Here is a 112838-nt window from a genome sequence, read left to right on the forward strand (position 1 = left end):
TTGCAAACAGTAAACACTAATACCAGCCTAACCACATCTTCAAAAAACCAATTCCTCACTGATGTCATCATACATCAAAAAGCCCTTTGGGCGAGACAGGTGATGTATTAGCAGAAACTTTCCAGCCTTTTTGTGCACTACCCCAATCTACACCTAACAAGCAATGGGAGAATGTGTACAATAGCCTATGAGTAAGTGCCCCATCAGGCACGAAACGCGTTAGGTCTTATGTCCTAATAAATTTTCTACTTTTTTAAAAAATCTAGCTCTTTATTATTGGAGATCCTCACATTCTTCCTTTTGGATATAGTGGTTTGAATGTGTAAAATAGCGCAACATCTTACATCTTGTACTTCCTTCTGAAGCTTTTCCCATGCCACCTCAGGATTAATTAACTACTTGTAAATGCATGCATTCAGGCTAAACCCACACCCTTACCTTCTTGAAATGGAATATGAATCAATAGCCTTCTCCCTGTTATGGTTACTTTCCAACCAGGACCTCATTTCATTTAGACAGACTGGGGTACTACATTTTTTACGGAGGCATCACCTTATCTACTTCCCTCTTGTCTCTGCTTCTTGAAGCACTGGGTAAAAAGGGTGGTTGTGTCCCCCACAAGCTGTCACCCACTAACACTGCCATCATTAAACTGCTAGCAGACCTCTTATTTTTGATGCCCTGCCGGAACTGACAACTCCCTGTATACTGGTGCAAACCTGAAAAACAATTCTGGCTGATGGGCCCCACACCCAACAATGTGAGCTCTATGCTGTGTCATTATACCCATCCATAAAAACATAGTCCTTTGATTCCATTGCAGAGACATCCTTTGCCTAAACTAGTCATTTGCAAGCACTCCCTCCATACATCCTCTATATGCTTCTGATATAAAGTCTTAATAACCAAACTCAGAGCAATTCTCCACGTGTTTCTCCCGTCACACTAGCCATTATAGAAAACGCTTGAATGCCTAGGAAGCAAATTATTTCCTTCTGTCCTCATCTTCTTTCCTCCAATACTCTTAAACCTTCTACTTTTCTACCTTAAAATACTCAAGGGGAAGAAGGGTCGAATATCAATGTTCTCCCTCTTCCATATTCTCTCTCACTTCCTGCTTCATATGTGCCACCAAATGCCCTTTAAAAAGGAAACGAGTAATACATTTTACTGCATGAGACACCAAGAGAGTTTTAAATGCATCTTCCTTCTTTTTACCCTCCTCATTAACCTGCTTGCTTGTCCCATCTGTAGCTGCACCAAGAGCCACCAAGCTCGGCCCTTGACTTCCTATTACCACACTGGCTGCTTCCAACCCTTGCGTTACCTCTGTCCCAAAGTTACCACCCCGACACCACAATGCTGGTGGTGCCAATTCTTGGGAGTAGACTGCTGCTGCTGCTGGTGTTCCCATACTGCTGCCGGCAGGAGCTGCCCTTGCAATGCCCTCAAATCTTGGTCCAACTGATCCACTGCCTCATCCACACTGATGCCTCCTGTAATGGATTCACCTGCCACCTGAGATGCCACAAATAATGTAGACAATCCCAATCCTGATATTTCTGTCAAAATGTCTGTATCCCGATGGTCTACATGCAGTGTCCCAATTGCACAGCCCCTTGTCTCATCTCCTGGTGCTGTGTGACATCTCTCTGTTGTGTCCTCCATGAATAGCTGTTTGGTATAAGCAAAAAAAAAAAATAACCCCCACCAGCCCAGCTACTCAAGAAAGGTGCCCCCATACTCACCCCTGTCACCAGACCAACTTGCTGCTGAACTGATGCTGAAATCCCCCATTCTCTGCCCCCACCTCTCTGAGCCCTACTCTGTGTTGCACCTGCTGCTGGGGAAGCACTTGGGCTGCATCTAATGCTCCAGGGGGGCTGCTGTCCAGGGCTCAGACATTTAGGGGGATGGGTTATTCTTATACCAGTCGCACCTTGTGTCGGTAAGTGGTAAGGTGCTGATGAATCTAGTGCTGAAATCCGAGCCGGAAGCTCGTGTAACACTGCCATAGGAAGAGGCGCTTTCTTCTCCTTTCACCACAAAATGGATGTCCTTCCTGTCACTGTGTGATTCAAATTCCCCACTAACTCCAGCTCCACCCCCTTTACTACGTCTACTAATCCCTCTAAACGTTTAACCCCTGACTGTGCAAGCAGGACTGTGTGTGCCTTTCATGTTCGGGGGAGCAGCTTTACGCCTCAGCTCCCTCCCCAAGCAAAATGCTTTCAGCCAGTGCGGGGATATGAGCTAAAGCTCCCGTACCACAAACTCCTCCTGTGTATAACACAACTGATGTGTGGGAGGGACGCACATATAGAAAGCCAGGGGGCAAACAAAAGCGGCAGTGTTGGGTAACCTCCAGCTCTCCATTCTCTGTGACCCTCCTGTGAGAGCTGGGCATCCTCCCCGCCAAGTAAAAGGCTAATGTTTCATAAACAAAAACACACATAAGGAGAAACCCCCCTGAGTGTGCTGGTCCGCACCCCCTTTCTAATGATATAAAAGAAATTGTCTGGAGAGAGAGAGACAGAAGAGGTGGTGGGGGAGAGAGCAAATCGCGCTGCAGCCAATGAAAGGCAAGTCTCCGGCTGTGACATATGCAGCAGTAGCAGTAGCAGCAGAGAAGCTGGAGAGCGAGCAGGGGAAATAAAGATGGCAATGTCTCTCGTCCAAGCATGCCGCAGCCTCGCTCTCTCCACCTGGCTGCTGTCCTTCTGCTTCGTACATCTGCTGTGCCTGGACTTCACGGTGGCCGAGAAGGAGGAGTGGTACACAGCGTTCGTCAACATCACCTACACGGAGCCGCTGAGCCACCAGTGGAGGACGGAGAAGAGTGAGTGCGGGAGGTACGGGGAGCAGTCTCTCAAGCAGGATGCCTGGGGCTTGGCGGTGCTTCCCTCTTCCCAGCACGACAGACTGGCCTGTGACCCGGCCACCAAGTTCTCAGTGCCGGCTAATGGCAGCCGATGGGTGGCACTTATTCCCAGGGGGAACTGCACATACAGGGATAAAATAAAGCATGCCGCCTTACAGAACGCTTCTGCTGTGCTCATTTATAACGTGGGCTCCAGTAATGCCAATGAAACCATCACCATGCCACATACAGGTGAGTCCTTCCGTCATCATCATCATACACTTGGCACACGTGACACCTGCTCCATGGTTTGTTTAGATGTCAGCTGGAGCACAGACATGGGCCACTCTGTCCATTTCCTGTCGTTGACTTGACTGGAGGAAGGCACCACACTGCTTTGTGGTTATACTTTCACCAATTGTACAAATCACTCTGGAGAAGCAAACTCTCTAGTCCATAATCTCTTTATTTGGTAATGCACGACATGTTCCGGATAGAGTGATCCATCCTCAGGTGTTTTTTTTTACATGAGCACCTGAGGAAACGTCACTCGATCCGAAACATGTCATGCGTTACCAAATAAAGAGATTACAGACTAGAGAGATTGGTTCTCCAGAGTGATTTCTATAATTTGTATAAGTTTGCAAGGTCTGGGGGTACCTTACTCAGATAACTAAGGTTATACTACCAAATCAATGAAACGCACCAGCAGCAATTGCGAACCCTTGTGCTCCATCTAGACATTGCTCCATACTGGGCCAGGGCACCATTTCACTTTTGTACTTAGCGGGGCTACTTTCACTTACCTGTCAATTGGTTGTTTTAACTTAGTTATGTTTTAAATTGACGGGTACATCCTGGAGCCCTCCAGTTGTTGCTGGACCAAAGTGACCTGCATCCAACAAAGAATGCTGTTAGTTGCCATTCAGCAACAACTGGGGCCTGCAGGGTCAACCTGTCTGTTATAAGTATGCTTTCCATAACTGGGGGGGGTGTCTATTCCGTATGCTTCCCAGTAGCTGGAGTCTGAGGGTAGGGCTACACAGACGTCTTCGGGCGATCTGACGCGCTGCGACAAATTGCATGTCAAAAACTCCACAGGCTGACGGCACTTCTGGATAAGTTTATTGGGAAAAAACTGCTGTAAGCCGCCTAACGCGTTTCGGGATTGTATCCCTTAATCATAGACTAACAGTCCATTTCAAACAGCTGTAGTTTTATACAGAAGGAAATTGCATGTGACAGAAATAAGGTAAGTGAATGCACAGGTTGAAGTCGCAGCGTTGATCCAACGCGACACGACTGTCGGATGCAGAAGATGCACGCTACGTCTGCATCTGACAGTCGTGTCACGTCCAATTCGTTTTGTCGCAGCGCGTCGGATAGCGCAGAAAATGTCTGTGTAGTCCTACCCTGAAAGGTAGCTCCTTGCTGGGAAATGTTTAAATAAAAGTCGCAGGGTCATGCCTGATAGTTTGAACTGTGACACTGACAGTTGTTTTCTGGGCATAATAATATCTTTCTCTCTGTGTATACATTTCTACAAACATGGAATATTTTGGGGGCCTTGAATTCCATATTCAGCAATTAAGAAGTCTCTGGAAATTGGAGCGGTTGGCATCAGTGCTTGTTTCAGTGTCACGCACAGGTGCAGTGTTTTTTTGGGAGTAACCGTCACACTACAGTGGGCCTATTATTTTAGCCTGTACTGGGGGGGGGGGCATCCTGTTTTAACAAGGAATGAAGGTGCAATTAGCCTGCTGGGTGGTAACCTTGAGGAGACTGTTATTTATATGTGAATTGACATTATGCAGCACCCAGGCTAACGTAGTGCTTACTTGGCTAATGTTGTCATTATTTTCAAGGATTACTCCACTCAAACACAGATTGATGTGCAAGGAGGGAGCCTTATTGACTTGTTCATTGATTTATTTACTTTTATAAAGGCAACTGTTGTAAAGTGTGCATGACCCTGCTACTTTTGGACACCCTGGTTCTGGTTTTTGGTCATGTAGTAGCTATTTTATATTTTGCTATTTTGAATCTGCCTTTTACTTGCTATTTTATTTTTTTAAAAAAAATCATTATATGACAATAGCTAATTCAGAAGAGTTGCTAAAGTGTTTTTGTTTTCTAGGACTGCAAATGCATTAATGAGCTCTAGACATCCATATTCCACAACTGACTAATTATTTATGTAAGGTCTGACAGTTATTTAGGTTCTCAGCCTGTTTTATAGAAGGAACTGTGTAATGGTTTAACATTTCCAGCAACCGGGCTCTCAGTAGGGGTAACCATGCAATGCTATTTATTTATTATCCTAAATGTATATGGCTCTAACACTTAAAAACAGCACTTTACATTTGCATAAATATGCCTTGATGGTGAGATCAAGAATCTCAAGGGGATGGTAGCTTTGTGTTACTGGTTCTAATACTGCAGACCTCCATGCAATGACAATGACAGATAAACTTTGCCAATGAAATTATTCCTTAGTTGGACCCAAGTGCAAGAAGCTGTAAGCCGTGGATTCCAGGAGACTTTTGGTTAAATTGTGAGACTTCAGAGGAAATCTGAATGTTGGCAACACTGAGAGTCTGCCTGGAAACTATAAACATTTGGTGCAATGAGTAACATTGCTTCATCCAGTGAATTCCACTGATAATTTTTGTACATTGCATTATTCTTACCCTGGATACAGTAGAATAAAGTGACATCAAGCTGGATGTGTGTTGCCTACAGAAATTAACATTTAACTTAACATGCCTAGAAGCAAAAGCAAGTTCCTCCTCTGCTACATAGTGTAGGTACAGTCATGTATTGTATGTATACACTTGCTTGGCTTTCTATTTTATCTGCCACAGCAAAGGTTATTGTTATTTGTTGCTAAGGAAAGGTCAGTTATTGACTGAATAATCTATATGGGGATGAAGCACAACTTGATGGGATGATAAAAATCTAAATGGCATTCAGTTACTAAAAAAAATCTAATGGTTGTTACTATATTTATCACAACTGTAAATGTTCCTGCTATAATTAACATGGAGGTTATAATGTTGTTTAATCCATTATCATTTAAAATACAAAAGTAAAAAAAACACTTTTGTTCATGCAGGCAACAAATCTCCAAAAAGTAAATCGTCAGTGGGAAAAAATATGTGGCGCTTAGTTTTCAGAAATAGCCCAAAGTTGCTTCATGGTAAATTTCCCCATCTGCCATAGCCCTAAAACAGAGATATAGGGTAAATTCCACAGATAACAAGTGTTGTTGCTTTCCAGGTCTGCCATTCATCTCCCATGTGCTCCAGTACAAAGCAACTGCCAAAAGCTTTTCAGTCCTGGCAGCCTGACTGCCATTGCATAAAGTCACATGATGGGTCTATTGAACTTCTACACAGATTGACTTGCATTAGTTGTTAGAATATTGTAAATATAATATAAAACCTACCAAAAGCAGTTTTGCAATATACATTATTTTAAGAAGATATTTGAAAATGTAGTTGCAGATAAAGCCATATTTGTTTTATCTATTTGTGTTCTGGTTCTGATTTTTGGAACAATGTACCAGAAGTCAGTTCTTCTTTCAATACATGTATATGTGAAAGATGAATTTTTAAAAAATGTTTCAGGGGACCCACTTTTGGGCTCACAGCGAGTGAGTCCAAGAAAGTACTGAAATATGTACATGACTCCAAAAAAAAAGTGTTATGGCAAGGTATGGTAAACATTAGCAGAGAGTACATGTTCCCCAGATACATGAATATGGTATTTTTCTGTAACAGAGAACTGAGCACCAGAGTCATCTTAGCATGGAACTCAGTGCCTCTGACAAATTAACATGTTAAATATTAGCAACTAATTTGCATGTCAGAGGCACTGATTGGTATATTTAGGTCAGGGGCTCATGGTTCACCTGTGGCATAAGGATGTTACCATAGCAAAATTACTTGTTGAAGAAGCCTAGCCCATAGCTTAACTTAAAGGGATACTGTCATGGGAAAAACATTTTTCAAAATGAATCAGTTAATAGTGCTACTCCAGCAGAATTCTGCACTGAAATCCATTTCTCAAAAGAGCAAACAGATTTTTTTATATTCAATATTGAAATCTGACATGGGGCTAGACATATTGTCAATTTCCCAGCTGCCCCAAGTCATGTGACTTGTGCTCTGATAAACTTCAATCCCTCTTTACTGCTGTACTGCAAGTTAGAGTGATATCATCCCCCTCCCTTTTTCCCCCCAGCATCCAAACAAAAGAACAATGGGAAGGTAACCAGATAACCGCTCCCTAACACAAGATAACAGCTGCCTGGTAGATCTAAGAACAACACTCAAAAGTAAAAACCCATGTCCCACTGAGACACATTCAGTTACATTGAGAAATTCAAAATTCTGGATTATGATACATAGATTTAAATATTTGCAATAATCCAGAATTTGGAAGGCTTTCAACACTTCAGATTGAAAGTAAAAGAAGAACAAGATCCCCATGGTTTCTAATCTACTGCAAAATATACATTTCCTGTGTCCTTTGTTTATTGTGAATATGTCAGAAGCATGAAATAAAAACATACAGTGTGAAAATACTGCATCTCCAGCAAATATATCTTAAAGGGATCCTGTCATCGGAAAACATGTTTTTTTCAAAACGCATCAGTTAATTGTGCTACTCCAGCAGAATTCTGCACTGAAATCCATTTCTCAAAAGAGCAAACAGATTTTTTTTATATTAAATTTTGAAATCTGATATGGGGCTAGACATTTTGTCAATTTCCCAGCTGCCCCAGGTCATGTGACTCTTTAGGAGAGAATTGCTTTCTGGCAGGCTGCTGTTTTTCCTTCTCAATGTAACTGAATGTGACTCATCTGGTCTAAAATTTTATTCATTTAAATTCGTCCTTCTAATTAGGAGGTTTATTTGCTTTATTGTGCCCAAATATACCATGCAGTTTTTCAAAGAAATTTGTATAGATGGTATATTTGGGCACAATAAAGCAAATAAACCTCCTAATTAGAAGGATGAATTTAAATGAATAAAATTTTAGACCAGATGAGTTGTTGAACTAATTAATTTTATAGAAATTAAGGTCCTGCTGTTTGTTGGAGAACAAAAAAATTATTGTAGCTCATTAGCTATGATATCTTGTCACCAGGTGCAGTTCCACCTTTCACGAGTTTCTACCCCCACAATTTTCTTAACTCATAGGGTACACTAGCACAGCACCAAAGCTTTGTGATGGCTGAAAAAAAATCCAAATGAAGCATGACAGACCTAGCTTTAATCTGCTGCGAAAACTACAACACATGCTTTTAAGTGGAAACATCCCAATGACTATCAAATGGAAAAAGCCTTTAGACTTTATACCAAGTCTAAACCAACTACAGTTCAATCCTTGGGGATGGCCTGCTTCTTTATATTAAAAAGAGAACATATATTTCAGTGAAGGATATTGCAGATTTATTGCGAATAGCTGTCATATCCTCACTATTTTGTAAAATATGTTATTTGACTGAAACTCCGGCCATTTGTATTAATGTGGTCAGCAGGTAGGAATTTTTTTTACCCCAAATGGGTTAATGGCTAACAATTTGTGAGTGGGAAGCCACCTATCAGTCATTCTGTGCGATCAATGTTTACCACTATGATGAAATGATTGATGTCCTTTCTGAAATTGGAAAATACATTTGGCTAATAACCTGTCAGCTAGTCCTAAAATAGTGCTTTATGGGATGATTTTAGCCGCTGAGTGACATGCTGTCTGATAGATATCTAGCGGGGAAATGGCCAGCTATCTATCAAAAAGGGGACAACCACTTTGATTTGTTGATGAAGCCCTCTCCCGCTGTGCCTGCCTTGATCCCTATTATTATCTAATTGTTGGCCTAGGTGTGGCCTATGTAGGCTCCACTGGGACACGGAAAGATGTTAATGATGGTGTACAGTATAACCTTTGTGAAGCGCTGGAAACATGTTGGTACCAGATAACTAAGGAATTCTAATGATCAGCTAAACACACTAAGGCAACCTCACCAAACAAGTGGTCCTCTCCATGTATATCCAGCTTTAGGGTTAATTGCTTACAGAGGAGGTATTTTGAATCATCCAGACTGCCAGATTAATAAAATGTATCAGTACTTGTTGGCAGATCAGTTATCAGTCGTTCAATGTGTAGGCACCTAGGGCTAAAGTTTGAGACCCTTGAAATGTTGCACAGATTTTTGAATATAAATGCACCAAGTGTGGGATGCATAAAACTTATTCTACCCAATACAATTAGCAATTGTAGAATATTAAGCTATTTTCTCGTAAGAGCATTGTTTATTTTCCATTCTGCATTTACACTTGATGGCAATCCACCTGTTAAATGTGAGGAGGGACTTGTTTACAAAAGAGCACAGTGGCATGTGTAGTTGAAGCACAATCCTAATTTCAATGATTTCTGTGTAAAAAATATAAAGTGAATAGAAAAACCAGGTGAAACAATATGTTTTCAACTAATTTATGCTAAAGGGAATTTTCCTTCATATTTAAATTAACAAATTTTAGTACAAAGATGCCCAATCTATTTCGAGCCACATTCAAATGTAAATAAAAGTTGGAGAGCAAAACAAGCATGCAAATAGTTTCTGGGGGTGCCAATTATGAGCTGTAATTGACTATTTGTAGCCCCTATGTGGTCTGGCAGCCTATAGGAGGCTATGTTTAGCAATACACCTTATGCAACCCAAACTTGCCTCCAAGCCTAGAATTCAAAAAATAGCACCTGCTTTGAGGCAGGGGTGCCAGGGGTGAGGGGGCTTGGTGCCAAATAAGAGTTCTGAACCAAAACTTGACTCCAAGTGAGGTATTAAAAAATAAGCACCTGCTTTGAGGCTACTGGGAGAAACAACCAAGGAGTTGGTGACCAACATGTTGCTCACAAGGTGAAATAGTAATCACAGCAGCATAGTGAATGGCAGTGGGGTACATTTTCTTAGAAGCTGGAGCTTTTACTGGCATATTAAAGGTCCCTTGTGATGCTGATCATTTTTGGACCATAACTGACATAGAACTTTCTAGTTTGTGGCCAGAATGTTATTTTATTATATATATTTCAATAAGGTGAACCAACAATAAACTACAGTAATTGGTTGCCTTTGGTTACTGACTTGGTGCAAATTTGCCCAGTGTTGATAAATAAGCCCTCATGTGTCCTATACCCCTGATGTGACATTTAATACCGGAAGTGTTTTTTAAATTGCAGTCTGGTGAAGTGAAGCAATTTTGTGTTGTAGCCATTTCATTTAAAAATGATTGTTAGCCCCAGCCCATTTATCGGATTACGTTAGGAGTCTGTGCAGACGCAACAGGAGATAACCATGTTAATGGCCCAAACTGCTCCCTGCTCATAGGGTTTTCGTGCTGTTGTCTAGTCAACAGCAGACATTTTACTAGGAATTTCTTGACAATTTATTGCTATAGTCCTGTAGTCCCCCCAAAAAATGCTAATGGTGTCTGCAGACAGGAAAGAGCATGTGTGAATTTAATTTAAGTGGACTACACTTGGGAGAAGCTCTGCTTGACATCTCATAAATCATATATTTATAGAACAGTGGATAATAACTCCAGCCTTCAGGACTCACTAAGGGAGTTCTTTTTCAGGGTAAGTTCACTGCAGCACATGGGTTTTTTGTCTAACCCCCTTATACACCGATTCAAATATCTGTCAGCTTTGATAATATCTTGAAGACTGTGTCTGAGAACCATTAATAGATCTCTGCTCCTCTTCAGATGTCTGCAGAGTGTTCCGTCCTCTGATGCACAAATAACATATAATCCGGTACTTTCTTTTTATGATGTTTAGAGATCATTTACACCATTTTTCTTTGTATTTGTGGCACTTGGTGTACATGTCATACTACAATCTCTGGATTTTAACATTCTTCATTGCTAAGTGCTGATGGTTCAGCTTATGACTGAGTGCTTTTTTCTATGCTTTCCTTGTCTTGTCGTGCTAATGGCCTGCATGATGTGATCACCCCAAAAACCCTGAAGCCCTCTGCCTTCTACCTATTTTAATTGTGTGGAATATTCAATCAGACCAATGTACATGTGCATATGACTATTTTACTATTCTAGTCTCATCTACTTTCACCATTCTGGGAATATCCCTTTCAATATACATTCATTATAGATGTTCTATGGTGTTAGTTATTTGGGCCGACATTGCACCCCCATTTCGGTTGTGGGCGGGTCCGGGTTGAGCCCCGCCCGCCACCTTGCACTGCTGGCTTCCAGTTTTATAGCCGTGCACCTACTCGCCCCGCCCTTTTGTGACATCATTGGCGGGGTGGGTCAGGGCGGGTCTATAAAAAGAACCTGGAAGTCGGGTGCGGCGGGGTCAGGTTTTACCTGATCCGCACAGCAATAATATATATATATATATATATATATACACAGTATATATATTTATATATATCGCAATTGAAAGCAGTGTTTTTCTGTCCCTTTCTATTGTTTGCTCTGTTGGCTCAGACTGTTGATACAATGTAAGAAAAGGCAGATGATTAAAAGGGTTGTTCACCATCCAAACACTTTTTCAGTGTTCAGTTGTTTTCAGTTTGTTCTCCATAAACAAAGAATTTTTTCAGTTGCTTTACATCTTTTATTTTTTACAGTTTTCCCAAAATTGAAGGTTAAAGTTTAATGTTCTGTAATGTGTTTGATTCTGGCAACTCAGTGATCCAGGAGCATGCTGAACTTTTACAATTTGCTACATTTAGTTGACACAATTAGTTGATACATTTCTCAGCAGTATTTGTGAAGTATTAGCAGCTATTGTATCAATTCTAACTGCTGCCTTTAATGACACTCAGGGATTCTGCTTAGCAGGGAAAAAGATAAGAAATGTATCAACTAAATATATCAATTTAAAACCACTAAAGTGTCTGCCACCCCCTTCCTCCCAGAGCTGCTTCAGAAGGTAAAACATTAAACTTTACACTTCAATATTAGAAAATGGTCACAGTTACAAAGTAATTACAAACAGTCTTTATTTCTGGTGAACAATCTGAAAACAACTGAACTGAAAAACATGTCTTTGCTGGGGAATTAAGACATTTTTTAAAATGAACAACCAGGAGTTAAGCAAATGCTGCTTTCAATAGCAATGTTTTTTTTTTTTACAAGTAACTATAAAAGCTCCGAAAATATTTAATAAATGTATATTGGAAAGTTGCTTAAAAATTAAAAAGTTTTCTTTTTTTAGGCAATTTTTATATGGTTGACTTGCCCTTTAAAAGGTTAAATTTCCCCTATACTAATATTTTACAGTAGGTAGCTATTGGATACCTGCAGAGCAATGAACCAACTCCCCTGGGCTCCAGTAGGCACAGTGAAAAACTAAATAACTTCTCTTCCTCCTGCCTATTCCTTTTGGCCATCAATGAGGGGACCACCTTAGGGATATTTTTCTAAACCAACCTTCATCTGCAGATGACTGTTTCTGCTACTACCCCCTCGCAATTCTGGTAATACTCCACTTCCCAGCCAAGGTTTAACATTAAGCCCTTGCTGGATAGCCTTAGAGAAATCGCTAGATATTTTGCAACATTTTGATTAGATAAAAGGTTGCATAAAGATTTCCAAGTGTAGCTAGAACAACAGATGTACAGCATTTTTCATCAGGTTACTATGCGTATGGAATCTGTTGGATTATATCACCTAAGAGATAAGGCAATGTGCATTCCATGCATGCAATCACTCATCAAACTTGTTTCCTCGACTCCCAGTCAATGTTATATTTCAGTATAAAAGAGACTTTAACTGTCGATAGCATTTAATGGGTTGTTCACCTTTAAGTAAACTTTTCGTTATTTTCATTATTTATTTTGTATAATTTTTAAATTATTTTCCTTCTTCTTCTGACTCTATCAAATGGAGGTCACTGACCCCATCTAATAACAAATGCACTATAAGGCTACACATTTATTGTCTTTCTATTCAGGCCCTCTGCGATTCATATGCCAGTCTCTTATTCCACTCAGTGCATGGTTGCTAGGGTAATTGCAAACCTGAGAGCTGCTGAATAAATAACTATAAATAATAGAAATTGAAAACCAATTGCAGATTGTCTCAGAATATCACTCTCTACACATCATACTAAAAGTTAACTCAATGGTGAACAACCCCTTGAAAGGAGAACTAAACCCCCCATGGTGATCAGTCCCCGCTGCCCCCCCCTGCACAGTCTCACCCCCTCTAGAAATAGCGACCACACATGCAGAGTGAGCGTTGCAATGCTCAGGGGTGCCATCTTCTTCTCTTTGGTAATCTTCGTGAAGTGAGCTGCGTATTGGCGCATGCCAAGTTGGAGCACTCTTCCGGTTTGTGACAACTGCGCATGCGCCGAAACAAAGTGAAGATAGCGCCTGTGAGCTCCACTGCGCTCAATCATGTGCAGGCATGTGCGTTGCTATTTCTAGAGGGGACACAATTCAGGGGTAAGACTGTGCTGGGGGGAGGCAGGGAGGGGGGCAGTGGGGAGTTATCACCATGGGAGGTTTAGTTCTCCTTTAAATGAAAAGTACAAGCTGAGGATTGACAAAGAAGGCGGAAACAGCAGGATTGTCTGTGTTCATTTTTCAGAGACTTCCGCTGACAGAAAAAAAATGCTGTGGTATTTCCCTTTCCATAGCCAACACTTACATGATCCGGAAAGGCACTCTCGCTGAGATTATCTCTGCCTAAGCTGTAACTTTTAGCATCTGTCCATATACAGTAGTGATATTCTCACAGACACAGGGTTTGGCCTTAGCTAAGCATCCCAACCTAGCTACATATTACAGTATATATTCTACATATGTCCTGGCCCTGTCAGACCACAACCAAACATATTTATATAGTTCAGCCTGTGTCATTGTACCTGTACTGTACTGAAACATTGATGCATGAATGATGCAGGATTGATTGCAAACCTTGAATATTGAAGAAGACCTGGGGAGTTCTAGTTAGGCACCAGATAACAGTCGAACAGAAAATAACTGCATTTAGGGCCCTATATTTTGTGATTTTGTTTGAAGGTTTGTTTGAATAGATTAGCAACATGGGGCATAGTTCTCGATGTAACAAGTATTTGTCATGTAAAGTATCTCCCCACAAACATATTTATTCAGTGAATACTATATCAGATTGGCCCTAAGATTACAACTATATACAGTATATGAAAAATAAAAAAGGATTTATTGTTCAATGTTTTGGCTCACAATATATATATATATATATAGATCTCATATCAGCTATTTCAGATCACAGTTCACATCATGGGAATCTTTATCTGAGAGCATCCTATCCTGTTCATCCTAGCCTTGTTCATACTTCTGTGATTTAAACAAAGTATGGGATCTCTTATCTGGAACCCTGTTATTCAGAAAGCTACAAATTATGGGAAGGCCATTACCCATATACTGCATTTAAAGCAATTTTTGAACATGCTTCTAACTAAGTTGCATGAATCCATATAGATGGCAAAACCATCCAATTGGGGTTTTTTTTTTTTGATGTATGGTGATCTAAATTAAGTAAAGATTCCTTAACCAGAAAACACCAGATCCTAAACTTTCCAGATAATAGATAAATATTGTGAGTTCACTGGCAACTTCTGGTGCCTCTTGTGTAGTTTTGGCACTCAGTGGCTTAATTTAGTGATTACTCAATGAATACGTGTTAAATACGTATAGAACAAACATGTATCAGCAAGTAATTTAAGGGTCATTGACCTTTGTGGTCAACAGAGGTTCATTAATGAAGCGCTGAAAAGCACTTTTCTATGGTGTGACCCTGCTCTGACAACAGCAGGAGTCTACTCCTATCTTGTATATCTTGTGAAGGACAAAATCCACCGATTAGTATAAGAGATTTCTGGCACCATTGATACATTCAGTCCCTTGTTATTACCTGCCCAGGCAGCCTATATTTATCAAGCAGTTGTAGCGGCTTTAATAATGACTTGGGGGACTTGTTGTATTAATGGATTGCATTTTTGCAAGCTCTGCCATTGTTCATCGGAAATCTTTGGCCACAATCCCAGCAAGAGCAGAAATATAACAAAACATCATTTTAAGATTCTCAACATTAAAAGGAGTATTTTTGTTTAGGGCAACTGCGTAGCATTTATTTGGCACCTGACCATAATAGCCCCATAACAGTATTTTCCAAACCATGGGGCTGCCCCCCTAGAGGGGGTTGAAGCAGTGTCATGGGAGCTGTCATGGGCCTGAAGACCTTTTAGTGACCAGGCTAAAGAAGCCTCTGATTTGCTGTAGTCTTGTATTGTCCTGTATTTTAACAGGTTAAATTATTTAAGTTTATGGAATATCGGACATCAAGTAAGCACTGGATAAGTTGGTACCCTGGTGGAGAAAATGTCTAATGTGACATGGCCCTTGGGGTGAGATTTTGGGTGAAAACTAATTTGCCATCCTAGATATTGTTGATAAACCTATGATTTCATAAATCTGTAACCCTTTTATTAGCTAAAGGATTCCTGACCAATGTTTTAACCTCAGATGGGGTTGAAGTCCAACAACCACAGCTCTAAGCCTGAGCACACACAACAAATCGTGACGTGCACAGAATACAAGAGATTATTTATCAAGCATCCAATAGAGGACCATGCAGATCCATATTCTCCTTTCATTTTAACATTTTCCTGTTAACAACTGATTGACAAATGTTTGTATACATTTTTCTAAAACATTACCATTGTTGCAGTTTAAAGCACTGGGAAAAAATTGCAGTAATAGACTATAAGGGGGTTATTTATTAAAGTCTGAATGCTCAAACACAAAAAATTCTATTTTTCTACTATAAAATCTGAATTTTTAGTGAAAAAAAACTATTTATACCCCAAGGCTGCAAAAAGTCTGAATCCGAAAATCTGCCATCTCAGACCTACCGAAGTTGTATATAAGTCAATGGGAGAGGTCCCTATCCTATTTTGAAGTTTCTGTGGTCTTCTCTGGAATTAGGCAGAAAATTTTACTAACAATGTCACGCTTTTTTGGAAAAAAATCGTACAATTCAGGTTTTCACGCGATATTATAGAGTTTTTGCCCGATCCAATTGAATCAAGGTTTTTTATTACTAAATAAGGTCAAATTAAATAATCAGAAAAATTCATATTTTGATAAATAACCCCCTTAATGTGTCAAAAATTTGTAATGTCACAAAGCATTTAGTTTTACAACATCATTTGTTGCATCATCATATTTGAAACTAAAGACACAGTTGCTGCAGAAATTTGACCATTCTTTTTTGTTTCTCATTGCACCCTACACACAAGTAAGTGGTGTGCGGCAGATAACTTTTTTCTGCTTGTTTCTCATTGTGGCATAGCAACATTATACTGAGAGGGATGGTTTTTCTCTGTTGGATCTTCATAGTGCAAACATTTCACATTTTTACAATGTCAATGTTGTGCCAATATAGGCACAATCTTTAAGCATCTTTTTAACTTGCCTGCAAATTGCATTTATCACTTTGGACAATAATCTGAATAATTTGTGGTTTTCAGGTAATAACCCAAACAATCGTACAATTTCCTTGTGACTATAGCACTGTACACTCTGCATATTACATTGAAACACAAAATATACAATACAGTACAACCCTTATCTTATGCTTTTCAGGGGACCAGAAAAATAAAACTGGTATAAAATCCAGGAAAAATTTTCACCTGATCCCTTTGTGTCATAACTGCAAACAAATTTTAGCCTAAGATGTGTATTGAGTTTACATTGGGCGTGCATTTCTGCTTTCCAGCCTTACAGTCCATTGTGACACTTCTAGAGTTCTGGAATCACAGTATAAATCATATTAGTTGTGCAGCCTATAATATCAGTTAATACATCTGGGAACAGTAAGTACTATGAATGTTTACACTGTAAGATTTATTTGAATTCTACAATAACAGACAGCTTCCCCTTGTAATCTTCTAAGAATCACTTCATTGTTCTTATCGATCAGTCCATATCCCTTCATACACTTTGCTTTCTACAAGACTTCCTTTTATAACTTCAACCTTGCTGTTAACCTCGTCTTCCCATGGGTGTATGTATTTTTGGAAGGTGTGACAGTGGCATGGTTATTATTATTCTTACCTGTATACCTGTATGGCCAAATCAACCAATATTTTGGCTCTTGGGGCAAAGATTAGATGGCATAAGAAGTGTGTACTGGACCTGTCAGAAAAGATCAAGTTCCTTGACCCACCATAGTTCTCACTCACAGTTTTCCAGAGTACCCAATGGGAGTTTGTCCCATTTGAACCCCAAACAAATATCTATTAGGAGGCCAACATTTTGATCAGCACACAGACTGATAAGCTGACCAAACATGCTCAGAAGTATGACCCAATAGGGTTAAGCATTTTTATGCCTCCCTGGTATCAGACAACAATATAAAATAATAAATATTAAAAAAAAATATTAAACTAAATATTGCACCTGCAATAGCATTTTTTCATATGCCCCAGTTATTATAATCATTTACCCAATAGCCTGGGCTGGTTCTTCTGATAAGCTATACAGGCACTTCTGAGCGAGCACCATGGAACTATATTGTTCTTCCACTTCCTTGTTATTCAGTGGCCGAGGTCAACACATACTCAGTAGATAGAGTGAAAGACTTTTTTTTTACTTTTCTCTCTTCTGTAAATAGGCACCTTTCTTTAAAGTGATTATTGGAACGTCAGTATTGTTTTTAAGGCATATCCAGTAACTGACTTGCCAATTACTGTTAATATAAAATTAATAATAATATAATAAAAGGCAGAAAGTGTGCAACTTTACACAGCTCCTGATGTGACTAATGTATAAACTCTGTAAAGCACTGTGGCAAAAGGATATAGAATAATAACTGTTTTATTAGTGACACATAACTAATAGGTAGCATTCACTGGTTAGTTGATTTAAAGCAAACCTCAGGACAGGACAACCAGTTAAATATGGCGTACAGTAGCTTCATTTTAAGTTTAATAAGTGTAAATGTAGGCAGGGGCGATCTGTGGGCTGCTGCCTGAAGCAGCAACCCCGGTGCCGCCCCCCTCTCCCGATGCGCACTTAAAAGTTTAGCGTCTGAGCGGGTCAAAAGGGGCGGCATCGATAGTGCAACGAGCGTGTACTGTGCTTTCTGCACTAGCAGAGCCGAATTTCCGGTTTAGAAAACGGAAATTCGGCTCTTAAAGTTACAAGAGGCGGCTTTTTGCCGCCCCTTGTAAGTGGCCATTCACTGCCGCCTGAGGCAAGGTGCTCACCTTGACTCATGACAGGAACGGCCCTGAATGTAGGCAGTCACAGGAACACCAGAATTACTGTGCATTTACCATTTTAAAAAGTTTGGTTTGGGAGATTGACGCAACACATTGATTTTACTTTCAGCGATTTACATTGCCGGTGGGAAAGCATTTACAGAAGATTAGTCACCCGCAGAAGCAGAGATTTATCACTGAAGATTAATCTCCTGGTATGCCATTGTCCTTATCTAGAGCATTCTAGAAACAGGTTCCATGCCTGTTTTTTACAATGTTAATATTTACAGTATTTTCCTGTTGGCATAAGAACCCTACATAGGGCTCTAACATCCTATGAATTTTAAGAATTATTTTTATGATACAAGAGAACTATAAGATAATATTGTTTTAAAGGAACATTTCAGTGTAAAACTAAAAACTAGGTAAATAGGCTGTACAAAATAAAATAAAAAATGTTTCTAATATAGTTATATATAGTATAGTTAATATAGTATAAAGGCTGGAGTGACTGGATGTCTAACATAATTGCAGAACACATCTTCCTGATTTGCAGCTCTCTAACTCTGGGTTAGTCAGTGACTTTAAAGGAGAAGGAAACCCAGTCGGCGCAAAAAACCCCCCCCCCTCCCGTGTGTTGCCCACCCTCCCTCCTCCCCCCTGGCCTACCTGTCCCGCTGGGCAAATGCCCCTAACTTGTTACTTACCCTTCTGCGCAGGTCCAGTCCATGGAGTTTACAGGCACCATCTTCTTCCACGCGATCTTCTTCCTGCTTTGACTGGCGTTTTGGCGCATGCGCAGTAGGAGCATTTCGCCGGTACAGATCTACTGCGCATGCGCCAAAAGTCACAAAGTCGTGACTTTTGGTGCATGCGCAGAAGATCGTACCGGCGAAATGCTCCTACTGCGCATGCGCCGGTCAAAGCAGGAAGAAGATCGCGTGGAAGAAGATGGCGTCCGTGAACGCCGTAGACTGGACCTGCGCAGAAGGTTAAGTAACATGTTAGGGGCATTTGCCCAGCGGGACGGGTAGGCCAGGGGGGAGGGTGGGCAACACACGGGAGGGGGGAAGGGTTTTTGCGCCGACTAGCTTTCCTTCTCCTTTAAGGGGGACCACATAGGACATAACTGCTCACTGAGTTTTCAATTGATCCTCAGTATGCATCTCAGATTAAAAAGCAAACGGTTATGACCCATGTGCCCCCCTTAATTCACTGATTGATTACTGCTTGGTAACTAATCAGTCAAAACCAAGAAAGCTGCAAAGCAGGAAGTAGTTTTTTTGACTATTATGTTAGATATCCAGTCACTCCAGCCTTTATACATTACATTGTTGGCTAACTAACTATATTAGAAACATTTTTTATTTTGCACAGCCTGTTTAGCCAATTTTTATTTTTATACTGAACAATTCCTTTAAAAGAACTATTTTTGAATGTTGAAATGCACCTTGTTTCCCTGTGCTGCAGACAAGCCTAAAATAGAATATTCTCAATGGGAATCTGAGACTTAGAACTTGAGAATGCTAGAAACCAGTTTGCTAATTCAATTCTGTTGGCAATCAGATAAAGCCACATACAACCTCCAGACAAGTTCCAATTTCAATGAGTGCACTAAATGTTATGCCAAAATGTCAAAGGGGGAAGAAGATTTAGTTTGTTTTATATCATGTTTATCTTGTGGTCTTAACAAAAATAGCATGCCTGTACTCAATCATCAAATCACTTGTTTAATTTGAATATGTATAAGTGAGCTGACTGTTCTATAACCTTTAATTAATTACAGATGCAAACCTAACATTGATTTATTTGTATTCTGTACCTTAAAGGAGAAACAAACCCGTACTAGAAAAAAACCCTACCCTGCGTAGACCAACCTCCCTCCTCCCCCACAGCCTAACTGCCTTACCCCTCCGGGCAGATCTAGCCTCGGGAGTTCACGGGCGCTATCTTCTTTTTTCGCTCTTCTTCGGAATCAGAGCGGAGTTTCGGCGCATGTGCAGTTGGAGTAAATTTCCAGTCCCGAACATCTGGGCAGATTCCGCTCAGATTCAGAAGAAGACCGATAAAAGAAGATGATGCCCGTGAACTCCCAAGGCCAAATCTGCACGGAGGAGTAAGTAAAAAATTAGGGGCATTTGCTCGGGGGGGAGTTAGGCTGTGGGGGAGGAGGGAGATTGGTCTACGAAGAGTAAGGGGGTAGGGTTTTTTTCTAATAAGGGTTTGTTTCTCCTTTAATGATGGGTATCAAATGGAAATGTGCAAGGATTAGTTTAGTTTCATGGAGTTATGAATTACTGCTACATAGATTTGACAGACTTTTAATAAGTTTCAGTCTTCATTATAATATGTAAGCTTGTGCTGTGCTGCCTTTTATTAGCATTTCTGCCTTGTACACAGTGGTCCTAGGTTTGATACCAGCCAAGATACTCTTCCAGTTTTAATACAACTGGCATTTTTGCTTGATGAGCACATTGTTTTCTTAGTGTACTGAAAATGTTTTGCATTCTTTGTTCACAAGATATTAAATTTTGACTCAGTAAAAATATTTTTCTTACTTTTTTTGCACGTTTAAAAAAAACACCAGAAGAAAACAAATTTTTTTCTGTGGTGGAAAACAAAAACAAGGGAAGCTAATTTTATCCATTACGGCAAAAAAGTGAAATCAGTTGAAAATATTTTCCCCTTATGGTTGAAAACTATGGTGAAAAGTCTGTTTTAGCCTGTTTGTGTTTATTCAGCTTCAGCATGTTACACACATATTACTACTCTTTCTAGTGCAAGTGGTATTTACCTTAAGGGAGAACTAAACCCTAAAAATTAATATGGCTAAAAATGCCATATTTTATTAGGGATGCACCGAATCCAGGATTTGGTTCGGATTCGGCCAGGATTCGGCCTTTTCCAGCAGGATTCGGATTTGGCCAAATCCTTCTGCCTGGCCGAACCGAATCTGAATCCTAATTTGCATATGCAAATTAGGGGTGGGGAGGGAAATCGCATAACTTTTTGTCACAAAACAAGGAAGTAAAAAATTCCCACAAATTCCCACCCCTAATTTGCCGATTCGGTTCGGTATTCGGCCGAATCTTTCAAGAAGGATTCGGGGGTTCGGCTGAATCCAAAAAAGTGGATTCGGTGCATCCCTATATTTTATATACTGAACGTAATTCCACCAGCCTAAAGTTTCAGCTTGTCAATAGCAGCAATGATGCAGGACTTCAAACTTGTCACAGGGGGTCACCATCTTGGAAAGTGTCTGTGACACTCACATGTTCAGTGGACTCAGGGCAGCTGTTGAGAAGCTAAGCTTAGGGGTCGTTGCAAATTATCAAGCAGAAAATGAGTTTGGCCTGTAATATAAGATGATACTACAGTGATGCCATGTAATAATTATCTGTATTAAATAGTAATCAGCCTTATATTGTGACATTAGGGGCAGATTTATTGAGGGTCGAATTGGAAATTCAAATTTCAAATTCTAATTTTCAAATTATTTTACGCCCAAAACTGTCGAATTAGAATATGGAATTGTTAAAATTCGATTTGAGTTTTCTTAAAAACTCAAATAAAATTTTCGAAAATGTATCATACTCTGGCCTTTTAAGAACTCAAATTCAACTATTCGCCATCAAATCCGTGCTGAATTGCTGTTTTAGTCCATGGGAGACATCCTGGGATAAATTTGGCGTTGTTGACATTCAAGTTTTATTCTGAGAAAAAACTTGAATCAAGTTTTTACAACTCAAATCAAATTCGATTCGAGTTTTCGGGTTCATCCTATTCACCCGAGTTTTAGAAATTAGATTTTTTTAATAAATTTCTATTGGTCAAATTTCAAGTTCATGGGAGTTTATTGGAGTTTTTAAAAATACATGAATTCGAAATGCAACCTTTGATAAATGTGCCTCTTATTGTCTATGTGTACTGTATATTTTTGGTGGCTCCCTAAGCTCAGTGACAGCAGCACAGAGCATGTGAAGTGAATCAGTGGAAAAGAAGACGGGGGGGGCTACTGGGGCATATTCAGAGACAGATCTGCCCTGCTAAAGGACTGTGGTTGACTTGGGCTGGTACAGAAACACAAAAACATAATGTACAACAGTTCTAGCTACCGTATATACTCGTATATAAGCCGACCCGTGTATAAGCCGAGGTACCTAATTTACCTAAGAAAACTGGAATAATGTATTGACTCGTGTATAAGCCTAGGGGTGAGAACATGGCCAATTTAAAGCTTTAACGTTGCTGCTTACTCTCTGATCTGAAGCATGCATTAACTCCTCCATGCTGCTGCACATACTTCTCCCCCCTCCTCGCTTAATTCTGCTCCAGCCCCTCCCCTCTCAGCTCTTGTCAATCAGTCCTCCCTCTTCAGCCCTTCCCCTCCGTGCTCAAATGACAATGGTAGCTCTTCTTTCTGACAGGCACCATAAAGTATTTAAAAAGTACCGTATAACTCCAGAGCTGCAGCCCCTCCCGCAACTGAAATCAGGCTACAGGGAAGCGCAGGATACGAACGGAATGTCCTCCTCCTTTCCCCCTATTACGAGGCTTCAGCGTCCCAGGGCAGCGTCAGAGACTCCCTGTACAGGTGCGTGCTCGTATCACAGAGTGAGCGCGCACCTCATCCCGTCTCGAGCGCTCCTCTTCTAAACTCTTGTGCGCTCCTGCGCACAATACGGTAATGCGCACACATTGTCCCACATCTCCTGCGCAAAAAGGGGAAGGGCTGAGGAGTACTGTGTGACGAGAGCTTAGATGGGAGGGGCTGAGGAAGCCACGAGCGGGGAGAAGTATGGGCAGTACGGAGGAGTCACTGCACACTGAGTAAGCGTCAACCTTTTTAGCTGACCCGCGTATAAGCCGAGGTAGAGTTTTTCAGCACATTTTGGGTGCTGAAAAACTCGGCTTATACGCGAGTATATACGGTACTTCTTTATTTAAGCTTTAGTTCTCATTTAATGGTGCATACACATAAGCATTTCTTAAAACTTATATTTTAAGATGCCCCCAAAATACAGAATTTGTTTTTTGTTTTACAGAGCTTAATGACCACTCTGATGCTCATCGAATCTTTATTTACTTGCCTCTACTAGGTGTGCAAAACCAACTGTCACAAACTGGGCTGTGTACACTAAAAATTGATTTCAAGCAAAATCATGCAGTATCACAATGGCATTTTATAGGGATACAGTCATAGATGATGGCGGAACAGAGACCTTATCTAAAAATCTGTTCAATGTATTTTTAAGGTTAAAAAAATCAGCCATTTACTGATCTATCAAAAAAACATAATGTGAAAGAAAATAAAGTAAAAAGTACAGAGCTTTCTAACTGTTCCATTGCTCTTGGAATTATATTGCACATCACTTTTTCTTATGCAATTCATAGACTACTACAAACGTTAATGTCAGACATGTGGAGTCCGAATTATCTCATTATTTTCTGAAAAATACTCTGACCAAATCCGCACGGGTCTTTTTCCCCTTATCTATCAATACATTTTCCCGAAAAATTTTCTGTGTGGGGAAAAAAACCTGAAAAAATTGTGAAAAAAATAGTCTTACAAATTATTTGGATTTTCCACCTGAAAACTCAGATTGTTTCAGATTTTTGCCTGTAAACCACAAAATCTTCGGATTATTGCACAAAACCCAGTGCAGAACAAGATATTTTGGGACTTTTCCTGTTGACTTATGCTGTATGCAACCTCGGAAGTTCTGAGATGCCAGATTTTATAGTAAATTTTTTTTCGGGGTTTTGGCATTCAGACTTTAATAAATAACCCCCAAGGAGTATGAGAATAACCTTTTTAGTTAATCTTTGTTTCTATAAGAGTTCTGTATACTTTGCCCTTGAGCTCTGGTCTCTGAGTCCCAAAATAATAATAGTGAGCGAAGAAAGGGGCTTTGTATAAACTAGCTCTTCTGGCAAGGGGCATTTCTGGGATATTTAGCTTTGCTAGATATAGAATGCTGTCTATCGCAAATCCAACAGGGAGGTTACACATAGTGGGCCAACTCCCAGAAATATTGCTGCCAAATTTGTGGCATTTTGTTGTGCTATATATTCAAGTTTGTTTCATGTTGTTCTTGCACTAACACAATTCTAACCTAGACAATAAAACTGGATAAAAAGCCGTTTGTACCAAATGGTTCCCCTACAAGTAATACTTGAACACCCAGAGATGGAGCACACTTAGTTTGTATATTACACAAGGCACCATAGCCCAACATATCATACATGTATTTCAGTGGAAAAAACTGTGATGTGAATGTCTAGATACATTTGGCTCCATCTCTATAGTTTCTCTTCTTCTCTCTCAACTCACTACTTTCCTTTCTCCTAAATGTTCACTGCAGCATGGTTTCCTATTATTCTTCCCCTGTCTTTTGCACTGGATAAGGGGAAATTGTGAATAACTCTACAAATAAAGAGGTGTGTGAATGGCTTCTTAATCTGTGTCTCATTCCTGGGTTCCTATTAAATAAACTCACAGACTTATGTCAATAAGCATATGCATATTAGGCAAGGAAATTAAAGCAAGGAAAGCCTCTGCATGAATCGTAGCCATATACTAGGGCACCTTTAAATGAGTGTATACGTACTTGCCAATTGTCCCCGATATGCATCCCATCCACACCAGCACAACAGTGATCAAGCATTTTTTAAAGACATAGCTTAATTCACGTCTAGTTACGAGCTGTGCTCAGAGTCAGACTAAGACCGAATGCTTGCAATTCGTTCTGAAATCCTGCACATGCGTTCCTATAATATGGCGCTTGTGAATATACAGTGATGAGGCATTACGTGGTACCAATATTCTAGGTTACCTGCAACTGGAAGCAGGAAATTTTAGTGGTACATGTCCTCTTTGCTGCCTTGAAAGTAGCTTTTTCACTTTTATATTTACATGCACAAGAACAGATTTCTTAGTCAAGATCAACAGGAATGGATATTCTCAGTTTAAACAAACAGGCCCAGAGGATGGCATTGGCAGAGGCAACATGGCAGCTACAATCCCCCCAGAAAAGCGGACATCCCCAAGATCACTGCAGCCAAAGTAAGGGATTTAGAGCAGAATCAATATAGTGTTTGGCATGGGGCTGTGGTGGACTCTTGTTTGCCACAGTCTTTTTTTGTTGGTGTTAGCTAGACAGCAATTGTACGCATAGCTTTATTGCTGTGTTGTGTTGCCTTGAGGCAAGACATGTTATTGGTTCATAAGGGATTTGGCCATTATTGAGTGCTTGCATTATTTAATAGCTTTTTAAATATACAAAAAGAAAATTGTTGTAAAAAATGGTTGTAAACTGCCAATGGCAATTTATAAACCAATCAATATATTGGGACTTCTATATGTTGTCCATTAACTATATTATTATTAATATTAATAATACATATTTCAAAGTTTTGTACAATTGTAGGGTGTACAGTATAGAAATACAACAATTAACCGATACAACAGGCACAGAAGACCCTGCAGCAACAAAGATGGTTCTTCCGGTAATTTGCCAGAGTTACAGAAAAATAATGTCAGACATTGTATAAGATACAATGTGTGGGGATGGGCAACATCCATTCTCTGCTACTGTTTGTGGCATGCATATCCATTTTCTAAATGCCTAGAGTCTTAGTCACAAATAGCAACCCCTCTTATTTCATCATCAGAACGATCTCTATAACATTGACTTCTGAGAAAAAATTCTATTTTTTGCTTCAGCAATGAAATTGTATTACTAAAGATAGTGTTCAGGGTGTGAGATGTGGATATGTCATTTGCAGTATTACAGTAATGTCTATGCTAATCTTTTTAAAGCATTGGAATGCATTGATTTGTTTTAATCAGGTCATGTGATTAACAGTTGATCCTAGGTGGCTTCAACAGGATATTTATATTTCCACTCTAACTTTAGAGCAAAGATTCTTTTGGAGTTTATTATAGCCATAAAACAAGGCACAAGTAGAAGGAGTCGTTTGCAAACACTTTATAACTTTTGCTGAAGGGTTCAGACACGCATAGACGTGTAAACTATAAGTTACATTTACATATCTGGCACGGTGAGCAAAGTTTAGATGCAAATCTCAATGTTTTGTTTTTTTACCCTAAATGCAGCAATTCTAATCCTACTGTAATTGCAGCTGCATGAGAAGTTTTGTTGCCCTGATGCATTGAAAGGCATTCAATTGCCAATGTGTGGTTTTTGTTTTTTGCAAATCAGTTTGGTGAAACCAAAATCTTTATGTGATTTCTGGCATACTGTATTGCAGTCTTTTTATACAGCCCATTGTTGGAATGAAGGAACCTTTAGAGCAGGGGTTCCCAACCGCCGGGCCGTGGCCCAGAACTGGGCCGCAGATACTCCCGAACTGGGGTGCCGAATTGGATGCTGGTACACCGATTTGGATGCTGGCAACCAGATTTGGATGCTGGCAACCAGATTTGGACACAGGCGACCAGAATTGGATGTCGACCCACTCCTAACCCCCTCATGACCCCCCCAACCCCACAGTCCTTGCAAAAAATGTTGCTGATACACTGGTCCCCGGCCAAAAAATGTTGGGGACCCCTGCTTTAGAATGGCGTTTGTTGCAGAGTTCTCCTAGCATCAAAAAACACACTTGCTCACAGTTCATCAGAGCAGACAGAAACGTCGCCTTCACAAATTATATAGAAGTGCAAGGTGCAGGTTTAGACACATACATTTAAACAATAGGGTCAATACACAACATCTAGGGGGTTATTTACTAAAACCCACATTTTTCTCATTATTTTATTAAAACAACTTCGACCAAACTCCGATCCACCTTATTGTGTTACCTTATTTATAAATAAATTAACTGTGGTCCAGGAAAAGACTTGATAAAATTGTAAAAAAAAACAAAGCGTACGTTTTCAGACTTGACACCTGAAAACTAAATTTTATCCAGATTATCGCTTGAAAACTAAGAATTATTTGGATTATTATAAGAAACCCAGCACAGATCATATCTTCCAATTGTAAAAGGGACATCTGCCATTGACTTCTACATGACCCCGGCTAGGAATTCTGCAGTTGTTCAAGTAGGCACCTATATTAGTATAGAAACCCCACTGTCTATATACAGTACATGTCTGCACTTCAAAAACATCATATTATCTCATATAAAGGAATGCAAATGCAAATCCCTTTTGTAAAGGGCATATCTGACAGGAGAAATTAAGGGCATAGTCGTCTTGCCATTCTGTAGGTATTAACTTCACTGTATTTGCATCATGTACTGTATACAGAGACTGCAAGTTAAGTGGAGTAAAGGGTGCACAAACATTGAGATCCTCTTGTTATACTTGCGATAGCAATAATTTTTTTGAAGTCTCTGGTGCAGGCTTAGGGTAAGGTCACACTGGGAGATTTAGTCACCCGGCGACTAATCGCCTCTTCTTTGGGGGGCGACTAATCTCCCCGAACTGCTTCCCCCTGTCTTCCGCCTGCTAGAATGAAAAATTGCCTGCGGCAAGCAAGCGGAAAACAGCGGAAAACAGGGGGAAGCAGTTCGGGGAGATTAGTCACCCGAAAGAAGTGGCGATTAGTCTCCCATGTTACCTTACCCTTAAGGGTGAAGACACACATTGCTACTAGTAGCAGCTATTTGTCACAGCTGCAAAATAGACAATAGTGATAATTGGCTTTGTGAGACACACAGACAATTCTCAGTATTGTGTATGGCATGGTATTTTTTTGCCATTTTGCAGCCACAACAAGTAGCTGCTACTTATAGCTCTGTGTGCATTCACCCTATAGGACTAGTAACAGCAATGGATATTTTCTTTTAAATGATATACAGTTGATTTAGGTGTATCTACTAGGACATCCCCATCAATCATTTGTTGCCTATGCTACCTTGGGGCAGGAATTTGGAAACTATGGAAGTGATGTCTGCTTCTATATCAAAGTTGACCGATTTCTAGAAATAAATGCACAGTTTCAAGGTTGTTTGTTTTTCACAGGAGACAAATAATATATATTCATGTATAATAATGTGATGGAATGTTAGTAGAAACCCAAAACTGCTTCTTTGGGATAATACCTCACCCGTTACATTTATATTGGAGATGGTCATTAACACAATTTTGAATGTTTTAGTAGCTATACTAATAAAAATCCAAAATTATTGGATCCTTGAGATGACATAATACATATTATAGATGGTACAAACATTGTTTGTTTACATTATCACAAAGGAGTAACACTTGTAGCTATTATTTGTAGCTATAAAATTTGGGTTGTCAATGTAAATTGCATGTGACTTTGAGCAGTGCAATAAGTGACTATTAAAACTATCGTACTTCTCATTTCTGCATCTATATTCAGATTGTCATTGCAAGTGCACACTTCTATATTATCCACATTACAATAAGGCATCCTATACGGCAAGCTGTAAAATAGAAATGCAGTAAACTGTGCTCAGAAATCCAATTAACACTTCTACAGGTAGACAGTCTCAAGGGATGTATAATGAGAATAAATGGGGGAACAAGCTGAAAGAGGATTTTAGTTCATGTAAGAAGAAGCAGCAATTTACTATAAATAAATAATGCCATCTTGAGCAGCAATATTTGTTAATTAAATATTTGCATACTTTTCTTTTGCTTTTAAGGCAGTACAGTATTTATTGTAAATTGCACTACAACACATGCTTTAACAGTCTCCATGCTTACATGTAATACAGGTATGGGAACGGTTATCCAGAATGCTCGGGACCTGGGGTTTTCCGGATCTTTCCGTAATTTGGGTCTTCGTGCCTTAAGTCTACTAGAAATTCATTTAAACATTAAATAAACCCAATAAGCTGGTTTTGCTTCCAATAAGGATTAATTATATCTTAGTTGGGATCAAGTACAAGCTATTGTTTTATCATTACAGAGAAAAAAGAAATCATTTTGAAAAATTTGGATTATTTGGATAAAATGGAGTCTATGGGAGACAGCCACTCCGTAATTTAGAGCTTTCTGGATATCGGGTTTCCGGATAAGGGATCCTATACCTGTACTACTATTTTAAACAGGAGCAGTATCTTTATGGAATTTTTTTCTGGAAATAGATAAATTCAGGATTGTGTCATTTTGGGGTCATTTGAGCAGATTTACTAAAGGGCGAAGTGTCCGTCGCTAACGAAAATTCAGCAGAAATCCCATCTGCAGGCACATCGCCAATATACTAACAGGCATAGAGGACAATTTGCTAGCGGAAGAGACAGTCGCTAGCGTGGTTTCATGCTCTATAGCCTGACAAATTTTACGCTCAGGCGAGTGATCGTTACTCCAGAAATTCACTAAAGTTCGAAGATTTTTGTGTTAACATACCTAAAATTTCAATGGAGCAGACACTCAGAATAAGGCAATCTTCTACCAGGTTATTCAAACAAAGTAAAAAAGTTTATTGTGTCCACAGCCTTAAGCGTTTTGCGTTATGAACACTTAGTCATAGGCCTAATTGATCACAAGGTTAGGATCACAGGCATACCCACCCATGCATTTCTTCCCAGTTAGCAACAATTGGAATATTATGCAAAATATTGCATCAGGCAAGTCTATTGACTGGAATTTAAGCGCACATACACCTTACGAGGATAGTGTAGCTGGCTGGGAAACTAAAACCAGGGGCCTAATAGCTTTCAGCTGAGACACCAATTAACAGTGTGTCTTGCTGCTGCACTGACGATTTCTGGATTTCAGACTTGTTTAAAACCAGCAGTATTCATACCCAAGGCCCTTGAGTACATACATCATACATTTTATTTTCTAGGAAAGCAGTATTCCAACCTGGAACTGCAGAACCCAGGAGCAAAGGCAGAGTGGCTAACTTAGCCCACTAGCAAAAAATACCTACTTCTGAATCTCCTACCCCAATAAACAACAATTAAGATATTGTGCAACTTATTATTAGGCAGGGAGCTAATATAGACCAAGGCTAGGAGCACGGCATGCCCACACCTGCATTTCTTCCCAGTTACCAACAGTTTGACTATTGTTTGCTATGGGACATCAGGCAAATTCTTCTCCATTGCCTGGGAAACTTCTCTCTGTCTAAACAGAAGTAAAAAATAAAAAACAAAACTTTCACTGCTTTACATACTGATCCCTTTAAAAGTAAAAACTGTGAGGAGTGAGATCCTACCTTCCTGTCTGGTAGGACAAAAAAAAAATAAAGACGAGGAGGAAGTCATGTGGTCTTATAGGTCACGATTAGTCATGTTTTAGCTTTGGTTGGCTATGTTACAGGTTCTACCTTCTTGTCCGGGTGGGGCAATACTGCCTGTGTGTACTGACATGGAAGGGATGTGGAAGAAAAATGCTTTAATTAATAAATTTCCGACTTGGCCACCAATATAGACCAATATTTGTTGCTCTGATGGTTTGGCAAACAGTAGGATTACAAGAAGAACCTGTTAGAGGCTTGTTCAAAAAGCAATAACAATACATTTGTAGCCTTACAGAGCATTTGGTTTTTAGGTGGGGTCAGTGACCCCCATCTGAAAGCTAGAAAGATTCTGAAGAAGAAGGCAAATAATTCAAAAACTGTAAAAAAGAAAAAATGAAGGCCAATTGAAGAGCTGTCCTATAACATACTAAGCATCAACCCCAGAAAAGCTGTAGTGAATGGTATTGTCTGGCTGAGTATAATTAAAACATTAATGGCTAATTGATGTCAAGGATTAACAGTAAGGCACTGTAACTATTATGTTTATCTACACACTCATGAATGCCAAATAGGCTTCTTTCTCATAGCTGAACAAATAACATCTCCTGAGAGCTATTGCACAGCCTTCTAGGTAATTTAACAGTTTTGTCATATATCACTTTACTAAACTTTCAGTAGACTATGCATAATCTATTCCAGCTATATCAACATCCCATCTGCTGCGAACATGCCAGTAACTTGCTTGACTCTGGACTTTCTTAATTTACACTAAATGTTAATTTCTACTGTGGTCTGCTTGGCACTTAATTACAGGCTGTCTGTTATTAAAGCGTGCCATTTACTGTATTAGAAACAGATTTAATCTGTGGTTTGGAAATATTATGTTTAAAAGGCAACCCAGGCATTGATTCTGTCTGTTTTGCCTATAGTATATTGCCTTCTTTGATATTTGAACATTTTAACATGATCACTGTTCACCAATCATAACTGTATAGCAACATCCATACATTAAAGAAAGAACACAGAACGCTCCACTTTGTCAAAAGTGCAGATTTTTGATCATCCAATGAGGACATTAAATTGGACTGATCTGATCTTTTGGCCTTAGGGCTAAATGATAAAGTGGGACTCAAAAGCCAGTATAAAAAAAATACCTGGGGCCCCATCTATAGTGTTAAGCTATAGTATAAATGAAGATCATTGCTAAAGCTCAGCTGATGGAGCAGATAAGCAAGATTTATTCCTGTCACTGCAAAAAGATCAGTGAAGCTTAAAGGAAAAGTAACATCAAAAAATTTAATTGTTTTATAGTAATAAAAATATAATGCAGTGTTGACCTGTGTAGGGTTTAGTAACATCCCATCTAATGACATGTTTATTATGCCCCTATGGTTATGACACTTTCCATGTGGAGCTGGCTTAGCAGTTCTAGAGCCTGTTAAATAAAGCCTACAACCAAAGCCTTCTGTGTGTGTGGGTCAAGATTCTACACCCTGTACTGGTAAAACTGCAATGTTTGCATCAGAAACACGACTATTGTTTATATAAATAATCTGCTGTGTAGCAATGGGGGCAGCCATTCAGAGGAGAAAAGGCTCAGGTTCCAAAGCAGATAAACTCTGTAGAACATAATGGAGTTATCTGCCACTATTTAACCTGTGCCATATAGCCTTTTTCCGCCATTGCTACACAGCAGCTTGTTTATATGAACTATAGTAGTGTTTCTGAAGCAAACAGATCAGTTTTACCAGTACAGGGCAACAGTATATGATATTTTCATTACTTTAAAACACTTACATTTTTTGGTGTTACTGTTCCTTTAACCACATCCATTGCAGCAATCTGATTAGCAGCTCAGTGATTACAAACAGACTGAGCAGCCTTTCCGATAAATGTCCAGTGACATCACAGTGTCACAGCCAAATTTAGAGTAGATTTCCTCAGGGCTCCATTGGGAAGGTAGGATGCAGATAATGGTATAAAGACCTTATATTGTGTAGGTTTTGGTAATTGAATCAGTTGCAGCATATATTGGGACTCTTTACTTCAAAGGTATTTTACTAGCAAAACACTATGGGGCAAATTTACTAAAGGGCAAAGTGACTAACGCTGGCGTAAATATGCCGGTGTGACGTAATTTCGGAACTAACGGTCGCCGGCATGACTTCGATAGCGAAGGAGACTCTAGTGGCACTTTGCTCCCTAACGTCTGGCGAATTTTCACTAAGATGTGGCTTTTACTGAAAGTTGCTTCTTGCGCAAGATTTGCCTTCGCCACCTCAGACCAGGCGAAGTGCAATAGAGTAGATAGGAAAGTCCTAAGTCCCAAAAAACGCTTGCATCTTTTCCTTTTTTCAGGGTGATAGGCTGCAAATGAGCATAATTTTTTTTTGGGGTAACCGACTTCCCCCCTACATTTCCTAACATATGGCACATAAACTATACACTGGGCTCATGTGTAGGGCATTATAACAACCTTATTTTATTAAGGTTTCCCGGGCTTGCGTAATGTGATGTAATTGCTGCAACATATATGTCCATTCAACTTTAACTTCCTGCCATATGCAAATTAGGCAACGATAGGGCAGCTTTGCTTCGCTTGGCGCAGTAACGCTAGCGCAACTTCGCCAGTGATCGGGGCCCTGGACGCAACATTTTAGTGAATTAGCGTTGTCCTGGCGAATCTACGCCTGGTAAAGTGTTGCGCTGTGAGGGAAGCCGTCGCTGTCAAATTTTCGGAGGTTAGTGAATTTGCCCCTATACATGATCATTTTTCTTGCGAATGTGGTACAGTACGTATGTAACCTTGACTCCATGGGAAGACTGACAACATCTATAGCTAGAGTGTGTTCTTCTGGAACCTTCCTGAATGGCTTGCATACTAGGAAATCATGTCAGAATTAGCTCAATAGGCTGGTTTTGCTTCCAATAAGGATCAATTATATCTTAGTTTGGATCAATGGAGTCTATGGGAGATGGCCTTTCTGTAATTTGAAGCTTTTTGCATAACGGGTTTCCTGATAATGGATCCCACAGCTGTATTATAATAACTTGCCCATACAAGAATGTCTAGTCTTATTTTGGTCTGAACCCCTAGGATAAGATGTACTGATATAAGTGACTAAACTGGCCATACACATCAGGCTTCATTTTTATTTATTTCTTGTGATACATTTTGCACAGTACATTATAGAGCTAATTTACTAAAGCAGGTTCAAAAATGGACACAAATCAACATAGTTTTTGCTTTACAATGCAGTCTGATTTTTCTAGTATAATTTGCAGAGGTATTGCATATAGCCACTAAGTACTGTGCAGCATGCAATTCACTAATGCAGATTCAGATTGCAACCAAGCTGTGCAGGAATTTTGATTCTCCGAATATTTCCTATTTTTTGTATTTAACGCCCGAAAACACGATTTGTCCGGATTCTCGCACAAAAGCTAGCACAGGTTCTGTTATCTTCCAATAGTGAAAGGGACGTCTGCCATTGACTTCTACATGACCTCAGCAGGTTTGAGATGGAGTACTTTTTTATCCTGGCTTTTAACAGCCACGAAGTTTAATAGATCTCAAAAAATCTATTTTTTTCCATGAAAAAGCTTTGTTTTCCCCTTTAAAACTCCAACCAGATAAACAGCCTTTAGTAAATAACCCCCTAAATGTGAAAAAGTGTATAACTGTCCCACAGACTGGAAAATCTTGATTTTGATTTTGAATTACTACAGTGTGTGGCCCGCTTTTGCTCTTCACAATAAAGCACAATGTTCAGGCCCTCCAGGTGATTGGATGGTCTCACCATTCTGTGACTATTTTGTTTGACTATTCAAATTTGACAGTTTGTGTGATTACTCTTGAGTGTGAATTGCAGTCCTTGTTTGTTTGTATTCATCACACACAGGTCAGAATGACCCTACAGTATGACGCAGTCATACAGCTTTATTGTTTGCTCTACCAATCGACTGACCATACTCTTTGTCCTCTGAGTGAGATCATCACAATAAAACTAAAGATTTAGCAAGAAAAATGACATTTAATATGGCTACTTAACGCACACGTTTTTATATCTTAGAGATGAAATGGTCTAAAAAGTGATTATTATAAAAGCATTTAGTGTCACTGGGCAGGGTGCTGCATGGAGTACAGCTGTTATCTCCAGTCACAGTGACTAAGTGCTTTTGATGTGCTACAGTAGACAGTTTAATGAGCCTGTGTTTGCCTACAGCGCTACTCATCAGCTGCATCCATGGCCAGGAATGACATGTCCTACTCTGCAAGTTGGTAGGCAGCATAGTATACATCCATGTCAAGGTACATATTAGCAGAGTATATTATTCTATTTCTAACACTGTCTATTTTTCATACTTTTTAATGGAAATGCTTCCTGTTTCCTCCACATAATATTATTATGCCTTATTTAAATAACACTGACATATTCCACATTATTTTACAGAGATTGTGCCTCAGTCCCTATCCCATTGAAGCATACAATCTAAGGTACCTATTACATACACACACTATGGCTAATTGTTATCAGGAGCCAATTAACCTGCCTGTATGTTTTTTGGATCGTTGGAGGAAACGGTAGTATCCCAGAGAAAACCTGTATATGGAGAACATTGCTTGCAATCAAACCTAAGACCTCAGACCTGCAAGGCATCCGTTATAAACACTGCACCATAACAATGGCTCCTGTATGCTCTTTTGGGCTATGGGCACAAAGGCTGAAGGCTCCGGCTGTTGTCAACCATCTCAGGGTTGACATCAGCTTCGGCTCTGCTGTGTTTGTGCTTGAACAGGCTGATCAGATTCAAATCAATGGAGCAGTTACACTAAAATATACAGGCTGACAACTGCTGGAGCCTTCAACAAGCTGAATGCAACCATCCCAGGATGATATACCATCATTATAAGAAGTAAAGCTGTTAATTTATTTAATTAGCAGAGTTGTTACGTTTTCCACTTGCCTACAGGGTGGTGCCATTGCTGATAAAGGCACATATTTCAGTTTTTCACAGGACCTGCATTTAATGCCAGCTCTGGGCACTACCATTCTACATAGTGATGAGATATCAGCAGTGCTGCAGAGTGAATTCAAGAAAGGGTATAGCTGTGGTGAAGTTATTTCACCTACTTGTTTTGTACCTCTGCTGTAACATTTCCAGTGCATGCACATGGACCAAGATCATATTTCAACCCCAGAAACTGTGTTCTGTTTTGGGGTATCCAACCAAAGGAGAAAAATGGCAGGCACTCACAGATCCCACAAACAGGCTTGTAAAAGAACTGAGAACTTTATTTAGGCCAGAAAAATACAGCCTATGATTAAGTGCCTATTGGTATAAAACATGTAAGGCTATGTCATTTTTTATTTTTGTGGCCTAAATAAAAGTTCTCAGTTCTTTTACAAGCCTGTTTGTGGGATCTGTGAGTGCCTGCCATTTTTCTCCTTTGGTTGGATACCTTCACCTCAAGCTGTAGGTCTGGGGTATGAGCACCCAGATCCCTCATATAAACGGTGAGATAAAACTTATTTTATTTTTACATTGGGATTCTTTTTTTAAGTCTGTTTTGGGGTAACCAAAGACATCTGCTGGGATAAACGTGTTCTATATTTCTGGTTTAGGCTATGAAAAAAACCACAAACAAGCAGCTTACAGCATTGATTGTTGGCTTCCAAAGGCTTTCACACAGGGTTTTCGGCTGGCATATTTATGTGACCTTATGTTGTGTAGATAGGGCTCCTGTTGGAGAGATATATCAGAGATATGTTTTTATCTCTATTGTCACTGTCACACGTTTCTACCGTTATATTTTTACCTTTAGAAAATAAGATATCAGGGCCTATTCTTTACCATAGTGTTTTCCACTTGGAGACCCACAAGGCCATAGACATCCTGACTTGCCCCTCAAAAATCTGTGGTGCTTCTAGTAAATATCAATAGGAAGCTGTCATTAGCAGGCATATCAATGATGTCTTTAGAAGTATTTGTGCTAGTGTCTGAGCATGTGCAAAACATTATGGTTAAGGATGTCCCATCATCCTTCACTGCAGGAACACAAAGGTATTATTTGGCCGGTAGCTAGGGGTAAAGGTGTTTTAGAAGAAGGTTTATTAGAATTCTTTAGATATAATTGTTCAGTGTCTCCTGCTATGGTTGTCTGTTTGCCAGATGTTTGCTGTACTCTCCTAGTGAATGCTGCCCCCGCAGAGCTTATTAAACCATTTAAAGGGGGACATGCAGACTCTGTTTGTCCTCAAGCAAACAAATAAGAGGTTTTTTAATGACTAAGAAAAATACCTCGTAAATCCAATTGACAGTTTTAGCAATCAATGAAATATACATTTCATTACCAGTAATATAAATTTACATTTCCAATTACATTCATGTTTACAATTATATATATTTTTTAAAACCTTTACATATGTGTTCTATATCTATTTAATTCAAATGTTTCTGTAATAATGGTGTTTATTTCTGACTCCTCAATGTGTACAGATTTACATAAAAAGATGTGTTTGTTACCAGATGAGAGGGGAAGAGAGGTCGGGGAGAATTCATTGAGGAGTTAAGGCCCCCATACATGGGCCAATAAAAGCTGCTGACAGACCGAGTCGGCAGCTAAATGGCCCGTGTGTGGGGCCATCTGACGGGCGACCCCGAACAAAATCTGGCCAAAAGTCGGGCAGGGTAAAAAAAATCACGTTGGATCGTGACGCATCTTTTCGTTGATGCGGTCCATGATCCAACTGCCTGTTTGGCCTCCATTCTGATCCGATCGTTGGGCCCTAGGGAACAATTAAAGTCGGATCAGCCCAATACAGTAAGTTTAATTGTTCAGATCAGTAAGGCTGTAGCTTTATGAGCAGGATTCCTAAACCTTTTTCTTAGGGTACATAGAAAAAGTCTTGCATTCCAAAACACTGGTTTAGAATTAATTTATCTACAGGTACTTATTTTAATTATTTTAATAAATATTCTATTTTATGAAAGGGCGTCACAGAGACCCACTCTAAATAGCAAAGAAATCCAATTTTGGGCCCTGACCCATAGGTTAAGAATAACTGTTTTCGGAGAGTAGTTAATGCTTATACCTGTAAAAAGTCTCATGAAAATTATTTTTTGCTACCTGCATCCAAGAGTGCATGCTCATGTTTGTGTGGCTTTGTTTGGTACTGTTTCATACTGCTTTTCCTTTTAGATTGCAAGCTCTCATGAGCAGAGAGATCTTTACCGCCTTTATCGATCAGTGTTTGTTTGTACAATGTATACACCCTTAGACTATACAGATCTGTGAATATTTTGCCATTTTATAATTCATATAAAAATATAAAAATTTTTAAAGGGTTCACAAACTTTCAAGCACCACTGTACATATATGTCATAATTGTATAGTTTGTAATTATGATGTATTATTGGCCCATGGCTGAATAAATACCTATTTGCAAACATAAGTCATATGCTTGATTTTAAGTGATCATTTTGAATCCAAGTGGATGTCTCTTTTTAAAAAATATGTATTGTTTTTACTTTTCTGATAACTTCCTATTATAAAAACATTCTTCAATTTCTGCCATTGCTACACAGCAGCTTGTTTATATTAAGTATAGTAGTGTTTCTGAGCAAACAGATCAGTTTTACCAAGGGAAGGGCAACACTACATGATATTTTCATTACTTTAAAACACTTTAATTTTTTGGTGTTACTGTTCTTTTAATGCCGACAGAGTCAGGGTATGTTGGGAAGGAGTCTCAAATCAAACATTATTAGCAAGTTAAAATTCCTTAAATATCTATGTTTTCTTACCATTGTCTTCACCTTTTTTCACAGGCATTGACAATATTGTAGCAATAATGATTCCAGAGCCTAAAGGAAGAGAAATAGCCAGTTTACTGGAAAGGAACATTAATGTGACAATATACATCACAATTGGGACGCGGAACTTACAAAAATATGTCAGTCGGACATCAGTGGTATTTGTTTCCATATCCTTCATTGTCCTGATGATTATTTCTCTTGCTTGGCTTGTGTTCTACTACATCCAGAGATTTAGATATGCCAACGCACGCGACAGGAACCAGGTGAGTAGCAATGTAATGGCTTAGCTTGCTCTAAGCTACAGTAATGGGTTATTTATCAAAATTCCTACAGTATTTGTGTAATTATAATTTTTTTTCTACCTAGAATAAACTCACATTTTAAAAAAACATTAATGTTTCCTTATTTATTAAAAAATCTGCATGCAAAATGTTACCAAATTCACAAATACCTTAAATCTTTTTTTTTTTTTAATCCTTTTTTGTGAGTTTACAACAGGAGTGCCCATACTTTACTAATGTGGGGTCTACTTTTTTTGATGTTGTCTCAGTATGATCTACAGTACATCCATCATATAACTGTTAGCATTCTAACATTCGAGTTTTGTTCTCCGAAAAAACTCTCATCAATTTTTATCTAATTCGATTCAAATTCGATTCTAATTTTCAGGTCATTTCAATGCATCAGAGTTTTAAAAATTCAATTTTATTAATAAATTTCGATTGGTCGAATTTCGAATTTATAGGAGTTTAGGGGCAGATCGTTCAAAAACATTCCAGAGAAATGAAGCTCTATAGACATGTCTACAAGAAACAGTACTTGTACACGGTAGGTGCTCAATAGGTTTATTCATTTGAGGTTCCACTCTCCACATTAGTTTAGGAAAATTTCCCCTTGCTGGTTGCAGTTATTTGATCAGTGCAAGCAAAGGCCCTCGGCAGGAAACGAGGACATGTAAAGAGTCTTTTGACTTCGGACAACCACAATTGCAGTAAAAAAAACTTTTCTACAGTGATATCAATTTTCATGTGATATCAGGTTAATTGCTGGAACGCTTGTTTGTGTATTCAGGTTCTTTACCACTGGGATTTGTGTTTTACACTGACAGAATGATGGCAGCTGGGCAGTGAGCAATTGCTGAGCCAATAAGCCTGTCGTGTATCTCCGTGTTCCACATCAGTAGTCGTATTTTTGTACCGTATTTCTGAATAGGGCAGTCACTGTATTAAAGCATTTTAAAGGAGAACTAAAATATAAAAATGAATATGCCTATAAATGCCATATTTTATATGAGCTAGGCCTTCAAAGTTGTCACAGAAGTTTCTCATTTTGGATTGTGTTAGAAGTGTCTGTGACACGCACATGCTCAGTGTGCTTTAAACAGCTGTGAAGAAGCTATGCTCAGGGGATCGTTGCAAATCATCAAGCATAAAATCAAGTTTGCCTCTCCTATAAACTGATGCCGAAGGGCCAATTTTTACATTCTGATGCTAATTGTGCTGATTTCTGAGCTGTCATGTACAAATATTCTGAATTATTTATTAATCAGCCCTATATTGTGATATTTATAGTATGGATTTATATTCAGTATCTTGTGTGGTGTTCCCTAAGCTCAGTAAGTGACAGCAGCACAGAGCATGTGTTGTGAATCAGCGTAAAAGAAGATGGGGAGATACTGGGGCATATTTGGGGGCACAGATCTTCCCTGCTAAAGGACTGTGGTTGCCTTGGGCTGGTGCAGAAGCCAAAAACATAATGTACAACATTTCTGGTATATTTCATTAGTTAAGCTTTAGTTCTACTTTAAGGATATGGGTTATTCCAGTCTGGCATGTTAGGGCTTCTTTAACAGGTGATTGTGTTGTTGTAATATTTATATTTAATTACATAATGGTCCTTCTGCTAGAGGAAGACAGCTACTTAGCTAAGCTAACTGACCCTAGCTTGAATTTGTTTGGAAGCTAGAATGGAGGTTGATGAGCAATAAAAATCTAAGTTACTTTCCTGTAGCCATTAGAATAAATCAGTCTGCATTTGCATATAAAAGTCTTTGTTGTAATCCTATTCTTAGCAACTTTTCAATTAGTCTGCATTTGTTTTATTTTCTATAGTTTTTCAATTATTTGCCTTCTTCTTCTGACTTTCCAGCTTCCGAATGGCAGTCACTGACCCCAGAAGCAAAATACGTTTGTTCTTTGAGGCTACAGTGTTGTTATTCTTACTTTGTATTATCTTTCTGTTTAGTCCTTTATTCATATTCCTGTCTCTCTTTCAAACCACTGCCTGGTTTCTTTTTTATATTGGACCCTAGCAACCAGATAGCTGATGAAATTACAAAGTGCAAAGCTGCTTAACAAAAAGCTAAATAATTCAAAAACCATAAATAATAAAAAATGAAGACTGTAAACAGTCTCTGAATATCACTCTCTTCATCCTATTAAAAGTTGCTTTAAAGGCAAACAACCCCTTTAAAAAAGAGATAATTTGTGCTAAAAAGAGGAGAAAATTAGGACAGACTTTTAGAGCTGCAATGATTTCCCTAGTTGCTCAGATATCAGTATCAGTGTCTCTCTGGCGGACAATAGAGTCCTTACTCGAGGTTGCTTTCAGAAGCTGCGCTGCACTGATGAAGTGGGTAACTTGCTAATGTGACAACTCCGTTTTTTTTTTTTTACAAGGCCACTTTAAACAGAATAAAAAACCATTATGTAAAACTTTCCACTACTTCATTTGATTGATTCATTTACTCCCTTTTGGAAACAGACAGCAGCTGAAGAATGTGGAAGAAGGGTTTCTGCCACGTGGAGATTAGTGCTGTTACTGCATTGCACAAGGAAGGAGGCTTGGGGGAAGACTAGAACATGCCAAAAAGATTTCCTTGTAAAAATAGCTGGAATTCCACGATCAGATATCATTCTACCTGTTGTTTATTCTCTGCTATTAATTGTTTAAGGACAGAAAATGCATGATGTATTTCACACACATTGACAGGCAGTCTTTCTAGGCAAACGTAAAATGTAAATGGTAACCAGATGTGGAAGTAGCAATACTCTGAGCATTAACCACCTTATAACGGAATATTCATGGGACACTAAAATATATTCAAAGAGTCTGCCTTCCCTTTTAAATAGGGATGTGATAAAATAAAACATCTTTGAGAGTAGTTGTCTTTTAGTTGCAACAACGTCTGCTAAAGGAGCTTGATGATATTTAAACAAGATATATGAAATAATTATCCCATTCCCACCATCCACCTAATGAAATGTACAGCAGCAGCTCTTTAAATTGCCAATACATGTTAAGGTAGCACTAAGATATAAAGTTTGCTTCCTGTACATTGCTCCTGGGTTTAATCTGCAAAGAAATATGTGAAGATTTTCATAGTCATTTCTGTTGCTATTCTTATACTATCTTTTTATCCAAATAACTTTTTTAAATATCCAATTTCCATTTAATATTTGTTTTGTGGGTACTCTACTTACAGTAGGAACACGTCTTTGTATGTTATTTTGTATCACTATCAATTCACTATATTAATGTTAGTCTAGTTATATAATCTTCTTTGTAAATAGATGTGGTTTGGGGCTAAAGTAATAGCAAATGCAAGATTTAGTCCAGGTGTATTCATTTTAGTTAGTATGGGTTTACTTAACACTGAATCACAGTTTATGTCAGTTATTTCATTAACCTTTAGGAAATACTACATTTATTCAGTTGATATGAATATGTATTTTACAATTGGTACATTTGAAGGACAGACACACATGAGCAAGTTTTGGGATGTGCATGCAATTGGCTGTAAACAAGCTTACTTGCTGTTGAAGGGTTATTTGACCATACTGCCAACTCTACCTCCAGCTCACTCCCCTAACTACTAAGTGAAGCATGCTTCTAGGCAAGCAAATTCTGTTCACGTCTGTATGGTTCTAATTATGATGGTCAGTTGGATCTAGGGAAATGTTTGCAGGTTGAATCATGCCTTTAAAAGCATAATGATGGGTCATCATCCTGATGGTTTTGCATTCTGAACAATCACTTGGATATGAGTTAATTATAGTGCGTTTATTCAAAATATTTGGAGTTTGGAAGCCACAGATGCCAAATTACTTTATAAATTAACCAGTCTTGAACTGTCAGAACAGCCTTTAGAGAAAAGCAGCATGTCAGATGCCTTGGAGTGAATGTGTTATATCACTGATTTAAATATAGTAACAATTGTCTTTTAAAACCTTTTTCACTTGGCTGTCATTGCTGGTCACCTTTTTTCCTGTATTTCTCCTATGCCTATAGCTCTGTACTGCTTCTGCTGTATTTCCCTTCAATCCCCATGTGGGTCTCTGTTAAATTTCAATTTTTTTCTCATGCTGTATTTTGACCTATTAGAAGAGAATGTGAGCTCTTGCGCATGCTCTCTCTCTCTCTCTCTCTCTCTCTCTCTCTCTCTCTCTCTCTCTCTCTCTCTCTCTCTCTCTCTCTCTCTCTCTCTCTCTCTCTCTCTCTCTCTCTCTCTCTCTCTCTCTCTCTCTCTCTCTGCTTTTAAAATGTGCAATCTGTTGCAACAGTCTTGTTACATAGTAAATGCATTGCTTTCAGAAAAGGTAGTTATTGGAACTTGTTAGTGGAGGTTAATTACTCTAAGATTATTCACAACTGAATACACAAATTGTGGAGCTGGTTAATGGTGCAGGGCACTATTTTCTCGCTTCAAGCCACGAACAAGCTCTCACGGAAGAATTTCTTGTAAAATGCACCACAGGTCCAAACATATGATGCCCTGACCTCTATAATCCAGAAAACCAAGACTTTATACCTTAGTTCCATTATTAGGCCATACTGTATTAGAGTCCCCTTGTAGCAAAAATGGAAACTACCTTGAGATCCACATGTACAAAATGGGATCCAACAGATCTAAAATAGAAATGATCCTCAATTTTATTGATAAATTACAATCACATTCTAATCTTTTGTTATTTCCTTAGATTGCTTTCTTTTGATAGGCAATATCAGTGATTACCAAAAAGTCTGACAGTGTTCCATGTTAGAAACTATGGCTATAAATAGATTGAAGAAGTTCTGTCAACATCTTCCAAAAAAATATCTGACCAGATACTGGAGAAAGAGCAAGTTGCAGGCAATAGTTCTTTGCTGGGTCTCCATGATCATCGGAGGTCATTTACAAAGATCCCAGGCATAACTGCAAGAGTTGTGCACATTAGTGCTCATGCACAGCATTAAAGGGGTTGCTCATCTTCAAAACTTTTTTCCACTCAATTGTTTTCCGATTGTTCACCAGAAATAAAGACCTTTCCCAACTACTTTCTATTTCTGACTGTTTTTCTAATAGTGAAGTTTAAAGTTTAATTTTTCACCTACTTATGTCCTTCTATAAAAAAAAAAAAAGCTCTGGGAGGGGGGTCACTGACTCTGTGAACTATTTTAAAATTGATAGATTTAGTTCATACATTTCTTATCTTTGGCACTGCTGAGCTTCAGTAAAGGCAGCTGTTTTAATAGTTGCTAATATTGCAAAGATGCTGCTGAGAATTGTATCAACTAATGTAGCAAATTGTATCAGTTCAGTATCTGCAGCTGGATCACTGAGCTACCAGATTGAAACACCAGAGAGAAGAACATTCAACTTTAAACTTACATTCGGGAAAAACAGTAAAAAATAAAAAGTGGAAGGGAATTGAAAAAAGTCCTTATTTCTGGTGAACAATCTGAAAACAACTCATCTGAAAAAAGTGTTTGGAAGGTGAACAACCCTTTTATATTAGATTAAATTTAGGAGTAGTGATGGGCGAATCTGTCCCTTTTAGCTTCCCCGAAAATTTTTCGAAACGTCTAAAAATTCACGAGGCGCATTGAAGTCAATGGGCGTCAAAACAATTTTGACGCACAACAGTTTTGACATAATCGACAATTTTTGTACACGCGACTATTTTGTCTAAATGCAGTAAAGTCAATGGGTGTCCAAATAATGTTTAACAATTTTTTTTTTTGTGGCAAATGTTACGCCGGCCAATTTTCAGCGCAGTTGTGCGGATTCATTTGCGGGCAGCAAAACTTGGAAATTTATTAGGGATGCACCAAATCCACTATTTTGGATTCAGCCAAATCCCCGAATCCTTTGAGAAGGATTCGGCCAATTACCGAGCCAAATCCTAATTTGCATATGCAAACATTTTTTACTTCCTTGTTTTGTGACAAAAAGTCATGTGTTATACCTCCCTGCCCCTAATTTGCATATGCAAATTAGGATTCGGTTCGGCCTGGTGGAACGATTCGGCCGAATCCAAATCCTTCTGAAAAAGGCTGAATCCTAGCCGAATCCCGAACCGAATCCTGGATTCGGTACATCCCTAAAATGTATTCACCCACCACTACTTGTGGGGTCAGCTATGTGCCTTCCTCCTGTCCACCTGAATACAATACTACTCTATTTATAAGAATATACAGTGCTGTGGCACTTGGTGTTACTTTTTAACCCTTTATTCAGTATACACATTAGAGATGAGAAGCCTGCAGCCCTCCAGCTGCTATATAGCCGTAGCATTCATCCAACAGCATTCTTTCTTCCCCTCTAAAGGACCTCTGTGATGCCGGGGCTCAAGGAAAATAGCCACTGTACCCTACCTTACCATTGGTCCAGCCCCTTGTCTTGCTTCATGGCTCACAAAAATCTCAGTTTCAGAAAAGAAAAAGGAGGGAAGATTTATATTTCAGTCAAATCGTTAGAATTTCTGTTTATCTAACTGGGGCTTCCTTTTTATCTTACTTTTATTATGAAAGTGGGGGTAGTCATTACACAAAATTTATAATGGGGAACTTCACCCCAGGGCCAAAACTAGGGGTCGCAGATTACGTGAGGCAGCGTCTGGCTTCTTTAGAAAGCAGAGGTGTTTTCCCACTGGCTATCCACATTACCAAGAGTGTACCGTTGCCCACATTAGCACATGTTTACCTTGGGAACATGTAGCAGTAATGCAAATCACTTTACAAATAGCTCAATAGCCATTTAAAAGGTTAATTAATGTGCGATGGAATTTTGGTTAAAATTACATTTTTTTTAAATGAAGCAAAAAAAGGTGGGGGATTAAGACCCTTTTAAATGTTTCATAATGGTTCTGCTTTTTAAGCGTTGGAGGGAGGCAGTCTCTTTAGTGAAGTAGCTAACACCTTTACTCATTCACAATCACACTGAATGTTGCAGCACATTATAACACATGAATTATGTAGAAGGCTGCAGAGCTATACATAATGAATCCTTTTAATAAGCACTATACTGGTCAACCGTCTTCTTCTTGCCAGGGCTTCCTGTTGCTTTTACCATTATCCAGTCTCCTACCCCCCTCCCCTCCAGATTCTACAGTATGTTCCCTCATTCTCCCTCTTAGCTGTTCAGCATCCTCACCTCTTCTGATCTGCACTGCTTTTTGTGGCATGTTTGGCTTCAAACTGCTAGCAGCCTTTATTGGAGATTCTTCTCATCATTTGTACTTAAAACAGGCATTCGCTATCCCGGCCTAGAAACAAAGCGAGTCTGTTTGGCGCTACAGGGAAATTTGCTTTTAGATGTAATAAAAGCTTCATAAGACTTTATAAGCGCCGTGCAGGGTTAAGTTAAACATAGTACAGTATTGTGAGTGCTGAAACAGTTGATACTGTATGTGTTAACAGGAGCTTACACCAGCCTTAAAAAAAAAAAACCTTGGCTTTTAAATAAATCCTGAAAGTTTTCATATACATATACATAAGATTTCTGGATACAGTAAGTAGGTAATACAGGTTACCCATGCCATAATCAGAGGTTGTTTTGATTTCACTCTCAAGCACTAAAGTGCTATTGGATGATTAACCTGATTTTACATTCAAGTAAAAGGGATACTGTTCTCGAAAAAAACTCTTCAGCCTATTGCATTTTGGGGCTCATGGAACCTCTCTCTCTTACTTGTAACAAATTTTATAATAGGGAATACTTTATTCCTTATACACAGTAACTGACCAGTTGTAGTTGACTAGAACGGGACTGTTCTGCTGAAGGCCAATGGGCCAGATCTGGCCCTTCAAGGGATATTTATGGCTCTCAGCCTGCTCCATAGACTTATTTGTATGACATTAATTTAATGAAATCTTCCCCTCAACCATTTAGAATGTCAAGTAAGATGCCCACTGCCTGGATAAAGATTGACATCACTGGACTGCAAACATTATGCACTCAGTAGCTATACAATATATCTTTAGTATTGCAAGGAGTTTGGCGTCAAAGTTATACAGCAAATGATCTCAAATGTATTTTCATTATAAAGAACAATGCTGCATACACAAGTTACAGTACTTATTGATCATTATATGTATCTGTTCTCTGTTAATCTCTTTTCTGTTGCTTGTTTTAAAATATACATTTGTTTAATGTATTCATTTATAAACTAAGATTTTTAGTGAAGCAGTATTTAGTTGTATGAAATTAAATCAAATGTGAAAAACTGGCTGTGCAAAAATGCGCTCACCCTTGTAATTTTGCTATGCATGTATTATTATTATTTTATTCACTTTTATTTATATAGCGCCAGCATATTTCACAGCGAGAAAAATTTCAGACCACTGTCTCATTCTAACTTGAGAGTGAGAATCCCATACATAAAAGAAAGAATAAACTCTGGCAGTGGAGTAACTACATATTACTTGGCCCCACAGCAAATTATTTTTCAGGCCCCCAAAATGTTTAGAGGTATATAAATTTGGGCCTCATGGGGCCCCTATACCTCCTGGGCCCCCCTGCAGCTGCAGGGTCTGCTTCCTCTATAGTTATGCCCCTGAACTCTGGAGAGGTAATACTTTACCTGATGACCGAGTTCAGTTTCTGCTTTATGGATCTGAGAGATATAAGTTGCCTCAGTATCTGGCTTCTTTTCAGTAAAACCTTTTATCAAGCTGTCTATAATAATGTATTTATAATATTGCCTATTTCCCTCATTCAAGGACAAGCAGTCACTGAGGAAGTGCAAATAATATTGCCTTCCCACTTGTTTCATTTATATGATGTGATATCAGAATGAGCTAATCTCCTTCCAGTTGATTCTGGGAGCTGAGGTTTGACAATATTTGGAGGGCCCATAGTATGAATATCCATTCATCAACATGATTGCTATCTCTCAAGAACTAAATTGACATGACAAAATATATGTTTTGTTTAATGTTTTATCTATGAAAGGAATATCTGTAAGAATACCTGAGTTTTTTTTATTACTTACTCCACTCCTTGTTATCGTATGCAGTATTGCCTCCCTCACCTGCCTGTACTAATGGGGCTTGCTGTGATGCATTTATAGCACTCAGAGGGCTGCTGTTATGTACCTTCTCCCATGGATCTAGGGTTTTTTGTAGATAACAAGTTGTTTAATTCTGGGCAGTGTCATTCTGTGGCCACTAAAGCAAATAAAGTTCTAGACTGTCAAGGTTGGGGTTGTTGGGGTTGTTTTCTCTGGAAAAAAAAGGTGCTTGAAGGGACATGATTACAATTTACAAGTACATTAGAGGACATTATAGACAAATAGCAGGGGACCTTTTTACCCATAAAGTGGATCACCGTACCAGAGGCCATCCCTTCAGACAAGAAGAAAAGAACTTTCATTTGAAGCAACGAAGGTGGTTCTTCACAGTCAGGACAGTGAGGTTGTGGAATGCACTGCCGGGTGATGTTGTGATGGCTGATTCAGTTAATGCCTTTAAGAATGGCTTGGATGATTTCTTGGATAGACATAATATCAAAGGCTTTTGTGATACTAAACTCTATAGTTAGTATTGATATGGGTATATAGAATTTATGTGAAAATAGGGAGGGGTGCATGTATGATGCTTGGTTTTCATTTGGAGGGGTTGAACTTGCTGGACTTTGTCTTTTTTCAACCCAATTTAACTATGTAACTTTGTATGATCTTTTCATTAAACTTTGCAAATCACAAATGAAGGGAATTGGAAGTAACTTGATATGTTAAGAAAGCTGTTATAGCGCCTACAGCTTTCAGCAGATACAGCTACAATTACAATCCACAAACGTCATGTATGATTCAAAACATATATGAGAAAAAATATGTTCCTGCAGAGGCTGCTAAAGGACGACCTATAAAGCTTGAAAGGATTTTTGGCAATAAAATGGACATGCTGTCATGAGTATCAGGAGGTATAGCTCACTATTTACTGTAAGTGCTAAAGCACAAATACAAGATAATATTGTGAACCATATAGCCTAGAATTCCAACTATATAAGTTATACTGATACTAGTGATACTCTGTAAAACAAAGGAATTGTGTCTGGATTGGAACTAAAATAATACCCACCCCAAGGGCCAGAAGAACATTTGGGAACTTATATTTTTACTGACCAAGAGCTGCAGGTCCTTCCACCACAATGGGCTTGGGTGCTTGATGCTCAAGTATTGTTTACATGAATTCCGTGAGCAATTCTAGCATTTCATTGACCCCCAGGCCCAGTCTAGTATGATAAAATGCACATACTGCTCATAGTGCTTCACTAGGCTGGTTAGTTGACGAATGGGTGGTATGAGTAAAGAATAGTTTGACATTAGTCTTAGTGGTGCTAACACCATAGGAGATTGTAAAGATGACCTCAAATGCTAATTCAATAAAATGCGAAGTTGCGTCTCGGTAGCTGAACGCTGGCAAAGTTCAGGCAAAGCACAAAACATTTCATAGCGAACTATCGCTAGCGTTCATTTCTGCCTAGTGAAACTTCACTTACGCTTAGGTCAATTTGAATAGGGTGGGTTCATATATATGTCTTTATTAGAGATGTTGGTGCAAATAAAGCAAAAAAAGCAAAATAAAGACAAAAGAGATCCTCTAATGCCCTAGACATGAGCCCACCCTAAAACAAATGTGGCATGCCCCTCAAATGGTTTAAAGAAAATTATAAGAAAAATGTTTAACAGTTACAACTTTTAAATACAATCCAACTTTAAAATATGAAAAAAAGTTAATTTTTATAATGTTTTGGAATACAGGATATGATGTCACCGACATAAGATTGAGGAGGATGTAGCTTCATCTTATCAGTTCAACAGGTCTAAGCTGGCAAAGTAATCTCTGGCAAAAGGGGTAACTTTATAGAAAATTCAAGCTTTAGTGAATATGCGGAGTAAACTGGCGATCTCCCTGCGGATGGTATTTCTAGAAAATTTTAACTAGCGACGGCCACATTGCCCTTTAGTAGTTTAGACCCGTGCCTGTTATTTGGGCTGTATATGATTGGTGTGCACTTAGAGCACTATTAATAAAACTGTTGTTACTTACAAAAACTGCTGGGAAATAGCAGCTCAAGAACAGAATGTTCCCAGACTTGACTTTTAACACCTTGAAATAGTGGCTTTTGCTGAAATATAGTTGTTGATGAGAATAAAAAACTGCTGTTTTCTCTGCCTGTTTGTGATAATTCTATGGATGCTCATCGTAAGCTGTCAGAGAACATTGTATGCCAAGGAAATTGTGTTGTTCTGCTGCAGAGTTAAATATGATCCTGCTTCTGCTTTTTTTCCTATTCATGAAACCTTGTATTTATCATTTTTATTGATGAAAAATGCAGTTGTCTTGTTAAGTCTCAGCATTTAATGTCTTTCACCAAATGTTTAAAATTCTTCACTTTTTGTTTGCTTTTCAGAGGCGGCTTGGAGATGCTGCTAAAAAAGCCATCAGCAAATTGCAAGTCAGAACCATCAAGAAAGGCGATAAGGTTAAAAAAAAAAAATAAAACTGTTCTTTTACCTTTACACAAACTGGGCAACTGTGTCACACAGTCCTGTTGTAAGTAAAGCGTGTGTCACATACAACTATACATTGCAGGAGCACAGCCAGCTATTCTGAACTGTATTCTTTAGAAGCTGGTCTGCAGCAGAAGTCCACTAATGTTTGCTACTGTACCAGTATCCACGTGATCCACTTCATCTGCCAGCTTTGTGCTGAAATGTTGCATTTTGTTCATTCTTATCAAAACAGCATACTCTCTTTCAAGTTGCAAGGAGTTTATTTGTAGACTCTAGCCTTTCAACTTTTGCCAGATATTTCCTACTGGATTGTTTGAGTGGGCTGCTTAATAGTATTCATTTGCTTCTTGTAGGACCAATTACTGCTTTTAATTTATATTCAGTATCATTGTCCTGCAGAAATGGGATACTGATTATCAGTGCCTGGCCAAGGGGTACTTTTGCCTCCGCTCCTCCGTTTTCCGATGCAGTGGACTATTCCCACTTGCCTTTTCATGAACATAGAGTAGTCCAAGGTAGACTGTACCAGTGTGCATTGTGCAGTCTTTTTTTTCTTTTTAATTGCACCTCTCTGCCTGTACTTTGCTCTATATAGCATATACAAGGTGGCAACCTTTCATATTTTTTTGATTCGTTTTTATTAATTGCAGTGCATCTAATTTCCCTGTATGTACAAAACTGTGTAGGCTTTTGGTTCAAGGGAACTCCTTACTGCCCATAAATAACAGCAGCTACTCATCAGACTATCACAAAATGTTTAATTCATTTTTGTGATTATGACTTTTTTCTGTGCAGGCAAGTAAAAATGTATATAGGTTTTCCAGATGACTGTAATTGTTGTTCTGATGGGTGATGTCTGAAAGCTGGAGGTGATGTTGGAGCTGTTGCACGATGACACTGTTGCTCTTATTTTTCAGGCTGTTACTGGGTAATAGCTTACATTGCAGACATCACCACAACCCTAATATGATTGTCTTCTTGTTAACAGGAGACAGAGCCAGAGTTTGATAACTGCGCCGTTTGCATTGAAGGTTACAAGCCTAATGATGTTGTCCGAATCTTACCATGCAGGTGAGTTGATCTAAAGTTGCCACAACTTAGAGGAGCATATGTGAGACTGAAGGAATTTCCAAGCCCTACTATGTACAGTACTTACTGATACAATGAGTTCATTCTCAATGGATTTAAGTGGTTGCAGACTTTCTATTTGCTAACTGATTTGGCTCCAAGCATATTATTGATGGATAGCAGCTCGTCTTATGAGAGCACCATTCATAGCCGTGTAGCAAAATAAGCTGGGTTTTATAATGCTCCTGCTTCAATCAAAACATTTTTTGCCACTTAATATAGGATAACATATTTTATATACAGACAATAAACATATGCACAAGGGTTGTGTCTGTTCACGATGAGTATCATGATGAGACAGCTAATATAAACCTAAGTGTTTTGATATTTCATTATCAGAAACATTATTGGGGTTATATAACAAACATTAAGGGGCCGATTCACTAACTTCGAGTGAAGGATTCGAAGTAAAAAAACTTCAAATTTCGAAGTGTTTTTTGGGCTACTTCGACAATGGAATGGGCTACTACGACCTTCGACTACGACTTTGAATCGAAGGATTCGAACTAAAAATCGTTCGACCATTCGATAGTCGAAGTACTATCTCTTTAAGAAAAAACTTCAACCCCCTAGTTCGCCATCTAAAAGCTACTGAACTCAATGTTAGCCTATGGGGAAGGTCCCCATAGGCTTTCCTAAGTTTTTTTGTTCGAAGGATATTCCTTCTATCGTTGGATTTAAATCCTTCGAATCGTTCGATTCGAAGGATTTTATCGTTCGATCGAAGGAATAATCCTTTGATCGTTCGATCGCACTATTTGCGCTAAAATCCTTCGACTTCGATATTCGAAGTCGAAGGAATTTAATTCCCAGTCGAATATCGAGGGTTAATTAATTATTCGACCCTTTGTGAATCGGCCCCTAAGTTATGGGTATCAGTCCTGAGATGGCTGCCCTCCATTAACAGTGATTTGAACCTCACTAACCCACTAACTTCGCAATAATTTGATGGATCTGTGAGATATTGGTCATTAGGGAGAGAAAAATCGCAAGTTTAGGGGACATTGACTGCTACTGTATGTGCACAAACACTAGTCTGAAAATGATTGCTTGTTTTGCCATTTGTGTAAAATGATTAATTCTTGCTACAACCAGATAACAAGTGTTCACATCTGAAAAATAAATGATGTCCCATATATCATAAGCAATTATATGTATATATTTGCACTAAAATGTCAGCAAAATAGAAACTTGTGTGAAATAGTTCACATTCTACACTCCCAAACAAATTCAGTGGATTTCATAAACTTGTTTGACTTTGACCAGCATCTGGAGATTTTCAAAGCCAGGCATAATATGAGAATTCGTTAAGTAATATTGGAATCATATAGCCATTTCACACTCCACCACTTTGGAATTTTACTATTTTGTGTTTCACATTTTTTTCTACTTATCTTAAAATAAGAGAGTGCCAAATATCACACTCTGTATAGATGTTGCTTCTTAATAGCAGTGCCTAGGAATGTTACTAACTGCAGCAATAAAGAGGTGCTGTCTGAGTGAATGAAAGCTGTTAGTATTGGTGAAATGCAGTAGTTATTGACAGCGCCGGATTTCATTTCTGGGCGCCCCTAGGCCGCGCGGTCCGACCAGGCGGCCGCGCGGTCCTAGCGCCCGCCTTCCCAGCCGGTGTAGTTGAACGGCGGCTGGGCAGCATGCCGCCCCTATTTTTTTGCCGCCCTAGGCCCGGGCTTATGCGGCCTTGCGGTTATTGAAGTAGGTATATGCAGCACAGATGTTGCCTCATTCTGTTTCACACATTCCCCATATCTCTATGCCGACTGCAGCTGTATCATTATTAGGTAAATCATTTTACCTTTATAAACATGTGAATGCTGATTTTATTGCCCATCCTTGTGCTTCCAGCATCACACATATAAGGCAATTGGTACACAAGTAGGATTTTGTGTGTTTGGCCTGCCACAATTATAGCCATTATAATACATAATTCTTATAGTAGCGTAACCACCAATTGGCAAGATAAAGGGTAGAGTTTTATTACAGGAAATGGGAAAATTTTGCTCCTGTTTTATAGGCTAATAGGTGCAACAGGTGTTTGAGAAAAGTCTGCTAAACTTCTAATCTCCAGCCTTCCGGGTAAATTCATCTGGGTTTTTTTCAAGGGGAATACAGGATCACTGTCTAATGCAAATGTGCCATCCCCCGGACCCCTGGCTTCGGTAGGACTGATAAAGTAAGCTTGGCACAGGCAAAAACAATGGGTGCAAACCCCCCATAAACTTACTGTACCACAAGCCTAATCAAACAAATGATTTATGCTTTTAAAGTGGGCCACAGGAGGTCACCATCTTGTAACTCTGTTTAACATCTTTGCAAGACCAAGACTGTGCACATGCTCAGTGTGGTCCGGGCTGCTTAGGGATCGTCATAAATTATCAAAACAGCACAAGTCAAATAATATCTGCCAGAAGCAGATACAGCGAGACTGATTAATAATAAGAATATGCAGGCTGCACTGGGTCCTGTGTTGTCATGTAATCTAATGTGGATTTTATAGTTTTTGTATTGTTTAATACAAACTTTCTCCAACTCTGCAGAACCAGTGGTTGCAGCAAAATAATCCTCCAAGTAGAATCCCAGTTTATCTGTTTAAATCTGTCTCCATGATCTTTCTCCCTGCAGCTGGAGTAGGAAACAGTAAAGGGAATGTAAAGGCAAAAAATACAAATCTCTACACAGATGCTGATTGCTCTACAGGGAAACAAACAAAGCTGCTTGAGTTCTGCATGGCTGGGAAGTAAGGCGGGGGCTTCCCCTGCTGTTCATAAGTATGATTGTTTCCCTGCTCAGCAGTTAGGGACCGTCTGACAATTCCTATCCACAGCAGTAAATGAAGGGAGAATTTCACTGCATACAATCATGTTTCTTATAAAAACTGTACACATTTTTTAATTAAAGTTTATTGGAGATGGGATTTTATTTTTTTGCCTTTACATGCCCTTTAATCCCGGCTGATTACATAGGAATATGACCCCTTAGTAACAAAAATCACTTGCCGGTGAATATTACATTGCACATTTTCACCAAGCAATGGTTTAGCGTTAACATCTGCTCAGGAGTTTCGGTAAATATTTTGTCGCTAAAAAGTGCGTTTGTGATAATGAATTACATACATGTTAGCATGGTTGCTAACATTCGCAAGCGTCTTTGCGCAGGTTGTTTGGGCTAGCAAAACATATTACATGAAGAAACGAGAATACATCCAAGCTAATTCTCATAAGCAAACTCTGAGAAATGCTAACAATGTTATTGCCTAGTGACTAGCAGACCAATAAAGGTTATTGCGGGATGCAGACAAACTCGTAATTCCCTTGCTAGGCAGTCTCACATAGTTTGCAAATTAAAAACAGAAATGGTAGTGTAATGGAACGTTTACTGTAACCTCCTCCATACACATTTACAGCTTGGCTGGGAGACATAGCCAAACACAGGAAGTCTTTACAAATACTTGGAATGTGACATACAATGCTGGAATTCACTCGGAAAATGTGCTTTAATTAAAAACCGAATATCGTTTCTGAAAAGCTGGAAATGGTGCTGAAGATAATTGCAACTTCTTAGTTATGCAGAAACTTAGAAAAGGGAATTCAAAATGAAATGTGTAAGTCTGGTATTAGGATAATTAAATACTGAAGGATGTCATACAAGGTGAGGTCATTTGCTCCCTGTCTTTTCAAATGTGAGTTTCCTTTGGAACACTACTGGGCGGACAGATCTTGCAGATACCGACAGCTCTGTACAAATGCCAAACACAACTTTGTCAGTAGATTATACATTAGGTTTCAATTTGTATATACTTAGTCAGCCAATGGACTGTCTTGCAAAATCATGCAAAGCACAAAGAAAGCTTGGACTTAACTAACTGGCTAAACTGTGACTCATTTCCATACTCCCAGTAGAAGCATTTCCTGTATACAGTATATTGGTAAAAACCCTGAATCTCAGGATCATGCCTTACTCACCTCAGTTATTGTATTCCTGGTTATTCCAACTGCAATCACATTCTTAATAAACATTACCATTAAAATTGTTTTAGCATATTAAGGGGCCGATTCACTAACTTCGAGTGAAGGATTCGAAGTAAAAAAACTTAGAATTTCGAAGTGTTTTTTGGGCTACTTCGACCATCGAATGGGCTACTTCGACCTTCGACTATGACTTCAACTTCGAATCGAAGGATTCGAACTAAAAATCGTTCGACTATTCGACCATTCGATAATCAAAGTACTGTCTCTTTAAGAAAAAACTTCGACCCCCTAGTTCGCCATCTAAAAGCTACAGAACTACGGAAGGTCCCCATAGGCTTTCCTAAGTTTTTTTGATCGAAGGATATTCCTTCGATCGTTGGATTTATATCCTTCGAAACGTTCGATTCGAAGGATTTAATCGTTCGATCGAAGGAATAATCCTACGATCGTTCGATCAAACTATTTGCGCTAAAATCCTTCGACTTCGATATTCGAAGTTGAAGGATTTTAATTCCCAGTCGAATATCGAGGGTTAATTAACCCTCGATATTCGACCCTTGGTGAATCGGCCCCTAAATGTCTGGTCAGCATTGTTTGCCCCAGACTTCATGCTGGCAGTTTTCCACTGACATCTTATGGTAATACAGATATGGCATACGTTATCTGGAAACCTGTTATCCAGAATGCTCTGAATTACGGAAAGGATATCTCCTATAGACTCCATTTTATCCAAGAATCCTATTTTTTTTTTAAGTGATTTCCTTTTTCTCTGTTATAATAAAACACCTTGTACTTGATCCAAACTAACATATAATTAATCCTTATTGGAAGCAGACCCAGCCTAATCGGTTTATTTAATGTTGACATTATTTTCTAGTAGACTTACTAGGAAGATCCAAATTATGGAAAGATCCATAATTATCTGGAAAGCCCCAGGCCCCAAGCATTCTGGATAACAGGTCCCATACCTGTACTTTTTTTTTTTTCCATCCACAAAATAAACAACAAGAGAAAACATTTTCTCCTCCGAGGGAGAATTTCCCATAGCTTGCTGTTAAATTTCTGCCAGTGGAGTTCTTTTTTGGCAAGTTTTCAAATTAATATTTTGATATGATGTTTGAAAATTTGCAACAGATTTGCAGTGTTTTATAATGGCTTACACAGACTCAGAGCAGACAAAAAATGCTTTCATATGTAGCAGAAAAACAGGAAAAGGATCATGATTTAAGTAGAATAAAAAACCTTCTTCTTGAAATTTCATGCACATCTTTGTGTAATATTAAGGATATTGGGATTTATTTTATACAGTATAAACACACATCTAAGTACATATGAAGGAATTTTTTTTATAAATCTTTTTTTATAAAATTCCAGCATCCTCCTCTATCTACAGCACACTACACTGATAGGGAAGTTCTGTAAATACTTCCATGTATTCCTGCTTTCTGTTGTTTTTTCCCAGCCCAGTGGAGTTTATGAATGGATTTAAACTCTTTAATAGCTTCCACATCATTGCATTTCTGACATGGGTTTGAGCTTGTTAATAACATTAATCATTTTCGAATACCAGATTAAGCTAAAGGCTTAAGACTAATGTTATTACATTGAGATCTGCTACCCAGTCCATGTTTTCTTTTTAATCATGCCAAGCCATTAACTATTTTTTACTTTTTTGGTAATACAGTCATGTAATATGTTAGCATGATTGCAATTGATATATCTGCATTCTTCTTAGATACAACGTACACATGAGCCCTATTTATCTAGCTATTACTTCACCTTCGAGGATCAATTGACTCCAACCCCTTTGCAACAAAGAAAGATTCCCTCATAAAACTCCCTGCATACAATATATCAGATCCTCTTGTGGTGATGTATGTCATATTGCGAAATGTTGTACAGGTAAGGGATAGGTTATCCGGAAACCCGTTATCCAGAAAGCTCCAAATTACAGAAAGGCCGTCTCCCATACACTCAATTTTATCTAAGAAACCCAAATTTTTTTTAAAATGATTTCTCTTTTCTCTGTAAAAATAAAACAACAGCTTGTACTTGATCCCAACTAATATATAATTATTGGAAGCAAATCCAGCCTATTGGGTTTATTTAATGATTTTCTAGTAGACTTACGAAATAAAGATTCAAATACAGAAAGATTCATTATCCGGAAAACCTCAGGTTCCTAACATTCTGGATAACAGGTATACCTGTACTAACCCGTACCTGTACTATGATTCTGTCAGTAACCTGGTATTTTTTTTAAACATTGTTTGGATGTTTTGTGTTGTGAATCTGGATGTTTGACCAGTCCACGTTGCTAGCTTTGTTCTTTAATTCCCTGTCATTGAACGCATGAAAGAACCAAGTTAGAAAGAAATGTCAGAGTGAAATAGGTAGAGCTCATCTTTCCAGCTATGGCAGATTATAATAAAGAAGTCTCCTACGCACAGAGTTCGGAGCCGGGATGACCATTTAACTTCAGATCAGCCACCTACGGCTGGTTGAAGGCCAACCTTACCAACCTTATTTAATGCCTTTCCACCTTACCCTACCAAACAACTGTAGAGAAAGCAGACCCTGCAGCTGCAGGGGGGGGCCTGGAGGTATAGGGGCCCCATAAGGCCATAATTCATATACAGTTTCGATAAATATTGATAAAGCAAGTAAATTGCTAAATATTTTGGACGCCTGAAAAATAATTTGCTGTGGGCTCCAGTAATATCTAGTTACACCACTGCTACCAATTCTTCTTTCTGTTATCCAAAAATGCATGTTTTCAACTGAATATACCCTTTACACCCTGTACATTAGTTTCCGGAATAATCTGTAGGCAAGTCAGTATCTATCCCTAATATTATGGGCTAGTTTCCTTGTTGAGTCTAATAATTTCTTAATTCAGATTTTTGGTGTGATAGTTTTGTAGTGTAGTGAAAAATTATATTTTTAAATCATCTAAAGCAGGGGTGTCCAACCTTTTGGCTTCTCTGGGCCACATTGGAAAAAGAAAAATTGTCTGGGGCCACACATGATACACAAACACTTTTGATTTGTAAAATTAAAGAAAATACAGAGAAAAGAACTACAATATCAGTTGGATAACCAGATGGAGCCATACATTGGAATATGGGACACCTGGATATTAAACAGACTTATTATTATATTATGATTACTAACTACTCCATAGGTCACCACATTGTTACAACCTGGCATAGTAAGCCAGTTCCTAACAAGACAACAGACTGAGGTGGTTAATGTGTCTGGATTTAGAGAGCACAACGTGTTATTTCACTCTCCTTTTCTCTGTATTTCCATACATTTATTTCTTATTTTTCCCTTTTCTTCCTTTTCTCTCTCCTTTTAGCTGGGCCGCATTCATATCCATCCTGGGCCGCAGGTTGGACACCCCTGATCTTAAGTGAATTTAACTTTTTTTTGTCCAGCATCCTATGCAAATAGCGAATATTTATAACTGGAATAGTCTGCTTAAATATGTATATTGTCTGTAAATGCGTTTATTAAAAGATAGTAAAAAGTTTATTGTTAAATCTCGATGAGTAACGTTAATAAACTGAGCCCTACGTTGTTCAGGCTCGGATTTGTAGAAAAGCCACCAAGGTCCGGGCCCAGGGCGGCAGGATTTTAGGGGGCGGCATGCTGCCCAACCACACCCACATTTGCTCAAGAACACTAGGGATGTGCAGGAAATACAATTGTTTTTTAAATTTCTCATGTGCCAATCCACTTTGCTCCAGTCCTAATGATGAAGAGGGGACAGGGGCGATGAACGGCAGTGGGCTTTGGGGCGCCCTTTATGGAAATCCGGCCCTGACTGTGTTTGAAGTATTTGTCCTATAATTGTTGCTGAAGCACTTGTACTTATATGTCAAAAGTTGTATTTAACCAATTATAGGAAGATGGCCATACCCTTGTAGGGCCAATTGTGCAGTATAGTAAAAAGAAGTCAACCCGTTGTATAATAAACCTGATGCATCTTAGTCACATTTGTTCCTAGTGTCAGACTGGATGGTCCACCTTAGGTGCATCCCAGTTGTGAGGTTTTGAGGTCCACTTGATGCCACAAACCCCCCCTCCCCCCATGTATACGTTGTATTCTCCCTTGCGGACTTGAGTCACTTTCCCCCTGCCCTGTTTTATGGGATTTAGGGTGCACTTTAATATTTATCAGTGTTGGTGATTTACTAAAAATTAGGGTGAAAATACTGACAGCGCATGATCTGGGTATGATGTTGTGCTAACTGAGGTCTAGCAGTAATGTATATTCAAAATACAGTGGAACATTACCATGAAAAAAAGGTTAATATCCAATCACTTTATACTAGATTAAACAACATACTTTTTAACTAATTAAAGTTTTACTCTCTGCATTAAATTAGGTGCATCATGCCTCAATCCCTTCACTTAGAGGCACATTAATCAAGGGTCGAATTTTGAATTCATGTGAATTTTTTTAAACTCCCTTAAATTCCAATATATTCTAAATTCGACTGGGGGGTTATTTAAGAAAAAAATCGAATATCTAAAACTCAGATGAATTTTACCGACCCGAAAAATCAAATCGAGTTTTTTCTCGAATGTCAGGAAGGCTGCAAACATCACCAAATTGGTCACTGGACCTCTCCCATTGACTTATACAGTAATTAGGCAGGTTTTAGGTGTCTAATTTGAACTCTTAAAAGGGCCAGAGTTTGATAAATCTCAGAAATAGAATTTGAATTTTTTTAAAAATTTGAGTAGAGTTTGGATGATTCCCTAGTCGAATGTGAGTTCTGAACATAAAGAAAAATTCGAAAATTCTAATTTAAATTTTCAATTCGACCCTTAATGAATCTGCCCCTTAATGATGAGCCCCAACTGTACTTCCTTTTATATGCTTTAAAGTCTCTTGTAATCAGACACAAACTTTTGACGAGAGGTGTCTCTCACCCCAACCCCTCAATGGCCTGGGAGGTAACCTGTTTAGGTTATTTCTGAAACAACACACTTTAAAGAATGCTTCAGAACTTCAGATGCAGTTAAAACTGAAGGAAATACTTGCATGGTCCTTAAAGAATAAGTAGTGTTTCCATAGGTTTTTCAATCCTGATCTCATTTGTTTTGTTTTTCTTTGTTTATGGGGAAATAGAACAAGTGTAGAAGATACTGCATTTTTTAAATTGTTCTATAATTGTATTTTATCGGTTTTCTTCTTCCTCTCTGCAGACACCTTTTCCATAAGTCTTGTGTGGACCCCTGGCTTTTAGATCATCGCACGTGTCCAATGTGCAAAATGAATATCCTGAAAGCTCTAGGGATTCCGGTAAATTTGTTGCTAATCTCTGCTAATATCCTGTAAAATAGTTTCTTAGAACCTTGTATGATGCCCCTAAGCTCTGATTTTACTTGAAGAGGCCCTTCATTATTAGGGTGAAACAAATTAAAGCTTGTAGGGATATAAACAGTATAAGGCACAATGTATAAATTCATCAGCATAGCGTTTCATATGCCCTGAAAGGCAGAAGAACTTAAAGGGATACTGTCATGGGAATTTTTTTTTCCAAACGCATCAGTTAATAGTGCTGCTCCAGCAGAATTCTGCACTGAAACCCGTTTCTCAAAAGACCAAACAGATTTTTTTATATTCGATTTTAAATTCTGACATGAGGCTAGACATATTGTCAGTTTCCCAGCCGCCCCAAGTCATATGACCTGTGATCTCATAAACTTCAGTCACTCGTTACTGCTGTACTGCAAACTGGAGTGATATCATCCCCCCAGCAGCCTAACAACAGAACAATGGGAAGGTAACAAGATAGCAGCTCCCTAACACAATATAACAGCTGCCTGGTAGATCTAAGAATAGCAGTCAATGATAAAATCCAGGTCCCACTGCTACACATTCATTACATTGAGTAGGAGAAACAACAGCCTGCTAGAAAGCCGTTCCATCCTAGCGGATGCTGGCTCTTTCTCAAAGCACTTGAACAGGCAAAATGACCTGAGATGGCTGCCTACACACCAATATAACAACTAAAAAAAATAGACTTGCTCGTTCAGGAATTAAATCTTATATTGTAGAGTGAATTATTTGCAGTGTAAACAGTGTAATTTAGAAATACATCATAAAAATCATGACCGAATCCCTTTAAGAAATTCTTTGTATTTTATATTGTGCTTGAGATAGTTAATGAAAGGGGTTTATAAGCGTGAAATCATGCAATTGACATTTACTAAGTGCTCCTTTATCCCCAGTTTCATATGTGTCTGTAGTTAATGCGAATGACATAACCTTTTTCCAAAATGTTAGTTATAAAACTACAATTGACGTGTACAGTGCACAAGTGATGAATCACATGCCAGAGCCATGGGGGGAAATGCTCTTTAACATAAGGAAAAAATTCTGCTTTCTTACATCACAGCCAGGCAGGGAATGAAATGTGATTTCACCCTAGTACAGTTTATTATAGGCTGGTTATGTCACTCTGTTTTGCTAAAGCAAAGGATCAGGCAGGTCACTGGGAATTCATCTGGCAGAGGATGTCCCAGTAGTGAAAAAATTGTATTGCTGGGTAATGCACATCTAAGCTTTCCCTCCCCTGCACTGTGAGCTGGGCACTATGCCATCCTTCTATGTGAATAAGCTCAATACACAACGAGACCTACGCTTCCAAATGACAGAAAAGCTGATACCATTCTCCAACTCTACTTGCATCCATAAACTAAGTCATTTATCTCATAAAAAATACACACAAAATACAATTCACATCACTGCACCACAAAACTAGACTACATTTTATTGTATGGATATTACAAGCCTGGGAGGTGTATTAATTCAGTAGTGACAGTCTAGCTCCAATTAGAACCAAAAAATACAAAAAATAGTACCATTTCTGTTTTTCAGGCTATTCATGGCTATATTGTATGATTTAGTGTTTGTGGTCTTGGTTTCATACAGGCACATTTCTCAAGGGTCGGATTTCGAATTCATGTGAGTGTTTTTTTAACTCACATGAATTCGATTTAACTCGAAATTCGATTATTCGATTATTTTAAAAATGAAATATGTAAAACTCGGACAAATTTTACCGACCCAAAAACTCGAATTTGAATCGAGTTCGTCCAAACTCTAATCAAATTTTTTCTCAGAAAAAAAACTAACATGTCAGGAAGGCTGCTAACATCTTCAAATTGGTCACTGAACCTCTCCCATTGACTTATACATGAATTCAGCAGATTTTAGGTGGCGAAAATTGAAATTCGAAAAAATTTGAATCGAGTTTGGATAATTCCCTAGTCGAATATGACAGTTTTGACCATAAATAAAACGTAAAAAATTCTAATTTTCAATTCGACCCTTAATAAATTATGTGTTCACACATTTTTTTGTATAAATATTGCAGATGGAATTCTGAATTTGCTTTTAGTTCTGCCCCTTTTAAAATTGTACTTACACAAAAACATAAACAATGAGTTTAGATGCTTGTGTGACACATTGTATCTGTCTTGTAGCAAACAACAGAGCCCAAAGCAAGTCTTGCAAACCAATACACATTGCAAGGGGAGCTATTTAAATACACTAAGCCACAGTTTGTGGGCAGTGCATAAAGACACAATGTCACTATTGATCATTTAAGGAGACCCGTATAGGCTGTGGGAGTTGTTATATCATTACAGCTGCTAAATGGCCCTTCAAAACATTTGAAGATGAAAGCAACCCCAGTTTATGTGACAATGGCCAGTTTTAGACAACCTATGAATTTTAACAATTTTAAGATATATATTTTGTATAATAAATGCATTGTAAAACATTATGGTTTCCTCTCTTTCAACAGCCAAATGCAGACTGCTTGGATGATATTCCTCCTGACTTTGAAGGGTCTGTTGGGCCACCCACCAATCAAATCACAGGAGCCAGTGACGTGACTGTGAATGAGAGTTCAGTGGGAATAGACCCCTTGGTCAGCACTGTAGGAGTGCTACAAGTCATTCAAGATGTAGAATTTCTACCGCAGGTTGGGGAAGTTAGCTATACAGCAAGCAGTAAGTTTACCCCCATTTATTTTCTTCAGTAGCCATGGGACCAAACAGCAATTGATTTTGAGATTTATTTGGTTTTATGATTGTTCACAGAGTTTGCCTTTACTTAATTTAGGCACAAAACTAACTGCTAGATCCGACATTCAGCTCTCTAGACCAATTCCTTTCATTGAAGGTGCTGGGCTATACAATATTTTCTATCTAGGTGCATATGATGAATTGAGCAACTCCATATATTGCGTGGTATGGCTCTCCAGGTCAGGATTATCCAGGGCTTGCCACATCACAGACTCCTTATATACCTTTTTATTGCTATTTTAATAACAAATATATTAGCATTAGAAATAACATGACGCTGGGAAGAGGCTGTACGGATATTAGTAGAGTATGAAGTACCAAGCAAGGGAAGGAGGTACAATTACTCTAAGGCATTAAAACATAATTTTGTCTGAAGAAATGCAAAAGGTTAGATGAGAACTATATATAGCATGTTATGGATGGAATGTAATGGAAAAGGATCTAGGATGGATATGAGATATGAGACAATAAACAACATTGATTAGTGCCATGCAGCAGCTGCATATGTGCAAAAGATGTAAATACAGTTTTTTCTATTTAAATATAGGGTTAAGCTTCCACTTAGAAATTTGAGCACTTGGGTACAAAAAGAATATTTAGCAGTGATTTGACACAGAGGACAAGGAAAAAGGGCCTCTAAGCCTCCATAAATGAGCACAATAACATTAATTTCAAGATATTATTTTTAACATGTGTAATGCTAATCTGGGCTATCCACACCACATCCAGCTAGTGAGAATAGCATGGTTACATTTTTTTTGCCACTTAATTACCAAAGAAGAAACTTCAGAAAACACCCTATGGTGTGACGGTGTTGTGGACACTAGTACCACATGAGGGACTGATAAGTTTACCAACTTGACTTTACGGATACAAGTACAGCTAGTAGAGGCCAGATTGTAGGTGACAATGGTTATGCCTTGCTATGAAGAGTGGAAATCCAGTGTTGGGATTTGATTTTGATAAATGTCAGCAGATGTTCCAATAAGATATTAAAATGCTCCCATCTCTTAACTTGAGAGGGTCAAAGGTAGCCATCTAGCTAGTGCTCTGCACCAAAACAGCTAAATGTATGGTTATACAGAAAAATGGATTTGGTTTATAAAGTGATCTGGGGGGTTTATTTGCTGCCCTTGGTAAAGTGACAACTGATGCAAGACTCTTGCCTCACCTTGTGGCTAAAATAGCACTGGCAGACTGGGAACAGGGACTAACTTGATTATTTCTGAAATGGACAGAATTGTGAATTGATTATATCAAGAATTTGTGTCATGCGATGTTAGAGGACAAGGAAAGAACCTATAGAGGGGCCAATAATCTGCTGACTTGGTCTGGGTAGGCTGAATCAATAGTTTTTATCAACCTATGTATGGCCACCTTTACTATTTAGTATCTTTTGCACTGATTGACAGACTTCTGGCCTGGTATATTTGTACTGGACTAAAAAACATGGAAAATCTGCATGGTTTATGTGTATTCATTCTAAGAAAAACATATGGCACTGCTGGGACTCAAGAATGCTGTACTATTTGGTTTTATTATTCCCAAGACCATGGGTTTGGCTTATTTAGTACAATATCTCAGGTACAGTAACTGCACTGTGTGTGGGGAGGGGAGGCTTGACGTTCTGAGAATGCTTGCTTTTGCAACTGACAGGTTTCCTCCGTTTGCATTAAAGACATCTTTTGAATTCTTGAAAAGCCATTTTCATACATTCGGAAAAAAAACCCTCTATCTGATGTATGAGGTTATTCATGCACAAACCGGAACAATTTTTGGAAGGCATATTTGCATACTGTATGCAGACATTTCATCTATGTGTCATTGCTTGTAGCCCACACTTTACCCAGCGCAGCTTACAGTGGCCCTTTCACTCTGTGTTCACTTCCTTGTTTGTATAATGTACTGTATATAGTGAATAAAGGATCCCCCATTGTAAAATATAAGGATATTATAAGTCACTGAGGAGTTCCATGACCATATAAAAGCACAGGTCATGGAACTCCGAGGTTACTTCTAATATCCTCATATTTTTCAAGAAGGAGCACTTTATTTATTATAATACACACATTTTAGTGAGTCATGTGACAAAAATGACATCACTACTCACCATTTATAACTGATGACATCACTACTCACCGTTATAAGGATATAATTTACAGCATATTCATGGCTTTTGTGTATTATACCCTAATATATACCAACCGTCCCTTACTAACATAAACTTACACACATTTATTACTAGGGTAACGTTTTTTAAACAAATACAATTGATGGTCACATTTTGTTTATTTTTTCACTTCTTCAAATTCTAACCAAAATTCCAAACATAAATTCTTATATCATATAATATATATATATAACCAGCAAAATGTAGAACTGACATTTCTGTCAGTTTTACAGAACTGCTTCATAATATTTATTCGAAAGCTCCATGAATTTTATTATTTCATGCAGGGCGAAATTCATTTTATGGACGTCCACAGGAAAATGTTTCAACGAATAAACACGAGAAAGGTCGAGAATGGTGACCTTGGCAAAAATAAAAATGGATCTTTTCATGTTTAGGCAGCTTTGTGCACTGGCATGCCAAGGCAAGTCTTAAGTCATTATTATTATTATCCGTTACTTATATAGCACCAACATATTCAGCAGAACTTTATACTCAATTGTCCCTGAACCAGTGGAGCATTCTCACACATTATATTCAGTTTTATCAGGAGCCAATTAATCCTCCTGGATGTTTTTCAAGTGTGGATGGAAACCAGAGCACCCGGAGGAAACGCACACGAGCACAAGGAGATTGTACTGCACTTTGTCTCAGTAACACTTTATATAGAAGCTAGGATGCGATAGAATGAAAAAATTTTACACACCCCTCTAAATTTTCCCATTAGCCAAAAAAGGCAAAAATAAAATGCCAACTAAAAAAAAGTTGGTAGTTGAATCTTCCATAATATATCATATTTTATGCTTGGGCATCTAAGTCTCTTCTTTGTATTATGCATTAGCATTTGGCTGCTGCCAGATCCCATGACCCTTACGGCTCTTGATACAGAAGAGGAGTTTGTCCTGCGTTAACATACTTTCTTGATCTGTAACAGAGGGAAAATGTGTCCAGAGGCGTTTGGGAATACGCGTTACTCATCTAATTACAGTGGTTTGTGTGGAGACAGCCATGGAAGCAAAATCCATTTCCTGATTAAATGTGAGGGATCCAGATGTGAGAGAATGCCTCTCGTTTTATTTCTTTATTTTATTTTGCAGCCATTAGTAAACCATCGTTCTGCTCCGTTTATACAGCCCTTCTTCAGACTTGTAAATGTTTATGGCAAATTTAGATAAAGAGACTGCTGTTTAATCTCCAGGGGAGTTACTGAAATATATATTGTGTATCGAATCTACTGTGAGGCCCGGCCAGTGAGCTCTTACATTCTGCTAATCTCATTTATAAGAGTCACAGTTTGATATGCCAAATGGTGTACCTTACCCAGGCCAGATATGTGATATTTCATGTCCTGTCACTCAGCAGGCTGATAGGAGTCATTGTGTTTTTATTTTATCACTTCCAAGTCAGCAATGTAGACAGGGGCCCGGGCACAGCAATAAGGAATGCAGACCCCAGTGGCAGCCCAGGAGGCTCAGGAGTTCAGAGGGCTCTGTGGTGTCCTCACTAATGCAAAATGCTGATGCCTACTGTATATGTAGTGTTGTACAGCACTGGTAAAACTGGTGTGTTTGCTTCAGAAACACTACTATAGGTTATATCAGTGCTGTCCAACTTCTGTGCTACTGAGGGCCGGAATTTTTCTGGCCTACATGGTAGAGGGCCAATAATGGAAGTCAGTGTTAACCACTTCCTGTTTTTAAACCACACCCACTTTAAACCACACCCATGTTACTACAAGACCATGTACACATTAATGGGGGTAGCACACCAAAAAAAACAAATGGTTGGTGCTCATTGATATCACTCATCACTAATGTGAAACAAGTTAAGTCATATTAAGGCATACTCTTAAATCCATATGCCTCTTTCTCCCCTGTGGATAACACAGCACCCCCAGCACATGATGAAACACCTTAGGGGCCCCTAACAATAATTTTCAAATGCGTACAAACCCCCAGAACCAATACCAGGCTCATGTTCCACAGGCAGAGCAGGGCACACACAGACAGAGTAAGGCACACACAGGCAGAGTAAGGCACACACAGGCAGAGGATGGCACACAGGGAGCATAGGGCAGGCAGAATAGAGCAGGAGACAGGGAAACCTCAATGCTGGTGCCCCTCCAACAGTTTGTAGTGTGAACAGGTGAATAATGTGGGCAGTTTCAGTCTGGGTCTCAAGTGTGAACAGTACAGGGCTTTAGGGTATGAACAATAGAGGTGTCACAGGTGTGAACAATGCAGGGGGGATTACATGTGTGAACAATACATGGTGTTAAAGTCTGAATTTGAGGTTTAAACAATGCAGGGGCCAATTAATCTCTGTAGTGATACCTTTTAAAATTTACACATGGCAAGCAAACACAGCAGGCAGACTTTCATGTGGCAGGGGCATACAAGGGGGTAGTGGGCAGCCCTGGTTTATATAAACAAGCTGCTTTGTAGCAATGGGAGCAGCCATTCATAGGAGTAAAGGCTTGAGTTACACAGCAGATAGCAGATAAACTCTGTAGAACATAATGGTGTTATCTGTTATCCACTATTTAAACTGTGCCATATAGCCTTTTCCCAATTTCCACCATTGCTGCACAGCAGCTTGTTTATATGAACTATAGTAGTGTTTCTGACACAAACAGATCAGTTTTGCCAGCGCAGAGCAACAGCACTTGAAATGTAGGCAACATTTGCTGGCAGCGAATTTTTGGTGAAACGAAACGTGTCAAATTCGCCCATCTTTAGCTAATAATAAAAATACATTGCAAGCTTTCAAAGAAAAGACAGAAAACAACAGGGTACCTATTGTAGTTACCTACAACCCACAACCCACAACTGAACATTATTAGAAAAATAGCCAGAGACCTGCAACCCATGCTCCATACAGATACCCGACTAAAACAAATATTCCCGGAACTACCTCTCTTGTCTTATAGACAACCACCTAATCTGAAGAAAATGATTGTCAGAAGTGCTCTTTCTAAAACAACTAAAGCAGGTACATTCCCCTGCAACAGCAACAGATGTGAAACCTGCAAATACATCCTGTGCAAAGATCAAGTTGCTATTCTGAATACACAAAAAGTCTACACCATTCTGGACCACTATCCGTGTGCTTCATCCAATGTGGTATATATGATTACATGTACTAGGTGCTCTACAGGAGGCATATACATTGGTGCAAAAATTGCGCACAAGGATGAACAATCACAGACATAAAATCAACACCAAATCATGTGATACACACATTTTTGCAGTCAAAATCACAGTCTTCACGACATGCAGGCCTTAATTCTAATAGGGAACTTTAAAACTGAATGGGGGAAAGGAAGATTTATGAATTCAAATGTATGGAGTTATTTAACACATTAAGACAGGGCCTTAATTTAGAGTCAGGTTTCATGTCACACTGTGTCACCTGACTGAATCCAGACTCCTGGACTATTTACAACCCACCCTACTTCATTATATTATCTTTGCATTTGATCTCTATCTATCTGTAACTTATTGCCCATGAATACCTTTAACTGATCTAACAGTATATATGCTGTGCCTTTCTAGCTTTCATTTGTATTTTGCCTGACGAAGGGGCCTTGGTTTCGCCTGAAAGCTGGCAATGTATTTTTATTGTTAGCCAATATAGGTATCACTTCTACAATACTTTTTGTATTTGTTTGTTTTTTTATTTGTTATTTTTGATACTGGCTAACATGGTACCACAGTTTTTGTTTTATGTTTATTTACTGTAAGTTCGATCACTTACAAGGACCAAGATCCCATAATAACATGTTTTCATCATTCAGGAAAACACTTGTATAACTTAGGCCAAAGTTATACAGAACAGGAAAGGTCTAAAATAAATACAGCGTTTTTCTTAATATTTACAACCGAAGGGTCTACTGCACTAACTTTGAGCCTGTTTGTTCAGATGAAATATTTTTTAATCAGACAAAAATTGGTGGGTTAGCTCATAGTATACTGTGGCCAAGCACTGCAACTGAAATCTGTTTCAACCTATTCTTCTGTGAAATCTTGTCAAGTCCCTGTATGGTTGCTTATGAGCTACAATATGGCTTTACTAGAAATCTGGAAAACTCATTAGGTGTGACTTTTTCCTCTAACAGGGCAGAGATGAGTTGCTTTTTGCCGTAAAATGTCAACCGCACCCAGTTTTCCTGGCAAGGTCTTTATTTTGAAATATTTTAAGCTGTTCATTGAAAAAAATGCATTTAAAGTTTAAAGGCACTGTACATTTTTTTTTATTGTACTCTTGCAAGGCTTCATATGTATTTGATGCTCCAATTTGAGAAAAATCAGACATGTCAGTTCATGATATATTTCATGATATTCTTCACATATTACAAATGAATTTTTAAAATTAACTAATATGACAGCACACAAACTCAAAAAAAACTATCTTCATTATGGGTTATGTACGTTCTGATCTTAGCATACATGATAGGTGCAGTGCTTCTCAACATCAGACATAGGAATGGCACCAGCTTTCACTTGAGGTATTTACTCAGGCCAGTAATGGTACAGACGGGTTGTGTGTGTGGCGGGAGCTCAGCACTTGTCAATTTGGTAACTGCACTGTCTCCTCAGGCTTTCAGTGGTGCTCCTGTTCCCTGAGCACAATGTTAGGCATCACTATACATCATAACATTAATAACAGACAACACTTTTTACATTTAATTTAGCCAATTTGCCAATTTTATTAAACTACAGGCCAGGGCTGGAACTATGGGTAGGCAGAGTAGGCACGTGCCTAGGGCGCAAAGCTAGGGGGGCGCCAGGCACGTACCTTACCTCCGTCTACCCCATGTCCAGTCCTCTCTCTCCTTGCCAGTCCGCACTTCCGTGCGCTCGTTGAAGCGTGTGAGTGTCAATTCACGCATGTGCGCGTTGATGCATGCGAGCGTAACATTGCGCATGCGCACTAGCGTTGATTTGCGCATCCGCACTCCCAACCTGGCGCCGTGACCAGCCTGGTTGCCTAGGGTGCCTGGCGGGTCTGGCCCGGCTCTGCTACAGGCTGACAATCAATGTTTTGGAAGGGTGACACTGAAACAAAGGGAGGTCATCCCCCAAAAAACATTGATTGCCTTCACAAATCAATCTGGGGCTAAAAGGGGACCGGCCACCTTAACAAATAATTCTATTTTTTTATGTTAGTCAAGCAATATAAACTTCACTTACACCATAAAAATGATTGTGTTTTAGAGTTCACAATCACAGCAAGCAGACAGGTGCCATTTTGTGGACACTATTATCAATGCAAGCTTTGCATCATGCTACAATCTAGTTTATGTGCTAGAAAAGGGAACCTGGTGCTCATGCACTGGCTACACAATTTGATGGAGAGAAGGGGAAGGGAATGTGTAGAGGGCAGTGACATTTAGGAAGTGCTGAATGGAAAGTGAAAGTAATTGTCTGTCCCACCTCTATGTCTCAGGCGTAGAGGTGGGGCAGGCAATATATAATTGACAGCTGAGATTTTCAAATAGGTATGGATTTTTTTACAATTATATAAAAATTTTAAAGGAACAGTTAAGTGTAAAAATAAAAACTGGATAAATAGGTAGGCTGAGCAAATTAAAAAAATGTTTCTAATATAGTTAGTTTAATGTAATGTATAAAGACTGGAGTGACTGGATGTCTAACATAATAGCCAGAACACTACTTCTACTGCTTTTCAGCTCTCTAACTCTGAGTTAGTCAGCGACTTGAAGGGGGGCCACATGGGACATAAATGTTCAGTGAGTTTGCAATTGATCCTTAGCATTTAGTTTAGATTCAAAAGCAACAGTTTACAGCCTTTATACATTACATTTTTGGCTAACTAACTATATTAGAAACATTTTTTTATTTTGTACATCCTATCTATTTACCCAGTTTTTATTTTTACACTGAACTGTTCCTTTGATGTTTAATTTGAAAATGACTTTTATTATACAGCTTTTTATGTCTGGTGCCACTGAAAACCAAGAGTGCAGATGATATTACAGGTGCAGTATTCATAACCCACACTCACAATACATCTCTAAATACCGTGCCTCAGCATTTTACTTGAGACAATTTATAGTATGTCCTGCTAACTTATCCTCAAGCAAAGTCACAAACTTTGAATCCCTGTTTGTCCCATAAACCTTTTCGGCTGTAGAAATGCAAATAAAGATTATTGACCCCCAACAGCCGTGCCATCCATACTGTACATAGACTGCAGAGCTCTTCAACAGCACATGGCTGAAGTTTTATACATTTAAAGGGGCACGTCACCTTCACAAAACTATAATTTTCAAATCCTATACCACAAATAATATTTTTTCAGTTTCTTCCTATATTTTATTTTTTTTAGATGGGAAATATAGCATAAATCTTCATAATGAACTAATAGTTGTTAAGTGATCTATAATAGAAGTATCAGGTTTTTTTATTGTACCTTGCACTCAGATCGCTGCTTATGCCTTGTGCACAGATCGCTGCCAACCTGCCTGCTCTAGCTACCGTCTACCCACCTTGATCAATTCACAAATAGCTGTCCTCCCTAGGGTTTCCACCTTTGTGCGGCTCACGATCCAAGCAGGGGCAGGGCCATGATGTAACAGGGCGGGTTAGTGGAGGGCGTGCTATGTCATGTGAGGGGGGGTTATGATGTGATGACCAGCGATTGGCTGTTCACCATGTCAATCAGGGGAGATCCTGCCTGGTTTTCCTTTTTGGAAGACTGTCTTGTGCCCTTCTGAAAACCCAGGCTGTCCAGGTCAAATCCAGACAGGCGGTAACCCTAGGCTCCTCCCTGCTTTCCTGTTAATCCAAATCACCTGCTGATCACTGGGGGAAAATCTTTTTTTTTTTTTTTTTTTTTTTAAAAAACTGTATTAACCCTTTCCCTGCCAGCCGTTTTGTCCTAGATGCGAACATCTACTGCCAAGCAGTTTTTAGATATTTTGCACTCTTTCACTTTTAGGCCCCTTCCTGGGGCGGTCTTTTAGTTTACCCAGGAAAACAATATATTGTTTTTTTCAGGACAACCTGAACTTTCAAAATATGCAAGAATTTTGGTGTAATTCTACTTCTGTAAAAAAATATAGGCTTCTAAGTGTCCAATAAAATGAAAAAAATCATGTTTCACAAAGAACAATCACATATATCAGAAACATTATTTACTTTATGTATGAGAAAACAGCTGATTTGGAAAGGTCTGTGTCTCCTGAACGCGGCAATACCAAATATATATAGTTTTATGGAGATTTCTCACTTGTATAGATCAAAATCTAAAAGCAGTACACTAGCAAATGTCCAAAGCACCGCTCCCCAAACGGCATACTTCTGATTTCAAGGCCAAACATTCCACTAACAGTAGGTTTACCCTAGAAAACTACCCATTATTAGAAAGAACAGATTCTGGTGAATCAAAAATGGGTAAACATATCGTTGTACTCCAAACTCCCAAGTTGCAATTGTTTCCTAAAGTTATAATGTTTTATAGAAATTGGTGAATTTTTTGAAAAATGACCTCAAAGCTTCCAATCTACAGAATCGTATCTCCCACACATCATTAGGTATCAATGTAAAACACCCCAAATATGAAAGCCTGGGATCCACTGAACAGTTTGATGCCCAATATGTATAGGTGTACCCAAGCACGTGACATATAGGGGCCCTAAACTGTAGACACCTCATTTGAGCTATCAGTTCTGTAATTCCAGATACTGCAAAATCAGCACATTTGCATCGTTTTGGGGTGGGGTAAAAGTAAAAAAAAATAAGTTCATCCCAGAAAACCATATATTTTCGGAAAGTACACATTCCCACGAATCTAAATTGGGTATGCATGTCTTTGTACTACAAAGTACCAAGCCGCAAACGATTCCTAAATTTGGTGATTTTGGCGACATTTCCAAAAATCACCTCAAAATTTCTACCCTGCAGCATCGTATTACCCACATACTTTTAGGTATCAAGAGAAATCACCCCAAATATGAAAGCCTAGGGTCCTCTGAACAGTTTGATGCCCAATATGTATAGGTGTACCCAAGCACGTGGCAGACAGGGGCCCCAAAAGGAAGACCCCCATATGGTCTGTCATTTCAGGTACTGCAAAATCAACACATTTACATCGTTTTGGGGGGGTCAAAAGTAGAAAAAAGTGGGTTCACCCCAGAAAACCATATATTTTCGGAAAGTACACATTCCCATGAATCTAAATTGGGTATGCATGTGTTTGTACTCCAAAGTACCAAGCCGCAAATCATTCCTAAATTTGGTGATTTTGGTGATACTTCCAAAAATCACCTCAAAATTTCTACCCTGCAGCATCGTATTACCCACATACTTTTAGGTATCAAGCAAAATCACCCCAAATATGAAAGCCTAGGGTCCTCTGAACAGTTTGATGCCCAATATGTATAGGTGTACCCAAGCATGTGGCATACAGGGGCCCCAAAAGGAAGACCCCCATATGGTCTGTCATTTCAGGTACAGCAAAAGCAACACATTTACATCGTTTTGGGGGGGTCAAAAGTAAAAAAAAGCAAGTTCACCCCAGCAAACCATATATTTTTGGAAAGTACACATTCCCACGAATCTAAATTGGGTATGCATGTCTTTTTACGCCAAAGTACAAAGCTGCAAACCATTCCTAAATTTGGTGATTTTGGTGATATTTCCAAAAATCACCTCAAAATTTCTACCCTGCAGCATCGTATTACCCACATACTTTTAGGTATCAAGAGATATCACCCCAAATATGAAAGCCTAGGGTCCTCTGAACAGTTTGATGCCCAATATGTATAGGTGTACCCAAGCACGTGGCATACAGGGGCCCCAAAAGGAAGGCCCCCATATGGTCTGTCATTTCAGGTACTGCAAAATCAACACATTTACATCGTTTTGGGGGGGTCAAAAAGTAGGAAAAAGTGGGTTCACCCCAGATAACCATATATTTCGGAAAGTACACATTCCCATGAATCTAAATTGGGTATGCATGTGTTTGTACTCCAAAGTACCAAGCCACAAATCATTCCTAAATTTGGTGATTTTGGTAATACTTCCAAAAATCACCTCAAAATTTCTACCCTGCAGCATCGTATTACCCACATACTTTTAGGTATCAAGAGATATCACCCCAAATATGAAAGCCTAGGGTCCTCTGAACAGTTTGATGCCCAATATGTATAGGTGTACCCAAGCACGTGGCATACAGGGGCCCCAAAAGGAAGGCCCCCATATGGTCTGTCATTTCAGGTACTGCAAAATCAACACATTTACATCGTTTTGGGGGGGTCAAAAGTAGAAAAAAGCAAGTTCACCCCAGAAAACCATATATTTTTGGAAAGTACACATTCCCACGAATCTAAATTGGGTATGCATGTCTTTCTACGCCAAAGTACAAAGCTGCAAACCATTCCTAAATTTGGTGATTTTGGTGATATTTCCAAAAATCACCTCAAAATTTCTACCCTGCAGCATCGTATTACCCACATACTTTTAGGTATCAAGAGATATCACCCCAAATATGAAAGCCTAGGGTCCTCTGAACAGTTTGATGCCCAATATGTATAGGTGTACCCAAGCACGTGGCATACAGGGGCCCCAAAAGGAAGGCCCCCATATGGTCTGTCATTTCAGGTACTGCAAAATCAACACATTTACATCGTTTTGGGGGGGTCAAAAGTAGGAAAAAGTGGGTTCACCCCAGATAACCATATATTTTCGGAAAGTACACATTCCCATGAATCTAAATTGGGTATGCATGTGTTTGTACTCCAAAGTACCAAGCCACAAACGATTCCTAAATTTGGAGATTTTGGTGATACTTCCAAAAATCACCTCAAAATTTCTACCCTGCAGCATCGTATTACCCACATACTTTTAGGTATCAAGAGATATCACCCCAAATATGAAAGCCTAGGGTCCTCTGAACAGTTTGATGCCCAATATGTATAGGTGTACCCAAGCACGTGGCAGACAGGGGCCCCAAAAGGAAGACCCCCATTTGGTCTGTCATTTCAGATACTGCAAAATCAACACATTTACATTGTTTGGGGGGGGGGGACAAAGGTAGAAAAAAGTAAGTTCACCCCAGAAAACCATATATTTTCGTAAAGTACACATTCCCCTGAATCCAATTTGGGTATGCATGTCTTTCTACTCCAAAGTACCAAGCCACAAACCATTCCTAAATGTGGTGATTTTGGTGACATTTCCAAAAATCACCTCAAAATTTCCACCCTGCAGCATCGTATTACCCACATACTTTTAGGTATCAAGACAAATCACCCCAAATATGAAAGCCTAGGGTCCTCTGAACAGTTTGATGCCCAATATGTATAGGTGTACCCAAGCACGTGGCAGACAGGGGCCCCAAAAGGAAGACCCCCATTTGGTCTGTCATTTCAGATACTGCAAAATCAACACATTTACATTGTTTGGGGGGGGGGACAAAGGTAGAAAAAAGTAAGTTCACCCCAGAAAACCATATATTTTCGGAAAGTACACATTCCCACGAATCTAAATTGGGTATGCATGTCTTTGTACTCCAAAGTACAATGCCGCAAATCATTCCTAAATTTGGGGATTTTGGTGACATTTCCAAAAATCACCTCAAAATTTCCAACCTGCAGCATCATATTTCCCACATACTTTTAGGTATCAAGATAAATCACCCCAAATATGAAAGCCTAGGGTCCTCTGAACAGTTTGATGCCCAATATGTATAGGTGTACCCAAGCACGTGGCATATAGGGGCCCCAAAAGGAAGACCCCCATATGGTCTGTCAATTCAGATACTGCAAAATCAACACATTTACATCGTTTTGGGGGGGGGGCAAAGGCAGAAAAAAGTAATTTCAACCCAGAAAACCATATATTTTCGGAAAGTACACATTCCGACGAATCTAAATTGGGTATGGATGTCTTTGTACTCCAAAGTACCAAGCCGCAAACCATTCCTAAATTTGATGATTTTGGCGACATTTCCAAAAATCACCTCAAAATTTCTACCCTGCAGCATCGTATAAGCCACATACTTTTAGGTATCAAGAGATATCACCCCAAATATGAAAGCCTAGGGTCCTCTGAACAGTTTGATGCCCAATATGTATAGGTGTACCCAAGCACGTGGCATATAGGGCCCCAAAAGGAAGACCCCCATATGGTCTGTCATTTCAGGTACTGCAAAATCAACACATTTACATAGTTTTGGGGGGGGCAAAGTAAGAAAAAAGTATGTTCGCCCCAGAAAACCATATATTTTTGGAAATTACACATTCCCGCGAATCCAAATTGGGTATGCATGTCTTTGTACTCCAAAGTACCAAGTCGCAAGCCTTTCCTAAATTTGGCGATAAAAGCAACGGTTTTTACATTTCTGAAAATCGCCTAAAAATATTGCAATTGGCCGCATTTATCTCACCCAACTTCTTACATACAATTGTAAAACACCATAAATACTGATGCCAAGGGTCTACTGAACAGTTTTATGCCCAATATGCATTGATATACCAAGGCAGCTGGCATGTGCGGACCCCAAATGTAAATAGTGAATATGAGTTTTCTCTGCTGCCGATTCGCCTTCTGTAAACATAGACCATTGACTTCATATTATGTGCCTCAAGACCCTCCTAACAGCAAAGACCCCCCAAAACCATATGTTTTTGGAAAGTACACATTCTGACGAAAACAACCAAGATAAAGACGTCTTTCTACAGCAAAGTACCAAACTGCAAAACTTTTATAAACATAGAGATTTTTACATTTCTGAAAATCGCCTAAAAATGTTGAAGTATGCCACATTTATCTCACACAATGTTTTACGTACAAAGAAAAATCACCCCAAATATGGACATCAGAGGTCTACTGAATAGTTTGATGCCCAATATGTATAGATTTACCAAAGTATATGGTGTGTACGGCCGCAAATGAAAAATGTGCATATGAATTTTCACACTGGCCAACTAAGCTGCTGAAAAGAGAACCCCAACTGTGCGTTATGTGCCGTAAGACCCCCAAACTGTAAAAAGACCCCAGAAAACCATATATTTTTGGAAAGCATATATTCTGACGGATCAATCTAAGTAAAATAATATACCAAAGCACCAAACAGCAAAACTATACTAAAGATACATAAGGAACAATAATCCAGGGATAAAATTGCAATAAAACCACAAAAATTGTGCAAATCAATGAAATAACAAAATAACTGCACCGACAGCATAATTAGTGGCCGAAATCGATTATCCAATAGTCACGCTGCTGAAATAAACAGTTTTTATGGGTAAAAAAAACACAAATTGGTGAAATGAAAAAGTAAAAAAAATAAAATGTGTATACATGTGTGTACACTTCCAAGAATTGTGTGACAGTGTATAAGTGTGTATATAAGTCCATATAAGTGTATATAAATGCATATAAGTGCATATAAGTGGAAAATGAAAAATTAAAAAAAACGTTTTTTTTTTTTTTTTTTTTACTACTAAAATATGTGTGTATGTGTGTATAAGGTAGGTAGGTGTATGCAAGTGTGTAAAATAAAGGGCACTTACCGTTTTTGGCTGATCTAAGAGCTGGAGAAGAGAGATCTGCAGAGTTACAGCAAGCAGGAAGTGTGTGGGCGTCGCTGGAACACGAGGTGAGCAGGAGGAAGCAGTGCAGCAAGGCAGACACGCGATTTGCTGTGTCTGCCTCTTTTAGGTCGGCCCTGCGACAATCCAGTCGCAGGACCGACATGACAGCCCCCCAGCCTCGTTGCCCAGGGGGCTGTCAATGCTGCTAAACCTCTGCAGAGGCGGCTAAAGCCGCTGATGCAGAGTACAGCATGTAAAACTGCAAGCACGTACAATGTACGTGCTTGGCAGTTAAAGCCCTTGCCTGCCAGAACGTACGGTGTACGTGCTTGGCAGGCAAAGGGTTAAACCATAAAGCTAACAAAACAATAACAATGTTTTGAGTCATTATATAAATGTTATATAACACTATTTTGGGCTATTTAGACCAAACAGGGTTAATGTCAAGCTAGTGATTAGAGCATGGGTTACATTAGACTCGGGGGGTCCCATTAATCAAAGTCTGAATTTATCTCATATCTTCTAGCCTCAGGAAGCTACTCCCTGCTACACCTCCTTGATGGAGCACAAAGCTGCTCTTTCTTTCCTCTCTCCTAGAGAGTATTATAACAGAGGGTAACCCTGTCACTCACTAGCCTCGTTCACGGGGTCCCTGCTCCCGACTCAACTCTAGATATTCAGGTCCCTCTAGGGCAAAAATGGCTTTACTGGGCCAGGATGTACCCAGGCTCAGTGGAAACATCCAGATGGATCGGACACCAGGAGCCAAAGAGTAAGATCCACCCCTTTCCAAACACTATACGAAAGTGTGGCAGGAAGTAGTCATAAAGCCTCTTGGCCAATAACTGATATGTAAATGATAAACTAGATACATGGGCTTTTGCCCAGCAACTAGGGAAATGAGGAATGGTAGGGATTGAAAGCCATAGGGGCACATTAACCCTATTGGTCCCAACCAGTTATCAGCCTTTTCTGTACATTATTACATATGCAGACTGGGAACAGGACAGGACACAGACAGGCAGATGCAAGGGGGTTTCCTGCTACTGCAGAGTTCAGTCTGTCAGTTGCTGCGACCATTCCTAACCCTCATTCCAGCTTAGACACAGAACATCTCTGTGCAGCTCTAACATAATGATAGTTTAAGGAGGTAATTGCTTTCAAAACATGTTTTTTCAGCTTCGTTACATATTTTGAGGTAGGTTTATTAATATAGCTGACTATGAAGTTTCTATAAAGGGCCTCCTTTAGTTTTAAAAAAGGATTACAAGTGAACCCTGTTTACCAGTAGTATCTCAGATCGCTAATTTTTATACATAACAATTTTATATACTAGCTGATCTATTGCTCAGCAGCAGTCCCTACTGAGCATGAGTAGGAGTAAGTTAGGGTTGGTACCTTTTTTCTAAATTAACTCCTGTCAGGGGTGTGGCGGCTGATGTTGGGGCGGAACTGATGACATTGTGGGCAGGGAAAGTGATGTCGGGGGCAAAGGCTGATTGCGTAATGATAAGCAAATGGCTCATTACTAAGCCAATGACTGCAATGCCCTGTCTGGTTTTTCTAATCTGGAAATCCGGGCAGGCAGTTTTCACCCAAACAGCCCTTCCAAAAATTGTCTGTCCAGGTGAAAACCGGACAGGTGGCAACCCTACGGTAGGGGTAGGAGTAGAGAAATGCCTACAATTGATGCATTAGATGCTGCCATTTTTTCAGATATTAAAAAGGAATGTATCAGCTTGTGTATCAAATTAGGACAGTTTAGACAGTTGGCGAGCTAGCTTACCAAGCTTATATGAAGGAGAGGAAAATTAAACTGCTTTTTAAAGACTTTATACATTTTTCATGGTGTACTATTTAAAAATAAGTTTTGTAAAGGTGAATTGCCCCTTTAAGAAGAGTGGTCAAATTTAAGAAATTTAAGAAAGTATGGGTATGTGTGCTCTAGATTTACTTCTACTACCTACCATGACCTGGATGAATGAAAACCTTCATAGGCATATGTCAAATTTAAGAGTTTGTGACCCAATTTCTATACTAGATCTTTACACTACATGGGTGCACAAGTATCTTCTATTTATTCAGAGGAATTTCCCATCCCTTAGATTAAGCTACCTGAGAAGGTGCTCTCACCTTATCTCACCGCAGGACTGACTCTTGGATGTAAACCCATTAATAACATTTTGCGAAAGAAAATCTATACTAAAAGTTTCCATTGGTTTTAAAGGTAAATCAATATTGTTCTGTCCCTTTCGGTTTAGTCTTTTGAAACAATGTAGCAGAAGCCAAGACTTCAATTACCCCAGCAATGCAGAGAATAGCAAGGGGCAATTGACATTTACAAATAATTTGTAATGAACAGATATTGGAATTTCTTTCATTATGCACAGATCTGTTTTTCAGTTTGCAGCCCCTTAGCTGTTAAACCCTTCAGAATTTACAAGCCTTATACAATTCTGGCATAATGAGCACAGATGGATAAGGACCATGTCTGGGACAACAGTCTCTCAATAGCATTTCCCCCCTCAGGATATATAAAGGAAACTTTAAATGTCCTGATATCAAGGAGAAACATGCAGGGGGTTCTCACATAGGTTGATGGATTGGAAATTGGATTTGAAAAACTGATGGAATTTACATGGGACAGTTGCCATTGGCAGCAATTCAATGTAAAATCTGTCAGTGAGTATCTGTACTGTAGATGTGATGGATCACACAGCCTTATTATAATCTGGCACAGTTCTGCGCTTTCTGGAACAGGACTTTCCTCATTCATCGTGAGCATGATTGCTGCATTTTCCAGTTGACTCCCACTCAGACATCTGTCTTTGATCAGCAGAAGGCAGATTCCAGTTTGTCACAGCTCCCACTTCTGCTTTCTGTTCCACATGTGTTTTCAAAATTCTGTTTTATGAGGCTTTTTTTATTTTTTTTAAACTTTTTAACTATTCTATTGCATGTGCTTTACCATTATTAATTGATACTACTCGTGTACAAACTTATTCTCTGCTTTGACTAGTAAGAACATACCAGAGTTCCATATGCAGTCACCTAACAACCTTATTAGGCAGAAAAGAATAATACTGCAAGTGCTTCACTCAGTTTCCATTAACTGAACCCAGGGGAAATTATAGTATATAGTATATAGTACTGTATATAGTATGGGTATGTGGTTAGTACCTTGACAGAATGCACAGGCTGGGTGGTAGCTACAAAGAAAGGCACACTTGTGTTCCATAATACAGCATAAAGTGTGTTAGCCCAACAGATATGATTTATAGTTTCAGATCATTCACAAATCAACATATTAGTACAAGTTTGTCTGCTGTTGTCCTACTATTGGCTGATTCTTTTAGTGTCAGCTTTCTGTGTTCCAAAGCTTGGCCTCGTTTGTTACAGATGCTGACAAGCAACTTTTGTATAAAAATGAATTTCTAATTTCTAATAACTACCAGGAATTAAATCAAGCTCCCTAGGCCATGTCAGTCAGAGCGCATGCACATAACGTGCTCTTGACGTCACGTGCATGCACGTGAGCAAGTTGCAGCATTCGCTCATTATGTGTATGCGTATACTTTTTTAGTAGCATGTGTCATTCAGTAATCCTAAATAGAAAATTGTGACACAAACAAAGCAAACAAACCATACATGTTAGGTCACATGAGCCAATTAGCAGACAAAGTTCTGTGTTTTGCTTCCACTCTTCTTCTTATTACTATTAGAGCTGCAGTATTTCTGGTCAGGTGATCTCTGAGGCAGCGCAGGGATCATCAAGAAATGGTGGCTCAGGGGAAAAGATTTAAAAGGGCAATATTTACTGATCTCTATATTTATATATTTCTCCTTTAAATGGCATTTACAGTCATCTAATTAAGTAAAGTGATTCTTCAAGAATCCCACAATTTTCTTCAATACATTTCTAAAATGTTATCTTTTTTAATGTTAAAAGGCACCTAAGCCTGACGTCACACTTCGTCACTTCCAATTGACTCCCAGCCTTTCCCAAGACTCCTAAAATTCTTTGTATCAGATCATCATGCTTTTCATAGTTTTGATGGTTAGCACGGCACAGGCCTAAATCAAACTAAATGGACAATTTAAGGTGAACTTTCATTTTAATAAGAAAGTATTACAGGCAATAACTGTGAAGTGTTCTCCTGTCTTTTTCTTTGTAGCATTAACAATACACATTGGTTGAGAAATATTGTGTTCTGTTCTTTCCCAAGGTGAACAAGAGCCGACTGTCAGCAGCGACTCAGACATCTCCTTGATCATGGCAGTAGATGTGGGACTTTCAGATGTGGATCTTTCTACTGACCAGGACTGTGATGAGGCAAAATCATGAGCTGGAGCATTGTTGCTGTCTGTAGGAAAGTTATAGGAGAAGAGGACAAAAGACCAGCTCTCCTGGAGTTTGGACAAATCCAAAAATTATAACCAATCACCACCACCATAAATCTCCAGCGCACTCCATCCTGGTCTGATCATGAAAAGCAATAGCGCCCAATGCCTGCTATGTGCTGCACAGTTTCTTCCCGTTGGGCTCCCAGTTGTGTTGAACAGAGAGCAGAAAGCTCCTTGGTTCCTCACCTGTGCAAGGCTTCTGGATGCAGGCTTCCCTCGTGTGGATGGTAGAACAAATGGAATACAACTGAAATCTATGATGCTGTTAAAAAAGAGAGAACATAAAATTATATATTTTTGTTTATCTAGTTTTAATCAGTATATTCAGTCGCCAGTTTATGGACGGCTCATCCTGTGATCCATTTTATTTCAGGTTCCTGGCTTTTCATTGTTTGGCAAGTAAACAAGGAGAGGTCATAAGTCAATCCTGTGCCCTTATCTGAAGAAAGCTATGGTTACTGCTTGGGTAGCCTTTCCAGTTGCACTCAAGATGAAAATGTCCTTTAACAACACTGCCCAGCTCCATGTGACCTGCCATTCTCCACTGACTGCATAGGAGAATCAATTGTATAAAATATGAAGTGAATATCTTCCAACTTTTTACACTGTCAATAGTTGCCTATAATTAGAGAAAATTAAGAAAGATGCTTAGAAACCTAGATTTCTTCCCAGTCCCCTGAGTCACACACACCCTGGTTGAACAGTAAGAGCTAGTGTTCTAAGTATACAGTAGAAAGGATTCAAATCTTATGCACAGTTTTCTTTCAAACTGTCTATGTATGGACTGTCCCCAGATTACGCCATTTCAGTGCGACCATCATTTGTGTGTAGGTAAATAAGAAAATGAAAAGAAATGGCTCCTGCATGATGGTTTATATAAAAACAACAGGACAAACTCATTATCTCGAAAACCAGAGGATATTGTTAACACCAATCCCACAACCAGATCTGTCCCAAACCCTTCATACTTTGCAATAAACCCCACCTCTTTTGTATCTAAATCTAAATTGGCCAGGGAGAACTAGGACTTCTGGTCAGGCCCAGACTGGCAATCTGTGGGTTCTGGCAAATGCCAGAGGGGCTGCTATAAGGTCCCATAGAAAGTCAGTAGTTAGTGGCCTGGTGGGGCTGTTTAGGCCTCTATGTGGGCTGATTGGGCCTCTGTGTACCTGAAATGCCAGGGCCTATTTTAATTCTCAGTCCGGACCTGCTTCTGGTAGGTATTGGGGGATTTAAATGCTACTTTGATTTGTGCCCTTGCAGTAGTGGTGCAAAGTTAAAAAAACATGCAATGCACCACTTCTCCCAGCATGCTATAGTAGTTGCAGTTGTTGTTATCAGGTGTAAATCTTTGTGCCCATTTAACAAAATACAAGGATTTGCACTTGACAGTGTATGATGGGCATCTGGGAGCAAGCTTAGCCCACCATGTAAGGGACAGCACATGGGTTTTATACTGTTCACTTGCACATCACTTATTATCGTGCCATTCCATAGGTGCATGCTGGAGCACCCGTAGGTGCAGGTTGTAGCTGGACTCCTGTTCTTACTGCCATCTCAAAGCAGATGTTACTAGAGTCCCTTGCACCCATTATTCACCATGCACTATCATAGCCGGGCACAAGAGTTTAATGATCACAGGTTTGCACCTATCAGTGCACCTAACCAGGGGTGTTTTTGCAAGATGAAAATTTTGCCTCACCTGTTAACTGTAAGGGCCAAAATAGTTTTTGTTTAATTAGAAAGCATCTCTTTTAGTGCAAAAGCGCAACTGTACTGCCTTCACTAGAGATGCAACCTGGCTTTCGGGCTGCTCAAGAAACATCCCTGTGCCTATTCATTATAATAAGTCTTTTGGTCTCAGTCCAATGCAGCTACTTCTGCTGTCTCCCATCTTTAAACAATGCTGCTGGCACCATGCAAAGGTTTTAAGCCCACTTTCCCTACAACTATAAAGTGGACAACAGGGGACACAGGAAAATGACACTTGCAGTGAGTGTTACAGAATATATTTGTAGAAGCGGGGGGTATAATAGTGTAATATTTATGAGCAAGTAGAATTTGCTTTTATTTTATACTTCTCAGTGTTATTTTACCTTCATGTTTTGCACAACTGGAAGATGTTCCTGGTCCCCTGTTGCAAAGCTACTGTGAAAGTGTTCCTGATCACGAACAAAATGTGTATCTTTAAAGCATATTTCTAGTATAGCAACTTTACAATCATGTTTATGAATGTTACAAAACACACTTCCCTGGCAAACAATGTTATACGTATGTGTGTTTGATGCCAATGTTACCTCTCCTGCACGGAAAACCCGTGGCCACATTAGAGCAGTGACGTGTTGCTCTCTTTGTGTTTGTGAGCGTGCAGTGATGAAATGCATACAAAGTGCGTTTATGTCAATCACAGGAACTGGCCGGCATTTTAAAGGCAAACCCACACTTTTATAAGGAAGACTCTGCAATACTTGCTTGTTCCTTACAGCTGGTAAATTTGGAAATATAGATACAGGTATGGGACCTGCAATCCAGAATGCTGGGAACCTGGGGCTTTCCGAATAACTGTAATGGGGGATCTTCATACTTTAAGTCTACTAGGAAACATGAAACATGTAAACATGAAATAACCCCAATAGGTTGGTTTTGCTTCTAAAAAGGATTAATTCATTCTTAATTTGGATCATGTACAAGTTATTGTTTTGTTATTACAGATAAAAGGGGATTCATATTTAAAAATTTGGATAAAATTGAGTCTATGGAGCTTTCTGGATAATGGGTTTCCGGATAACGGATCGCATACCTGTACACATTTCTTTCAACTTTTAATATGATTTTAAAGCCAAAATGTGTTCAGTGCATAGCTCCCTACCAGTGTCACTGCCTTTCTAATCAGTTCACTGTGTATATTGTTATTTCTCTGCAACGCACATATGTTACCCTGCATAATACACTTAACCTTTTTTAAACCAGACATTTCCAATCCAGGAAGCTATGGCTAGCGTTCAGCTATAATTCTAAGCAAGTCTTTATAGCCAGGGTTTTCAGGGTATTCTGGGAGTTGTAATTTAACAACTGTTGGATAAATATTTTGTGTTTCTCTTTTTGTATGACAGTAGGTCAGTAGGAGGCTTGGTGCTTCCATTGAAAACACATCCTTGCTTTCTGCACCGTTGCAACTACACCCCTGTCTTTGCATAAGCTGCACCATTTGAAGAGATATGGGCACAGCAGGACATTTACATTTCTTTTCAAAATATTTTATTACATTCTTTGACATACAAAAGGAAAAAAGAAAAAGGTGACATTTACAATATTTTCCATATAAAACCTAACATACCCACAAAAAAAACCCCATCCCCTTGGCAACCAAGGTTGTTATATTATACGGCTATTGATCTCTGCAGCAATAATCTTAATCGTTCTAGTCCCCAATTTGAAATAAATCTCCTCATACATGCAGTGTTGAAAAGAGGAATGGATGATTTTCATATATTAGCCATGGGAGCCAAATTTTATCGTATTTTATGTCGTATCCAAGCTTTTTATTAGGTGCCATCTGTATTATTCTAGTTTTAAGAGAAGCCTCAGAAACATTTGGTTTCCTACAACTGCTGGATATATTTATATGGCTGCCATAAAGATATGTTGACACAATTTATATGCTGCTCTAGAAATTTTCTTTGGTTTCATTCCCAGTAGTAAACAAAGGGGTCCTTGCAGAATCTAAAGTGTAACACTTTGAAACAAGCTTGGCTACCTTATACCAATATTTAGATACAACCTTGCAATTCCACCAAATATGGGCCATGGTTCCTCTTTCGGTACAACCCCGAAAACAACGCGGGTTGTACGTAGGATATATCCTATGTAGTCTGGCTGGAACTAAATATGCTCTATGTAACAATTTTACAGAAGTTTCCATGATGGTTACACAGTTACTTCCTCAGTTAGTCATTAGACCACAGTTCGACCATTGTTGGGTTGAAAGTTGTTCACTAAAATCTTTTTCCCACTCAAGCATGTAAGGATGTTTTTTATTATTGGGGGTTAGTCGATTGAGCTTTTTATATACAAGACTAAGGATCCCTGAAGCCAATGGCGTTTGTTTGCATACAGATTCAAAACTTGAAAAGGTAAATGTCCCATTTTCAGATAGTGCGGCTTGTTTTGTTAACATAATGTCACACTTGTGAAGCTCGAAATAATTCTTGTGGGGGAAGTTGATATAGATCTACCATTTATGTTAGAGAAAGCGGTTTCTAGTTAAAGAATCTAGTATGGTAATTCCCTTATTAAGCAGGACATTTACATTTAAACTACAGGAGGAGAGAAAGAAGCAAGAGCCCTTGTGATGCATTTGCAATCATATACTGTATGCCATCATTTGTGCTTTTGGTATCTAAGGAACAGTGCATTAGATTAGAACTGAAAGCGTGGGCTTGTTGAGAACAGCATTATATTTCCTTGTTCTTTACATTATCACTGGTATACAGTATGAGGTTTCTTAAAGGACAACTAGCTATAAGCCAGAGCTAACATATTTTTATGCTTACTCTTGAAAGTCAGCCAGTGGAGTAACTTGTGGGGCCCTCAATGAAATCATGGCTGACCCGTGAGGCTTGTACAGGGTGCCTGCCGCTCATTAGACAAAGGCAACACTAGGTCAGAGCTGAAATGTTATAGGACATATTTATCAAAGGCGGAAGTTAAAGTTTTTTTAAAGCTCCAAAGTCAATTTCACTCATAGATATGGTGTTAGGATTTTATCCTCTCCCATTGCTATATATCCTATACATTTGAAGTTGTCTCCCCACTCCCAAGTGTGTGTGATTAGGGCAGAATAGTGCATGCTGGGTGCAAGATTACGTGGAAGAGGTAACCAGCCTACCAAACCTTGCTGGTCAATAGCAGGGGCAACTTTATCCAGCTACAAAATGTCTACATGCCTGGAAGCCAGTGCCATAACATGCTCCTTGGCACACTTTGTGGAGTTGTCCCACTCATTTTACAACTTTGACTTTTATGGGCAATTGTGGCCTTACTTATTCACTTAGTTTGTGTGTATGTGAGGGTGTTGTTTAGTGGTGCTGTGAAGCAATGCTGCTAGTAACCGTCTGACATGTAACTGACACAATGCATAGAGTGCTGCTATTAATACCAATCATTTCCTCTCTAGTTTTCATTCCATAAGATGCCAGTGTATCAGGCTTCATAGGATACAGTGCTCAGATGAATGATTCAATGGATGAAACTGCTGTTTTTAGGACTTTGGGGCCCGTTTACTAAAGCGCGGTAAAAATATGCTCACAAAATATAGACAAACTTGTCGCTGAATATGTTTTCGCCAGTTTACAAACCTGCGGTAAATATCAATGTGCGCAAGAATATGTTTTTGCCAGTTATCGCATTTGCTGAAAATGACGCTACGTACACATTAACGCCTGGTTTACTAAACATCGAAATGTACGAAAGACAAAAATGAACGCCAGAATATTCGCAAAATTTTACCGCCATCTATATATAGTGACGGTATTTTATTTTTTTCGCCAGAAAATTCTCAAGGCGACAGGAAATATTCCATAACACCTTGTTTTACTGCTAACGTAAGCTGGTTCGCTAACATAGTGATCACAATGACTTCTGAGCGCACCGCTGGTTAGTAAACTTAAGGTGGCCATACACGGGCCTATAAAAGCTGCCGACAGACCGTGTCGGCAGCTTATTGGCCCGTGTATGGGGCCCCCCGACGGGCTTCACCAATCGAGATCTGGCCGAAAGTCGGCCAGATCTCGATCGGATGGGACGAAAAATCCCGTCGGATCGCGGCCGCATCTGTTCGTTGATGCGGTCCCTCGATCCGACCCCCGTTTCCCATCTGTTAGGATCCGATCGTTGGGCCCTTGGCGACATCACCAAACGAGTGGATCTCTCGGTGTATGGCCACCTTTAGTCGCTGCAAATATTCAGGCGGAAAAATATTTGCAGTGATAACATGCGATAACTTACCGCACTTTAGTAAACAGACCCCTATGTCACATGGGGTGTTTTCTCCGCTGGCATGATTAAGCCAATGGAAGAGCACCTGAAACTGCACCAGTCACTGCCAACTGATTTCATTGGGAACCACCTGTAACTCAATGGGAATACACCAGCACAGAATTCTACCCATCTGCCACCAGCCTTATATGATTCTTTCCTTATTCTCTTCCATGTAAACAATGACAATATCACTATAAGGAAAGACTTGTTTGGCACCTTCTATTTGTTACTTTCAACTGCTTACATTGCCTGGGATCCATATAATCTCCCCCCATATGAGATGAATTACATGCTATACATGCATACACAGGGAAGGTCCCACTTAGTGACTCATGTTGCTATTTACTTTATCGACTACAGGCTTTATTTACATTCACAATATGGGTTGCATTGCTGGAAGTCATATATTTGATCCTTGTCTAGTTTATGGCAATGGGAAATTCTGCTGAATGGGTGAACATGAAAGAGTATGCTGGAATACTTGCATAGATATATGTGCCATGCTTCCTTTATTCCTGTATATTGCAGATCTATTTTTAATCCTTATTTCTTTTTTTTAGTTAGCAGTAAAAAGAAGTATGGAGCATTTTCTTTCCATGTAAACATGGGGTTAACATGTTTATAATTTATGAGCAGAAGATGGCATGTGTTCTTATATAGTAGGGAAAACATATGTCACATCATGTGACAGAATTCCCCAGGGTATCCCCCCCCCTTACGCTGCAGGGAAATAACAGAACTTAATTAAATGAGAATTGGGCCTGTAGGAAAGGGTGCAGCTGAGAGCAGGTGGAGGGGCTGGAAGTCTGACACCCCCAGTACGTGAGCAGCTTATCCAGTTGGCTGCTTTTATTTCTTCTGTTTTTTTGTGTTGCTCCCTGGAAATATGAAATCAAATGCAAATATTGGCCGTTTGGTTAGGAAAGCAATGTACCAGCAAACTTTTGTCTTCTAAAGGCAAAGAATTAGTCATAAAAATCAGGAGAGCTTTTTAGTGTCGAGAGCTGATCTGTTAGGCAGTGTACATAGTACTGTATATATGATATGCCTCTGCAGGGTTAAGGTGGCCATAGACGTAACAATTACGATCTTTCTTGGAAAAGATCTTTCCAAGAAAGATTGTTTGTTTCAATACACACGTGTAGAGCTGAATCGTCAGATATACATATAGAAACAATAGAATTCTACCTGTATCTGACGATTCAGCACTAACAATGGCTAATGTTTGGGTCCCTTCAAAGTAACCCGATCAAAATTTTAAGTCCAGCCCGATCAACGAGCCGCCCGATATCCAAGTCTTCTGCCGATATCGGTCGGCTCTTTTTCCACCATACACACACCGAATATCGGACGAAAATTCGTTTCATACGATATTATCTGTGCGTCTATGGACACCTTTATAGAGTAATAATGCATTTGCATTGGGTGCCTCTGTTCTGAGGCTGCAGCAGAGTCTGATGCATGTTCCCTTGTACAGGTATGGGACCCATTATCTGGAAACCCATTATCCAGAAAGTTCCAAATTACGGAAAGGCGGTTTCACATTGACTCTATTATAATCAAAGAATTCAGATTTTTAAAAATGATTCCCCTTTTCTCTGTAATAATAAAACAGTACCTTGTACTTGATCCAAACTAATATAATTAATCCTTATTGGGAGCAACACCAGCCTATTGGGTTTAATTAATGTTTACATGATTTTCTAGTAGTCTTAAGGTACGAAGATCCAAATGACAGAAAGATCCTTTATCCAGAAAGACCCAGGTCCCAAGCATTCTGGATAACAGGTCCCATACCTGTACCATTTTGCTATTGAAAGCCAGCTGCACAGAATGATGACACTTTTGCACTCCTGGGAAGCCTCGTCATGTTTATGGTAACCATAAAAAGCCAGAAATGGGCCTTTTACCATTAAAATAGATGGGAATTTAGCTCAATGCAAGAAACAACTTGGCAAGTGCATTCACACTTGAGACAATTCGAGCTACACATGATAAATACCTACGAGAAACATTTTTGTAATTTTCTCATTGAGAAAGAACAAGAATGTTTCTAACTTTTTTTATAATTCTGCCCTGTGTGTCTGTTTTTCCAAAAACCCATATAACATGTGTTTAATCCAAGAGTAGTGATGAATTTGGAGAAGAGAAGTCTCACCTGTTTTCAGGAAAGGGATGGCTTTGCTGTCTCCCCATTTGCTATGACCTTTGTATGACTGTGTTATGACTTTATACTCTCAAATCACACAGCAAAAAAACTCATCCTCTATTTGTATAATGCCAAAGATTTTTGTTAGGTTGCAAAAAGTAACCAGCCATGTGTAAGTAACTGCAGAGGCAAGTTGCACTTCAACATGAAAAAATACTACACAAACCATTGGCAACATCGCATTTAAAAAAGCAAAAGGACTCAAACTTAGTGCAGTGCAACACACAAAAGTGCAAGCTCACGTTTCAGGGAGACAATGCATAGACAAAGAGTAAGGATACTGAATAGTGATGGGCGAATAAATCTCAGGCGTAAATTTGTGGCAAATTTCCGCATTTTGCCGCCAGCAAATTGGAAAATTTTTGGACGCGCGCGTCTATACTGCCACATGTCAACATTATTTGGACGCCCATTGACTTTAACGCCAGCGTCAGAATTGACGTGGGCATCAAAATTTACACGGGCGACAAAATTCACCCATCACTAATACTGAATAAAAATGGGTACATCAGTGTTTTGTTGCCTTCCAGCTGCCCATTAAAGGACCAGTAACATAAAAAAAAATTAAAAATTTGTTTGTACTTGAATTTCGCATTTTCTTTCTCCCAAGCTGTATATTTTCCTATAGCCTATTTCCATATAACCTGGCTATCTCCTATAGAAGGCAGGGAGGAGAAATCGAGCGCCGCACGATGGATCATCACCCTGTCACCATTTCTGAAGAGGAGAATCTGTAAGTTATTTCTTAATAAAGACTTTGTGAATTTAAAGTTAAAAGTGTCTTGGTTTTGGTAGATTTTTTTATGTTACTAGTCCTTTAACTTGATTTGCCTGTGGCAGACTGTAGGCGTACCTACCCATACAATGTTTTGACGTACAAAGCCATTTCATTTCATTAAGGTAGCAGCTTGCTCTGGGTCAGACCTGGCTATAGGAAAATATACAGCTTGGGACAAAGAAAAAGCAAAATTCAAGTAAAACGAAATGCATGATACTCCATTGTTATGACAAGTGACTGCTTCCTTGGAGCACTAAATTCACTCTTCAGAACATTTTGACTAAATCCATCAAGGGTCTTTCCTTTCTTTTTAAAAGAAATGGTGGAATGATGCTCTCTGTGCATACAGTCACATGGACACTGTTTAGCACTTAATGAAAGGTCTTTTAGAGTTATTGTCTGTATGTAGTTGTTTAGGAGCAGACCAGAGTTATAATAATGTACTTCCAATGTTTCCTGTGTTCATTCACCCTATTGCCAGTAGTAGTAGAACATATCTGTTTCTAATGGGAACAATGGGCATGATTCAATCTGATAAGAACATTCATAGACTACAACCATGTCTTCACAAATACAGCTATGGGATCTGTTAACGGAAAACCCAATATTCAGAAAGATCCACTATATGGGAAAGCCAGATGCTTTTTAAGCAAATAATCCAAATATTGTCTCTGTAATAATAAAACAGTATCTTGTACTTGATGGTAGCTATGCTACATGAATACATATTGGTGCCAAAACAATCCTATTGGGTTTATTTAATGTTTATTTAATGCCTGTGGTGCAACTCATTGATGGATATTAGAGTACATCCTTAACAATGAAAACATGCGCCTCTGTGATAGATTATTCTCTTTGTATGTAGGGCTGAATCAGGATTGCATCAGTCATTGTTCCCAAGTAATCCCCTCTACCAACAGTGGTGTCTGCCATAGAACACATGTTCCCCATTCAGTTGACTGTGAAGCTGCTTTCAGCTGACTGAAGCTTTGGTCAACGCAATTCTCCTTAAGGGCACTGCGAGGATCTAAACACTCGTGTGCAAGGGGTCTAAGGGCTTTATATTTCCAATTGCTGGAATCCATTTGTATTATGTTGTTCCTACAATAGTCATTTAATTACGAAGGCACTATCATTGTTTCAGTGTTCTGTATAGTCTACTTCCTTTCTAATAGAACTATATGTCTGTATAACACTGATTTGGTAAATGGTGGAGTCTGTCCATTTTGGAAGACTTTTTGGAATCACAATGAGAATAATTTGCTTCTGCTAAACACCCAATGCATTCCAATAGCTGCATTAAACACGTAGCTTGTATGAGCTCCGGCTCTTATCTAGATGTGCTTTGCCATCATGCTCACAGTTAGATTGGACCCCAAAGAGATTACTGTAAGTGCATAGTGATAGTTGTAAGTAGATATGAATTAGGTTTAGGGCTAGTTGAATAGATATGAGTGAGGTGGTTGAGTAAATATGAATGAGTTTGTTGACTAGATATGGGATATAAGTTGGTTGAGTAGATATGAATGGGTTGGTTGAGTAGATATAGGATATAAGTTGGTTGAGTGGATATGAATGAGTTGGTTGAGTATATATGAATGAGTTGGTTGAGTAGATATAGGATATAAGTTGGTTGAGTAGATATGAATGGGTTGGTTGAGTAGATATAGGATATAAGTTGGTTGAGTCGATATGAAGGAGTTGGTTGAGTAGATATGAATGAGTTGTTTGAGTAGATGTGAATGAGTTGTTTGAGTAGATATAGGATATAAGTTGGTTGAGTAGATATGAATGAGTTGTTTGAGTAGATATAGGATATAAGTTGGTTGAGTAGATATGAATGACTTTTTGAGTAGATATAGGATATAAGTTGTTGAGTAGATATGAATGAGTTGGTTGAGTAGATAAAAGGATATAAGTTGGTTGAGTAGATATGAATGAGTTGGTTGAGTAGATATAGGATATAAGTTGGTTGAGTAGATATGAATGAATTTTTGAGTAGATATAGGATATAAGTTGTTGAGTAGATATGAATGAGTTGGTTGAGTAGATATAAGATATAAGTTGGTTGAGTAGATATGAATGAGTTTTTGAGTAGATATAGGATATAAGTTGGTTGAGTAGATATGAATGAGTTTTTGAGTAGATATAGGATATAAGTTGTTGAGTAGATATGAATGAGTTGGTTGAGTAGATATAGGATATAAGTTGGTTGAGTAGATATGAATGAGTTTTTGAGTAGATATAGGATATAAGTTGTTGAGAAGATATGAATGAGTTGGTTGAGTAGATATAGGATATAAGTTGGTTGAGTAGATATAGGATATAAGTTGGTTAAGTAGATATAAATGAGTTGTTTGAGTAGATATGAGTTGGTTGTAGGGATGCACTGCACTCAACCCTTTGTGGAAGAATTTGACTACTAAAACTGAAGAATACTAAACCAAATCCTAATTTGCATATGCAAATCAGGAACAGGAAGGGACAAAGAGAATTGCACATGCAGTGTCCGGTTAAAAATCTTTTTACTTCCTTTTTATGATTTTAAGGATTCAACTTGGCTAGGCATGAGGATTCAGCCGAATCTGATTCCTGCTGAAAAAGACTGACCTGAATCCTGGATTCGGTGCATCCATAGTTGGTTGTTGAGTAGATTTGAATAGTGATGGGCGGATCTGTGCCGTTTTCCCGAATTTACAGCAAAATTTTCAAAACGGCTAAAAATTTCCAAAACACAATGAAGTCAATGGGTGTCAAAATTATTTTGATGCAAGCGACAATTTTTATATGTGCAATTATTTGGTCCAAATGCATTAAAGTCAATCGGTGTCCAAATAATTTTAATAATGATTTTTTGCCATAGAATTGTCGACACAGTTTCGCAAATTAATGTGCTTGCAGCAAACATGGAAATTCGCCCATCACTAGATCTGAATGAGTTGGTTGAGTAGATATGGGATATAAGATGGTTCAGTATATCTGAATGAGTTGGTTGAGTAGATATTGGATATAAGTTGGTTGAGTAGATATGGGATTTAATATGGTTAAGTAGCTATGAATGAGTTGGTTGAGTAGATATGGGATATAAGATGGTTCAGTATATGTGAATGAGTTGGTTGAGTAGATATTGGATATAAGTTGGTTGAGTAACTATGAATGAGTTGGTTGAGTAGTTTTAGGATATAAGTTGGTTGAGTAGATATGAATGAGTTGGTTGAGTAGATATGAATGAGTGATTGCAAGGCAGGAGATCTTGATTCTGGCAAAGCACATGATTAATGCTCAGTGTGCAATTGGATAGCTCCTTTTCATAACATCTGATATAATGTAGCACCACAGATTATTACCAGCAAGTGAAAGTACAATGTTGTACATTTTAAGCTTTTGTAGATCTCTGAAATACACTTGATTTCTTTTGTGTAGTGTTTTAGTACTATTATTGTGTCCTTTATCACATGTTCCAAACTCCTTCTGCTTTCTCTTCTCTTGCTTTTCATGAAAGCAAAGATGGTTGTTATTTAGGGTAAACTATAATATTGTATTTCATATACTCTATTATAGTTTCTAATCAAACTCATACCTAATCAGTTATCCTGCTATTTCTGTTGTGCTAGCAAGAAGGACCTATAACCCAGATCACATATCATTGGCCTTCCAGACTCTCATGTGTCTAAAACAGGGATGTCCAACCTGCACTACTACTCCCATCAAGCCAGGCCACAAAATATGATGGCAATTGTACTTCAAGTAGTACCAGTGTTGTGACATCCCTGACTGAGTACATTCTGCATGCCAATAAGAAGACACAGCTTTTCTATTATCCAGTTGTACGTTCCATTCTGGTTTCTGCTTCTATAACACCGCTTTGGTTTGTGACATAGAAATACTTCCCATTCTTTATATGTAAAACTGTTATAATGTCATTCTCCTGTTTTATACATTATATTATCCCACCACATCCCCCCTCCCCCAATGCACTTTATATCTCTTAAAGAGTGAGAGAATGAGAAATACATTTATATTGTTTTTAAAGGGATTATTCTGAACCGAGGCACACTCATTTCCTTTTATATCGTACTGTGCCCCACAAGCATAGATAGGCTCAGTATGGGAAAGTCAAGCAGTTTTCCAGCTGGTATCTAGAAGCATTAGTCAGTGATGTATCACGGCTACAGTATTTTTGTTATATAGAGAATTCTAATGTAAATATGTGCAACTGTGTTACTATGTACTAGTACAATAATGCAACTATAAAGGATTGTGAATATGAGTACATTTTATCGCAAGGTTTTTTTAATAAAAAAATGTAAATTCAAATTTGCAGATGTGATTTTTTTTTTAACCAAAAGCTTTGTGAACATGATATCATGTTGGTCTTCATTTTTGTTGGACACACAGTTCTCGTACTACTAGCCTGATGGTATGGGCTCCTACTAGGCATGTGCAGGCTGGGCCGAAACCGGCAGGACCTGGTTTACCCATGGGTCAGGCGGATGCAGACCCACTTCCGCAGACGATTGGTGGATCACGGGTACAGGTTGAGTTCTTCTTCTCGCTCTCCCTTACAATGGCAGCTTCTGCCTAAGATAGCCTCTATTTATAGACTCACGCCTGCCCTGCCCCCTTTCATGATATCAGAGATGGGTGGCTTGGGCACAGGTCTATAAATAGAGCTACCATGCTGGCTCAGGTAGGGTTCAAATTGGGAGGTCCCTGGTTAAGGTTGAGTGTGGTTACATTTTTTGTTGACTCACACATCATTAGCAGGCCCTGATTTGTGGAACGGCCACCAAGGCCCGGGCCTAGGGCGGCAGGATATTAGGGGGCGGCATGCTGCCCAACCACACCCACATTGGTTCAAAAACACTAAGGATGAGCAGGAGATACGATAGTTTTATTAAATTTCCCTTGCACCAATCCCCATTGCTCCGGTCCCAATGATGAAAATTTGCAGGAATAAAGGTGAGTGATCAGGGGCGACAAATGGCAGTGGACCTAGGGGTGGTTGCTATGTAAATCCTGCCCTGATCATTAGCTCTTACACAAGTGCATTTCACTGCTTCATTGCCTCTCTTGAGAAAAACAAAAGTTTTTGTATAGTGTTTGTAAATCAGCCCATCTATTTCTAAAAATGACTTTTTCTGGTGCCAATATAATATCGACATGGGATTAACAAACTGAAGACTCAAAAATTGATTTTTTGGCATTGACCTCAGGGTACAAACAAACAAGCGAGTCAGCATGGGAGTGAAAACTCTAAGCACCCTAGCTAGAATTGGGCATTGGAGTATGTCCAACACTGTCTCAACCACATTTATTGTACATGCCTCAATAGCTGTGCAATACCCAAGGGCTAAGCTCATGGCTGCCTGTGAGGTGGGCTGTTGATTAGTTCCCCCTGTCTGTAGCACTTGGGAAGAAGCAATATTTATATTTCAGTGCTAGGCTGTTGGCGGAACTCTCAGTTTCCATGTTCATTGTGCTGATAACGGTTTTCCCATGTAAGCAGATCTTGACCCTTATTTTAACCAATTATATTTTCACGCTTCTCTCTCTGTCAGCATCTCTTTTCCACTGCATTTGGTTAATGGATAGTAACATGAGTAAGCAGAGAGAAGTTTTCCTGGAACTCAGCCATGCTTCCCAGTTGCTATATATACTGTACACATAACACAGCTGCCTCTGATCTTATAGATCTTTTAGGAACGTCCTTTCCCAGGTTACTACAAAGGGTAGTCCCAAGCTGCTGTGACTGGCATCAATATTGGCACGTAAATAACTGAAACCCATTGCTAATATAATGTAAGCAGAGTAGAAATAATTGCCAGACTATACTATATTAGCATGGGGTGTCCGAGACTGTAATAATCAGGATAAGCTTAAAGCTACAATAGTTAGAGAATAGTTGGGAGAAAAAAATTAGTCCTCCCTACAAACTCATTACAGAAGCCAAATTGCACAGGATTTTGAAGTACCATTCAAAAATTAGTTCCCCATGAATGCATAATAAGCAATAAAACCTATTATTATTGAAAAGCTGGCTACTAGCATCTTTTCCAAGAATAACTTGTCAAATGGGCACAACATTCACATGGCCAGAAAGCACAAGGCTTGTTTATATTCCACGCCAACATGGTCCACAAGTAACCATGGTCCATCAGGCAAAATGCCAAAGTTTCAATCTAATTATTCCTTCCTTATAAGATAAGTAAATCCTTAAGAAAAATTAATATAAAAATTGCTCAGAATGCTTTTCTAAGCACTTTCGAAATTTACATTAATTATATATATATATATATATAATATATATATAGTAGATCAGCTGAGCGACGGTGGAGAAAGTCACGAACTGATCCTGACTTCATCCACTTCAAATTCATGCTCTCCTGCTATAACCGAGCTCTATCATTAGCCAAAGAACAATACTTCTCTTATCTAATATCTACTATGTCCTCCAAACCAAAGCAGCTGTTTGCCACATTTAACTCGCTCCTATGCCCCACTCCACCCCCTCCACCTATTAATGTTACCGCCCAAGACCTTGCTCATTTCTTTAATGAAAAAATCGATCTCATTAGGCTGAGCATACCGTCCGACAACAATCTCAAACCAACGTGCAGTCCACTCACATCTACTTTGCACTCCTTCACCCCTGCAACTCTAGATGAAGTTCTAGCCTGCTCAAAACCCACCACCTGCTCCCTTGACCCCATACCCTCTCGCCTTCTCCACCCAAACTCTGATACACTCTCTCCTGCACTTACCCACCTATTCAATCTTTCACTCTCTACTGGTACCTTTCCATCATTATACAAACAAGCACTAATCACTCCTATCCTCAAAAAACCTTCCCTTGATCCCAGCTCTCCCACTAACTATCGACCGGTCTCCCTTCTTCTATTCGCATCCAAATTACTAGAAAGGCTTGTTTACAAACGCCTGATCCAGCATCTCTCTCACAACTCCCTCCTCGACCCCTTGCAATCTGGCTTCCGCCCATCACACTCGACTGAAACTGCACTCACCAAAGTAACCAATGATCTTCTATTGGCAAAGTCTAAAGGTCATTATTCCATTCTAATCCTTCTAGATCTCTCTGCAGCCTTTGACACAGTTGACCACACACTCCTCCTTGACATTCTACACTCAGCTGGCATTTGGGACACTGCTCTTTCATGGTTTACATCTTATCTGTCTGACCGTTCCTTTAAAGTATCCTTCTCTAACTCTACTTCTACTACTTTCCCACTCTCTGTTGGAGTTCCTCAAGGCTCTGTTCTTGGCCCCCTGCTGTTCTCGCTCTATACAACTTCACTAGGAAAACTTATTCAGTCATTTGGACTTCAGTATCACCTTTATGCTGATGACACCCAACTCTACTCGTCTACTCCTGATCTTTCTAATTCTGTCCTTTCCCAAGTCACAGACTGTCTCTCTGCTGTCTCCTCTGCGCCACCTGAAACTGAACCTTTCTAAAACAGAACTCATTATATTTCCTCCAAGATCTTCCCCTGTACCTCAGATATCACTCACTGTAAACAACACCACCCTTCATTCCACCACACAGGCACGCTGCCTAGGAGTCATCTTAGACTCTCATCTGTCTTTTTCACCACACATTCAAACACTTGCAAAATCTTGCCGTATTCAACTGCGCAACATTGCTCGAATACGACCCTATCTCAGCTCAGAATCAACTAAAACACTGATTCAGTCTCTCATCATCTCCTGCCTTGATTACTTCAACCTACTCCTCGCAGGTATTCCAACAAATCACCTTTCACAACTCCAATCTGTTCTAAACGCAGCCGCTAGACTCATTCATCTAGCTCGCCGCTCAACATCAGCTGCTCCCATATGTATGTCCCTTCACTGGCTCCCAATCTCTTCTAGAATCAAATTCAAATTACTTACACTCACATTCAAGGCCCTTAATAATGAAACCCCTCCCTTTATTTCATCTCTAATCTCCAAATACACTCCTTCACGAAACCTACGCTCTGCTTCTGATCTTCGCCTCACTTCTCCTCTCATCACTTCTGCCCATTCTCATCTACAAGACTTCTCTCGGGCTTCTGCTTTTCTCTGGAACACTCTGCCACAAGCTGTCAGACTTTCTCCTTCTTTCCAAACTTTCAAGCGCTCCTTAAAGACCCACCTGTTTAAAGAGGCCTATTCGATGTACCTTAATTAATCATTGCTTAATAGTCATCAAAAATATATAATCCTAATGTCTCAATTGTACCCTAACCTTTTAGTTTGTAAACTCTAATCTCTAGGTCCTTCTAACCCTATTGTACTCTGTAAACCTTGTTTGTTATCCACCATTTATTCCCTGTTTGCTATAACTGCAGTAAAGCACTGCGTATCTTGACAGCGTTATATAAATAAATGATGATGATGATATATATATATATATTTTATATATATATAATATCAAAACAGGGGGGTTGTGGGAGCACTCTAAAGGCTTTAAAGTATATATAAGTATAATAAATGCTATTGCATATGTACCCAAAACAGGGGTTATTTTGTTACAAAGTTATGATCATAAAATTGATAAGCCACCATACCACGTCAAGGTAAACCCCGAATGGCGGTCCCTAACTTGTTTTATATTTTATGTGCATTTTAGCATTACCTGTAATCAATGTCCGTTGAACGCTGTTTTTCATATACTAGTGGTGATCCTATGCTTTTAAAATTGGGCGTTTGTTTTGGGAATATCTCTCCTTTAAAAACCTGATTGCTGGCTGGGGAGGATTTAGCCCTTAGTGAAAAAACAGCGTTCAACGGACATTGATTACAGGTAATGCTAAAATGCACATAAAATATAAAACAAGTTAGGGACCGCCATTCGGGGTTTACCTTGACGTGGTATGGTGGCTTATCAATTTTATGATCATAACTTTGTAACAAAATAACCCCTGTTTTGGGTACATATGCAATAGCATTTATTATACTTATATATACTTTAAAGCCTTTAGAGTGCTCCCACAACCCCCCTGTTTTGATATTTTATATATATATATATATATATATATATAATTAATGAAAAAAACAAAAACAAAAAAATATATATATATATATATATATATTTTTTTTTTACATTTCAGAACTATTTAAGTTTTTATTAACTGTCAATATAATGAATTTTGTAACAACAGCACCACCTGCTGGTTTAGTTCCTGTAACTGTACAGTCAGTTACAGGCAAAGAGATATATCTTCAGAAGGAAGTATTCTTATGTTGCTCTACTCTGGAAAGAGATCAGATGTACTGTCCCATCTCCTGCTTCCCAAACTGGCTTTTGTAACGGAGAAAAACTTTTGCAGCCTTTAGGTGCCAAAGTTTATCTTCATTCCAAAAGCCCTTTTGGGAAAAATTACTGAAATTGCCTGTTTTTCGTCCCAGAATCCAGCATGAGTTAGGAAACTTGCGTTGGGTTTCCTTACAGATTGATCATGCTGAAAAGCACAAGCAATCGTTATGTTTAGATTTAGCATTAAAGGGGACCCGTCACCCAAAAAAAAAATCAAAATCCTTTTTTATCACATTAGTCAAACAAAATGAACTTTAATTACACTATATAAATTATTTCAACGTTGTTTGCTTCAATCTGAGAACTCATAATTATAGCAAGCAGGCAGGAGCCATTTTGTGGACACTGTTAGGCAAGCCTTCCATCATCTCAGAATCTTGTTTGTTCACCAGAATGGGGGACCTGATGTCCATCCCCATGCCCTGGTTACACAATTAAACGGTGAAGAGAACAGGGGAATGTGTGGAGAGCAGTGACATCTAGGAAGTGCTGAATGGAAAGTGAAAGTAATTGTCTGCCCCACCTCTATGCCTAGGCATAGAGGAGGGGCAGGCAATATTTGATTGACAGCTGAGATTTTTAAATGCGCTTACAACAGCTATGAATGCTTTAATAAAAAATATAAATTGGATTTCATGTTTAACTTGAAAATGACTTTTATTATACAGATTTTTGTGTCTGGGTGGCAGGTCCACTTTAAGACTTCATGATCCAAATTATGGAGAAAACACTTCATCTCACAGGTGTTAATTTGGATAGGACTGGAGTCATCCCCTACCATCTCAGTAAACCAAATTCTGTATGGACCTTGCTTTATGTGCAGGGTTATTACACTGCTGAAAAAGGAAAGAGCCAAACCAATGCAACAATGTAGCAAAAGTAGCAAAGAAGCACAGAATTGTCAATAATGCCATTGTATGCTGTAGCCTTTATGTTTACTTTCACTGGAACCAGATGGCCCTAGCCTGAACTATGGACAATACAAGCCCTAGACAATGATTCCTCTTTTATGATGCAGACATAATTCATTCAGGCAGGTAGTGTTCCTTGGCAGCTTCCAAACCCAGATTTCTCTGCCAAACTGCCAGATGGTGAAATGCCACTCCAGAAGACACAATTCTACTGCTACATTGGAGGGGATGACCTTTCCAACACTCCAGCCTAGTCCACCTTGGAGGCACTTGGCTAAGAATTGAACATGATTTTCTTCTCTGTGCCAGCAAGTTATGAATCCCAGTCTCTCAATTGCCTAAATGATGGAGACAGACTTTGAGATTAAACTATCACCAATGCAGGATTCCACTGAGCTAATGTCTCTACATGTCGACATTTAGACATCACTTGCATCCACATAATAATAACATGACTTCCATGCTTTATGTACAACAACTTCACATAATAAATCATGTTGCCTTGTTGTGCTTGAGCATGGTAGCACTTACTGTATTGTGCACTGCTGTCACTGTATTTAATGCAAGTAATAATAGCAGCTAGAAAAGTGTTCAAACACGAGGGATTATGTGATGGACTTAATTATGTAAAGCTTTAAATAACCATAAGACCATGGCTTATACTTGCTTACCTACAAAATCATGTTTTAAACACACGTGTCAGACGTTAACATCAAACGCATGCGTTCGGCTAAGCTGTGATCACTGGAGCAGAAATGTTAAACACGTGGTCCTTAAACCAGCTGGCCAAGGTTACGTGGAGTTTCAGTACAAGGTTTAATACATAGTAACATATTTTCTAATAATTTAGGCTGAAAAAACATACATGTTCATTGTGTTCCACTTTTTGTTTTTGTCCAAGTGAAACTTGCCTAACTGCCTGTTGATCCAGAGGAAGGCTGGCCAGTCCTTGTTCTGAATGCTGATTTGTGCTAAGAGCTCATTTCAGCTAATTCTCAGTAGCCTTGTATTTCTCCATGTCCACCGATTAATTCCAAGACCATTTCTAAATGCAAATCAGTGAGACAGCAAAGTGGCCCCGTCCTATGCGAACATATTTATGAATAATTTTGAGAATAGATTTTTCTATACAAAGGATTTTAACAGTATTGTTTGGTATGGCTGTGTTTTATTGAGGATTTGTTCACAATATGGATAGGGGCACAGGGAATCCCTGAATTTATAAATACAGCATTACCCCATATTAAATTTACCCTACATGCTGATCTAAGTCTCAAATTGTGAGAGTGAAAAGGATTAGGTTGGATAACACTAGGTTATCTGTTATATGAGATGGAGGGAAAATTAATACAAAGAGTTTACCCAGTTTCCCTCCTGAAAATACAATGGTCTCAAATTGAGAATTTAGGGGTAAGGAGAGACGGATCCCTTAAAGGACAAGGAAAGGCAAAAAAATAAAATCCCATTTTTACTTTCTTTAATGAAAAAGAAACCAATATACTTTAAATAAAAAATGTGTACCGTTTTTATAAGAAACCTGACTGTATGCAGTAAAATTCTCCCTTAATTTACTGTTGTGGATAGGAATTGTCAGACGGTCCCTAAGTGCTGAACAGGGAAACAATCATACTTATGAACAGCAGGGGGAGCCCCCGCCTTACTTACCAGCCATGCAGAATTCAAGCAGCTTTGTTTATGATGATCCCTAAGCAGCCCAGACCACACTGAGCATGAGCAGGGTCAGGCAAAGATGTATAACAAAGTTACAAGATGACAGCCCCCTGTGGCCAACTTTGAAAGCATAAATCATTTGTTTGATTAGGCTTTGTGGTGCAGTAAGTTCATGCTTATGTTTAGTATACACAATACAGCATTTCTAGCCTTATTCTATTTTAGACTTTCCTTGTCCTTTAAAGATTGGAATCTCCAATGTAGAGTTTTTTTGGAGAAAAAAAACCCATTGTATAGAAAAAATAAGTCAGTATTGGTTTGGTCTGTTGTTAGGAGAGTTTTCTCACTTAATAACGACTTTTACATACAAGAAGCAATGGATCCTTTCATTGTCTGTCCTGCAGTTGTTGCTCCAATTGATTAAAAGGTGTATCACTGTGTATCATCCACATAAGGGCAGTCCTATTAAGATTAAGACCCCTATTAAGAGGACCTGTATGTGTACATTCCCTTTTGTGGTGGACACCATTAAGAGGCAAATTAATCAAGGGTCGAATTTAAAATTCAAATGGTCAAAACTATCAAATTCGACTAGGGGGTTATTCAAATTCGATATGCACTGAGAATTAAATTTTCAAGTATTCGATTTTTAAAAAAAAATCGAATTAGATTTTCGAGATTTATCATACTCTGGCCCTTTAAGAACTCAAATTTGACTATTTCACCACCTAAAACCTGCGGAATTGCTGTTTAATTCAATGGGAGACGTCCAGGGATCAATTTGAAGTTGTTTGCAGCCTTTCGTGACATTCCAGTTTTTTTCGGAGAACAGAGTCTTTAAAATTCAAATCGAATTCGATTCAAAATCAATTAGAATTTTCGTGTCGATTCAATTCATCTAAATTAAAAAAAAATAGATTTTATGATTTCGATTTAAATTTTGCATTTATGGGAGTCCTTGTGGGTAATTATATGTGGTACAGACCACCTGAATGGTTAAGGAAAGGATCCCTTGAACACAAATCAGCAATTAAACTTATAAAGATGGATCAGGCCGTATTTTCTCATTTTGCTGAAAAAGCTAATGGGATCAACAACTGAAACCTCAAGTGATTGATAGTGTTCCAAAAAGTTGTCGTAGTGACGACTCAGTGAAGGAACTCTTAAGAAAAAGAAGAGATGTGGCTATGTTGTCTTGAGACTTTAGAACCCCACGGCCCTTAATTGGGAATATCATTTGCACCCCATATTTCAGGGAATTTTTACCTTTTTTTGTGAAACTTGTTTTTAGCTTATTATGTTTCTTGTGTTTTATATTTTGCTGATTGTGTTATGAATCTATTGATGGACTATTATATCAAGTCTGAAATAGAAATTTAAAGCTAGTCAAGGAGATGTGACAGAGTTTCTGTAGTATAATGGTATTTTTATTGTGGATCTGTATGGATAATTAATATAGAAGTCAGCAGATGGCGCTGTGTAAAAGGGTATAAAAAGAAATGTAACATGTGAGTGGGTCAGTAGCTTGATAAAGGGCCGGGAGCAGCCCACAAACGTTGCATTTGTCACAGATCAAAGCCATATGTGTATGTGTAAATTTACTCTTAGAATGGTGTTGTATACTAGAAGAGCAGAAGTGGCTTGGATATTTTTACATCCCGGGTGCATGACCTTAAATTTATCAACACTGCACGTCATCTGTCACTTAGCTGCCCAAATCGCCAGTTTGTCAAGATCATGCTGCAAGGATGCTGCTTCCTGGTTGGATTGAATTTTCCTACATACTTTTGTGTCATCTGCAAACAAAAATACATTACTTAAGTTGCACAAAATATGGCAGTGCCACCCACTCTAACTCGTGTCTGTAAGTTACCCTTCTATTTAGACTGTAAACTCTACAGGGCAGGGGCCTCCATCTTTGACTGTACTTTATATTTAAGTATATTGTATTTTTGTACTTATTTCTATTGACTATTGCAATGACCCCCTGTTTGTTCTACTGATTTATTGCTTTGCTGTACAGTACTTTGCCCTCAAGGAGCTCTATACATTGCTATACTTGCTGATTGGTTGCTATGGGTTACTGCTCCTGGGCAAACTTAGGGGCAAATTCCCTAACCGACAAAAATTGGCCATCGACGGCTTTGTAGCCATCGCAAAACTTCACCAGGCGTAAATTCGCTAAGACAACGCTAATTCATTAAAATGTAAACGCTGGGGAATTTTCGCTAGCATTACTTCAGCAATCAAAGCGAAGATGCGCTAGTGTTGCTTAATTTGCATATGCGGGAAATGATAAAGTTGAATGGACGTATATGTTGCAGCAAATACATTACATTACACAAGTCCAGGGAACCTTAAATAAAATAGATTTGTTATAATGCCCTACACATGAGCCCACTGTATAGTTTATGTTCCATATGTCAGAAAATGTATGGGGGGAACCTGGTTACCCCAAAAAAAATTTACAGACTTTTGCAGCCTATCTCAGAAAAACGGGAAAGACGCCAGCGTTTTTTGGGACTTAGAAAATGTTTCCACTAAAAATTGAGGAACTCCATTGCACTTTACCTGGTCTGAGGTGGTGAAGGCAAGTCTGGCGAAAGAGGTAACGTTCAGTAAAATCCTCATCTTAGTGAATTTGCAGAGTTATGTCCATTCACCAGAGCGAAAATTCGGCTGGCGATAGAGTGAGAATGACCGCTAGCGTCTGTTTCTTCCGCTAGCGAAGTTATGACTGAGCCCATTAGTAAATCGGCAAAGTGCCTGAATGACGTCACGCTGGATCATTTTCGCCAGCATTAGTCACCTCGCCCTTAAGCAAATCTGCCCCTTAGTGTTTTTTGTTATATAACCCCCATATATCCCAATACCTGTACTAACTTTAGATCTGGATAGCCCAGTAAATGCTAGTAATTTGATTCTGTTTGGACCATTAGATCTGAGTGCACAATTCATCAATATAGAAAACAATAGCGAATAATCTATAGAGAACAACGTTTGCCTAATGTTTTCCCTTCTCGCCATTTCAGTAACTTTATTCCATGTATCGCAGTTGGTGAACATATATCATTAAACGTAAAATATCAATTTAATAACAGTAAAAATACAAAAGAATTTGGCAGTTTAAATGAGTATATTCATAAGTTAATCCTGGTTCTGTATAGGCCTGAAGCAGCAGAAGAAGGTAAGGATCTAGTGCCATCTAGGGAACGTCAATATGATTTCAGGATCATTCATTAGAAAACAAACTGAAAGTAAGTCTACTGTGAGCACTATAAATAAATAAATAGGATTTAGAGCATATTTTCCTTTACACCATAGTTGGACCCTAATTTATATTTAATGTGCACATGAATTAACCCTTCACTGTAAGGGCTCAGCACCTCTCTAACCAGTCTATGGCTGCTCTGGTTAAACTCACAATAAATGTTCCTTGCGCGATGTGACTTGTTTCCACATTACTATATGTCACTGTGAAGGAAAGTGGGCAGCCAGCAGCACACCTGGAACACACACAAGGGACCTGTTGAGAGCTGATGTATATGATATATTGTATTGTATATTGTATGATATATTGTACAGCAGCTGACTGCATAGAGACAAATTATATTAATTGCAGGAAAGGACAGAGCAAAGCAAACACGGCACTACTTCATAAGTAACTTTAATCTAAACCAAATACAAAAGATGAAAATTCTGTTTAAAGCTCTCTTTAAAGGGGTTGTTCACCTTTGAGTTAACTTTTAGTATGATGTAGAGAGGGATATTCTGAGACAATTTGCAATCGGTCTTAATTTTTTTTTATTATTTGTGGTTTTTGAGTTATTTAGCTTTTTATTCAGCAGCCAGTTCTCCAGTTTGTAGTTTCAGCCATCTGGTTGCTTGGGTCCAAATTCCCCTAGCAACCGTGCATTACAGAGCATTTGTTTTTAGATGGGGACAGTGGCCCCTATTTGACAACTGGAAAGAGTCAGAAGAAGAAGGCAAATCATTCAAAAACTATTAAAAATAAATAATGAAGACCAATTGACCATAGACCAAGATCATACACGTAGGGGCACATTTACTTAGCTCGAGTGAAGGATTAGAATAAAAAATACTTCGAATTTCGAAGTATTTTTTTTGGCTACTTCGACCATCGAATTGGCTACTTCGACCTTCGACTTCGAATCGAACGGTTCGAACTAAAAATCGTTCGACTATTCGACCATTCGATAGTCGAAGTACTGTCTCTTTAAAAAAAACTTCGACCACCTACTTCACCACCTAAAACCTACCGAGCATCAATGTTAGCCTATGGGGAAGGTCCCCATAGGCTTTCCTAGCTTTTTTTGATCGAAGGAAAATCGTTCGATCGATGGATTAAAATCCTTCGAACAATTTTTCCTTAGATCGTACGAACAAAGGAAATGCGGTAAATCCTTCGACTTCGATATTCGAAGTCGAAGGATTTTACTTCGACGGTCGAATATCGATGGTTAATCAACCCTAAGTAAATGTGCCCCTAAGTGATCCGCTCGCCAACCGAGTTATCGGGCTGATCCGATCGTGGGCCCTAGGGCGCAACGATTGGATCATAATGTATGGCATACAGCGGTCAGCTGACCCTTGTGTGAATGGGACTGTAGGCTCTAAGCTCCACTGGGGCAGGGGCTGATGTGAAGCAGAACAATCTCTGTAAAGCACTATATAAATATGTTGCTGTTTACGTTACTCTTATATGTGCTTGTAAATAAGCAAAGGGGATAACAAACTAAAATAAAATACAAAAACGTATCCAAAAAATACTTGAAAATTGAATTCTAAGTGCATATTGATAGCCAAGAAAAGGTGGGAGGGGAGAGAGTACACTTGGGTCCAAAGTATCCCCTTAACATAACCCTGTACATAGTGGCTGAACGGCAAGGAGCCCCCCTCTCCCACACCACTCCCAAACACTTTATCTTGAAGTGAGGTCCTCAAAATATTCTCAGAAGAAACAGTAGAAGTTTAACACTGTCAATAACCCACTCTGGTCAGTATTACGCATTGTTCTCAGCTCCTACACTGATCAAAGATCACTGCAAGGGTCAGTTCAGGAGTAAATGGCCTTTGGCTGTGCATGACCCCTGTCCAATTAAACACAAGCTTCATAGGTGCCCCTGATCATCTCATTGACATGACACCTCATCTAAAGGGATGAAGCAGTGCCCCCAAACTGAATGCAGTGTTCTGATACCTTCAAGAAAAGGCCTTGTGTTTTTTTTTTTCTCGTGTACCTTGTGTCCAATTACAGATTGAATGTAGAGAGATGTAGTGGGTTGTCGTGCTCCATTGGTTATGGCAAAAATAACTCTATGGGGCATATTTATTATGCAGTTTAATAAGAAATTTTAAGAAAAGAACTGTGTAAAAAAAATGACGAATTTATCAAGGCGTATGTTATTTTACACAATTTAGTGCTGTAATTTTACATTATTTCCGGCAGAAGTCAAGCTGTTTTTTACATGGCAAAGCGTGGAGATTTGTGGTGTATTATTGTGCCGTTTTTTTTTACACAGCATTATAATATGCCCCTTAGTGTGCCCAGTTTGAACTTTTAAAAGACTAATGATAACCACAGACATTTTACCCTGCTGCCTACGTGAAAAGTGCTTGCATTGTGACATAGATGAGACATATGAAGGAAAGAGCTTTATTACGTTACACGCTGAAGAACAGAAAGGAATTGTGGTTAGGACATGGGTGACCAGACAATGGGGAAGAAATTAAAATAACATAAGAATGAAAAGGGAAAAGTTTGTTTTTAACATATGTAAAAACGTTGAATCTTTTTGTAACCAAATGAATGACTAAACAGGATGCATAAGATGAGCTGATCTAAGAGATATGAACCGCAACCTCGTGTCTACAAAACTGTTCATAAAAAAACATTTAGATGTACCGATTAATTGGCATTAGTTTCAGAACTCCATTTTTGTTCTGACCTATCAATAACTAATAAAATAATGATGTGAGATATCCATATAGTTACAGGTCTGCTCACTACCCAGAATCCAAAACACCCACATATTCTTAACAGCCATGTTTTTTGTTATAAAGGGCCAATGGTTCATCAATTTGCTTTTGTTATTCTAGTATTCAGAATTTCATTTTACCGAGATAGTCACCATTTAGTACTTAAATTTCAGTACTTAAATAGCAGTTTTCCTGGGATGATCAAATGGTACAAAGTGCTATAAATATAGAGACCTGCAATGTTCAGGAGTATTTTTTCCCATTAAGAAAAAGAACAAGTGATCCCTTTAAATACCTTTGACTGTCTTGGCTACCCCAACATGGAGGAAAAATATAGAACGACTGAATTTAGCTTTTAATCTGGGAGCTGTTCACTTAAACCCCCAACTTGCATGTGCCAAGTGGGGTGGTTAGTAATGAAGTATTTAAATTATTGGACTCTATACCCCCCACTCCGAGGAAAGAACTAAAACAACTGATCCAGGGAGGAGTCCATTCTTTTAGTAAGCTAAAGGTGATCTTAGTGAAGATGGCAACTACACTGTCATTATTAGTTATTTACTGTTTAGGAGGGATTGGGGTATTAAAATGGGTGGAGGAGTTTGTCTTTATGTAAAGCCAGAATTAAAACACAAGTAATTCTCAGGGATGGCATTGGTGAGGGTATGGAATCCCTATAGTTAGAGAGTTCAGGTGGGCTAAAGGTTACAAAGAAAATGATCATTGGTGTATGCTACAAACCATGTCATATAAGTGACGAGAATGAAGCCCAGCCACTTACAAATAGAGGCGTCTTCTCAACTAGGTCAAGTTATTATTATGGGTGACTTCAATAATCCAGAGATTGGGGTAATAGGGTCAGAAAAAAGGTAGCAGGTTTGTAAATATGCTAAATGACAAATGTTTATTTCTGATAGTTCAAGAACCTATTAGGTTTTTCACTGGGTTAGACAAAGAAGGAAAATGGGATGTCTTAAAAATGTTGCTTAATAAATATACATCATTATATTCCACAAGCAAGGAACATTGTTGCTAAGCAGAACCTTTATGGTTTGATAGAAGTGTTGTTGTTGAAGTTGGTAAGAAAATACGTGCTTTTAAGGCATTCAAGTTAGCTGCGACAGCTTAAACATTTACCAGGTACGAGGAGGCCAATATCATCCAAAGGACAATGGAGGCCAATATCATGCAAAGGACCTATCGCATAAGCTAAATTGGAAATGAAAAAAGATATTGCAGCAAGGAGTAAAATGAACCCAAAATGATTTTTAACTATAAATAGTATACAAATGAAGAAAGAAGGGATGGGACCATTATTATTATCACAGGGGGGCAGTTGGTTGATGATAGCAGAGAAAAAGCAGAAATTCTCAACTGCTATTTTTCATCTGTTGACACAAATGAGGAACCAGCTATTGAAATTTGTAATAGACTCAATTCTAATTATTCTTGAATTCATAAAGGTAAACAAAGATCTGGGACCAGAAGCTATTCATCCCAGGGTAAACAAGATTAGTTCTGTGATTTCCAAAACTGCCATGGTGCTGAAAAAGGTCTGGCATGGTGCCCAGAGACTGACAATGTTTTCCACTCTTAAAAAAGAGATCTGATTTTCAGCCTTAAAATGATAGGTTTGTTAGTCTAACCTCAGTGGTAGGAAAGCTTTTGAAAGAGGTTATAAGGAAAAAGATGCTTGACTAAATTCAAAATCACATTACTCCAGCATGGTTTTATGCATAAGAGATCTTGCCAAACTAAGTTTTTTATTTATTGGTTACATTTTCAACATACAGAAATAAAGGATACTTTTGCAATAATAATCAAAGCGTACATTGATTATTCACATGGGTTTCATCAAAATGAGAATAATTTCTGAATCAATGGTTTCCGTTGATGGGCAAATTTATTTGGCAGGCACGAATACGCAGCAAATTTCCACGTTTCGCCACAGGCAAATAAATTCTCAAATTTGCAGCGAAAATTCGATGGTGACAAATTTTTTTGGCGCTGCCAATGGAATCAACAGTAATTTAGATGCCGGCGACAGTTAACGGACGCCCATTTTAACGGACTTTAATGGGCGCTGGCGTCAACTTTGACATGGTTCCTATTTTGATGCCGGTGAATTGTCACCGGCGTCAAAATCCCTGTTTTCGCTAATTTCTTGGGAAATTTGCGAAATTCGTGGCTAAATGAAGCGGGACAAATTCGCCCAATCACTAGTTTCCATAATTAGAGAACAAACCTTTTTTGTTTTAAAATACAAACCAGGGCACGGGGGAGGGGTTATTTGGACCGTGTGTGTCTATGTTAGCTTTGTTGTTTTGTTAAATAGAGCCCTGGGGTATGTAGTATCAATCATATCAACCTATGCACCCCAGACTTTCTCAAATTTATCCGGGCAGCCTCTACTAATGTAAGTTAGCTTGTAAAAGGTGCTCGGTTTATTATAGATTTCCAACTCTTTAGGGTTGGTGGAGTAGGTAGCTTCCAGGTTAGGATAATATTTTTCCTGGCATAGTAGTAGAGGAGTCTCAGACAGGTGTGCTGGTATTTGTCCTGGACTATGTTCTCCACTAAACCTAATAGACATGCTTCTGGGGACCGCACATTTGGCATGTCTAGTGTTTCCACTGCAAATGCTACTACTTTACCCCAAAATGTATCCACCAGTGGGCAAGTCCACTACACATGTAAGAATGTACTTGGACTTATTCCGCATTTGAAACATACATTATCCGGCTTATGAGGAGGCAAGCAGGGATGGAAATGGATGTGATCTACTTCAATTTTGCTAAAGCATATTATAGAGTACCGCACAGAAGGTAACTGGTTAAATTAAGGACCATTGGCCTGGAACAAAAAAATTGTACTTGGATAGACATCTGGCTACAGGATAGATTACAAAGAGTAGTGGTAAGTGGCACATTTAGACAGTTTATGCTTCATTTCTTGGTTTCATATCTTTTCATGAAAGGGAAAGTCCAGTAGAAATATGGACATTGTCATAAGTGGTAGCAGAAGAGGTTTGAGCTAAGAACGTACAGTACTTGTTTGTGTACCTGAAAAAATTACTTTAAATGGTCACAAGCAGTTGGCTAATGTGCTAACTCTATGTTGTAAAAATTCAGTAAATGTATTCACACTGATAAGGCACTTTGGGAGGTCTGCAGGTCTGAAAGTCTGGATCTCCTTTTTGGATTCCGACACTGTCAAAAGTTTTTGGTTTCAACATAGACCAAGCAGCAACTAGCAGCGAACATTAGTGTAGTGGCAGTAGTGACTAAAAACAAAAGGACTGTGGCACTTAAGTGTATTTCATTGCCACACTGAACAAAATAGCTGCACCCCCCCCCCCCCAAAAGTTGCCTCTTATTCATGGAGATGGAAAACATCTGTAGCAGATTTGGATGGAAAAAACAAACCCCACTGCACATTTTATTAACTGCTAATATAATGAATTTTGTAACAGCAGTGCCACCTGCTGATCAGTTTGTAACTGACCAGTCAAAGAGATAACCTTTCAGAAGGAAACAGATGGTTCTGATGTTGCTCTGCTTGGGAAAGATGCCTCCTATCTCCTTTCTGAGCAGAGCAACATCAGAACA

General features: G+C 38.9%; 1 protein-coding gene across 1 annotated transcript; it reads left to right on the forward strand.

The window, feature by feature from the left end:
* Positions 1-1802: 1802 nt before the first annotated feature.
* rnf150.S (ring finger protein 150 S homeolog) lies at positions 1803-82943 on the forward strand. The gene is made up of 7 exons (XM_018243286.2): positions 1803-3112; positions 38168-38418; positions 49833-49904; positions 50924-51006; positions 60273-60369; positions 62882-63089; positions 82123-82943. Exons 1-7 carry the CDS (start codon positions 2659-2661, stop codon positions 82239-82241), a joined length of 1284 nt encoding a protein of 427 aa, XP_018098775.1. The 5' UTR covers positions 1803-2658; the 3' UTR covers positions 82242-82943.
* The last annotated feature ends 29895 nt before the right edge of the window (positions 82944-112838 follow it).

Source organism: Xenopus laevis, chromosome 1S (genome assembly GCF_017654675.1).
Source record: "Xenopus laevis strain J_2021 chromosome 1S, Xenopus_laevis_v10.1, whole genome shotgun sequence".
Lineage (NCBI taxonomy): Eukaryota > Metazoa > Chordata > Amphibia > Anura > Pipidae > Xenopus > Xenopus laevis.

Excerpts from the sequence above, each read along its gene's own strand:
- rnf150.S (XM_018243286.2), top strand. The coding sequence starts at position 2,659 with ATGGCAATGTCTCTCGTCCAAGCATGCCGCAGCCTCGCTCTCTCCACC. Across the intron at positions 3,113-38,167 it reads CATCACCATGCCACATACAG|GCATTGACAATATTGTAGCA; the intron begins GTGAGTCCTTCC and ends CTTTTTTCACAG. Across the intron at positions 38,419-49,832 it reads ACGCACGCGACAGGAACCAG|AGGCGGCTTGGAGATGCTGC; the intron begins GTGAGTAGCAAT and ends TTTGCTTTTCAG.